This window comes from Sesamum indicum, linkage group LG3 (genome assembly GCF_026168435.1).
Source record: "Sesamum indicum cultivar Baizhima isolate 11 linkage group LG3, ASM2616843v1, whole genome shotgun sequence".
Classification (NCBI taxonomy): Eukaryota; Viridiplantae; Streptophyta; class Magnoliopsida; order Lamiales; family Pedaliaceae; genus Sesamum; species Sesamum indicum.
In genome coordinates, this window is record NC_142659.1 from 23,362,486 (window position 1) to 23,480,957 (window position 118,472).

Consider the following 118,472-nt stretch of genomic DNA (forward strand, 5'->3'; position numbering starts at 1 on the left):
ATAAAAAAAAAAGATCAAGCGACAAATTTTTAGGGTTTAATGCAATTCACCCATTATAAAAAAATATATCAAATTATACCTATTTCAAAATAGAGCAATTTACTCCCTCACGCAATTTCATGTAATTCACACACTTTTTTATTTTTTTTATTTTTAATTATAAAATTATATTTATAACCTTATTTAAGAACTATTAAACCTGTTCTGAGTCTAAGTTTCAAATTTATTTAAGGATCTAATTCGATGAGGGCAACGAGGAGGGGGGAAGGTGGCGGCAATTGGGACGATGGCGAGGGAGGGATTTATTTTTTTAATAAAAATATTTTGTGATAAGTAATACTATATGTTATATTTAAATATAAAATAATATTTTATTCATAAAAATCAATTAAAATCACACTCAAGGCGCGTGCAATATACCACCATGGCCAAGGGGTAAATTGCTTCATTTTTTTAAAAAAATATATAGAGGTAAGTTTTGGTTTTTTATCCATAGAAAAGTATTTTGAACATATCCCATATCACAAGGGGTGGTTTGTATTTTTCCGAATAATTTTACTATTGTCACTAATAATATTTATTTAACAACGAAATTCTTATTTTGTCATAAGAACACATTTTATATTTTTAATAATCATAATTATTTTCTAAAAATTATCTTTAACAAAAATTAGCAACAAAATATTACATAAAGTTGCCGCTAAAAATAACTAGTGACAAATGTATAACTATCCCCACTATATTATTTTATCAATAAATTATCGCTATAGATATTTCACTAATCATTTATAGTGATAATTTTACACATAATTTTTGTCACTGATAATCATATTGTGACAATATCAAAACTGTTGTCATTTAATATATATTTTTAAGAACAATTTTAAAATTATTAATTAGTTAATATTTTATCATTTATACTATTATTTTATTTTAATACTCAGCGTTAACTATTAGATTAAAATATCATTAATACAAAAGAATACAATTGAAAATAAATTTATAAAAATCTTACTAAACCCCCCATCGTAAACATCAACATCATTATAATATCATAACATGGATACCTATGTCAAAGAATGAATATAATTATTCTGGATATGGATAAACTTGTAAAGATTTGAAACATATGCTAACAAATCTACATTCAAACTATTCTTTAATATCATAATGACTTACTTACCAATAAGATTAACGTTGGACCTACAAACGATTCCAAACATATTTCCCTTTCAATATTAACAGAGTTGTTTCAGATAATATTAATATTCCATCGAAGAGTTTGGAGAATTTTGATAGTTCGATTACCTCCCATAATGTACGTACAAGTCGTGTCGCCTGAGCAGAATGCATCTAGAAGAATTCGACGAACAAACATATCAAAACTTTTATGATAAGCTTCGATGCTTGATCAAATCTCAGAGCGTGTTTGGCTAAGGTTGTTTTAATCGTCCTATGAGTTTTTATTGTTAATCTCAAAATTTTGCAATAAGTTATTAATTAAAAGCTCAAACTATATTATAAGAAAATGACTTATGAACAACGAGAAAGTTAGTATCAAATTAATAAGCAAGTGAAATTCCATTGCCAATCTGTTGTATAATACAAGAAGTTTATTTGGTAATGAATTTAGTAGCAAGAATTTACTTGCTAACAAATTTTTTAATATATATCTTAAAAATATAAATTAGAAATAAAATTTTACTTGCTAATTAAGTCGATGCTAATTCTAACAATTTTTTTTTTTTTTTTTAGTTATTGAGTTACTTTCTTATAGTGCATATTGGTTAATAATTGAATCCAAATTTAAGTCGAAATAAATTTGTGCATTATATATTTGCAAAACAATAAATTTACAATAAGCCCATACGAAATTTAAGCCTTGTTGGGTTTTCACCCATAGCAATTAGCCCAAAAACTGCAACCAAACTAAACTATTACAATAATCAGAGATATTACAATAGTAATATTAAAAATAAAGCGAAAATATGACAATATATAAAAAAACGAAATAAAATCAAAGAGGCTCAGGGAGCTGAGATGAAAGGTGGGCACAAACCACACAGCCTTAACATCGGCAACCCACAATCGGTTGTACCAGGAACCACGGCCACAAAAGCTCAAGTCACAAAGACCTACATCTCAGAAAACTCTCGATTTTTCTTTATAGAGAGCTCTCTCTATTTTAGTTCAAAGGGGGCTAATTTATACTGTAAAAAATATGAGGGAGAGAGGGAGATTTTGGGCGTGGAGTGCATTTCCAAAATGATTGGAAATGGAAGAAAGAAAAACACAGAGGAGGAAGAGAAAAAGGCGTCGCTGCCAAAATGAAGCGAGAGAGAGAGAGAGTTTAAGGATTGGGGGCTTTAAAGAAAATTGGGTCAGGGGCCGATCGAGTTTTGGGTCATCCAGGTGGTGGGTTGGGCTTCATGGGCCTACTAATAAAAAACGATCCTGGACCATTTCAACAGGCCTTATGCATTTTAATGAACTCGTCCAAGATAAAATACATGAGATTGCACGTCAGGAGATTGATCCACGTCATGTTCATGATGTTCAAACCTAATTAAGGGTGAGCTTAAGCTACCAAACCTTGCTTGTGCCTACGATATGGTGCCAAGCCCTATATAGCTTAGATGATTTACAAGGCTTGGCTTTGGATCTTAGCCTTTAGGCTATTAACCTATCATTTTATTTTATTTTATTGTTGATAAAGTTAGTGGCTCATTATGTGACAGGGTTTCGCTTTGGCAAAGTTAAGCCCGTAACTTTTCTTTAACCAATTACCCTCGGGAACTATTGAAGCTTTTGAGCAACTTTCACAATATTTTCTACACCACTTCGCAATAAAAAAGTGGTACCCTAAGACTGCGTCATATCTATTCACATAGTCCAACGAGAAAGTGAGAGCTAGAGAGAGTATGCTCAACGTTCTTCCAAAGCCGTGCTTGACGTTCCCCACACGAACCCAGAACTCCTAGCAAGTATCATACAACAACAACAAAATCTAAGGAAATGAAGGTTCAAAAAAAGTCGATTGCTGGAAGAACCCCAGTGCTACAGGAGGAATTATTGTTGAGGGCCAAGAAACATATAAGGATCGAAGAATCGGCGAGCTCAAAATCTATGACTCCAATAAAATGGAGCTCGGGAGAAGAAGAAGGTATGATACCCCCTATAAGTAAAAAGACAAAAAATGCTAGCAAAAATAAGTTAATAGTAACAATAGCCCCACTCTCACAAAAAAAAAAAACTAACAATAGCCCCAAACATAAGATGCAAGTATATTTTTATGACGAGAACGATGAATCCCAACTGAAGAAAAAACGACTGAAATCACGAAAATTAAAAATGTGAAGGATCGAAATACTACCCTAAAAAATTAAAGATAAAAATGCTAAATAATTTAAATTACGAGATCAAAAATACATTTCGTCCTAAAAATGATGTGGAAAGAATTTTTTCCTTAGTACATGCAGAACCTTAAGGGCCGTCATGTCATTGTATGGAATATGTTTGCTGTACATTACCAAGGAAGTTGTCCAAGAATAAAACACAAAATCTTACACAGCTGATCTTCGACTGTTGCAAGAATTTTCACGATTTCACAAGACATTGGGAAAGGAAGAATAACTCCTGACCGTCGAATACTTGCCAAAACGGGAATAGAAAGAAGATGTGATGAAGGAAAGGGAGGCTGCTATTTTTGGTATAATGGTTGCTTGAATAATTGCAGAAGCACAAAACATTGGGCTCAAATCAAGCGTGAATCTCTTGGCTTTTTAAATGCAAAGACACATGCCTTGTGGATTTTATTTCACTTTTCAATAGGTTTATCAATAGGACAATTACACTTTTCTTCTTGAAGTTGATGTAATTTAGATGTAAATTTCTTGTGGTTTGAAAAATTACATCTAATACTTTTGAGGTTCGCTTTTATCTAATAAATATTCGTTAGTCACAATTCCAAAATGTGATGATATTAAGAAAAAATTAGATAAAAATTCATATTTATTATCGATTAACTTGTTGCTGATTTATTACAGGTCAAATAAATCTTTTTATGATCAAATTATCCTTTTACATCTTCAGACAGTAATGCGTGTTAGAAAATATGTGACACCAGACCCTTTTCTTTCCCATAAGGGCATAAATTACTAGTAATATTTGTTAGGGTAATAGATAAAATATATATATATGTATATACATATCGTACTCTATCAAGGATGTTTTAATTTTCAAAATAATAATTCAATTGCATATAATCCTCTACCTTAGAAAATTCGGATAGAGGAGAGATGACTCCTATAACTCAAGAGGTAGGTTTAATCTATATGTTGTCGTCATTTCATTAAGAAATGACGTCATAGCCCTCATATTGTTAGTAATTGAAAAAGTACAAGTCTTGTAATAAACAATTTAAAGTCTATATTTTGGATTATTCATTTAAGCGTGCCACAACGTAGTATTCATATTTCTTATAATAGAAATATTTTATGAGTCCTATAAATAAATAAGTTAAATTTTCACTTAGATCATAAAATTAATTAATTAACACCTATTATAGACCTCCTTTATTTTATAAAAAGAATAGAGAAAATAGGCATTGTTAGGTATTCAAATTTATATAAAAGGAAAAAGAAAGGAGAAGTAGAGCATCCATCGTACTTGTAGTCAGGCATTTGGCTTCTTGATTTCATAAACTATATCAAGACAAACACGTGACTTTGTGTAATGATAATGGGTTGATTAATCAAAAGGGATGTTGATCAAATGCCCATTACGCCACGAATTTCTGCTTTGACCCTTGATTTTTTTTTATTTTCAGTAATGATAAATTAGTTAATTACTATATATTTGTCGGCTTATTGAATTGTTAAATGGTTAATAATAAGATAATCTTCCCCCACAATTGTTCGTAGAGTAGTTAGATTATGAGAGGAATGCTTTTACATAGATACAATAATATGAATAATAATCATTATGATAGTAACAGTAATAACAAGATCTTATTTTTAGGATGCGGATCATTTAGACTAGACGATCTACTTAGACGAACCAAAGAAATAGATAAGTGGATTTTCCTTTCTACTCTTTTCGTTTTAGAATTTTATTCGAATAAAAGGATTTTCTCATAAATAACTCTTTTATTTATATATACATATATACTTCTTTTTTAACATGTTTATTATATATGTGTATCGGTATTTTTGCATTTTGTATAAATATCTCTATATTTTTGTCAATATAGGTATATAGTGTTGAAATCGTAAATTCTTTTTGTTTTTATTATTAGAATTATAAATAAATTATTACTCGAAATTTATTAAGACCAAGTTGGGCTTTGGGGCTAGCTTTGAAATTTTTTTGACCTGTCTATTGGTGTTAAGTGGGGTACTACTGTAATAGTGATAGTATTTTTGACCCGCCTACTGGTGTTGATTAAGGAACGACTATAGTTATGATAATATGTTCTGACTCGTCTACTTGTGTTAAGTGGGGTCTAGCCTTAGGCTAAAACGACATCTTGCCCACCTTAACGGATCAAAAGTTAAGGAATTGATTAGCTAAATCAATCGATTTTAGCATTTTCTAACATAAAAAAAATCTTGTTTAGTCGAATGATGGTTTTGCCACGTTTGAACCAAACTAAGTGACGCAACTTCATGTCTTTGGTTTTGGCGAAATTGTACATTTTGCATGAGATTGAAATGTTTTGAATTATTCATCTACTCGTTTCTTGAAACCCTCGATAAATGAATTTTACGTATTTTATGATATTATATAATTTTCCATGCTCAAGCTAATAGAAAGGAAAAGCCACTTATTGGACTTTAAGTCCCTTATTCCCTATAGTATAAGAGGAAGGGATGGATAAGAACAGAATTGGGGATGATGACTGTGATAGAAGTTTAATTTCTTAAAGATATTTTTACTGTTGGACTCATTATGTGTTATTTATTCGGATGTATAAGGACTTTTTCTTTTATTAGTTTCAAGTTAATTTCAATTTGAGGATTTATTGACCACATTTATCCGAATGATGGTTTTTTAAGTATTTTGTTTAAAAAAATGAGTAAATAAATAAATAAAAATCATGGGTATTTGAGATAGTATATTTGTTGTCTCAGTATCGGTAAGTTATCTCATTTTAGTGATGATGTCGTGTTACGTCTTGAACTTGGGACGTGACAAAAAATATATGTTCAATGTTACAGGGATAGTTTAGTTACAAAAAATTTATTTGAAATGTAATAAGTAATCAGTCAATCGAGGGTAAATATCGATTTTCATTCAGGGGTTTTTGTTAATATCAATAAATTTAATGAATTTTGACTAACGAGGGACCTATTTGTTAGATAGAAGCAAACCTCATAGGTACTAGATATAATTTTTCAAACCACAAAATATTTACGTACAATTACACCAAATTTTAAGAGAGGGGAATGTAATTATCCATTAAAATTAAGTAATTTTCTTTTTTTTTTTTTGAAAATAAGTCCATTTAGAATATTTGTAAGTTGAGTTTTTTGTTTCACATTATTTAATTGCAAAGACTGTTAATTTTTGCTTTTGTTCAGATTTTAACTTTCTTTAAGATTTTATCATTTTTTTTAAATGTATAAGTTTTTGCGAATAATTCCTAAATATAGGTTAAATTTCATAAAGCATCTATGCCAAAATATTTTCTATGATTTTAACTATGGCTAATGTGTTGGCCTCACTTATAGAAACAACGTCTAATAACTTTTCTTTTTTTGGTCACGAGAATAAATTGTAAAGAATGTTGTAAGTTTAATTATAATGAAAGTTGAGAGTGTTTGACAACAAACATGAAAATTTGGGACGGGGGGAAGAAAAATCGAAGTTAAAAAAATCAATAATCATACAATAATTAGGCGAACTTCCTCCTATTGAACTTTCTATTCTTCCCAAATTAGTATATGCGGCATCCTCAAATATGTGCATAATTAATTTTAAATTTAAAAAAAGTAATTATTATTTAAAATATATATATATATATATATATTAAAAACTAGAACAAAATTATGAGAATTATTGAAAAACAAAATGAGAAAAGAAAAATACTAAACCAATGACTGACATGTTCAGCCCAATCTAGCCAATTAAATTGAGGCCTTAAGTTTGATTAGATTTAAAGGGTTTTTACAGGGCGGTGTCAAGCCCATGTGGCCAACAGGGCTCGGCCTTTTGGGGAGTTGATCGTCATTTTTTTTTTTTGAAAGCTTATAAATACTTTTTGTGTTCTTAATTTATAAAAAAAATATAAATTATAAATATTATTTTTAAAATAAAATATGAGTAAAATTTTAAATCACGAAAAACAGTTTTGGGGAGATATTTTAATAAATATATTTTAGGAAGCAGAATAAAAAAGTATAGGGGTAAATGAGAAGTGCACTTTTATCTTATCAATGCCCATTATTTTGTGAAAATTATTTTTATTACTTTTTATATTTTAGGAGCGTAAATAAAATAAATACATAATACACGAGTACAAAGGGTATTTAACTCTTTTTTAATACATTCAAACGTCCGAAATTGCAGCTATATCCTCAGAGTGTCATTAAATGAAGCAATCTTGTCATCAATTCTTCCCCCAAATACCCAAAGTGTAATGAATTCCTAGTACTATAATTAAAGAACATCACCTTTCTCTTGTTTGCTTCTGCTGTAACTCATTCAATTTTCTTTAAATGAACGTTGAATGAATACCAATATAATATCTATGTATATATATATATATATATCTGTAAGTATATATATTGATTTATTTGAGGTAAATCACAACAAATTCATCTAAAATTTATTATAATTACAAATATTCTTTGTTATTTGAAAAAATTATAAATATCCCTTGAAATTACAATTACCGTAACAAATATCTTCTTGTGACAGTTCATTGTAAGGAGTATAACTTAGAATATTTATAAGGGATAATTACATTTATACTCCTTCACCTATTGTCTTTTTACACAAACCATCCTTGCTTTTTGAAAAATTACAGAAACCACCACTGATAGCCTTTAAAACCCCAAAATGCCCCTGTTGGCTATGTCAACTTTTAAAATATTTTTTTAAGGACAAATATGCACTTAGGGATGTTTCTATAATTATCAAAAGGTAGAAGGGGTGTCAAAGTATTTTTTTTAAGATGAGTAATATGACTCATATATTTTTTTATTATTTATATCAATTTTTAATTTAAATAAATTATTATATTAATTTTTTTATTGAATCTTTATATAAATTATCCCTTAGTAAAATTATTAAAATTAAAAGATCATTTATCCTCTATTTTTATTTATAACTAAACTTTACTAAAATAAAAATTAAAAAAAAATTATGTATTTTATATAAATCATATTAGAATTAAAAATAAATAATTTATTTTATTAATTCTAATTAGATTTATATAAAAATACATAAATTATTTTTAATGAACATTGTTATAAATATAAATAGAGAATAACTAATCTTTTTTTTTATAATTTCAAATAATATGTATGATAATTTTTTAATTTAAATTTATAATTTTTGAATTAACTTTATTTATATATTAATTGAATAATTTAAATATTTTAATTATTAAAAGGTGTAATTTTATATAGAGATTCAATAAAAAAAGTTAATCAAATACAATAAATTTATATTAAAAATTGGTAATAATTATTAAAGAAATATATGGGGGTCATATTACTTATTTTTATAAATATTACTTTAACACCCCCTATCTTTTGATAATTACATAAACACCCTAAGGTTTATATATGTCCTTGAAAAATTATTTTAAAGGTTGACCTAGTCAATCGGGGCATTTGTAGATTTTAAAGGCTGCAAGAAGTGGTTTCTATAATTTTTTAAAAGGTAAGTGTAGTTTGTGTAAAAAGACAATAGATGAGGGAGTGTAAATATAATTATCCCTATTTATAATTTAAGAAATATATTTAAAATTTGGGTAAATTACAACAACCTCCCCTCAGGTTGGGCATAATTATGAATACGCTCTCGTTGTTTGAAAAATTATCAATACCCCTTTGATTTTATTGGCCGTCTGACAATTAGTCCAATCCATTAGGTTTCCATCTATTTTTTATGATAAACTGACCAAAGTGCCCTTATAAATTAAAAATTATAATTTTATTTATATTTAAAAAAATTATTTTTTATGAACTAAGTGGATAATTTTTTCATAATTTTTAAAGTTTTCATCCATCCCGTTTGATTTTTTATAAGTTTTAAGTTTTAAAAAAAATAAAAAAATTACGGCAAGGGCAAAGTTGATAATTTCATACCTTCATCTAAGAATTACATAATTTTATCAAATATGAAGGAGGTATTCATAATTTTTTCAATGGGGTATTCGTAATTATGTCAAACCTCAAGAGAGATCGTTGTAATTTACCCTTATAATTTTTCAAATAATAAATATATATTTATAATTAAGATAAATATTAGGGAGCCATTTATAATTTACCATATATTTAAATTCAAATTTTATGTACGTTTGGTCAAACTTCCAAACCGGCACTCCCCTAAAATTAATTTCCTTTCGTCCCCCACCCTAGGGAATATTTTCCTCCACTTCCTGAATTATTTTATTGAAACTATTTGTTCTCTTTAGGAAAAATAGACTATTTTTAGCAATTCTATTAACAAACGGTCATTAGTGCAGCTCCTCATGTGTGCAGAAAAGAGGCACCTCTCTTCATCTCTGCAATAGATGGGCATGAGGGAAGCAGCCTCCTGGAAAATAAAGTGAATCCTTCTCTCTTTTTGAGTTAAACCAAGAAATCTGCTCACCCATTCAATCTTTCCTCATTGTTCATTACAACCATACATCTAAGAATCCCAAAATCTTATCTTTGAGCCCTCCAGAAGAAGAGCAAGAGGGAAAAAGAAAGGAATAAAAATGATTTGATTCATCAAGATTCCACCAATGAGTTCACCCGGAAATCCCTTTTGGTTCCTCCCTTTGTTTCTGGTCATTTTAACCATATTTCAGCTCATCCCACTATCCAAATCTGCAGCAGACTCCACTAGCATAGTGTACAAGGGCTGTGCAAAACAGGCTTTATCAGATCCATCAGGGGTTTATTCACAGGCACTTTCTTCCTTATTTGGCACACTAATTGCACAATCCTCAAAAGCAAAGTTCTTCAAGACTACCACTGGCAGTGGCCAAACCACAATTACTGGCCTTTTTCAATGCAGAGGCGACTTGTCAAATGTTGATTGCTATACCTGTGTTAGCAGGCTGCCTATACTTATAGACAAGCTTTGCGGGAGGCCTATTGCAGCAAGAATGCAGCTCCTGGGCTGCTACATGCTATATGAAGTTGCGGGTTTCGCTCAGATTTCTGGGATGGAAATGCTGTACAAGAGTTGTAGTGGAACAAATGTTGGGGGGGCTGGATTTGAGGAGAGGAGAGATACTGCTTTATCTTCACTTGAAAATGGCATGAGTAGCAGCAGTGGTTTCTATACAACAAGCTATGAGTCTGTTTATGCGCTGGGGCAATGTGAAGGTGATGTGGGAGCTTCAGACTGTGGGGAGTGTGTGAAAAGTGCAGTTCAGAGAGCTCAGGTTGAGTGTGGGAGCTCCATTTCTGGTCAAGTCTATCTTCACAAGTGCTTCATTAGCTATAGCTATTATCCACATGGAGCCCCTAAAAAATCATCTTCTGCTTCATATACCTCTCCTTCTTCTTCATCATCATCATCTTCTTCTTCAGGTACCATCTTTTGTTGCTGAATGAGTTCTGTCAGTTTCTTGGTTTGATTTTTAGCTGATAGTTAAATGTTGCATTTTGTTGGTTGAATCGTATCTGAGATGCATCAGTACACTTCTTGAGAATTGTGATTCCACTTGCTGACTGAGGTTTTTGTCCAACTTTGATTTGTGAGCTGTCTCCTTTGATATCATTTAATTATTTTTCTTGACCAGTGGTATCAGTTAATTAATAATCTACACCATGGTAGAAAATAATATTCAATGAGAGATGTAATTATATGAATGTGGGAGATGTGTACATGTGGTCTCCAAGATTTGCTACTTCAAACAAGATGTTTGTCTGGCTTAGCTAGATTTCCGGTTCTTGTTATCTGCAGGATTCATTGATGATCCAAAGGGAAATTAAATCTGAATTTATTAATGTGAGCTGTGAGCTGTGTTTGAATATTACAGGTTCAGGGCCCAATACAGGAAAGACAGTGGCTATAATATTAGGAGGGGCAGCAGGAGTGGGGTTTTTGATCATTTGCTTGCTGTTTGCAAGAGGTTTAGTGAAAAAAAAAGATGGTAAGTAAAGATAGAGCATTGCTGGCTCTTTGAAATTCTTGTTTCAAAATCCATGTTCTTTTTATCTGCATTCTCATGTTTTGTTCACCTTATGCAGATTACTGAGAACATCTGGAGTTTGTCAGCAAATCTTATTCTTGAGGTGGAGAGCTGTTAATTCCACTTTGAAAATGCTACACAAACTAGAAAACCTCTACTTTCGTTTTACATATTAAGGACAGTAGATTTTGAAGGTTATTGAGTTTGAGATCAATAACATTATATCGATGACTTTAGCGAACAGCAACGAGAGTTAGTCAGTTTTTTAGCTTGTGTAGCGATTTTCCTTCTCGAATCTCCTACTTTAAAATCATGGGGCAAGATTGTTGTTCTTGCAGCAAAGTTAGGGGATGAAGCTCCTGTGATTGGTAAGAAATGTTGCTGGAGAAGTTTTGTTTGCTGTTGCTAAGAATGATCCCATTGCCACTATTTTGAAACAAAACTGATATGTAATGTTGAGGAGAAAAAGGGAGAGGAGCAACTAGCAACAGATTTTGGGCTTATTCGTCCCACTTGCCATGTGATTTCTTTTGTCTCTTTTCTTCCACTGTCTTGAAATTCTTCTCTATTTTCTTTAAAACTTTGATGCTTTTAAGGAAAAGCTCTCCTCTCTTTGCATGTATGTCTGTGTTCAGTGTTTTTTGTATTTGGATTTTAGTTTAAGTCAAACGTTGACAAAGATCCAAACCACAGAAGGGTCAAGAGTGTCGGTCTGTTTCCAGCTTGTAAAGCTCCATTGGCACAGTGAAGAGGTGCCCTTTCTCAAACAGCCCTTATTCCAATACCATACGGAACAATGAAAGAAGAACTAAATGAATCAATCTCACTTGAATAATTCTTGCCGTCTATGTCGTTGGGAATGACTAATGTAACTATCTTGTTCCATATAAATAGTCTAAACACCTTTTCGTCTATATATAATAAATTAATTTGTTATTTTTTAAATGAGAAGTGTAAGTAGGTGGATTTTGGAAGAATCATTATATGTACGCTCGCTCATCCCCGATCGGGTGGGGTTGGGCACTTGTGGTTATATATTTTTTAGAGAAAATTACATTTAAATCCTTCATTCTTCACATTTTTTCGACTTTTAAGATGACCAAGTTATGGAGGTTGAGGAAAATCCTCCTCACTTGCCGATTTTTTTGCTTCTACTGTTGAAGAGTCCATTTTTTGAATTTTGGTGAAGAGTTTGATTTTGTGTTGCTGGTGAAGAGTCCAGAATTTCTCAACCAACCAGTCTGCTCCTCTATAAATAGCCTCAATCCCTTATGCATTCTACATACGAAAATCCGAACCCCTTCTTTGTGCTCCTCTTATATTTTTTCTCTTTCTGAGTGTTTTTCTGTTCGTTGTTTTAAGATCTCTATCATGAGTGCGCGTGTAAGAGAATTATAGCTGTGTTAACCTTGGAGAGTGAACGGTTAGTACCGAAATTTTGCTTTCAAAATAGTGGTTTGTCTATGATACAATCTTTAATTTTCCAACATATGTTGACCGTATTCATTTGGAAACTGTTAGTATGATATTTGATAAGGGATCAATGATTAAAAGGATATTGTTTGAATAATTTGGATTGGGAAACGACTTGCTAGAAATTTGGCTAAATGAATAAAAGAAAATTAATTGGACTTGGAGATATTGTAAGGGTAGTTGATTTTGTATTGCTTAGTCGTTTTTCCCCTACGTTTCTCATCATCCATCAAGCCATATTTATACTACTTGGATTGTTGAAGATATATTTCTGGTTAGAATTAATGGTTCACTCAAGAAGGCTTAGTTATTTAGAAGATATTTTCTTTTACAAAAACACTTTAATTTTAATACTCCTCCTTAATGTATGTTTGGGAGACTCCAATCTTTGTGTGCACTTTTTTGAATTTGTTATGTGGTGGTGCTTTGGTGAACATATTCCCAAGTTGCTGCTCTATGCTGCAACACTTGACTTCAATGCCCCCTCTAGAAGTTGTTTCTCATAGAGAGTGATAGTTGACGTAGATGTGTTTTTTCCTATTATGATTGCACTAGATTTTTAGTGATAGTTATTGTAGATTTTTTGTCACAGTAGATTATCGTGGACTCTCCTTATTTCTCCCCCATATCTTCGAGAATCCTTCTAAGCCAAATAGCTTGATTTGATGTTATAGCAGCTGTAATATATTCTGCTTATGTTGGGGATTGTGCTACGGTAGCTTGTTTTTTGGAAGCCCATGAGAATATTCTTGAGTCATGTGAAATGAGTAGCCTAATATGTTTTTCATATCGTCAGCTGATCTTGACAAGTTACTATCCCTATATCCATCCAGTCTTGCATTATTAGTGGACTTGTATTATATTCCAAAATCTTCCGTGCCTCATAAGTATCTTAAATTATTTAGAGAAAAGTATTATTTTAGTTCGCTAAGTATGTCTAATTTTAATTTTAGTAAGATAACTATGTCCATTTTTGTTTAGGTCCAGTAACTTACGAAATTGCTTATTTTTAGTCATCTGGCAGATTTTCGAACAATTTTACCCCTATACAACTTTTAAAAGGCAGTTTCAGTTCATATGTACTCATAGGGGTAAAATTGTCTAAAAATCTGCCAAAGAACTAAAAGTAAGCAATTTCGTAAGTTATTGGATCTAAACAAAAATGGACATAATTATCGGACTAAAATTAAAATTAGACATACTTAGCTGACTAAAATAATATTTTTCCCAATTATTTATGGTGCTCTATAGAGCACTTGGCTTGGACTCTGCATAAACCTCGATAGTAGACTTGTGGCGAGCATAATATCTAGTCTTGTGCCAACTAGATATAGTAGGCTACCAATGTGACTTCTTTAGATGGTGTTCTTGACCTTCTTCAATCCATTTTCTTTTTTGTACCTTTCGCTAGAGACTACAGGAGTAGTTGGTGTCTTACAGCCTTCATTTGACATATTCCTCTTTCTCTTGATTTACCTCGATTCTGAGGAAGAAATGCATTAGACCAAGGTCAATCATCTCAATGTCTTCATCATGTCTTCTTTCAGGTCTTGAATCATCTTCTCATTGTTCCTCTACATATGAGATTATCTATGTATATACGGAAACAATTCCTGTAGCAATGTTACCTTGGCTTTTTATGAAGAGAGCAACCTCACTCTGACTCCTACAGAATCCTTGATCTATGAAGTAGTTATCTGTTCTGTTGTACCAAGTTCTTGGCATATGTTTGAGAGCCGTAAAGTGCTTTTTTCAATTTCATACTTTTTTTTGTCACCTTTTGCTATGAATCCTTGAGGTTGTTCATCGCCAATATTTTCCACTGGTTATTTGCTCTATTGCAACGAGAGCTCTTATAGTATCTAAATGAACAACTAGAGCAAAAGTTTCAGTGTAGTCAATTTCTGAAAGTTGAGAATATCGTTTTGCTATCAATCTGCATTTAGCTTTCTCTTGTAAATCCACTTGACTCCTATTATTTATTTGTCTTTTGGCCTGTCTACAAGTTTTCACATCTTGTTCTCTTCTACCATCTTGTTTTTTTCTTCCACTGCTTAGACCCATACTTTATATTTTACAGCATCCCCAAGATTCTCTAGTTCCATTTCTTGGTGGAGTTTCTTCCTTATCGTCTTCTGCTTGTGGTGGAGTCTGGGTGATCTTGGTGCTCATTGATTCCTTGTCTCCATCTCATCTCAGTGCATGTCTTCTTCTTCTTGTTGTTGTATAGTTGTTACCTTAGGAATCATTATTGTTTGTCTTTCTACTTTTTCTTCATCCTAGTCCCACATTGCATTTTCGTCAAACTCAATATCTCTGTTCATTAGTTTCTTGATTTTTAAGTTGTAGATTCTATAGCCTTTTGAGTGCGTTGTAGTCGAGGAAGATCAGTTTTTATGTTTTCTCCTCTAGTTTGTGTCTTTTTTTGGTTGGGATACGCACATAGCAAATACTACTACCAAATACTCTAAAAGACTTCACTGAAGGTTTCCTACTGCTCCTCATTTCTATTGGTGTCATGTTCTGAACAACTCTATTAGGACATCTATTAAGTAGATGGACAACAATGTACGTCACCATAGTAAAAAAGGTTCCATGCAAGTGCGTCTCCTGCAGCATTGATCTTTCCATCTCCATGATTGTTTTGTACTTTCTCTCTGAGACACCATTTTATTGCGGACTATAATTAACAATTGTTTGATGTCCGATACCTTCTTTTTCATAGAACTTGCATTCTTATATTCTTTCCTCGACCACTTTTGAGTACTTTTATGCTTCTGCCACTTAGGTTCTCCACAATATTTTTGAACTTTTTGAAAATCTTAAAAATTTCAAACTTTTCTCACACGAAATATACCCAGGTCACTTTGATGCAGTCATGATGAATAGGATAAAACATTTGTTTTGCTCATGTGATGGAGCCCCCATTGGTGGGCAGACGTGAGTATGAATGAGCTCTAAGATTAGCTCGATGTTCCGTAAGGGAAGGACTTTTGTTTTATTTCCCCCTATAAACAAACTTCACAAGCTCTACTGGCAGCTTCGATTTATGGTAGGCCTGTCATCATGTTCTTTTGATGTAGTATTCTCAAACCTTAGAAGTCAAAGTGGCCAAGCCTCCTATGTCAAAACCATGATCGGTCTACACTAAAACCTTTATAAATTAATACTCTATAAATTAATAAACTCTCTAAAATAATAAAATCTTCCGGTCCCAACTTGGGCTTTTGTAAAAAATTATCAAATTCGATAAGATAATAAAATAATAATTTTTTGAAAAATTCCTTTATAAATATTAGGTCCCATTAAAACTCTAAATTAATAATTCGTAAATATTACAATTATAAATATTATGCTAATTTACTAAAATGTGAAGTCTGTAATACTTTACGCATTTGATCATTCATGGATGATTTTGCGATGCCTTTTAGATGAGAAGACATGGTTGGGTGTTATGAATTATTTTATTATCATATTGAGATTTATGTAGTATATGTTTCATTCATCATGCATGAATATATATTTAATTGGGTCTAATAGTTATTTAAGTGCAACGAATTAATGTAAACATGTATATTTAAGTTATTCCAATGAATTGATACATGTGTCTATGAATATAATAGTTAATTGTAAATAATGAATTGATATTATACATTAATATATTTAATTAGTTATAAAAAATTAATGCGTGAATATAATCAATGAAACATATATGAATTCATTTATTTTCTATACATATGTACTAAATTTGCTGAATTTAAAAAATCTCTCTTTTAATTAATAAAATATTAATTTATCGATAAATTAGTATCTCTCTAAATTAATAAAATTTCATGGTCCCAAAGTTATTAATTTATAGAGGTTTTACTGTACTTGTATTTTCATAGATATTGGAGTTGAGCTAAAAAGCATCTACGCTCTCACATTTTATAAGAATTTCATCTTTGTTGTCCTAAACAGTGCATGAATCTCCTCCAAAGTGTAAACCGTACCCTTTCTCCATCATCTACCCAACACTGAACAATTTCTTTTTCTAATGTTAGGAATATACATAATGACACACATGTTTTTTTTCAAGTGTTGATAGCAACAAATCCTTTTCACTCGACCTTATCATCAAGTTTGGCGCTTGTCTTGAAAGACTCATCCAGCTTCTCAAAAACTCTTCTGTTGTATGTTATATGATAGCTAGCAACACTATCAATATACCAAGTAGCATCCCATGTTTCAACTACTGAGTTATATGTGTATAATAATTGTTTACTGCTTTGATTTTCTTTAACCAGTTAGCTTGAAGATTTCCTCTAAGCCACTTGGGCATGATTAAGATTAATCTGTCTCAAATGTCCTCTAAATATCATACTAACATACCTCTTTGACCTTACAAATTTCTAAGATAATCGAAAAATCCACCAGTTTAGTTAAGCGCAAATAATATATAAAATAGATAAAATTTGTTTGAACTCTTATTATGAAAAAATTAGCAAATGACAGTTGAACTCACATGATCTTAGAGGTCATGGGTTCGAACCTTGTTATTTGCATGAGATGTTGTTTCTACTGCATAGTAGGTATTGTCTACTGTAATGGTAGGTGTTGACTAGACTTAATTTATTTGATATTATTGATCAGGATATGATTGTTGTAATAGTTTGATATTCGACAGGAATGATTGTAATTGATTTATTTCAATTAATAATAGTTTATCGCTCTTACTTCAAAAATTAATTTAAATTTTGTATATAACTTTTATTTTTCAAACTATCATATTAAGTTTCAAACTAATTTTATCATAAAATTAATTGGAATTATAACTACAAAAACGAAGATGAAAAACTTTTACAAATTTGACCAAAGTTTGAGTAGGTAAAATATATACATACATTAAAAATTATATATGTGGGAAAATGACTTTACAGAACTTATAAAAACTTTTAAATGTAGTAAATCTAGTCAATTAATTTACTAAAAATATTATTTACGGCAGGAGTAAATTTCTATCTCAAATTTGCGACGGATTAGTAGTAGATGGAACCGTCTTTTATGGGCAATTGTAGTCGCTTAGATCTAGAAAGAGAGTGGCTGCCTAGAGAATAAATGGGTGAGATCATCAAATAATTTGAGCGACGGTAACTTGTCCTTATGTGATAGTCGACGACAGGGGAGGGGAGAAGGTAAAAATTATTAACAATTTTTTAAAAAACTAAGTAAAAATAAATTTAAATTATTTAAAATTAAGAATAATAAAAGAAAGTATTAAATTTATATTTTAAATACATATAATGATAATTTTTTAATTTAAATATTATTTATAGTAAATAAGTATAATATTATTGTCCCTTATAATATTCTGTAGTATTTTTATAATATTATAGCATATTATACTATGTTATAGTAGTTTATAATATTAGTTTACAATATTTTATAGTAATTTGGTGTTTTATTATTGTATTTATAGATAACTATAATATATAACATATATATATTTTATTTTTTAAGAAATCTTAATTCGATACAGTACGATATATTGGTACCAAATACGATACCTTTCTGAATACTGAACTTCACAAAAATTGATTATCGAATTTTTTGTTCAATTTGATATGACCAATTTATCGAACTATGCCAATAGGGGTTAATTACACTTAAATCCTCACTAAGAATATAAAATTACAGTTGTTCCTCAAAGAAGTTATGAAATTATACTTACACTTCTTCTAAAAATTCTCTGTTTACGACTGACTCCCTCCCGTTAGGATTTGGGCAAAAAATACTAACATTAGCAGAACAATTACTCAAATTTTTAATTTTGCCCCTCATATAATATTTTTAAGTATATTTTTATACTAATTAAGTGATAAATATTATATATATATATATGGAGTGAGGTTAAAATCAATATATTTTTCAGTTGTATATACAAAATTATTACATTTTCAAATGAGGGTTAAAACTAAAAATTTATGTATTCTTTTTCCTAACATTAATATTTTTTGTCCAAATTCAAACAAAATAGAGTCAAGTGTAAAAGTGATTTTTGGAAGGGGGTGTAAATATAATTTTAAATTTTTTTTAAGAAAAAGTGTAATTTTTTATTTTTAGAAGATGTCTAAATATAATTAACCCGATTAATAATTAAAAAATGAAAGACCAACAAGAAAGGACCTCCTCTATTATAATAAGGTGCTAGTTAGTGTGGAACATTCTATGCGTGTGTATAACTTTGATAAAATATTAAAAATAAAATAATTTTTTAAATTATATTATTTACTTTTTATAAAGTTAAAAATTATATAAAATATATATAAAATAATATATATATATATATATATATATATATATATATATATAAGATAAAAATGAATGAGGACTACCAAAGTAGTTATTAAAAATCACGATAAGTTGGGAAATTTAAAAATACTTATTCAATTAAAAATAAATAAATAATATACCAATAAATTAAAAGTACCAGTAAGATGGTCTATATCTATACTAATATAAATAGAAAAAAAATTTCTACACTCACAAATAACAGTTAGTGATACCACTGCACTAAACTTTTGTGAAGCCAAAAGTGCCCTTAAACTAATAAAATAAGTAATTTATTCAACTTTTCAGATTTTACATTAATTGATAAATTCTTTCTCTTATTTTATTTGTTTATTTTTGTTAATATAATGTATTGATTTATATATTTTATTATTATTTCATAATATATGTTAAAGCGTGATTGATTATTTATGATATGCACGCAGAAAGGGAAAAATGCAATTTAGCCTCCTGTGATATTGCAAATGTACAAATACCCCCTTATTAAAAAAATTAGCAATTTATCCCTCTGTATTTTTTAAAATACAACAATTTATCCTCTGTATTTTTTAAAATTAAACATTTTATCATCGTAGATAGGGATAAATTACTTCATTTTAAGGGAGATAAATTATTTTTTTTTATAGAAATTAATTTATTTATTTACAATACCATATAAAAATAAATTGCATTAAATACCACGTAAAAATAGCGTATCATAACAGGTAGTATTGATAGATAGAAAGGTGACACTCCATTTATAAACGTAGTGGCCGTGCCAAGGAGAGTGCAATTCAAAAGTTTGACAAAAATGACCTCACTAAATACTATGGCAAATCCAGAGGTAGACCCACGCTGCACGCACGCACAAGCCATCAAGACATGCATAAACCCCAACCCCCAAAACAGAGCTTTCTTCAACAATCTCATCACTCTCTACGCCAATTCCAATCTCCATTCCTCTGCTCTTCAACTCTTCTACTCCATTCCATGTCCCAACACCGTCACATGGACTTCCATCATTTCTGCAGTTGCCAATTCACCACTCGCCATCCGCCTTTTCCTCTCCATGCTCCGCCACCCCCGGCAAACTCTCCCCAATGCCCGGACTTTGGCCACTTTACTCAAGACCTGCGCTTCTTTACCCAATAATTGGCTCGGCCCGCAGCTCCAGTCACTTTCGTTTAAGCTCTCTTTGTATGAGAACCCTTTTGTTGGCTCGGCTTTCGTATCCCTGTATTGTAAGATCCGGGATATGGACGCTGCGCGGAAGGTGTTTGATGAAATGTGTGAACGTGATGTGGTTTGTTTTGCGGCGATAATTAATGGGTTGGCTCAGAATAAGAGGCCTGTGGATGCTTTGCGGTATTTTGTTGAGATGAGGAGGCAAGATGTGGCATCGACGTTTTATAGCGTTTCCGGAGCTTTGTCTGCTGCTTCCGGGGCGGCCATGCTTGAGCAATGTATGATTATTCATGGGCATGCGGTGATTACCGGGTTGGATAGAGATACTTACGTAGGAACCGCATTGATAGATGGGTATGGGAAGTGTGGGCTTGTGGAGGAGGCGAGGGGAGTGTTCAATGAGTTAGAGACAGGGCTGAATGTAGCTGTGTGGAATGCAATGATGGCAGGGTATGCACAACAGGGGAGCAAAGAAAATGTTCTTGAAATTTTTAGGTTGATGGAGAGTCGAGGAATAGAGCCAGACGAGTACAGTTTCTTGGCAGTTTTGTCGGCATTTTGCAATGCGGGTATGGCAACGGAAACTGAAATGTGGCTGAATAGGATGAAAATGCAGTATGAATTAGAGCCAAAGATCGAGCACTATACATGTTTAGTGGGTGCAATGGGGAGAGCAGGAAGGTTAGAGGAGGCAGAGAAAGCAGCTTTGACAATGCCATATGAGCCCGATGCAGCTGTGTGGCGAGTGGTGTTGTCTAGCTGTGTAAACAGTGGAAACACCGACCTTGCTTGGAGGATGACTGAGAAATTGTTGGAAATTGACCCAACTGATGACTCGGCCTACGTGATCATGGCAAATGTACTTGCAAGTGCTGCAAAATGGGATGAGGTTAAGAAAGTGTGGAAGATGATGAGAGACAAGAGAGTGAGAAAGGAGGTTGGGAGGAGTTGGATTGAAGAAGGCATGCCAGGAAGGACGAGATTTATGCAAAGCTAACAGAATTGATGACAGACATTGAGAAATTGGGGTATGTGCCGAATTCGGAAGAGATGTTGCACGAAGTAGACGAGAAAGAGAAGAAGGACCTGCTTTGGTATCACAGTGAGAAATTGGCAGTGGCGTTCGGATTAATGAGTGGGGTAACACCACCTGGGAAGTCCCTGAGGATTATAAAGAATTTGAGGATCTGTAAAGATTGTCACCAGGCTTTCAAATTTATTAGCACAGTGGCGAAGAGGGAGATCATTGTGAGGGATGTCCATAGATATCATAGATTCTTGAATGGAAGTTGCAGTTGTGGTGATTCCTGGTAATGTTTGTAGATGAGTCTGCCTTCTGAATTTTGCTGTTCTCTTCTCTACCCAAAGAAGACGAGTGGTTACAAAATCAAGTGATGTGCTTAGCATGATTTCACAAACAATATATTGAAGTCTTAATTTGCAAGTTGCAACTGTCAGGAGGAATGAAACTTGTTCTTCCATGAATACTCTGGTTGAGAATCGACACCATCTCAGAGTAACACTCTGCATGGTAGTCAAATTCCTTTCTTCTTGCCCCCCTTCAAGAGAGAGAAGCGTCACGAAACTCCACATGCCTATTCTTGAACAGCTAGGGGGCAGGCCAGGCCTTCTTGTTAATCCATTATTCATTGAGGAGTTGGATGTCTAATGAGAATCAGATGAACTAGTAATTTCCGCAGGAACTTTAGTTACATTCTGGTGGGTCTGATGAGTGGCAAAGTAATCCTGATTCAATTAGAGATGATTTTTGGTTTACTATCCTCTCTATATTGTGTTAAAGAAGTTTTCGGGCAGCTGGGATTTAAGACAAAATTATAAGTTTCAGAAAACCAAATGAAAATTTGCTCATGATACTCATACTCATTTTCTTTCGTCATTATTTATTTCCCTCTTACATATTTTTTGGCACTATAGTTGTCAACTACCAGAATACCATCTTATATGGGTTATTTTTAGTTTAGTCCCTCCGTTTTGAATGAGTTTCAAAACCATCCAAACCTCTATTTTACAATCTCGTCCTTCCCGTGGAATGTTGGCCACTCTTCCAGCTAAAAATTGGTTTCTGTCAAAATGCCCTTAAAAATAATAGTTAAATATACACAATTGCAAAAGCATTTCCTCTATTTTCAAGTTAACTTTCAATTTAGTCATTTACGACCACTGAAAAATTGATATCAGGTAGACTGATTATAAAAATGATTATCTTAATTAAACCTTGTGCGATAAAAAATTCTTGAGGAAATTCAAACTGAAAATAATTTTTGAACTGTTTACAAACATGGAAGTTGCAAGTAACATGACCCATAACTCCTTGACCAAATATATGCAGCATTTAACCTGGACAATTCACTCAGTGGCATGTATCCCAAACAGGCTTGCATAAAGACTGCAGTAGTATACTCCATGTGGACTCGTATAAAATGGTAGGTTGCAACAAATTAAAGAATAGAAATAAACGTCATCTACATGCTAAAGCAACTCAACAGTACAAAAAGCAAGCTAAAGAAAGAGGAGGTCAACTTCTATGGCGATCTTGACGACAGTTTCGAGCCGGAAACAGATAAACGGATATTGGAACTCTCCTATACGCTTTAATGGCGATATGTATGAGAAATCCACTTCACATCATACCTTGTTCAGAAACGAACTACTGTTACCACGACAATGAAGAAGACATGACTAATACATTCATAAACTCAGCCTATCAGATAACAATGTAAACCAAGTACATGGGATTGTTTTAAGCGTCTAAACGATATCCATATCCAGCTTTTCAAGGAAGGGGGACCATTAAAGAAGAAAGAGAGACAGAGAGGAATCATCATCACAAGTTTGTTAAAACACCGTAACTGGTGCTCTTAGCTCTTAAAATCACTAAACATGCAGACACATAACCAGGCAGTGACACACAAGAAACCTGCATATAAAAGAACAAAGTATAAGCAGTAGTTAATAAGCACTTGAAGATTACTGAAATAAGATACTGAGTAAGATTTCTAAATTACATTAAACGCAAAAACTACTTAAGCAACACCACAACTCTGTCATGCACAGATAAAATTAATCTATTTCATCTTAATTTCGGTAAGACCACTTGAAATCTCAACATGTAACTTAAAATTAAGAATCAGGTATATGATATAAACTATTAGTATTCCCAAATAAATCTTAGATTTTGAGAGCGAATCAACATGCAATTTTCAATATAAATCTCAGTTTTCAAAAGTTTCAAAACATGCATTAGCAGACGCATAACTATATAGAACCATACAGAACCCTGGACATTACAAATCTTTGCATTAGAACTTAAAGGCGAATAAGCAACAAGAGACTAAAAACACCAGAGCAAAACAGGTGCGAAAAATTCCATCAAATAAATAAAAGCAAAAAGACAGAGAGACAGTGTTTTGAGATAACAAATTATCTATTTCTGTGCTTAATTTGCCATTGGCACCAAGTGAATCCATCAGAGAGAATATTACAGAAAACAGAAAGCACTTCAAGTAGTGTTACAAATCCAGTTATTGATACATCTAAAACAACCTAAATCAATGGAAGGCTGTTAACCGAGTGTATACCGCAGTAGAAGGTAACTCAATATTAGTAACCAACAGTGTTCAAACACACGTATTAGCATCAATCATCCTCGCATTAAAGCTCATACCAAACACCAGAAATGAAAAAGGAAAAGAAAAATCTACCACTAAATTCAGAACGGAGAAGCACAAAACCCTAGACCCATTATCAGAATCATATATGGTAAAAGGATCGCAAAAATCATTACATCACTTAGGTGGGGCCATGAAGGCTGGCTGGCCTGGAGCGGCGCCCCCGAGGAGGGAGGCCTGCTGCAGCTCAGCTTCATTGAGCTGCGCCTCGCGATCCATCTCAATGATGAGGGGAATCCCAAGCACGATAAAGGTTGTGGCGGCGATCCAGGCGGCCTTGCCGGTGCTCTTCAGGAGGCGCTTGGCCACGTACGCCGCGTCGCAGGCGGCACTCTTTCCCTTCCGAACTATCGAATAATCGGAGATTCGAGATAAGATGCCGTCATCACCGCTGCCGGATCTGCTCAAAGAAGGGCGTCGAACGGCTGCCATTTGTGAGTGCGGGTGTCTGTGCGTTCTGTTGGATCCAAAACCCTTTCCCCTCTCAAGACTTAAAACCCTGTACAGTGTTCCCTAAGGTGGTACGAATATATTTTACAATTCTGAAATTTAAAGTAATTACACATATGTTTTTTATAATTTAAAAAAATAATTTAAAATTTTAGAAATGTTAGGTGTAATTTTTTAAATCATAAAGGATTTATATATAATTATATCAAATTTTAGGAAAGAAAAATGCAATTATGCCTATATTTTAATATATTATAACCACCCAAGACATTTATCAGATTTTATCAATCATCCACTCATTTTCTCTCATTCTATCCCCTCTAGTAAAATAAATCGATCTAAGATCATTCTTGGTAACGAGATATGTTGAAAGAAAAAAGAAAATGGACAATACACTCTCTCCTGTCCTGTTATTACTGTTCATTTTAATAAATACTTTTTCATTTCAGGTAAACAAAAATGAGAATATACATCTCCGCAAGCACACAAAAATGTTATAAAGGACACAAATAGACCACAAAGACAAACAAACCTGTAATGAGCATAAAATATTGCAAAACTACGGTGATATTTTGCACGAAAAAAAAGGTTGTGAAGATAGAAATGAAGACTTAGAAATTGAAGGAGATTGGCAAATGTAACAAGACGCACATGGCATTTGTTGACGCAGAAGATAAAAGCAACACATCACTTCTTCTATGTTCAAAATGGAAGTAAAACATGTTCTACTGTGACATACACACACCCCACACGCACACACACACACGCACACACACACCCCACACACACACACGCACGCACACACCCCACATACACACACGCACACACACACACCCCCCCCCCCCACACACACACACGCACACACACACACCCCCCCCCCCCACACACACACACGCACACACACACCCCCCTCCCTCATACACAGTGTCTGAATATGCCTTCCTGATCCTCTTTTTATGCTACAGATCAGCAGAATCATGAGAAGAATTATCATCTGAATGATGGTAACTCCTCCTCCTCCTTTTCTCCTTCCTACTCTTCTTCTTTCTTCGTTTACGCTTCAATTCCTGCAATTTATACATGCAATTTACCTGATTTAGAAAAGTGCCTTCAATTTCATAAAAATAAAAATAAAAAAGAGATAGAAACGTATTCAAGATAATCCAACTACTCATACTGCTCAAAAGCAACATGAGATCAGAAAATAAACCAAAATCCAAAATGCTATGAATACATGGGATGGTTAACAGAAAGCAATCAGCACTAGGTTAGCTTTGTATTTACTAAAGCATTTCAGCAAAAGCCCAAACGACAACATATATCACACAAGACGCCTCAACCTTTAACAAAGTTAGCATAAAAACTTGTAATGGATTTTGAATAATTCATGAAACATACCACTCTTCCAAAAAGTTAAAGCTAGTGTGTCCTTCCAGTAAATTAATCATTCACTTTCTAAAGAAAAGCCACAAGAATAGGTGTGTCGTTTATCAAACAACACTTGTAATGAGCATAAAATATTGCGAAACTATGGTGATATCTTGCACGAGAAAAATGGTTGTGAAGATAGAAATGAAGACTTAGAAATTGAAGGAGAATGACAAATGTAACAAGACGCACATGGCATTCGTTGACGCAAAAGATAAAAGCAACACCTCACTTCTTCTATGTTCAAAATGGAAGTAAAACATGTTCTACCGTGACATACACACACCACAGACCCACACACACACACACCCCACACGCACACACACACACAAACCCCAGACCCCCACACACACACACTCACACACACACCCCACACACACAAGCACACACACACACACACGCACACACACCCCCCTCCCTCATACACAGTGTCTGAATATGCCTTCCTGATCCTCTTTTTATGCTACAGATCAGCAGAATCATGAGAGGAATCATCTTTTGAATGATGGTGACTCCTCTTCCTCCTGTTCTCCTTCCTACTCTTCTTCTTTCTTCGTCTACGCTTCAGTTCCTGCAATTTATACATGTAATTTACCTGATTTAGAAAAGTGCCTTCAATTTCTTAAAAATAAAAATAAAAAAGAGATAGAAGCGTAACTTCAAGGTAATCCAACTACTCATACTGCTCAAAAGCAACATGAGATCAGAATGTAAACCAAAATCCAAAATGCTATGAATACATGGGATAGTTAACAGAAAGCAATCAGCACTAGGTTAGCCTTGTATTTACTAAGGCATTTCAGCAAAGCCCAAGCGACAACATAAATCACTCAAGATGCCTCAACCTTTAACAAAGTTAGCATAAAAACTTGTAATGGATTTTGAATAATTCATGAAACATACCACTCTTCCAAAAAGTTAAAGCTAGTGTGTCCTTCCAGTAAATTAATCATTCACTTTCTAAAGAAAAGCCACAAGAATAGGTGTGTCGTTTATCAAACAACACTTGTAATGAGCATAAAATATTGCGAAACTATGGTGATATCTTGCACGAGAAAAATGGTTGTGAAGATAGAAATTAAGACTTAGAAATTGAAGGAGAATGGCAGATGGAACAAGACGCACATGGCATTCGTTGACGCAGAAGATAAAAGCAACACCTCACTTCTTCTATGTTCAAAATGGAAGTAAAACATATTTTACCGTGACATACACACACCCCAGACCCACACACAGATACTCACACACACACACACACCCCACACGCACACACACACACACAACCCCCCACACGCACACACACACCCCCCAGACCCACACACACACACACACGCACACACACACCCCACACACACACACCCCCCACACGCACACACACACATCCCCCCACACGCACACACACACACCCCAGACCCACACACACACACACACGCACACACACCCCACACACACACACACACACACACACACCCCACACGCACACACACACACACACACCCCACACGCACACACACACACACACACACACCCCACACGCACACACACACTCACACTCACACGCACACACCCCCCCCCCCCCACACACACACCCCACATGCACACACACATACACACGCACACACACCCCCCTCACTCATATACAGTGTCTGAATATGTCTTCCTAATCCTCTTTTTATGCTACAGATCAGCAGAATAATGAGAAGAATCATCATCTGAATGTTGGTGACTCCTCCTCCTCCTTTTCTCCTTCCTACTCTTCTTCTTTCTTCGTCTACGCTTCAATTCCTGCAATTTACACATGCAATTTACCTGATTTAGAAAAGTGCCTTCAATTTCTTAAAAATAAAAATAAAAAAGAGGTAGAAACGTAACTTCAAGGTAATCCAACTACTCATACTGCTCAAAAGCAACATGAGATCAGAAAGTAAACCAAAATCCAAAATGCTATGAATACATGGGATGGTTAACAGAAAGCAATTAGCACTAGGTTAGCTTTGTATTTACTAAGGCATTTCAGCAAAAGCCCAAGCGACAAGTAGCATAAATCACACAAGACGCCTCATCCTTTAACAAAGTTAGAATAAAAACTTGCAATGGATTTTGAATATTCATGAAACTTACCTCCCTTCCAAAAAGTTAAAGCTAGTGTCTCCTTCCAGTAAAGGAATCATTCATTTTCCAAAGAAAAGCCACAGGAATAGGTGTGTCGTTTATTAAACAACACTTCTAATGAGCATAAAATATTGCGAAACTATGGTGATATCTTGCACGAGAAAAATGGTTGTGAAGATAGAAATAAAGACTTAGAAATTGAAGGAGAATGGCAAATGTAACAAGACGCACATGTCATTCGTTGACGCAGAAGATAAAAGCAACACCTCACTTCTTCTATGTTCAAAATGGAAGTAAAACATGTTTTACCGTGACATACACACACCCCAGACCCACACACACATACTCACACACGCACCCCACCCCACACACACACACACACCCCCCACACACACACACACCCCACCACACACACACACACACCCCACACACACACACACACACCCCACACACACACACACCCCACCACACACACACACCCCACACGCACACACACACACGCACGCACACACCCCCCTCCCTCATACACAGTGTCTGAATATGCCTTCCTGATCCTCTTTTTATGCTACAGATCAGCAGAATAATGAGAAGAATCATCTTCTGAATGATGGTGACTCCTCCTCCTCCTTTTCTCCTTCCTACTCTTCTTCTTTCTTCGTCTACGCTTCAATTCCTGCAATTTATACATGTAATTGACCTAATTTAGAAAAGTCCTTCAATTTCGTAAAAATAAAAATAAAAAAGAGATAGAAACGTAACTTCAAGATAATCCAACTACTCATACTGCTCAAAAGCAACATGAGATCAGAAAGTAAACCAAAATCCAAAATGCTATGAATACATGGGATGGTTAACAGAAAGCAATTAGCACTAGGTTAGCTTTGTATTTACTAAGGCATTTCAGCAAAAGCCCAAGCGACAAGTAGCATAAATCACACAAGACGCCTCATCCTTTAACAAAGTTAGAATAAAAACTTGCAATGGATTTTGAATATTCATGAAACTTACCTCCCTTCCAAAAAGTTAAAGCTAGTGTCTCCTTCCAGTAAAGGAATCATTCATTTTCCAAAGAAAAGCCACAGGAATAGGTGTGTCGTTTATTAAACAACACTTCTAATGAGCATAAAATATTGCGAAACTATGGTGATATCTTGCACGAGAAAAATGGTTGTGAAGATAGAAATAAAGACTTAGAAATTGAAGGAGAATGGCAAATGTAACAAGACGCACATGGCATTCGTTGACGCAGAAGATAAAAGCAACACCTCACTTCTTCTATGTTCAAAATGGAAGTAAAACATGTTTTACCGTGACATACACACACCCCAGACCCACACACACATACTCACACACGCACCCCACCCCACACACACACACACACCCCACACACACACACACACACCCCACCACACACACACACACACCCCACACACACACACACACCCCACACACACACACACCCCACCACACACACACACCCCACACGCACACACACACACGCACGCACACACACCCCCCTCCCTCATACACAGTGTCTGAATATGCCTTCCTGATCCTCTTTTTATGCTACAGATCAGCAGAATAATGAGAAGAATCATCTTCTGAATGATGGTGACTCCTCCTCCTCCTTTTCTCCTTCCTACTCTTCTTCTTTCTTCGTCTACGCTTCAATTCCTGCAATTTATACATGTAATTGACCTAATTTAGAAAAGTCCTTCAATTTCGTAAAAATAAAAATAAAAAAGAGATAGAAACGTAACTTCAAGATAATCCAACTACTCATACTGCTCAAAAGCAACATGAGATCAGAAAATAAACCAAAATCCAAAATGCTATGAATACATGGGATGGTTAACAGAAAGCAATCAGCACTGGGTTAGCTTTGTATTTACTAAAGCATTTCAGCAAAAGCCCAAACGACAACATATATCACACAAGACGCCTCAACCTTTAACAAAGTTAGCATAAAAACTTGTAATGGATTTTGAATAATTCATGAAACATACCTCTCTTCCAAAAAGTTAAAGCTAGTGTCTACTTCCAGTAAATGAATCATTCACTTTCTAAAGAAAAGCCACAGGAATAGGTGTGCCGTTTATCAAACAACACTTGAAATGAGCATAAAATATTGTGAAACTATGGTGATATCCTGCACGAGAAAAAAGGGTTGTGAAGATAGAAATGAAGACTTAGAAATTGAAGGAGAATGGCAAATGTAACAAGACGTAAATGGCATTCGTTGGCGCCGAAGATAAAAGCAACACCTCACTTCTTCTATGTTCAAAATGCAAGTAAAACATGTTCTACCGTGACACACACACACCCAAGACCCACACACACACACTCACACACACACGCACCCACAGACACCCCACACACGCACAAACCCCAGACCCACACACACACACACACACACTCACACACGCACACACACACCCCACACACACACACACCCCACACGCACACACACACATCCCCCACACGCACACACACACACCCCAGACCCACACACACACACACACACACACACACACACAACCCCCCACACGCACACACACACCCCCAGACCCACACACACACACACACGCACACACACACCCCACACACACAAACACCCCACACGCACACACACACATCCCCCACACGCACACACACACACCCCAGACCCACACACACACACACACGCACACACACCCCACACACACACACACACATACACACACCCCACACGCACACACACACACACACGCACACACACACACACACCCCACACGCACACACACACTCACACTCACACGCACACCCCCCCCCCACACACACACCCCACATGCACACACATACACACGCACACACACCCCCCTCACTCATATACAGTGTCTGAATATGTCTTCCTAATCCTCTTTTTTATGCTACAGATCAGCAGAATAATGAGAAGAATCATCATCTGAATGTTGGTGACTCCTCCTCCTCCTTTTCTCCTTCCTACTCTTCTTCTTTCTTCGTCTACGCTTCAATTCCTGCAATTTATACATGCAATTTACCTGATTTAGAAAAGTGCCTTCAATTTCTTAAAAATAAAAATAAAAAAGAGATAGAAACGTAACTTCAAGGTAATCCAACTACTCATACTGCTCAAAAGCAACATGAGATCAGAAAGTAAACCAAAATCCAAAATGCTATGAATACATGGGATGGTTAACAGAAAGCAATTAGCACTAGGTTAGCTTTGTATTTACTAAGGCATTTCAGCAAAAGCCCAAGCGACAAGTAGCATAAATCACACAAGACGCCTCATCCTTTAACAAAGTTAGAATAAAAACTTGCAATGGATTTTGAATATTCATGAAACTTACCTCTCTTCCATAAAGTTAAAGCTAGTGTCTCCTTCCAGTAAAGGAATCATTCATTTTCCAAAGAAAAGCCACAGGAATAGGTGTGTCGTTTATTAAACAACACTTCTAATGAGCATAAAATATTGCGAAACTATGGTGATATCTTGCACGAGAAAAATGGTTGTGAAGATAGAAATAAAGACTTAGAAATTAAAGGAGAATGGCAAATGTAACAAGACGCACATGGCATTCGTTGACGCAGAAGATAAAAGCAACACCTCACTTCTTCTATGTTCAAAATGGAAGTAAAACATGTTTTACCGTGACATACACACACCCCAGACCCACACACACATACTCACACACGCACCCCACCCCACACACACACACACACCCCACACACACACACACACCCCACCACACACACACACACACCCCACACACACACACACACCCCACCACACACACACACACCCCACCACACACACACACCCCACACGCACACACACACACGCACGCACACACACCCCCCTCCCTCATAAACAGTGTCTGAATATGCCTTCCTGATCCTCTTTTTATGCTACAGATCAGCAGAATAATGAGAAGAATCATCTTTTGAATGATGGTGACTCCTCCTCCTCCTTTTCTCCTTCCTACTCTTCTTCTTTCTTCGTCTACGCTTCAATTCCTGCAATTTATACATGTAATTGACCTAATTTAGAAAAGTCCTTCAATTTCGTAAAAATAAAAATAAAAAAGAGATAGAAACGTAACTTCAAGATAATCCAACTACTCATACTGCTCAAAAGCAACATGAGATCAGAAAATAAACCAAAATCCAAAATGCTATGAATACATGGGATGGTTAACAGAAAGCAATCAGCACTTGGTTAGCTTTGTATTTACTAAAGAATTTCAGCAAAAGCCCAAACGACAACATATATCACACAAGACGCCTCAACCTTTAACAAAGTTAGCATAAAAACTTGTAATGGATTTTGAATAATTCATGAAACATACCTCTCTTCCAAAAAGTTAAAGCTAGTGTCTACTTCCAGTAAATGAATCATTCACTTTCTAAAGAAAAGCCACAGGAATAGGTGTGCCGTTTATCAAACAACACTTGAAATGAGCATAAAATATTGTGAAACTATGGTGATATCCTGCACGAGAAAAAAGGGTTGTGAAGATAGAAATGAAGACTTAGAAATTGAAGGAGAATGGCAAATGTAACAAGACGCAAATGGCATTCGTTGGCGCCGAAGATAAAAGCAACACCTCACTTCTTCTATGTTCAAAATGCAAGTAAAACATGTTCTACCGTGACACACACACACCCAAGACCCACACACACACACTCACACACACACGCACCCACACACACCCCACACACACACAAACCCCAGACCCACACACACACACACACACACACACACACACGCACACACACACCCCACACACACACACACCCCACACGCACACACACACATCCCCCACACGCACACACACACATCCCAGACCCACACACACACACACACGCACACACACCCCACACATACACACACACACACACACACACCCCACACGCACACACACCCCCCCCCCCACACACACACCCCACATGCACACACACACACACGCACACACACCCCCCTCCCTCATATACAGTGTCTGAATATGTCTTCCTAATCCTCTTTTTATGCTACAGATCAGCAGAATAATGAGAAGAATCATCATCTGAATGTTGGTGACTCCTCCTCCTCCTTTTCTCCTTCCTACTCTTCTTCTTTCTTCGTCTACGCTTCAATTCCTGCAATTTATACATGCAATTTACCTGATTTAGAAAAGTGCCTTCAATTTCTTAAAAATAAAAATAAAAAAGAGATAGAAGCGTAACTTCAAGGTAATCCAACTACTCATACTGCTCAAAAGCAACATGAGATCAGAAAGTAAACCAAAATCCAAAATGCTATGAATACATGGGATAGTTAACAGAAAGCAATCAGCACGAGGTTAGCCTTGTATTTACTAAGGCATTTCAGCAAAGCCCAAGCGACAACATAAATCACTCAAGACGCCTCAACCTTTAACAAAGTTAGCATAAAAACTTGTAATGGATTTTGAAAAATTCATGAAACATACCACTCTTCCAAAAAGTTAAAGCTAGTGTGTCATTCCAGTAAATTAATCATTCACTTTCTAAAGAAAAGCCACAAGAATAGGTGTGTCGTTTATCAAACAACACTTGTAATGAGCATAAAATATTGCGAAACTATGGTGATATCTTGCACGAGAAAAATGGTTGTGAAGATAGAAATGAAGACTTAGAAATTGAAGGAGAATGGCAGATGTAACAAGACGCACATGGCATTCGTTGACGCAGAAGATAAAAGCAACACCTCACTTCTTCTATGTTCAAAATGGAAGTAAAACATATTTTACCGTGACATACACACACCCCAGACCCACACACAGATACTCACACACACACACACACCTCACACGCACACACACACACAACCCCCCACACGCACACACACACCCCCCAGACCCACACACACACACACACACACCCCACACACACACACCCCCCACACGCACACACACACATCCCCCACACGCACACACACACCCCCCAGACCCACACACACACACACGCACACACACCCCACACACACACACACACACACACACACACACACACCCCACACACACACACACACACACACCCCACACGCACACGCACACACACACACGCACACACACACACACACACCCACATGCACACACACACTCACACTCACACGCACACCCCCCCCCCACACACACACCCCACATGGACACACACATACACACGCACACACACCCCCCTCACTCATATACAGTGTCTGAGTATGTCTTCCTAATCCTCTTTTTATGCTACAGATCAGCAGAATAATGAGAAGAATCATCATCTGAATGTTGGTGACTCCTCCTCCTCCTTTTCTCCTTCCTACTCTTCTTCTTTCTTCGTCTACGCTTCAATTCCTGCAATTTATACATGCAATTTACCTGATTTAGAAAAGTGCCTTCAATTTCTTAAAAATAAAAATAAAAAAGAGATAGAAACGTAACTTCAAGGTAATCCAACTACTCATACTGCTCAAAAGCAACATGAGATCAGAAAGTAAACCAAAATCCAAAATCCCTTGAATACATGGGATGGTTAACAGAAAGCAATTAGCACTAGGTTAGCTTTGTATTTACTAAGGCATTTCAGCAAAAGCCCAAGCGACAAGTAGCATAAATCACACAAGACGCCTCATCCTTTAACAAAGTTAGAATAAAAACTTGCAATGGATTTTGAATATTCATGAAACTTACCTCTCTTCCAAAAAGTTAAAGCTAGTGTCTCCTTCCAGTAAAGGAATCATTCACTTTCTAAAGAAAAGCCACAGGAATAGGTGTGTCGTTTATTAAACAACACTTCTAATGAGCATAAAATATTGCGAAACTATGGTGATATCTTGCACGAGAAAAATGGTCGTGAAGATAGAAATGAAGACTTAGAAATTGAAGGAGAATGGCAGATGTAACAAGACGCACATGGCATTCGTTGACGCAGAAGATAAAAGCAACACCTCACTTCTTCTATGTTCAAAATGGAAGTAAAACATATTTTACCGTGACATACACACACCCCAGACCCACACACAGATACTCACACACACACACACACCTCACACGCACACACACACACAACCCCCCACACACACACACACACACACCCCACACACACACACCCCCCACACGCACACACACACATCCCCCACACGCACACACACACACCCCAGACCCACACACACACACACGCACACACACCCCACACACACACACACACACACACACACACACACACACCCCACACACACACACATACACACACCCCACACGCACACACACACACACACACCCACATGCACACACACACTCACACTCACACGCACACCCCCCCCCCCACAGACACACCCCACATGGACACACACATACACACGCACACACACCCCCCTCACTCATATACAGTGTCTGAATATGTCTTCCTAATCCTCTTTTTATGCTACAGATCAGCAGAATAATGAGAAGAATCATCATCTGAATGTTGGTGACTCCTCCTCCTCCTTTTCTCCTTCCTACTCTTCTTCTTTCTTCGTCTACGCTTCAATTCCTGCAATTTATACATGCAATTTACCTGATTTAGAAAAGTGCCTTCAATTTCTTAAAAATAAAAATAGAAAAGAGATAGAAACGTAACTTCAAGGTAATCCAACTACTCATACTGCTCAAAAGCAACATGAGATCAGAAAGTAAACCAAAATCCAAAATCCCTTGAATACATGGGATGGTTAACAGAAAGCAATTAGCACTAGGTTAGCTTTGTATTTACTAAGGCATTTCAGCAAAAGCCCAAGCGACAAGTAGCATAAATCACACAAGACGCCTCATCCTTTAACAAAGTTAGAATAAAAACTTGCAATGGATTTTGAATATTCATGAAACTTACCTCTCTTCCAAAAAGTTAAAGCTAGTGTCTCCTTCCAGTAAAGGAATCATTCACTTTCTAAAGAAAAGCCACAGGAATAGGTGTGTCGTTTATTAAACAACACTTCTAATGAGCATAAAATATTGCGAAACTATGGTGATATCTTGCACGAGAAAAATGGTCGTGAAGATAGAAATGAAGACTTAGAAATTGAAGAAGAATGGCAAATGTAACAAGACGCACATGGCATTCGTTGACGCAGAAGATAATAGCAACACCTTACTTCTTCTATGTTCAAAATGGAAGTAAAACATGTTCTACCGTGACATACACACACCCCAGACCCACACACACATACTCTCACGCACGCACCCCACCACACACACACACACACACACGCGCACACACACACCCCACACACACACACACACACCCCACACACACACACACACCCCACCACACACACACACACACCCCACACACACACACACACACACACACCCCACACACACACACACACACCCCACCACACACACACACCCCACACGCACACACACACACGCACGCACACACACCCCCCTCCCTCATAAACAGTGTCTGAATATGCCTTCCTGATCCTCTTTTTATGCTACAGATCAGCAGAATAATGAGAAGAATCATCTTCTGAATGATGGTGACTCCTCCTCCTCCTTTTCTCCTTCCTACTCTTCTTCTTTCTTCGTCTACGCTTCAATTCCTGCAATTTATACATGCAATTTACCTGATTTAGAAAAGTGCCTTCAATTTCTTAAAAATAAAAATAAAAAAGAGATAGAAGCGTAACTTCAAGGTAATCCAACTACTCATACTGTTCAAAAGCAACATGAGATCAGAAAGTAAACCAAAATCCAAAATGCTATGAATACATGGGATAGTTAACAGAAAGCAATCAGCACTAGGTTAGCCTTGTATTTACTAAGGCATTTCAGCAAAGCCCAAGCGACAACATAAATCACTCAAGACGCCTCAACCTTTAACAAAGTTAGCATAAAAACTTGTAATGGATTTTGAAAAATTCATGAAACATACCACTCTTCCAAAAAGTTAAAGCTAGTGTGTCCTTCCAGTAAATTAATCATTCACTTTCTAAAGAAAAGCCACAAGAATAGGTGTGTCGTTTATCAAACAAAACTTGTAATGAGCATAAAATATTGCGAAACTATGGTGATATCTTGCACGAGAAAAATGGTTGTGAAGATAGAAATGAACACTTAGAAATTGAAGGAGAATGGCAGATGTAACAAGACGCACATGGCATTCGTTGACGCAGAAGATAAAAGCAACACCTCACTTCTTCTATGTTCAAAATGGAAGTAAAACATATTCTACCGTGACATACACACACCACAGACCCACACACAGATACTCACACACACACACACACCCCACACGCACACACACACACAACCCCCCACAAGCACACACACACCCCACACGCACACACACACATCCCCCACACGCACACACACACACCCCAGACCCACACACACACACACACGCACACACACCCCACACACACACACACACACACACCCACCCCACACGCACACACACACACATGCACACACACACACACACACACCCCGCACGCACACACACACTCACACACACACGCACACACCCCCCCCACACACACACCCCCAATGCACACACACATACACACGCACACACACCCCCCTCACTCATATACAGTGTCTGAATATGTCTTCCTAATCCTCTTTTTATGCTACAGATCAGCAGAATAATGAGAAGAATCATCATCTGAATGTTGGTGACTCCTCCTCCTCCTTTTGTCCTTCCTACTCTTCTTCTTTCTTCGACTACGCTTCAATTCCTGCAATTTATACATGCAATTTACCTGATTTAGAAAAGTGCCTTCAATTTCTTAAAAATAAAAATAAAAAAGAGATAGAAACGTAACTTCAAGGTAATCCAACTACTCATACTGCTCAAAAGCAACATGAGATCAGAAAGTAAACCAAAATCCAAAATGCTATGAATACATGGGATGGTTAACAGAAAGCAATTAGCACTAGGTTAGCTTTGTATTTACTAAGGCATTTCAGCAAAAGCCCAAGCGACAAGTAGCATAAATCACACAAGACGCCTCATCCTTTAACAAAGTTAGAATAAAAACTTGCAATGGATTTTGAATATTCATGAAACTTACCTCTCTTCCAAAAAGTTAAAGCTAGTGTCTCCTTCCGGTAAAGGAATCATTCACTTTCCAAAGAAAAGCCACAGGAATAGGTGTGTCGTTTATTAAACAACACTTCTAATGAGCATAAAATATTGCGAAACTATGGTGATATCTTGCACGAGAAAAATGGTTGTGAAGATAGAAATAAAGACTTAGAAATTGAAGGAGAATGGCAAATGTAACAAGACGCACATGGCATTCGTTGACGCAGAAGATAAAAGCAACACCTCACTTCTTCTATGTTCAAAATGGAAGTAAAACATGTTTTACCGTGACATACACACACCCCAGACCCACACACACATACTCACACACGCACCCCACCCCACACACACACACACACCCCACACACACACACACACACCCCACCACACACACACACACACCCCACACACACACACACCCCACCACACACACACACCCCACACGCACACACACACACGCACGCACACACACCCCCCTCCCTCATAAACAGTGTCTGAATATGCCTTCCTGATCCTCTTTTTATGCTACAGATCAGCAGAATAATGAGAAGAATCATCTTCTGAATGATGGTGACTCCTCCTCCTCCTTTTCTCCTTCCTACTCTTCTTCTTTCTTCGTCTACGCTTCAATTCCTGCAATTTATACATGTAATTGACCTAATTTAGAAAAGTCCTTCAATTTCGTAAAAATAAAAATAAAAAAGAGATAGAAACGTAACTTCAAGATAATCCAACTACTCATACTGCTGAAAAGCAACATGAGATCAGAAAATAAACCAAAATCCAAAATGCTATGAATACATGGGATGGTTAACAGAAAGCAATCAGCACTGGGTTAGCTTTGTATTTACTAAAGCATTTCAGCAAAAGCCCAAACGACAACATATATCACACAAGACGCATCAACCTTTAACAAAGTTAGCATAAAAACTTGTAATGGATTTTGAATAATTCATGAAACATACCTCTCTTCCAAAAAGTTAAAGCTAGTGTCTACTTCCAGTAAATGAATCATTCACTTTCTAAAGAAAAGCCACAGGAATAGGTGTGCCGTTTATCAAACAACACTTGAAATGAGCATAAAATATTGTGAAACTATGGTGATATCCTGCACGAGAAAAAAGGGTTGTGAAGATAGAAATGAAGACTTAGAAATTGAAGGAGATTGTCAAATGTAACAAGACGCAAATGGCATTCGTTGGCGCCGAAGATAAAAGCAACACCTCACTTCATCTATGTTCAAAATGCAAGTAAAACATGTTCTACCGTGACACACACACACCCAAGACCCACACACACACACTCACACACACACGCACCCACACACACCCCACACACACACAAACCCCAGACCCACACACACACACTCACACACGCACACACACACCCCACACACACACACACCGCACACACACACACACACATCCCCCACACGCACACACACACACACCCCAGACCCACACACACACACACACGCACACACACCCCACACACACACACACACACACACACACCCCACACGCACACACACACACACACGCACACACACCCCACACGCACACACACACTCACACACACACGCACACACCCCCCTCCCCCACACACACACACCCCACATGCACACACACACACACACGCACACACACCCCCCTCCCTCATATACAGTGTCTGAATATGTCTTCCTAATCCTCTTTTTATGCTACAGATCAGCAGAATAATGAGAAGAATCATCATCTGAATGTTGGTGACTCCTCCTCCTCCTTTTCTCCTTCCTACTCTTCTTCTTTCTTCGTCTACGCTTCAATTCCTGTAATTTATACATGCAATTTACCTGATTTAGAAAAGTGCCTTCAATTTCTTAAAAATAAAAATAAAAAAGAGATAGAAACGTAACTTCAAGGTAATCCAACTACTCATACTGCTCAAAAGCAACATGAGATCAGAAAGTAAACCAAAATCCAAAATGCTAGGAATACATGGGATGGTTAACAGAAAGCAATTAGCACTAGATTAGCTTTGTATTTACTAAGGCATTTCAGCAAAAGCCCAAGCGACAAGTAGCATAAATCACACAAGACGCCTCATCCTTTAACAAAGTTAGAATAAAAACTTGCAATGGATTTTGAATATTTATGAAACTTACCTCTCTTCCAAAAAGTTAAAGCTAGTGTCTCCTTCCAGTAAAGAAATCATTCACTTTCCAAAGAAAAGCCACAGGAATAGGTGTGTCGTTTATTAAACAACACTTCTAATGAGTATAAAATATTGCGAAACTATGGTGATATCCTTCACGAGAAAAAGGGTTGTGAAGATAGAAATGAAGACTTAGAAATTGAAGGAGAATGGCAAATGTAACAAGACGCACATGGCATTCGTTGACGCAGAAGATAAAAGCAACACCTTACTTCTTCTATGTTCAAAATGGAAGTAAAACATGTTCTACCGTGACATACACACACCCCAGACCCACACACAGATACTCACACACACACACACACCCCACACGCACACACACACACACACCCCCCACACGCACACACACACCCCCCAGACCCACACACACACACCCCCCACACACACCCCACACGCACACACACACATCCCCCACACGCGCACACACACACCCCAGACCCACACACACACACACACCCCACACGCACACACACACACACACACGCACACACACGCACACCCCACACGCACACACACACACCCCAGACCCACAACACACACACACTCACACACACACGCACACACCCCCCCCACACACACACACCCCCCACATGCACACACACACACACACACGCACACACCCCCCTCCCTCATATACAGTGTCTGAATATGTCTTCCTAATCCTCTTTTTATGCTACAGATCAGCAGAATAATGAGAAGAATCATCATCTGAATGTTGGTGACTCCTCCTCCTCCTTTTCTCCTTCCTACTCTTCTTCTTTCTTCGTGTACGCTTCAATTCCTGTAATTTATAAATGCAATTTACCTAATTTAGAAAAGTGCCTTCAATTTCTTAAAAATAAAAACAAAAAAGAGATAGAAACGTAACTTTAAGGTAATCCTACTACTCATACTGCTCAAAAGCAACATGAGATCAGAAAGTAAAGCAAAATCCAAAATACTATGAATACATGGGATGGTTAACAGAAAGCAATTAGCACTAGGTTAGCTTTGTATTTACTAAGACATTTCAGCAAAAGCCCAAGCGACAAGTGACATAAATCACACAAGACGCCTCAACCTTTAACAAAGTTAGCATAAAAACTTGTAATGGATTTTGAATAATTCATGAAACTTACCTCTCTTCCAAAAAGTTAAAGCTAGTGTTTCCTTCCAGTAAATGGATCATTCACTTTCTAAAGAAAAGCCACAGGAATAGGTGTGCCGTTTATCAAACAACACTTGTAATGAGCATAAGATATTGCGAAGCTATGGTGATATTCTGAACGAGAAAAAGAATTGTGAAGATAGAAATGAAGACTTAGAAATTGAAGGAGAATGGCAAATGTAACAAGGCGCACATGGCATTAGTTGGCGCAGAAGATAAAAGCAACACATCACTTCTTCTATGTTCAAAATGGAAGTAAAACATATTCTACCATGACACACTCACACATACACACACACCCCACACACACACACACCGCCCAGACACACCCACGCACACACACATACACAAACACACACATACAAAAAAAAAAAAAAAAAAAAGACGCACACACACCTTATTCCCCCATCACGATAGTGTTACGTCATAAAAATATAAACTAATGCTCCAGATACCTTCAGCAAAAGGCTTTGATAACATTTGAAAAAACACACGTGCATAGAGAAGTATGCAACAAGAAGTAAAGCCAAGATTTAATTTTGGTGAGAAAAAATTAATCTCTAATGATTTAAGAGAATGAACCTCCAAGTGCTCATATACATGGTGAAAAAGAAATATCTATAAATAACTCTAACTACTTGCCACATACCCTCCCAACTCATCGACCACTAGTTCCTTCTAACTAAAGAGCTAACAACTAATAAAAGCGTGAAAAAGCCTAACTAATCATAAAATCGTAGAAGCGATTCTATATATTTTAACTTAGGCGAGTAACTTCTTTAGTATCTTCAACTTGTTTCAACTAACTCTTGAAGCTAAACCCCCAGCTGAACCTCGAGCTGTAACTACTAATTGTTGTCTTGTTATAGTAAGGTGGGCCTTTTGGTACGTTTTAAACTTTATGGGGTGTTTGTCCCACGAGGTATACTTAGAGGGTGGTAAATGTATTTAACTCAAAAAGTAATAAATTCCCATATGATATTTTTCATATTCAAATTAGTATGTTATTTTAACTGTGGTTTTAAATAGTTTAAATGAAATGATTATTTTTGAATCATAAATAGTTCATATATTGATTTGTCCTTGTCTTATGATTCAAGGGGATTTTTGTCCAGTTTATTGTACACTTAATAAAAAATTAAAAGGGATTGGAATAATTAAATATTTTTATAGTACAATATTGTTATGGATGAGAATGGTATACTTGAGAGGTGTAAATTGTATTTAATCCTATGTTATGAATTTAATAGTCGGTATTATGATCAGTTTTACCCTAACGAGTGCATAACTGATTTTGATAGAAATAATTTTTTAAAAAGTGATTATAACTTTTGAAACCACAATTTTTATATAGATGCAATTTGTAGCTAAATTAATCCAAAATAACCTCATTGTTACAAGTAATGAATAATTTAAAAAATTATTTAATTGGCACAATAGGTAATTAAATAAAAATTAATTATGATGGTATTAAAAATTATAGATAGGAACTTTCATCAAAATGTAGTTATGACTTAATTATTTTATGAAACTGATTGTTGAAAAATGAGCTAAGCTACAAAAAAAAAAAAATATTATGTTTGAACTCAGAACATAAATTTCAGATGCTCAATCAAAAAGTCAAAATTTGACGACGCTAAATGGACTTTAGTTTATTGCAGAATGATAGTAATTAAAGTTGGGCCATTTCTCTTAAATCTTACTTACTCTTTTAAAGAGAAAAAGATGAGAACAAAATTGAACACAAATAATTGACCATATCTAACATTAGGATCCTCTAATTCACAAGTTCTCATCTTACATAAAGGCCCATTTCCAATATCTTGACTTTCTACTCACATATAATTAGAACTCCACAACATCACACGAGTCTCCAGATTCGCAAAGGACAGAAACACAAAACACATTTAACTTCCAAGAATCATTCATCATCTTCATAAATGTTTTCCCCTTTTATGTGGGTTCTTAATCATTGTTGTTATTTTCAAGATTTTTGACCCTGAAAATCCAAACCCCTCTTAACTGAATCTGAAAATCATCATCTGCAAGCTAAAAATGAGTAAGTGTGTTAGAAATCATGATTCTTGGACATATTTTTTTGTTTAATTCTATTGTTTCCTCATATGGGTTTTATGGTTTTGAGATTTTTGTTTTTTCTGGGGGGTTGGGTGGATTAGTGTATGCAAAGGTGAAGGTGAAGGAAGAGATTGAGGAAGCTGATGAATGTGGTTATGAGAAGAGTTCTTTGAAGACATTTGAATGGCTGTCTTTGGATCATTTTCCTTCTTCTGGTATGATCCCCCCACACAATCACACAATGTTAATTGTTTTCTTATTGAAAAATATATGTATGATTTATTCTTTATTATTTTCTTGGAGTGTTGTCTTGTTTTTCCTCCTTCTATTTATAACAACATCATTTGTTTCTTGTTCTGCTCAAACTCCTGGTTGTTTAGGAATGTGGTTGTAACTCTAGTTTAATTCTTATGTCCGTTTTTTACTTCTATGTTAGCTATGGTCATTGCCCTTGTTGGGTGGATTGTTTGATGGAATTGCATAAATGATAATTATCAAAATCTTAGCATGTCTAATGGAGATGGCATTCTTGGATACATGATGAGCATGAAGCTTTGTTCATAAGCCTATTAGAACTTTGTGGGCACTAGTTGCTTTTCTTGGATGTGCAGGTGCATCTCAACGATTGGTCGTGAATTCAAATGTCCCGAAATCTTCAAGACCTAGCCTTCAAGCATCCAAAGGTTTGATACATACTAGCTTACTTTTATCGTATACCATATCGAATGATCTAAATTAATCAAAACCACCTACTCAATTCATCTATCAGAAAAGGCAAACAATAAACAAAGGGTGGTGGTTGCGAAGAACCATAAAAATGGACGAGCTGCTTCAGCCCCTCGTCCACGTGCCATTTTGTCAAGTCCAGGTAACGATTGCATATTTGAGTTTTTCTTTGTACATCAGTGTCCCGCTAAATAGTCACCATAATTGGGATTTTCTGGATTGAAAAACCAATTTTGTATTACAATAGTATTGATGATAGACAGAGTATACTATATATTAGGTCTTACCTTACCATATTTTGAAGTTTAACAAAGCCAATTACATACTTAATTCCACTGCTAGTAGTTAGGGTAACAAATGGAACATTTTCGATAAGGGTTTAAGTGTAGTTTCAAAACTCGAAGAGGGTAAAATATAATATGCTATTTCAAAAGGAGTTTATGTGTAAATCACCCTTTATTTTTCATTTTTGGTTCTCAGAAAATGATGGGATCCTATGGAGCAAAACACAGACAAGAAAAGAACTACTTTCAGCTCTAAAAAGTCATAATTTATGTCAGAATAGACATACGAGATGCAAAGTCTTCCCAAGATCTGAACGTGGAGTAGTCACACAAATTCACAACAAAGAATCATTTGAGAAGAAGCAGGACATTCGATCAAAAGAAAGAACAACTCGAGCTGATTCAAAAGGATAATCCCATCATTATTCTAGACCTAAGTTTTTAATGAGACATTGTAATTAAAACTATTCTATGTATATAAATATGTTAATAATATTGGAGAAATATGAGAAAATAATTTTGAGCAAATCCTTTGATGTGATACTGAAATTGGCTGCATCCAACTCCAGTGTGTTAGAAGAGAGTTGGTGTTAAAACCACCGAGTCTCCTACAATACCATGGCTATCAATAGACTGGTGCATTTCTAGAGTAATCGTGCTTAATCACATCCAATACAATACAAAAAAAGATAATTTTACTGACAATATATTTATAGTGACAACATAAAAATAGTTAAAACAACTATTTGTTGCAATTAGGTAGTCAATATACTTGTGGAAAAAATGCAAATTTCGTCTTGCAACTTAAGGGCGTAACATTTTTTATTCTGCACAAATTATTTTTTTTTTTTTTGATAATTTAGTCTTGTAACTTTAAATTTTTGGAATTTTAGTTATTTTTCTGCCGATTTGGCCAAAAAAGTTAAATGTGATTTGCACATGACCCGATTAATTTATAATTTCAGTCATGTAAATCAATTTGTACAGAACCAAAAATGTTGATCTCCCAAGTTGCAGATTCTATATTAAAGTAGAACGAGTGTCCTCCATAGAGAATGTAGTAGATCCATTATTTGAACTTTTGAGTCAAAAAGTATCTAAAGGACATGCCTCAGATATATGGTTGTTAACCTTAGGGTAAGTGCGAGATTATTAGGAAAGTGTCTGGTGTGCAACTAGACTATAGATACTAGCCAGGTTGCATAGTGTAATTACCATGTTGTAAACTATCTTTTTCGTCTCACATCAATAAGAATGTATTCTTCATTCATATCTGTGTTACAAACTTTATAATAAAATGAAGTTCCTAAGTCATACATGGCTATGGTCCATGATCATGCATTTTATGTTGATCATAAAATATGCATGATGGAATTGGTCTTAAACATTTTATATTCACGAACATTGAGATGGGAATATCAATGATCCCATGAAAACTTGTCCACACAACCATGCACATATCTAGAATGTCTCGTTTCATAGACAATGGTATAGAGACACTAGCGTCTTGGGGTTATTAAGTCATAAGAGTTGTGAACCCATGACTATCACCAAAGTCAACCTAAGGGTCATATATTTACATGGAAAAACTCATCCCCTAAAACTTGATTAATTAAATGATTGAACTAATTTATGAATTAATAATATTAATTCATGGGAAAATGCAATTTAATGCAAATGGTGGAATAATATGTGTATAGAATTAATTAAGTAGTGTATTAATCTATTTTGGGTTTAATTAATTTGTGGAGAAATTTAATTAGATTATATTAATACATGTCTAATTGGATTGGACAAAACCCAAAACAATAGAAAAATAATTAATAGGATTAACTAAATTGAGTCTGAGTTAATTTATTGGACAAATTAATTAATGGGTTAGAGAATTCATTGGCTCAATTAAAATTAAATAAATTGAGCTCAAAGCCCAATTTCCTAGCAAAGCCCATATAAGATGGGGTCTTGTTTGCAATTTAGAGAAAGTTGAGGGAGATGGAAAAATTAGTAAGAAGTATAGTTTAACATTAATGGGATTACTAATAAGATTAGTAGTCTTAATGCAAGACTAACTCTTGCATTGCACCACCTTAAATAGAAGGCACGAGGAGGGGCAAGATACGGCAGAAGCATTCAAAATTCTCTCCAAAACAGGCTTGCAAGATCACTACAAGAAAATAGGGTTCTCTACAAGGCTGACATGGAATCTATTGGTGCATTTGAACAGGGGTTGGATCTATTTGCTTCCTTATCAGGGCTCTGGGTTAATGCACATAAAAGTCACCTAATTATATCCCGACCAGCTCATGGGATACGGGACCAGTTGCTAGCAGTGCTCGAATTTTAGAAAGGGCATCTTTCGATGAGGTACTTGGGACTTCACCTCCTTTCCTCCAGACTATCTACAGCCGACTGCCAGCCGATGTTGTTGAAGATCGATCAGCGCATGCAAGGATGGGAAGGAATGGCGTTGTCGTATGCAGGACGTATTCAGATCATTAAATCTGTTCTCATGACATTGAGCGTATATTGAACTTCAGCATTTCTTCTGCCCAAAAGGGCGATTGAGAAGTGGCTGAAATATTTCTTGTGAAAAGGTACGACGAATCAGGATATGCAAATATTGCTTGGAGGGAGGTTTGCAAACCGATTGATGAAGGCGGTCAGGGATTGCGTGATATTGCAACCCTCAATCGTGCATTGATGTGTAAAAAGCTATGTGACGTGATACGCTGCGATAGGACAACTATTTGGGCTGAATGGCTGCATAATGGGTGTTTACGGGAAGCGGAGGTTCGTGGGGATGGAGTAAGCTTCTCCGCTTACATACCTTATTGAGGCTGATGGTGGAGTATCGGATTGGAGATGGGTATACTGTCTATCTTTGGCAGGACCGTGGCATGAGCTTGTCCCTTTAATTCACAGATTTCTGTGGGGGCCACGACTACTGGGTCTAGGTGTTCAGGAGAAACTCAACAGTGTTATTCTGGATGGGCATGGCATTGGACCATCAACTCGTATCATCTTGAGTATTTAGAAATCCTACAGACGCTACCTACGATCCATGGAGGGAATGATTCCGTTATATGGCGTTGTAAGGATGGTCTACCTACTGTAGCGTCTCCTTTTTGATGTCTGGACCCACCAGGACCCAAGGTAGGCTGGTCTTCACTACTTTCGGGTTCCTTGAAGATTCTGAGACAGAACTTCATCCTTTTGCTTGCAAACCTGGAGAAACTTTCCGCGGCCGATAAACCATGGCTCTCCCACATAGGCACCTGTATATTGTGTAATGAAGGATCAACCGAAACACATAACCATTTGTTTTTCAGGTGTCAGTATTCTCGAAGATGCTTAATATTCCTGAGGCGGTCTATACGTTTTCATTGGCCTAATCGCAACTGGCTAAGGGATATTACTTGGGCAGCAGCAAAATGGAGATGAAAACACATCATAAACGTGGCATATGGGGAATTGCTGGCTTCTTGCGTCTATCATATATGGCAGGAGCGCAACCTACGGAGATTTGAGCAGATGGATTTGATGGCTGACTCGCTAGCCTTCCTTATTCTAGAGGATGTTCGGCAGAGGATTCTTAGTGCTACATTACCTCCCTCTGTTAGTTCTTATGCGCTTTATAGAATATAGTATCCCTTAGCTTGTCGAGGGAAAATCCACACTTTGAACATTATTGTACTGTATGACTATGTCCTTTACTTAATGAAATTTACATTTATCGAATAAAAGAAAAAAAAAATCTTTTTGAAGGGCTTTTATGTTAGTAAATCTTATCATATTCCAAGCGATGTAATAAATAAACAGAATTACAAAACCTTTTTCTTTTTATTCTTAACTCTAAGTTACATAGCAAATATTATGAATTTGAATTTCAAGTTCCAATTCAAACTACCCAAACATGAGATATCAAACACTAAAATTAAAAATTATTGTAAAGAAAAATGCAACTACCCTGTAAAAAAATAAATAGTAAATTATTTTCTATATTTTAAAAAATTAAAGTAGTAATTTGCTTCATTTTTCAATATACAAGAGGGTAATTTGTTAATTTTCTTTTTACGGAGTTTTTTTGTACTCATTTTACATAAAACAGAGAGTTAAATTGCATTTATCACAACCATTTAATTATGAGACATCAATTCTATCACTTAAACCTGACATTCTTGCTAATGAAATTTGAATTAAAAATAATTATTTATTTATGTTCTTTTTCAAAAAGAAATTTTAAAATCCCTTGAATACAAATAGGATTTTAATGAAACTCGAAATGAAAAAAAATATGACAGGATATTTTTAGATGGTTGCTTTCGTAATTGATTCTAAAAATATCCTTAATTTCATTCTTGATTCTATTACACATTCAATATATTATAAGTTAGTGAATGCTGCTCATGAGTAACATCAATATTCCCAACTTTGAAATCTAAATCCAAACATACCCTTACCATAACAAATAGATAAAAACCAAAAAAAGAAAAGAACAAAAGGGGAAAAGGGCAAAAGAAAAAGGGGCAAAAAGATAAAAAAAGAAAGAAAAGGGGAGATTTTCATAAATAATCCAAAAAAATTGTACGCGTTCCTTCTCTTTGTTTGTGTACTCTGTGTAGCACAACACTTCCGCACACAAATACAAAAGGCAGCTCAAAACCAGTGGTCTTTATGTTGTAATACACAGTCTATATAAGTGTGTGTGTGTGTGTGTGTATAGAGATATGCACACACTCTATCCATCCCCTACAGTAGGAAAAATAGCGTGAACGGAGTACGCCGTAAAGTCTCATCCCCGCTGCTTTTCTGAGATTTATCAGTGTTACGAGGGGTTATAGTGACTGTAGAGTGGGGGGAGGGGGTTCTTGAATGAAGGGATAATGTGAAATGGTGGAACTGAATCTGGGTTGGGATTGATTCTTTTTATTTATTTTTTAATTGTTTTATAGATCTTGGTAACTGGGGTTTCTAGATCTGGGGTTCCTATTTTGAATCTGGGTTTTCTCTCGATGGCGACGGCTTTTCCTCTGCCCGTGACTGCTGCCCAGGTATATCTTTTTTCTCTCTCTATACCCGTAGATTTCGTGTTCGTATGTGTTATGTAGTTGTGTGGGTTCTTGCATACTATGTGGTGGTTTGGGTGGATATGTGTTGTTTACAGCCAAAGCATTTGCAACTATTTTAAGTAGTGTATAACTGTGCAAGAACCCATTTCCGTGTCTAGCTTTTATGTACTTGTTCGCCATTCTCCAGTAGATACGTATGATATCCATGGATACCCTGTAGTTTTGGGTTTTTGTCTGAGCATGCGCTATAAGCTTGATGAATATACAGTCTAATACGTTGTATAGCTCAAGTTCTGGGTTTTGCTCAGGCAGTTAATAGGGAAATTCTGCTAATGAGTAGAATCTTGTGGGCATGCTATCATGGTATTTACGAATGGGGTGATGGATTTTACTGATAAATGTGATTTGGCTCTGTACCACAGAGAAAATGCATTTAAAGCTGTTGTAGATATGAAAATTTGATTTCACCTTAGGTGGCTCTATTGTGGGATCTTTTTTTCGTTTCTACTAACTACGACCGAGTAAAAAGCCGGATTTCAGTTATTGATTTGCTTAAAATACCTCATGCATTTATATCATCAATGGCTTTATCTATTGGTTCATATGGTAGTTTGTCCTTTGATCTCTCTTTGTTGACAATGTGTTCTTGCACACACAAGTAAGCACAATATATAGAAGAGGGGAATGCTGCCCTCCAGTGGAATGTTTTCATTTGTTTAGTATTCTGTTTAAGTATTTATCCACTTTCCAATCCCTTACAGAAACAGAAGATGCTAACCTGAGATTATGAAGGACAATGACATCAATTTCTGCATAATGATTGTTGTCCATAATTCCTTTATTTCTTTTAGGTTGGGACATACTTTGTCGGGCAATATTATCAGATGCTACAGAACCAGCCGGATTTTATTCACCAATTTTACAGTGATGCCAGCACCATGCTTCGGATTGATGGAAACACGAGAGAAACTGCGACTGCTATGCTGGTATCTTTATGAACTTGATATTATGTGCATGAATGATTCGCAAAATTGAAGCAAGAATTAGTACTGATGGATGTGGAGTGTATACTAAAGTAGAAAGATATCTAGCTGATCACTGGTATTGCAAAAGTAATTGAAGAAGAGCTTACTTGGAATAGTATCGCAATTAATGTATTGAAGCTGTCTATATATTGCACATTATGTGATTCTTTTTAAGTCTGTTTTGCCATGGTGTTACTCTGTTCCTGGCCGTTCATAGATTATATTGGAATAGCTTATTTATATTTTCAAATGATTAATACATACTCCATACTAACCCTAAATTGTTATGAAGCATTGATCCTGACCCAAATGTTATGATATATGTAACCTGACTCTCATATTCTCTTCTAATCAATGTTCGTATTGATCGTGGTTCTCATCTGTCATCACAAGTGGCATTAGTGCACTGACACTTCAAAAAGGCACCTCATGCATTTCTGAACAGGCGTCAGGCATGACGCAGCAGTTATGCAAGCTCGAAATGGCATTGGATGTGCGTAGAAATTAAAGAAAGAAAGAAACCAACATGGCTCCAACATAGCTAATGGCGTCTGAGTCTCTGAGATATGTTTCAGACGCCTTTATTCATATTTTAAAGATCTTAGGTTCTGTAAAAAATTAACCAGAACTAAAAATTCCTAAAATTAATTGAAAAAATGGCTCGACTCTTCTTGAAACTTTCTTTTACAAAGAGTCACAAACCAGTTCTTTTTCCATATTACACCATAGTCCACAAATCACAGTAGTGGATACTTGAGATGATCACTGGCATAAGCATTTTCATCTTTGTATTCATGCCATTGTCTTTATAACTCTTGTTATGTGCATATATCATATATGCATCTATGCATATTGGGCAGCCGCGCAACTGAATGATCTGTGTCATGTCTTAAACATTTTAAGACTTGTTTTATTTTGTAATCCACACATCATAAATAAGTGGTTAGAGTGTTTTGGCTGAAAATAAACTTGTCTACTGTCCTTGACATTCTGTATATGAAGCTGACAAGATCCTGTATGGTTCTTATCTTGGTAAATTATCCCAGAAGGTTATTTTAGTTTGCATATGCTGATATGCGCTAATACTTTGTTTTCCTTTATCCAATTACAATTTGAAAATTAGTAAATAGTAATTGAAGTATTGAACATTTTCTTTTTTCCAGCTGGGGCACATGACATACTTGTTCCCTCTTTTAGTGCATAATTTAAAGCGATTTTTATGTAACTTGTTCTCTGGCACTAGATAGCGATGGGATCCATGTTAAGTTCTTCTCTAAATCTTGCAGCAAATCCACCAACTTGTCATGTCACTTAATTATACGGGGATAGAGATTAAGACCGCACATTCTTTAGAATCTTGGAATGGTGGAGTTCTCGTGATGGTCTCTGGTTCTGTGCATGCAAAGGATTTCAATGGGAGGAAGAAGTTCATTGAGACCTTCTTCCTTGCACCTCAGGAGAAAGGGTACTTCGTTCTTAATGATATTTTCCATTATGTTGATGAAGAACAAATTCTGCAGCATCCAATTGCCTATTTATCTCAGAGCAATATTGATACCAAGCTCCATTCTTCGGCTACAGTCCGAGAACAAGGTTGATTCATTCTCTCTGATTCTTTTGGAAAACAATTTAATTTTTTTCACTTGAATTAATAACTTATTGACATTATTGTTTAGCATGAAGTGAAGAGGAAACTAATTGAAATTTGATTCAGTCTTATTGGGAATGGTTGAAGATGAGAGCAGGACAGGTGGTATGATGCTCAAGTACTTTCTTAGGTAGTTGGGATGAACAACATATATTTTTTTTTACTAAATTAACTTTAGATTTATAGTTTGAAAATTAAATTAGGACCTCAAGAAGCAAGAAGCAGTTAGTTGCTTCCTGAACAGAGTATGACTTCTAAAGGTCAAATTCACTGTATTGAAAGTGGTAGAATGAGACCTTGGGTTTCGCCGCTACTTCTATTTTATTGGTTCCTGTACATCTAAATTCATTTATATGCATATACGCACATATACAGGCTCCTATGTGGAGAAAATATACATATCATGTATACATGGAGATACATATGTATAATATCAATGTATATGTCTGGGTAAAACAAAATTTTGGTGCCTGAATTTGGTGAGTTTCAGTTTAACTGTTTTGAGTGGTCATATTTTTTTTGCAATAATATCTAAATCTCTATCCAGATTCCATTCTAAGACAAATATACTCTCACAACCGATAACGACCAAACAGTACACATTTCCCCTCTGAAAGCACCCTAAGGCCATGGGTATGCATGCAATAGTAATCTGATTGCAAAGAACATGGTTTTTGTTTGTAGGAATTTTGAATTTAAGGAAGGGATCAATTGCCCAGAAGAAGCTTCTGATAAAATAAAAAAGCCAAAACCTGGATTCCAGTGTGATGTTTTTTTCTTTCTTATTTTGATTGTTCTTTTTCTTTGGAATTCAAGAGAAAACTCACAGCGGTAGAGTTTATGCATGCAGATATAATCTTATACTACATTTTTTGTATTCACTAAATTCTTTCTTGTCTCTATCTATATTGTTTCTAGGTTTACAGTAAATCATACTTATTCGCAGTATCCAAATATATTATTTATTTATCGTTTGATTCTGTTTTGTGCATAAGTAAATCTGAAATATACATTGATTTATTTTTATTATTGATCTTTTGAATTGAATATTTATGTTATGTCAATGCTAACCCCAATTTACCTTTCCACTTACATATAATTCAGAATGTGATTACTGGAGAAAATACAAAGAGAATTGCTGATCTAGGTTTTATGTATATATATGACTACTTTTGCAGTATCCAACTATATGTTGGGTGCAGATGTCCAGCCTAGGGAGTTTCCAACTCCTGCAAAGATTGAAGATGATGGTCCAGTCAATAACTATAACTATCATGAGGAACAGATGGCGCAGGTCCCTGAAACAGAAAACATACTGGATGATAAGTTTGTGCATTCAAATGGTTCTCTTCAGGGAACTATGAACTCTTTACCTGACCATTTGTCTTCTCCTATTGAAGAGCCTGTATCGGAGCCACAAAAACACACTTATGCTTCCATAGTATGTAATCACATCTAATTCTTACACTTCTTCCAATGTACACTGCACTTTCATGCATGGATTTGCTCAGACGGGTGTAAACTCTTAATATCATTGATAATTATTGGAAGTTACAGGTCGCTAAAGGACAATCTGCTTCAGCAGTGCCCTCGCAATCCTCCTCTGACAAGCCTGCCGCTCCTTCAGAGTGGCAGCATATACCTGAAACCCCTGGTCAGCCATCAGTTGCTCCATCAAACACAGTTGAGAGGTCTGTGATTGAAACGCTAGAAGAAACATCTGCTTTGGAAGACGAAGGTGATTATTTGCTATTTTACTGTCATCTTTTCTATTTCTGATGCATTAGCCTGTACTGGAGGTCTTAAGTGATTTTTTCCTACAGCAAAATATTAGTTCACAACCTAATTCTGTATTTATATTAATCCATCTTCTGCAGTTGAGGTCAAGTCAGTGTATGTAAGAAATGTTCCAACCACAATGGCAGCTTCTGAAATAGGGGAGGAATTCAAGAAGTTTGGTAAACTAAAGCCTGATGGCGTGGCCATTAGAACCAGGAAGGTTTGGTCTCTGACCTGCCCGATCGCCTTTCGCTTCTTTTTCAGTTAAATTCTGAAATTTGACATGTTAAATTTCTGCAGGATATAGATGTATGCTATGCGTTTGTTGAATTTGAAGATGTCTCTGGGGTGCAGAATGCAATTAAGGTTTGACCATTTGTAGACGAAAATTTGTCTTTCTAATATATATACATGTATGTATATGTATTTTTTACAAATTTTAAAAACAAACCATAAAATGTGCAGACTACTGCATGCTCCATTTGGACTTGGTACAACGATTTTAAGTGGGTTGAGAATTTAGGTTTTCGATTGAATTTCTTTACACCTATATGATAGCAAGCATGATTCTTTCCCTGTCACATTCTGCGAAATACAAACTACTATTGCCGAAAAGAAATTATTTATCTGCAGACATCTTAATTGAATAGGAAAGGACACCATTCACCATTATTGAACAGTTGGCTGCTTCCTTTTTCTCATATTGAACTTCCAATCTGGTAGTAGCAAATTGGTTTGGCCTCTTATCTTTGTTTGGGAGAGGTGGTCCTTTTGCAGTTAGTTCACAGTTCTCTAGAACCTCAATAAATAGGGTTACTCTCTAAGTTTGAGTCACCCATCACAGATGGATAATTATTCTGTTGCACAAATTTATCGCCGAGTACTCAAGAATTCTGATGAATTTCTTACACTGAGTTTCACTACCATTTAGCCCTTATGCTATGTTGTTTCCTTATAGGCATCCATGGTTCAGATTGGCGGACACCAACTTTATATTGAAGGGAGGAGACCGAACAGAAATAACACCATTCGAGGGGGAAGTATGTAACTCTGCTCTAATCCAAATTTTACCTGCGACTTGAAATCTTTGCCATTGATGTTTGGTGCATAAGCATTCCTTTTCAAGGCATTGAAATGTGTCAGATCTGGTTGGTATTCCTTAGCCAAAATATATATGCTGAAGGGTGAAATAACTGATATTAAAAGGACAAAATTTGTCTGTATACTAATGGTTTTGTAAGCGCTGTTCCGAATAATTTTTGGTTTGTTCCTCTTTTTTTTTCTTTTTCGATTCTTCCCAGAGATTAACCCTGAAAGAATTTCTCAAGTATAAGTTTGTCTTTTGTAAAACAGTCCAGATACAAAGCAGCTGACAGTTGACATGCATTATCACAGTGTTGAGACCACCCAAGGCCAGCTAAAATTTGAGAATTTGTGTTGCATCTAAGAAATCTCCAGTAGCAAGACATTATAGTGGATGGCATTCCTCCTTTACAGTTAATCTGTTATTAAGTTATATAGCCAAGTACTTGGATTGGACTTAGCTGGGTATTGGTTAATTCTTTCATGGCTAACTTGTTCTGAACAGGAGCAAGAGGTAGAGGCAGGGTAAGCTACCAGATGGAAGGGACAAGAGGACGCTTCGGTAGTCGTGGCTTTGGCAGGGTGAGCAATCAAGACGGGCTCGACCGTGATTACAACAGACCGAGGGGGAACGGTTTCTACAGGCAAGCTCCTCGACAGGAAAGGCCGTACTCAGGCAACCAACAAGGATCGAGAAACGGGCAAATCTCATCAGAATGAGTTGCTGCCTCTTTGAAGCTGAAGGAGAATAGAATGTCTTGGGAAAACTAATTTTGGAATATCACATTCACTATCATATTTATCACCTTTTCTTCTTTTTTGGTCATTTACAAAATTTAAGAAGCAAATTTTATTAGGTCTGGTGGAAGGTATCATGGCAATATTTTCGTTTGTTGCAATCCATTTTTTATTTTTTTGTCACTAATGAAATGGGTTCTCTCGAGGATTCTTTTTCCTAATATGCTGCCAGTAAACAAGTTATTTGTATTTATGGTAACTCACCCTTTTCTTGAGTAAGCTCTGAAATTGGACTTTTGACATGAATCTCTTCACTTTTTTGGGCACCACTGCCACTGTAACTGTAATGGGAAAAATTACTAATTACCTTTTACTATAAAATGGTATCCTTTTGATGCAAATCACATATAACTTTCGGGATAATTATAATACGTTTGGTGTAATTATACGTAGATTTGATGTTGTTTGAAAAATTATATTTAATATTTATGATTTTTATTTTTGTTTAATAAATAAGTTCTTGTATTATGAAAAATTTATTGAATTTGTTGATATTAATAAAAAGAATTAAATAAAATTGATATGTACCTCTAATCAATTTATTATTATTGAGCTTTTGTGCTTAAAATACCTTCACAACAGTCAGACACTTTCTAACATGCATTAAGATGTGGGTAATTTGATTATAAAAAAATTTATTTGACCCGTAATAAATTAATAATAAGTTAGTTGGGGGTAAATATGAATTTTTAATAAATTTTCTTGCTTAAATAAAAGTAAATTTCATGGGCACTAAATGTAATTTTTTAAATCACAAGAAGTTTATGTATAATTACACTAAACTTCAAGGGAGAACCGTGCAATTATCCCATAATTTTATGTTTTTTTATACATTAAAAGGTAATTTATAGTCTTAAACGATTATGATATGTAAATGTTATATTTATAATAAAAGATTTGAAGAATTATATCCTATCATGCTCTAGCCCTTTATTAATGGTTGTCACCCGTCTACCGCAGCAAGTTAACGGCGATAACCGATGATGATAGAGAAGCAACTTATCAGGCCTCATAAAATATGCCCCATATAGGGTAAATTACATGTCTAAGTATCACAAACAAAATACCATAACGATAATTATTTAATAGGATAAATTACATTCGTGTTCTTAATATCAGGTTTAATTATATAAACACTTGATGTCCTATACAAAATCACAAATTACATTTCTTAATAACGTATTTGTAACTACAAATACACCCCAATAAGCAGATCTCAACTTTACAGTAAGCTCATTTCCTAGAAATCAAGTTATTGCAGAACAGCAAAAACTGACATTAGAAGCAATAACGAGACACTCGACCATATCTAGGGAGATACAGTCATTTACATGATCAGCACAAAGATGCACAACAGACAACAGCCAAACCAACACCACAAAATCACTATCTTTCATACTAAAATGTTTGATAAAGCATGAAGCATACCAGAACAAGCAGCATTCATCAAACTTCAACAGCCTTATCAACTTTTACTTAGTATCATTCTTCTCTTTATCTATAGCAGCATTGGCAGCAGCAACATCTTCATCCAAGAACAAGTCCCAATGCCCATCCCACTTGATAAAGAACTCAGTGTCCTCAAAGTACTTGACTCGATGCACATCCCCTGCTGGAGTGAACAAATAATCCCCAACTCCTAAATCATACTTCTCCTTCTTAGTCAAATTCCACACACATTTTCTCCCCTTGGTGACTACCAAATCGTGGCCGAAAGTATGATGATGCGCCGGCTCCACGCTGCCGGCCTTAAACCTCACGATGGCCGATGTGGGCGTCTCCCTCAATATCTTCATTGACCCGCCAGGCATTACATCGACGGGGGTGAATTCCTTATCCTCGCGAGCTTTCGCCAGGGAACAGATAAAACACGGCGGATCAGCTACAGGACCATTTTCATTTCCGATTTTGGACATCTCCTCAACAGATTTTTCAAAAAAATCCTGGAGATCCTCGGGCCATGGGTTCGAGCCGGAGGCGGGGCAGGGGGATTTGAAAGGGGTGTTGAGGAAGGTGGTCAGGATCTCCGTCGCGGCTTCCGGTGTCGTAGACATGCCGGAAACAGCGAGGACATTGCAATTGTTGATGGATCGAGTGTTACGGGCCTCACCAGTGGTGAGACACGTGGCGGCGTAGACCCCGGGGAACTTGTTGGCGAAGATGGCGACTCCGACGCCGGTTCCACAGGCCAGCAGGCCCCGGGTTTCAACGGAGGAGTTGCTCTTCGCTGCTTGGCTGACGCGGCGGCCGACTTCTTCGCCGACAGAGTAGTACTTCGAAGTGCCGAGGTCCTCGACTTCGATGTTGAGGGAGCGGAGCTGAGCGACGAGCACGTCTTTGAGGCTGCTGCCAAAGGCGTCTGCTCCAGCTACGATTTTCAGGGGGCGGGATGCGGCGGAGGTGGGTTCTTGCTTCGCCATGGACGAATCTTTAGTTGACAGAAATGATCAGTGATCACTGAGCTCTTGCAAGTGATAATTATACGTATTTGTTACGTGATAAAAGGTTCGATTTATTCAATGAAAGCATTTGGTCCAGATTCAATGAACCCTTTTGTCCACAAACGTGACACCGGCTTTCTCTTATCCATCAAGTTTTCAATTAATTCCGGCTTAACCTACCATTGTTTGGTTTTGTTGGCGGACTATTTTGTTTTGTGTTTTGAAAATAGAAAAAAAAAATATAAATAAATAAGTGTATATAGAAGATAAAGTGTATTTTTGGATAATTTTGAAGGTAATTTAAAATATTTTAAAATAAATAGTGTATATTTATTGTTGGGATTTTAAAGGCAAAAGTCACTATTTATTATCAAATTACTGTCTCTTTTATATATAAATATTGTATATTTAATGTTGTATTTTTTTTAGACAAAATTTATTGTTCATTGTCAAATATTTATATATATAAGTGTGTATATATCTATTATATATTTAGAAAGTTCAAAAATAAAAAAACACACAAACAAGGTGTGAAAACAAAGAGGCAAACATTAGGTGTAATTTATCTTATCTCGAAAATTGTCAAAAATAAAACCAACCATAGTGTACTCTTTTGCTCATGTTTCTCGCAACTCTAATGTGTTTCTATAGTCTCTTCTTGTTTTGGTTTGGTCGATGCGGACCTTCGTTATTTATAAAAGGTTATGGTTTTCTCCTCAATAAAAACAAATAGAATTTAAATTATTATTTTGATTCTCAAACTGTTATTCCTTTGGTATTTTTAATTCTTCTAATAATAAATCGTTTAAATCGTTGAACTTTAACGGAATTTTTATTTAAAAAGAAAGAAATAGTCATTTTCTTTTTATTTTATTGTATTTTTTCAAGTTTTGGTTAAATGCAACTATTTGTCCCATTTTTCTCAAAAAAATGTAATGTTGAATTGTATTGATGTTTAATTAATTTAAAGATGTTTATTTTTTAGTACGTATATTGTTTTCAATGTTACATATATGTCGTTGGGCGTGGTATCTGTAAGGGTAGTTATAACATTTATCATGGCTAAAAGCCATAGCAAATATTAAATTTTTTATTGGTGGAAAATTTATATTTTTACAATAATTATATTTAACCATAGTCAACAAAAATTATTTGCAATGATTTTTAGTGCATAAGCTATTAAAATTATAGCCAATAGTCATTTTTTTCTAGCGCGATAAAATTGACATTTTTTGGCATAAATTAAAATAAATATACTACCTTTTTAAAAAAGAATAATGCACTCAATTAAAAAAATAAAATTGAAGTGAATTAAAAGTGCCATGGTAAAATATTACACGACGAAAAATACATTTTTTCTCGAAATATTTTATAGTGCAGGATTATTGCAACTCAAATTATACAGTAAACAATATTGGAGAAAATATTTACATTTGTTTGTCTATGAAACACAATACAAGGAAATGTTTCATGAGAGTTATTAATTAATTGATGGGAGCAGTATACTTACCATATAATTGATGTATGGTTCAAGAATAGTGACCATTCACATTATAAGTATATCATATTTGCTCTGTGATTGGTTTAATTAAATCAAATGTGATTTCGATTTAGAATTTTTCCATTTTCTCATACTAGTGAATTACATTTAAAAAAAAATAAAGCAACTAAAAATAGAATAATTATGAAAGATTAATAATCATATATATTTATATAGTTGCAAAAAATATAAGACCACCACATTTCTCCTTTTCTAGAGGGACTATTTTGTGCCAAGAGAAACAGCTAAAACAAGTCCACGAATGCCAATATCCATCCCTTTCCCAACCATTCACAAACATCAGTCAACTTCTCCTCCTTTTCCATCCCCTGATTTTGATCATGCATCTGCTCTAGACACCCCATTATCCTCTCTCCCTCCCCGCCCCACTCGCCTCCATCTCCCCCAAACCTACCATTCCCTCGTCGTCCTGTGTCCGGACGGCGGGCGGAACAACTCTGCTCCCATCACCACCTTCTTCGTCATCTTCAAGAATCGAGTAGCGACGTTTACGTCCCGTTCCATCGCCCATCATGGCGCCTGCAATGAAACCTTTCCAGCTTCTCGAAATAAACATAATTTCGGGGCAGGATTTGGAGCCCGTTGCCAGGAAAATGCGAACGTACGCCAAGGCGTGGGTGCATCCGAACCGGAAGCTTTCGTCGTGTGTCGACAAGGAGGGGAACAATAACCCTACATGGAATGATAAGTTTGTTTTCAGGGTGGAAGAGGAGTTTCTCAGAGAAGATAGCTCCGCAGTCATGATTGAGATCTATTCGGCGCATTGGTTACGCGATGTTCTTGTTGGCACGGTTCGTGTGCTCGTCGGCAACCTTATTCCCCCGCCTGTGCGGACCCATCAGAACAACTCGCATTACATGGGCATGCGCTTCGTTGCACTTCAGGTTATGTTTATTGAATGAATTTGAAAAGAGGGATCTGCATGCATGCATGCATGATTTTTTTCTTATTTTTTTTGTTTGATTTGTTTATTGTTTTCTGGTTTCGTGCAAGTGTGAAAATTCGTTGTCATCATGGTCTTCGATTCTTGGTTTCATGCAAAATCTGAGGAGATTTAAGATCTAATCAATGTTTGTGGAAGTATTATTTCAATATCAACAAATCAATAAGAGGGATTTTGTGTGAAATGAATTAGCTAAATTTGAATATTGTTCTGTGAAATTGATTTTATTAAACTGTTGATGTCTTATATATATATATACACAAGCATGCATGCAGACACACGCATTTTTTTCAGAAGAATCGTCTGTTGCATTTTTTTCCGAAGAATCGTCTGTTGCATTTTTTTCAGACATTTCAAACGGATCAATTACTCCTTGGACATTGGATTCTTAATTCCTTATTTATTGTCAAGCAAATTATATCCATTTTCTTGTGTTTCATGATAAGAGGGGGAGACGCAGAAAGAGAATACAATCAAAGCATGCATGAAATAACTCTTGTTGCAACTGATGCTTGATTCCGATTCGTTGTAGCAATCAATCAAAGATTGCCATGTGTCATGTACATTTGAATCCATCACTTTCTCCACATCTAAACTCGATAATCGGATCCATGATTCAGGTACGTCGTCCGTCAGGGCGTCCACAGGGAATACTGAACATTGGTGTGGCCTTACTCGACGGATCTCTGAGGAGCATGCCGTTGTACAGACAACTGAGCAGTTCAGCTGTCGGATACCGTGATCTGATGCAGCATCCACCAGTTCATCTGCAGGTACAGGAAAATGACACTAAGAACAACAAAGAGCAGCAGCAGGCTCCTGCTCTGAAGCCTATACTGCGCAGGTCAAGAAGTGAACGCAGCGAACGTGTGATATTCAATGACTTTTCCCCCAGGAGTTCAATGGTTGCGGTGCCAACACAGATGGGAACTAAAGAAGGTAGTTCCGTTATCACCGTCTCAGAATCGGTTGATCCATTTAAAGGGGGAAAAAAGAAAGGCAAGGCTAGTTCAGTGATCAGTGGAGCAGAGCTCCGAGAGAAGCCGAAGCAAAAGGGCAAGAAGGGCAAGGCAAGTTCAGTGGTGAGTGACTCGATCGTGAGCAAAGGGTCGTCGACCTTTTACAAGAATGATACGCGTAATTTAAAGAATAAAGACACAGAAAATGAGGGTAAAGACAACAGGGGTGATAAAAAACTTGGCTCTCCTGAAAAAGCTAAGGTGGTTGATGAGAAATCAGTTGGAATTAAGGGTGTCCAGAATTCGGGTTCACCTAAACACAAGGCTGTAATACCAACCATTTTGAAGCCTAATGGTGCACAAAAGGGGCCATTGCCAATAGGGAAGCCAGTGATTGGGGCACCCTTCAAAGGTAACTCAATTGTGTCCGACTCCGAGGTTGGGCCCTCACCGTCTGAGGTGGCGGCCGCATTGGCTCAAAGGAGATATCTTCAAGATGACAATCAAAGCTCTGTCTTGGACGGTTGGAGCTTGGATGAGAGTGTTGAAGGGCTTAGGTCAAAGCTGGAGAGGTGGCGAACGGAGCTACCGCCATTGTACGATAATGGCTTCTCGACGAGCAGCTACAAGTCATCTGGCGGCCAACATGGCCGTAGGCACAGCGATGGTGGAAGCGGCCTGTTCTCATGCTTCGGCAACATATGTGGATATGAGTGCCAATGCATCTGCGGTAAGCCTCCCGGGAAACGGAACCAATCTAGGTTCGCTGCATCGTCTGTTGGCTCCCCAGGTCGATCAATACTTTGAGAACGAATCATTAAAATTATGAAACACGTCTTTTTTCGCTCTATTTCTTGCTAAGTATATGCCAAGGGGTGCTTAATTTCCGACTACACACGTACTACTAATCTTGACAATGAGGGTTTTCTCATCGGCATTTGGTTTTCACTTGGTGATTAACTACAAAACATGTTCATCATCAAGGACATGTACCGATGGAAGTTTAGAGGTTTTTGAGTATACGAGGTATTATTATAAGTCATGGATGCTATATGGTTCAAGGTTGTTGGAGCAAGTTCATAACTAGGCCGGCCTTCCCTCAATTAGTTATTTGTTTTCATGCTTAATTTCCCTTAATTCATACATTTCTATGTTCTTTTAGTGTAAGTTGTAAGTTAAATTCTTGAATACTTTGATTTTGTTATACCTTTTTAATCTGCACTCTTTTGTTCATGCCACATTTTGTTGCCCCAATTCCAACTTTTATTGTAAATGGTATTAATTAATTACATCTTATATTATTGCATCACATATATATACACATTATGTTTTTCTAAAGTATTTAGATGAAATAGTTCTTTATTCATGTGATTTTCACTTGTATATATTAAATGGAATACGAGATGAATATTTTGTAATAGAAAATTCAGACCGCTTCTTCCTCTATTTTCTTAGCTAGACAACTTAATTAGAGAGTAATAATTGTTTGGAATAAACTTACTAAAAACATCTTATAAACTCATTTATTCTATAAGATATTTTTTTTTGTGTAAATGTAAGTTTCATTAAGTAAAATGTACAAAAAGTACAATACAACAGTGTTCAAAGATTGGTTTCTTCTTCGACAGGCCAAGAGATACGCCATAGTCTATATAATCCACATGAACTAACAGAATAAGGTAAATTTTTGCTAAGAATCCGTTGTCTAACATCTTCAACTATGACGGTGGCAAGTATAGGAGGTGGCTGCCTAGAGTCCTCAAATCGTCTTAAGTTCCGTTCTCTCCAAATATGGTATACACATGACGCAAGGAGAGTCTGGTACGCCATGTTGACAATGTGTTTCCCTCTCCATTTTCGCGTTGTCCATTCAATGTCCCCTAGCCAGTCTCGGTTGGGCCAGGAGACTAGTACAACCCTTCTAACAGCTGTGAGACACTGCCGCGCATAACGGCATCGAAAAAAGGTGGTTACGTATCTCTACCGCGCTCTCTTCACAGAGGACACATTCACCGATGTGTGATAACCAGGATCGATTAGTCGTGGATAGCTTCCCCAAAATCGCAAGTCAAAGGATGAATGTATGCCTCAGAATTTTCAGCGAGCCCGAGACTAGAGAAGCCCAACCTACTTTGGATCCCGACGGCTCCCATAATCTATAAAGTGCTTGGGCTGTAGGTCTACCTGTCTCAAAACGCCAGACGATACAATCATTTCCTCCATGAATAAGCGGCAGACCTTATTCCCATAATCTATAAGATATTTGCAGAGCTTATAATTGTAAAATGTTAAATCTTATTTTCAAAGAAAGAATTTAATTTTTAGTACCAGAACTGTTACGAGATTGATACTATATTTTCTTTAAATAGCACAATTGGTACCATATAAATGGCTTCATGTGCCAAATTAGTACTTTTATTGACTTTCGAACGGAAAGTCCAATGGTGCAGCACGTGGATGCTAAGGCAAATTGAGCCTTTGGCGCCCATATGCCACCTGCTACTAAGGCTAAGCTTTTTGTCACGAATTACTCAAATATTGTCACTATTAGAACTATATAAGTTATTATGGTGACAAAAATAAAAATTATTGACACTTAATACTTATTGTTACTGGAAATATTAATATTTTTGTCACTAATACTTTTTATGTTTTTATAATGGGTGAGGATAAACATAGATTAAAAAGTTGAAATTAGTAAAGCAACAACATAGATTCAAATGGAGGATAAAATAAATAAATAAAGCTTTTAGTTTTAATACCCCATGTAATTATAAACCCTGCAAAAAAGACTCTTCTTATAAAAAAAAAAGAAATAAAGAATTGTCTACACGCATTGGATGAATTAGATGATTTTTTTATGCATTTTAGCATTTATCTTCTTAGAATAGATAAAATTGCCCCTGTCAATATTGTTTTTGGTTAATTCTTTATATTTTTCATATTTTCTTGAGAAAAAGTATGATAAATACTGAAATAGCAGTATTCATCAAGGTTTATATGTAAAAACTATTATTACATCAAATCAAATTACTATACATATTTTGCATGTGAAAATATAAGATTATTGAATATTATTTATGAATTTTTTTAAATTAAAATACATGATTTTATTTCTAAAATATTATTAGTTAATTTAATTTTTGTGTTCGATATGAAATTATAGTATGTATATGAAATACAATAAATAAATTATTAATGTAATATGTTTAGGCATAAAAAGTACATAAGTAAATTAATTCATTATATTAAAAGATACAAAACAAAGATATATAATGAATAAATAAATAAACAGAAAATGGGTCGTCCCCTCCTCTACCCCAATCGCCCAGCCAACACCGCCCTCTCCTGCGTATCCCGGTCTCCCCTTCCGCCTCGTTTGCCTCCACTGCACGTCGCTCCGCGACATCTGGTTGAGTTGGGCGCGGCATCGTGGTGTCACCGTCTAGCTCTATGGCGATATAGATAAGGTTTTTTATAATATTTTTATGGGAAATAAAAGGGTTTTTTATAATATTTTTATGGAAAAATTGCATAATACCCCATGTGTTATGTTAAAATTGCACAAACTTACATATGTTAAATAAATAATCATAAAAGACCCCTTTCGTCCAAAACTAATGGAAGGTGTTGTACACACGGTGGAAATGAGAGTAGGATCCTTTTTTTTTTATACCCTATTTCAGCTTTTTTGGTAGTGCAATAATTCAAAATACCCTTCTCTTCCACTACATATACAACTTAACATCCTCTCACTACATGTATTTTGGATGTTCTATTTTTCATACTGTTATTTGCTTCTGAATGAGCTTATTGTCTCAGCAGCTCTTTCAAAGCCAAAACAAACAAATAAAAGCATCATTAAATTCCTTCTCGAACAGTGAAAAAAAAGCCAGAAGTTTAAAAAGAAATTAGGTAGAAAATTGAAGAACATTCTTACCATTGATTTTGACTTCGTGTTCCCAGCTATATTTCCAATCAAAAGCTTTGCAACAGTCAATAACACTCAATTTTTAATTTAGAACTACTAAACTTGTGCAAATAAAGAGAGATTTTGCAGGATTAAACCCAAAATCACCATGCCCTAATACGAACCCTAATCTGTCTTCTCTCCATCTTTTCCAAACTCTCGTTGGAAGAAAAGATGCACCCCCCCCCCCTCTTTTTTTTTTTTTACTACAACAAGTCACAAGGGTATAACGGAGATTTAAGGAAAAAATTAACTCCGTTAACTGGCGCTAACGGAATTGGGCAAGTGAACGCCATTTACAATTACACTGGATTTTGTTTGCATATAAAAATAACACGGGGATTTTTTGCCGAGTTTTCATAAAACATGGGAGTTTTATGCAATTTTTCCTATTTTTATTTTATATATAACTATGTGTATATATATAACTATGTATATATATAAATGCAAAAATATATTGTACAAATTACTTAAAATCTATGCCATTCACTTTTAACTAAAAAAGATCAATGACTACTAAAAACAAGGACATAATAGGCAACTCACCAAAAAAATTGAAGCCATCAAGGGCAATTGACAAAAGAGGAGCATGTGCAACATTTTAAAAAATACAAAGAATTTTTTGAATATATTTTTAACACGGGGTTTTTTAGCCAAATTTTTAAAACACAAGGGGATTTCATACAATTTTCTCTTAATTTTTTTTATTCAAAATACAGTCAACAAATATACATATATATATATATATATATACACAACACGCACAGTTCAACATGTCTTAACTTATTTATACTACTACAAAATACAAAATCGAACACATTAAAAAACACTTATCTTTATTTTTCTTCCCCTACCTTTTAAAAACAAAGAACAGTAACTTCTCTTACCAAAAGAATCATTTGCCTCCTCAAAACAAACCTTCTCGAGAGGTCACTGCTGTCATCAGCACATCAAGAAAAGAGACAACCGTAGGTGGCTGGTCGTCTTGCATATACTTAGGCTTGGGAACCACTTATACCATTTTGATTGCCCAATGCTATACAACTAATAATGACAAGATAAAGGAATAAACCAAAAAATATTAATAGATTCTGGAGAAAATAAGTTCTAAGTTTAGCTATATGAAAATTAAGAGTATTTAAAATTGAAATGTTTGGCATAAAACTTTAATATATATACAATGATCATTAAGCCGTAAAAATACTTCTAGCTTTTGCCTTAATTAATTGAATTTAAACAATTTAAAAGCATAAACGGCAAATAAAAACATTCATTTTAACTTATTTTTAATTAAAAAATGATAGTCACTTAACTTAAACTATTACAAATATCCACTAGTCCCATATATATGTGCAGGGATTACACATCTAAGATATATATAAGATCATAAAAAATCATCTTATTTAATAAACAAAAATAAATATGAATAGTCATATGTAAGATGAAAAAAAGGGGAATAACTGTTAGAATTTTGGGGGCCAACAACTTTTTTCTGCGGTAGGTTTTCAACCATTTGTAAAAATAAATTATTCATGTCTTGTGAATAATTACACAAACAATTAAACACCCACTAGTAACATCGACATTATTTACACAAATCATCCATACTTTTTGAAAAATTACACATACATTCCCCCAAAAATGTTAGCATCATTATCAAATTATCCCTGCTTTTTGACTGTTAGAAGTGGTTTATGTAATATGTATAAAGCAGAGCTAAACAAATGATCAAGGGTGTAAATATAATTATTATATTCGTGACGAGACAAACTTTGTTGTGTGCTTTCACCTTCTGAAAGGTGGGATCAGAGTTCAATCAAACAAATGAAAGGATTAAACCATAACATGGATATGGCAGGAAACCAGCACGAGATCATGAAAACTACATGAGGGAATCTGAGATTGATGAAAAATGTTTACTAATTTAGCACAAATGAGAATGAAGCAACTCTCTTCCTCAATGATGAACATGTACTAGTTCATTATTTCATTGGTATCCTCTACTGTAATATTATTACAAATCCGGAAGGAAGTCGGTTGTTTTTCTGAGGTGAAAAGTTCTAACAGACGATAACATAAATATGCATCAGTGAACATCAGAAAGTGGGTTCGTCAACTCCAGAATCACGACATATATTCAAGAAGTAGCATACACAATCACCACATTCGCTGGCGAAAAACTTACTGCAAAAACTCCCTAGGATCAGTGACAAACCCGGTTAATGCAGATGCTGCAGCTGTGTATGGAGAAGCTAAATAGATCTGCCCTTCTTTGTGGCCCATACGACCAGGGAAGTTGCGATTTGTGGTTGAAACACAGACCTGCATGTCATCAAAATCAAGCAGTCATTACCCCTCGTAGAATGAAAAAGAGTCGTCAACCTCATCTCACAGGCTAGAGAGATTAAACCTACATGAAAACATAGTAAAGATCCATAAAGCTGCCAGTATATCACTTTAAAAGGAGTCGCTTGAATAAATTGCACAAACATGCATGGGGCTACAATAATTTAAATGCAGTGCCTAAAAAGGGGTCTGGTTATTCATACTTAAACGAGAAAAAGGAAGTACAAAATTTTAACATATATGGCAAAGGCTGTGACAGTTAAGTGATTTTCGACAAGTTCATACAGAATAAAAAACTGAAGGAACCATACTTTCAAAGACCATGCTTATCTTATCGTATACCTGTATGGCACTACATCAGCCACGACAAGTCTTTGACACTGTGTCTGACACAACAGTACTGTGCTCATAACTAAAAAGAATTTTGAGTAGCCGCATCTACGCATTTTAGTGGCGTACACTCATATACATAGCATGTTTGACACTTTATTGGATCCGATGAATTATCTTTTAATGTAGTTCATAAAAAATATAGATAACAAAAACTAACATAAAATTAATTTTTTTCAAAAACTATTTAAAAAAGTAATAAAGTAGCATCTAAATATACTGTCTTTACATTTCTTTATATGTGTGTGTGGGCACGTGCATGTTATACATGACTAGTTACCTAATAGGCAAGTGTTTATATGTTAACGACAACTGTGTTGGAGCAGTATCCTCAAATTTTAAAGAATTACCATGTCCATTATGCATATCGTATCACGTTAAATGTCTGTGCATTAGTCAAAATTGAGTCTTTTCCTTCCCTCCCTCCCTTTCTCTCAACGGATCAAGTTTATTTTAAAGCAAGATCCTGACTAGTAATGTGTTAATTTTCTAAATTCACATAAACCACCTTGTGCGCTGATGCTTCTTAAAGTCAACAGGCTAAGCACCCAAAAATTTTTAACACATCGGGATTCATGGATTGCAAAAAGATTCGTGCTACGTACACAAAAAGCAGCATAAAACCTAGTGCATGGCAGCAGGCAAAAGAAAAAGAAAACTTGCGAACATTAGACTTTCAATCTTTTTTTCCTTCCAACATTGACTGTCTATATTTATAATGTTCTCAAATATCATAAAGTCATTATACGAAACAAAGTTTCACAGGCACAAGCATTTTCTTCGCATAATTTAAGATGAAGAAAACGTCCCTTCTAATTCTTTTCTCCAATCAAATTCAACCACAAGTCGACTCTTATGCAACATTGAACACATATTTCTCACCAATAGAACCCTGTCAAAATGAGAAACAGCATAACTTGCCTGAGGTTCATTCATGCGAGCATAAGTGTCTCTTGGTCCTCCTAAACAAGCACCGCAATTCGGGCTCGCTGGTGTATCACAACCAGCTTCCTCAAAAATCTGTGAGCAAGTTTTTCCACCAGAACCCGGGACTGGAATGCTATATATATCCATCCACACCTGAAAAAGCACATATAATTTACACAAGAAACAAGAATCTTCTATGTTTAATTTGTTCCAAACTACATGAAACAATAAACATCTAGCAGCACTTCACCAGAGTACCTTTTGTGTAGCAGGAACAAGGAATGTTGGGACTTTCACCTTTTTCCCCTGTTGATAATCAGATTGATTGAGTTATTTGAGACAGAAAATGAAACTGAAACTGCAACTTCAGTTGGGCTGGAGTTCTGATGTTTTAGACGCAAACCATACAAATACTTTCTAACTAAATGACTTCATTTGCAAACTTCATTACATACTAGCGACTCAAACACACTCGATGCATGTGCATACTCAAATTTTTATTATATTTATTTAATTGAAAGAAAAAAGAAGAAAGATAACATTAATAATTAACCAAAACTAACAAAATGAACTAACTTTAAATGTGTATAAATAAAAATTATTAATAAAATTAATCAATAAAAGATAGTTAGCTGTGGAAGAAGTAAACATAGTTAGGGGCATTTTAGACAACCCACATTTTGCCAACCACGGGAGTTGCCTTAAGGGGTCTCCCCCTTAATAAACAGTACAAATTAATGACCTAATAATCAATCAATTAACAATTTACAAATCTTAACATGACTTAGTGTTTGAAGAGTGAATCCAGACGACCAAGTTATATATAATATATACCGTCAGAAGTTTCCATCCCCAAGAATGGTATCAGCCTTTACAGTATAAAAATAGATAACATTTGAGGTGTATTGATTAAATGGTGCCAGCCTTTGTACTCCAGAAATAGATTACTTAAAGTGTATCGATGGTCTAAACAGAGCAAGCATGCATAGCATATAAGACATGCTTATTAAAATATTAGAAATCCTTAAACAGATCATCTTAGTTGCATCAGTCAGTGAATTGCACTGGTTGTTCGCAAGGACTCATCAGGTTTCATTTGTCATCTTAGGTGCAATACCACTATCAAGTTCTGCAATTAAAACAATGTCCAACCACAAAAGCAACAGAACCATTTCATACCGAAGCAAGAAAAACTTTGGCAGCAGCCATGAAATCCTCTGTTTTTCCACCAGTGCAGGATCCAATATACACTCGGTCAATTTTCACATCTTTGCATTCTCTGGCTAAAGCTCGATTATCGGGAGAATGCGGCTGAGAAATCACAAAACATATGTCAATGATACATGGAAACGAGACCAAATCACACACTAAAGCAAAGTTAAAAGAGTTTCATGTTGTTTCACGTTTTCTCCACAATTCAAACCCTGTCTGATTTTTGCCAGAAAATACAATGGTTATGATGTAACTACATAAAGACATTCTTATGCCTCTTCTGATAATAGCTCGCAGAAGTGAATGAAGTCAAGATGGTCGAGACTACTAACCTTAGCCACCAAGGGCTCCAACTTTGAGACATCAAATCTGTACTCAGATAGAAATCTATCAAAAACAAAAACATGGACCTGTAAGTTATCAAAGTTCACCCAAAACAAGCAACATGATGCTGCAGAAAGATCTTATTAGTGTTACTACATGAATTTCCCAAACAATCGTGATCGAACTAAACTTGAAACGTAGATTAACATAAAATTTAGTGTATAACATGTTATAACACATGAAAGGAACCGTCGAATAAACTTCTGTCCATTTCTCTTTACAGTATTCGGTACACTGACTCAATGGAAGGGTTTCCATTTACGGAATGAACAAAAAACAAAAGGATTAATTTTCTAGGGATATGCCAGATAGTTTTCATTTGGTACCAGCAGATTTTAAGAAAAGCTTGTAACAAGTACAAAATGCAGTAATACTAGCACAGCAAATACTGATCCTAAACTTGCGCAAGCATGTTATGAAAGGATACCTTGCTTGTCCATCACTATAAACTGGTTCGTAGGACACGGATGTCTTGTCCTAAGAAGCAGGAAAAAGAAGTAGTGTCATTATCAACGATAATAACCCAAAACACACAATCCTACATGCTTCTTCAACCACAGCCACACACACAAAAGAGAGAAAAGGAAAACACAATCGGTACTAGGAATCAAAACAACAAGAGATTGAAATATATTAGGTACAGATATCTATGTGTATTCTCATGACCTTGAATAAGTGTGCTTTTCTATGCAAGTCTTTTACTTTTGAGATCAGTGCAAGAGAGAGAGAGAGAGAGATTTCAGAGATCAGTGACATGTTACCCTAACCTGAAGATACTTATAAGTGGTACTATCAGCAGGAATAACACCATTCTTTCCCCCAGCTTCAACAACCATGTTGCATAATGTCATTCTTTCCTCCATCTAAAAAATAAAGGATGCACCAACAAAAGCCATTAGTGAGTCAAGGAAGCTATGTTAAAAATCTAATTTACAAATAACAACTAAATTATGAGGCACACTTACTGTCAAACTTTCTACAGTAGAGCCGACAAATTCCATTGATTTATATGTTGCACCAGCAACTGAAATTTCACCAATAATCTACACAACATGCAACAACCAAGTCAAAGAAACTGGAGGTTTCTAACTCAAATGAATATAAGCGAAGATGTCACATCTGAATATCTAAGATGCTACATATACTTACTTGCAAAATCAAATCTTTTGCAAGCAAATAATCAGGCATTTCACCGTCCATCACAAATTTCAAAGTTGGAGGCACCTGCAATGCATTGATGTGAAATAATTATGAAACTCATGCATTTGTGTAAAGCATAGTTGTTAATAGCACACGGCGCGCCATGGCACAAGGGTCCCTTGGAGTCATGGCGCACGGCGGGGCGCGAGCATGTTTATAGTACGGCGCACATGTACAGAAATAAATTATATATCAATATATATTCACATCAATAATGCACAAACAAGTAAATATAAACACTAGAAATAATTTTAGTCATCATACCATAAAAAAACTTGCAAATCGAACAATGTTTGGGTATAAATCACTTTTAAAACAAGCTTAACGACCAAATAAAGACCTTTTGTTTCCATGTATTAAAAAGATATTATTTTGCTTATATTTGCACTTGTTGTCTGTCACTAATAGTTATATTTCACAAAAAATAATAAATTTTATTTTTATTTAATTTTTTAAGAATATAATAGAAAAAATGAATGTTTGATCTAATAATACTCCCACTAAGTAATATAATTGTTAATTTGTACATAATAATTAAATTGCATGATTGTGAGAAAAATATCCTTTTATCAATTAATCGTAGCCATTTAATTTATATGTTCTAATGATAGAGGAATAAAATAATTAGATAATGTAGGAAATAAAATATAAGAATTTTAAGATATTAAATATGTGAAACTATAAATTTTAGAATAATGTAGCAAATAAAATATAAAAAATCCAATATCAACTTTACATATGCAATTTTAGAAATAAATTAAAAATTATAAAATTAAATTAAAATTATTATAATGAGAGTAAACTAGTAAACAAAAAAGGCAAAGCAGCTAGGTGCACCGTCTAGGTAATCTAACTTTTGGCTTAAAAGCGTTTTCTTTTAGGCATTTTAGAAGCAAAAGTTAGTATCCCAAACATCTCAAAAATATTTTTGGGGAGCTAGACGCTGAAAAGTGCTTTTACAAAGTTGTTGCTACACTCTTGCAGTAAAAACAGAGCACTTTTTGTAAAGCAAAATTCTAGAGCACTTTCTAAAGAACGGTTTACCTAAAAGGTAAAATAATTGCAATTTCGGATGTATTAGTAAATAATTTCTAATTCAGATGTATAATTAGTTATATCTTTTCTATAATTGGTTAGATATTTTCTAAAATGAAGAGTATTTACAACAAGAATTGCATTTTTTAATCTTAAGATTTTTGTAAAAAAAAGAATTTTGATTTTACAATAATAATGAGAATAATAGAAGAACTGTTAATTGTTTGTTCAAGATAATAGTTTAATTTGATCATAAAAGGACCTAGCTACATAAATAAATTTGATTCAGCCAAAAATAAAATAAAACGTGAGTGAAAGACAAGAACAAAATTTATTCTTATTTGTTTTAATGCCAATTACTTGAATAGATTGAAATTAAGAGAATATTAGCATTTCAAACTTTAGTTTAATAAGTTATTAAATTGACTTCAAATATATGGAAACTGTAACGTGAACTTAGCTACTAAAAGAGAAGTAAATTGACCAAAAAAAAGCTGCTAAGTTTTATAGCTAAAAACATATATAATTTACTACAACCTACACAAAATCTACTTTTCTTAAAACTTTTCATTAAAAAATAAAAATTAGAACTATATATCTCAATAATGGCACAAAAATAATTGACTTAGTAACACAAAAATAAATAGAAGTAAAGACATATACAGAAAGATAATAGATCAACAAAACTCACAAATTTTGCCATGAAACTACATATTTATTAAGGACATTTCATAAAAAACTTAATAAAATGCAATCATTTATAAACCAAAATAATAATTATTATTTTAATACTTCAATAAACAAATATTATTAATTAAAATTTTCAAAACAATTTAAAGTTTGTAAAATATTTATAATATTTATAAATATTCTTGTATAAAAACAAAACAAATGTTAATTGTCCACGCGCAAGGCACATGCACCTTGCTAGAAGAATTAAAAAGGCTGTGTCTAAAAGTTTTTTCATCAATATCTGCTTCCAACTAAGAAGTAAACTGTTGCTTCATGGTTAAAACAAGACATGCTTGACCAACAAAACATTATATCCAAATGCATATAATCTGCCCAAATAATAATTTCAGGCAGCACGGACACAACACGACCCAAGCATATTCAAAAGACAAAGCCAAGGCAAGAAAGCAAAGAGAGAGGTATTAGATCTTATAGAATAATAAGGTATCCGTCCTAGAGAGAAGGCAGGCTAGGAAATCATTCAGAGACTTGAAAAGAGATCTAGTAAAAGCAAGCAAACATCAGAAGCTGGAATTTTAATATTTGATAATCAAAATCCAGGTACAGTATGATACATATCTAGCTTTTCTCCTTTGTTTGCAAGGCAGGATTCTTGCCATTGCTTGTGAAGCTATTGATTTCATAAAAACACTAGCTTACTACATTCGCAGAATGTGAAAAGCAGAAGAAAAAACAAGCTACACAAGTTTGACTCTCACCAAATCTACAAAGTACCTGACTAGAACACACTGACAAAAGAAAAGAAGAAATACAATTAAGAAAATAAAATTAGATATACCTTAAGTAAAAGCTTTCCAGTACCCAGTACGAAACCTGCATCAGTAATTCCAATTCCTGTAGCAAATTGACCAAATGCTCCAGCAGTACATGTGTGTGAATCTGTACCTAGCAAGACCTAGAAGCATAATAGAAAACCAAATGATAATTCTGGAGAGTAACGCATAAAAAGAAAAGGAATTAAGGAGATTGAAGAATCCTAAATTTTAATCAGCAATTAACACCTCTCCAGGTCTGCAATGACCTTCTTGAGCAAGAGCCACATGGCACACACCTTTGTAATCTGGATTGGCCTGCAATGTGACCACAGTAGATTTAATTATCACTACATAAAGATACAAAAGAAGGCAAGAAGCATGCCGTCAGGCAATGAAGCCAACCCTGAAGTTCCCAAGATCTTTAATGTCATAGAAGTACTTAATATTTTGTTCAGTACAGAAATCCCTCAAGATGTCCACATTGCGATTTGCTCGTTCATCAGTTGTGAATATATAATGCTCCGGAATGACTACAAGTTTTTCACGGTCCCAGACCTGCAAATTGCCAAAGAAACAGTTCTCTAAGTTAGACCAGGCGCACAGAGATGAATTATTTCCTGACAAGGAACAAACATAAGAAAAGTTGGATATGAATTAATTCTACAAGTGAGCTGCTGAATCATCAACTACTGCTACATACAAACAAGAAAAGTGAAAACATAAAAGAAGTTAATCTATTATGACTGCCAAAGCCAATAATTCTCCTTCATTCACCTTATGAACATCAAATACATAAGAGAAAATCATCAGATTAAAATACTTAAAGGTTTTAAAAATGTAAGGAACCATTTCATAGAAGACAGGAGAGCATATACAAATACCTTATTACTACTGTATATCAAGTCAAATTCAAATTTGAGCAAACAAGGATGGCCTTGCAAATTCGTGAACGCTAAAGTGCCACAGAGAAAGTCTGTCTCGATGGGCAGCGAAAGCAGCATGATAATTCATCACCATATTTAGATAGAGTGAAAAGGATTCACTGGAAACTAAGGTCTCATGAAGTCTCAAATCAATTATGTAAAGAAAACTGAGGTGTAAATCACTAACACCAAGATCTCTATGGATGCCAAATCCTCTGAAATTCACAGACAGAGACCAAGACGATGGTTCCAACTCCATTCAATAGACAGAGAAGACTGAGTACATAGATAAATAATCAGAATCACGAACTTCATAGATTCTGTTAGTTTCTATACAGCCCCTCACTATCTACCTGAATCTAAAAATAATGAAACAAAACAATTGAACACGTGAAAATATCATTATTAGTGAAATTGATCTTAAAGTACTTGGTAAGAAGAGCATAATTGCATGTTAAGATCTTAACTTCTGGAAAGAAGTTCAAACTCCAAAAGACTGATCAGGTGACCCAATAGACACAAAATCCATTCTAAAATAAGAAAACTTATTGTCCAAGCCTCAAATTAATTCTCTGATGTTCAGCTCTCATTGGGGAATTGCGGAAGTCGTTAAATCAGCACATGAAGATATTTAGAGGAGTTTTGAACCATCACAAAAATTCATTCCAGTCTTTTTCTCAACTTTTAGCTGCATTTCTATAGAATTTTATCCAAAATCTTGGCTACCAGCACTCATTTTTCAACAGAAGTGGCTATGGTGACCCAACTCCAAACAACTTGCATAGTGTCATTTTATACATTTTCAAAGTATGGTGAGATTATCGACCAGAAAATAATTGATCATGCAGTTCCCTTTACAAAGGCCACAAGATTACTATAAAGGCACTACTCATTTCTGCGAAAAGATCTACCGAGAAAGACGAACCATTGAAACATTACCACAGGTTTTAACATTTGAATGTCCAGATTATATAGCATCTTCTAGCACATGAATAACCATTTCAGTGTGTTTAGAACTTCTGACCCAATCAAATAAAGTTGAGCATTCAAAACACAGATTCAACTATTCTTTCAAGTACAAAGGTACAAGCACTTATTAAAGAATCTCCTCACTGCTTCCAAGTTGTTCTCCCATGACAAAATTAAAAAATTAATGAAAAACAAGTCCAAGTATCAATTCTTAGCATCAAGTTCAGGACCAACACTCATCAGAGATTACCTAACCAAATATAAATCTGTTCTCTACTAAATACCTTTGCATTTTCTCCAAACTCTTTCTTGAAAATACCAAAGGCACCAGGGCCACAAACATCATGAGTCATTAAAACATCCACATTGACCCACACATTCTCACCAGGGCTCAACTGGGATTTCTCCGAAGCCCTTGCCAGTATCTTTTCAGTCATGGTCATTCCAGTCTTGACCTGAAAAAGTGAACAAATTCAACCAAAACCCACAATTGAACTCTAAAAAAATCAACAAACATCCATTCGAATATCTCAAAAATGACCTATGAAACCGCATTACCGCGCCAGTAGTCGAAGTTTTACGCTCGGACTGCTGAGGTGCCATCACAGACACTATTTTACCAAAGGCCCGCTTCTTGGAAGCCGGAGCAGAAAATGCAAATGTAGCCGCCTGTGAACGGAAAGCTGACAAGCCCACATCTTTCTGCACAACCCATAAACAAAAACAAGTAATTGATTAGTCAAAACTCTCTCACCGGAACAAGGCAATCAAAATTATCGCCCACCTATCACGAGCGCCACACTTCTCTGGCTGCGACAGGTTCCAGCCCAAGAATTAGCGGACACTAAACAAATACACGTACCTTCTCAACGAGAACCGAGGAGCTTACAACGACAGGAGAGGAAGCCATGATCATAACTCGACGTGATCTTCGTGTAACTTAAACGAAGGGTTGGTGGGGTGTTGAGGTGCAAAGTAAGTGTATGATTTGTGTTTTTTCTTCTTCCTACCCTTTTTCTGTTCTTTCTTCCTTTCCTCTTTTTATCTGTGATTCTTTCTTCTGTTCTGTCGGCCGCCTGCTGGTGGAAAATTCTGACGATGAGTACTGATAACAATGGACTGCTGATCCTCCTTGACGAAAAATATTCATGTCGTTTTGAAATGAAAATTGCAATTCAATTTGACGTGCAATGTTAGTTAGAAAATTCAAAAGCTTTTGTATCGTTTTAGTACCATATTATATTTAAAAATTGGGAAAAATGCAATTTCGAATTTCTAGCGAGTTTTTTAATAAAGGTGGCAATTTTAGTACTAGTTCAATTCAAAATAGAGAATTAGATAATTTTAAAAAAAATGGCAAAATGCCCTAATTTTGCATAAATTTGGTCCGTAAATTGCCATTTTTTTAAAATTATCCTGATTCCCTATTTTAAATTAAACCTGAACTAAATTTGCCACCGCCATTAAGAAATTAAGCCAAAATTACATTTTTCCCTATAAAACGTCTCAAACATCTTACTACCACATGTATTAGAAAAAATTAATTTTAAAATTTGTATACTTTAACATAAAAAGATTTTTGTTATATATAAAATTATATAAATGAACAGAATCACACACCTTTAAAAGACTTACAATATTTTAAGTTGGGGACATGGTTTAATCATGATTCCTCAACATCATTCTCTAACCCGAAGTTCCTCCGCCTAAAACACTAGAATAATACTTAAATTTGTATTTTGAGTGTTTTATTTTGATATTTTGAAGATAAAGAGAGAAAAATAAAAATAAATAAATGTGTGATGAAGATAGATGGTACATCTGACTTTGTATTTTGAATATTTTATTTTAATATTTTAGAAATAGAGAGAGAAAAGTAAAAATAAATAAGTCTTTCAATAAATTTCAGCAATTTTGAAGCAAAAATTTGGGTGCCGATTTGAGAGAATTTGGTTTAGAGTTTTCATGAAATTTGGGGTTCTCACATTTGATTTCCACAAATTGTAAAATATCATTCCAATTCCCACGTGTTTTTCATATGCTAGTGTCCAACTTGGCAGGTTGGTAGCTTTTTTCTTATTTTTTTTTTTATAGATAAGTCAGCAAACCATTAATTAACGGATTATGTGCTTTCTACGTGCAAATTTTTCATTCATTTCCTAACGTTGGACTGCTAGAAGGATCAAATGTGTCATGTTTTTCAAACGTTAATTAACAAATTATGCGCTTTGCATTTCAACAGACACTTTCTTGTTTATTCTAAACGGGAACCAATTTGGTTGGTTGCGGCCTTAGTGTGGTTAGGAGACCACTTTCACCTTATTGTGTTTATTATTTATGCAAAAGTTTTAACAGATATATACAGGTGGCTGGAGAGGAAGGAAGAACCCAGGAAGTGGCAGTGGTAAGACGAGCTCCAATGATATCCCATTTATTCTTTGCGAGAAGAGAAGACGACCCATTCCTAGGACCAGAATTCCAGGAGTCCATCACTACTTGTTCACAGCCCTTCGATGAGGCCCAACTAGTTTCAAGTCGAAAGAGTTTAAGCTGAGTACGAGGTGGAAGAGAAACAACCACTAGATCAACAAGAATGGATAAATGATCAGAGCTAGTAACAGAGATGTATTGAACCACAGTATTTGGATACAAAGTTTTCCACTTGGAGTCACCGCGAGCTCGATCAAGTCTTTTATAAATTATATCAAGTGCAAGATGCCTATTGCACCAAGTAAAGGGATTACCTTCGAACCCGAGATCTTGAAGATCACAAGACTCCAAAGCCTCACAAAAATTTCTCATCTGCCATGAGGGCGTGACCAACCCTCATCCTTTTTCGAGCGATCCAGTATTTTATTAAAATAGCCGGTGCAAAGCCATGCACAATGTACATAGCATGGAAAGTGGATAGCAATTCACATGAGATATGTCTTCGACTTGCTTCAACGAAGCGTAGAAACCTATAAATTGTCATGCTTTGCCTCCCGAGTCTGAATGGATATTAATATCAGTATGGTACGGGCAAAGTTTTGGAATTGTGCTGAAATAGATTTATCCCATAGAAGGGCTAAACCCTGACTACAACTTGGGAACCCATAGAGCAACCAAACTATCAAAAACTTCTTTTAAGTGAATCAATATGGTGGGGATTACTGTTGGTCTTGGCCAAGAAAACGAGGGCCAGTGGGCTTGGATAAGCTCCTTGAGCATACGAACTGTGCAAGGGGCCCCTTGACAGTTCCAGCAAGAAACTCATGGCTTTCAGTGCAGTTGCCCGCAATCTCTACCGTTAAGTTTGTAATATCCATCAGTCAATGAAATCATGGTTGAAGCGAATATCACAAACCTTCAATAGAAACCCAATACACCCACATAGATAGAAGAAATTAGGAAACATTTCGTAGGTAAGCAAAACCAATTGTTCATCACCAAGAGTTGTACGAAGTTTAACCCTACAAAGTGGTTTGGTCACGTTGATCGCCACATGAATTTGGAGTAAAGCACCCCAAGTATTTTCGACACGGTATGTCTCTACCTCTACAAAGCGACCTAGTTGGTTTTTGATGAAGCTAGCCATGTCCTTAGTCATCTTGCTTAGGGGAAGTCCGTGGATGTGGACATGAAATTCAGACCAGTCCAAGTTAACCTCTCTGGGGTTTTAATCATTGATGATAGGACTAAGAACCAACAAGTTCTTCTCAAACGACCAAGGAAATATTGGAGTAGAGAGGAGATCTCACACTGATTAACCACAAGGTTTTGACAAAACCTCATATCATTGGACAACAACAAACCCTAGATGTCGTAGGAGGAAGCCATTCATGCATACTGTTGGGATTTTATGCCAGTGCGATGAGCCCAATAATGAAACAACCAAGCATAATTATAACAATAATCAGAGTTACAACAACCGTAATATTAAAAAATAAAGCGAAAACGTAAAAAGATCGAAACAAAATCAAAGAGCCTCAGAGAGCCAAGATCAGGAGGAACGAAGCACACAGCCTCATCGCCCACAACCTACCACCAGTTGCACCAAGAAACCACGGCCACTAAGGGTTAAGTCACAAAAACCCATATCTCAAAAACTCTCGATTTTCTTCGTAGATGGCTCATACTTTCTTCAGTTTAAGGGGGCTAATTTATATTGAAGAAATGAAGTAGATTTAGGCGGTGGAAATTATTTCCAAAGCCATTGAAAATGAAGAAGAAAAACAGAGAAAGAGGGAGAACTGCCGCGGCTGCGAAGAAGAGAGAGAGTGGGGGCAGCAAATCAAAGATGGTAGATTTAGGGGTTTAATTGGGATCGGGTCGGATCATGGGTTGGTGGAGTAGGTCGACGGTTTGGGGCATTAGGTGGTGGGTTGAACTTCAGGACCTACCAAATAAAAATGATCCTGGCCAAAATCTAACACATACGAGGGAAAGGACTCTCATTCTAGAGGATTCAATAATTTTGACCGTGTTAGTTTTCCATTTAAAAAGGGGTTCCTACAAAAATGTGATATTCTTAGGGATATTTGTTCTTGTTATTACATAAAATTACAATAATTTAGATACATTGAACATAAATATAGGATGCTATAAATTATTTTATACTATTGATTACTGCACACTTAGGAGTGGCAACGGGCGGATTTGGGGTGGGTTGGGTGGATCGAGGACCCGCCCCTCCAACTTTGGGAAGGATCCTGGACTCGTCCCGCTCCGCATGGTACAAAATTTATCGGGGCGGGTCTAACCTGGTGGGCCCAATTTTATTTTTACTTTTTATTTGTTGTGCAAATATAAAAAAAAAAAATTAACATATCAGTTACAAATAAATTTGTTCCTCAAATATTCAAATCCAAAAATAAATTCTCAAATAAAAATAAATACAACATCATCATTCATCTTCTTCCTAATCAAGAATCGTTAGACAATTTTTCAAATTTTCAACTGTTGAACAAGTATCTAACAGTAAACAAACAAAAAAATATAATATTTTATTAATATTTATTCTACCACAATAAGTAAAAGAAAAATATAATTAAAATTTTACTTACCATTTACCTCATTCACAACCAACGACGAGTACACATCAATGTCTCCTAAGTAAAATATATATGTATTATATATATATATATATTATATATTATTGAGTCGGGTCTGGGTCCTAAGTTTTAGAACCCTTTATCCGCCCCAGCTAATATTTTTTGGACTCAGACCCACCCCATTAGAGGCGTGTCCCATCGGGTACGGGTCTAATTGCCACCCATACGCACATTCGATTTATGTCCACACTTATAATTATAATTATAAAAAAGTATAATGACATCACTTAATGAGGAGATTAATGGAATAATTAATTTTAAATAGCATATGTAAAAATTGGCTAAAACTTAAAGTTTTATGAAGAAGAACCAAAGCAAAAATAATTTTCTAAAAATATAATAAGGTTGAAGAACATTTACATACTATTATTAAAAAAAATCTTTTGTTGTATTGATTTTGAATACCCAAATTTATTCTTAAATTCATTTCTTCCCTTTAAAATAAATTTGGACAAAATAGCAATTTCAAAATTTTTTAATAATATCATAATTTTTATTAATAAAAAATCTCTCAGCTACTACTCCATATTTCTCTCTATGCAAATTTCTCCATGTTTGTTGGTATTTTTTAACAAATTTCTATATTTTTTCCAATGACTTCATCCAATATTCTTTTTGTTCTCACAAGCTTTTTTCTTTCGTATCACAATTTTTTCTCTCCATTTCACATCACTGTTCTTTTTTATATACTCACGATCATAGGCAACAATGATTAATATAACTTAAAAATTTATGAATTTAAGTTTTAGAAAGTAAATTTTCAAAATTTTATTTAAAATTTAATTATTATGAACTACCTATTTAGTTAATAGTAATAGTAATAGAATCACATTGCAATTTGCATGCGTACACCAACCCAATTGGTGGTGGACTCCGGCAATAACTGCCAATTTACACAGCTGCTGCTGCCTCAGTCTTTCCCTCCTAACCCAACCTTCAAAAATCAGTTTCAGATCAAACAGAAAAGAATTGTTTGGTGATTTGAATCAAAGAAAGAAGGGAAACGATGAGCGATGATCAAGAACACAAATTCTTCCAAGAACTCCGCGACGAAGACAGCATTTCGAGATCCTTGCTGCACCTCTCCACCGCTGCCAACCACCAACCAACCACCGTCGTTCCGCCAACCACCTCGGATTACACCACAACATGTAAAAGACACTCCATTTCATCGCCATCATCGTCGCATCAACCATCTTGCAGAAGGGCCACTCTCCATCCCCCTTCTTCCCCATCCTCCACCGCCGATTACCGCCCCCTTGGCTTCACCAAACTCCCACTTCCACACCCTTTTCCAACCGCTTCGCCGCCCCCTCTCCGCCGCACCATCTCCGAGCCCATATACTCTACTGACACCTTCAATTCTGCCGCCACGCCACCGCAATTATCGGAATTGCCCACTTCTCCAGGCCCAGTCTTGAACCAACCACTGCAAGAAATTTCCAACAGAAATATTGTTCAAGAATCATATACACTTCCAGATACACTGCCAGTTATCCACCGCACGATTTCGGATCCCAATCCCGTCGGCAATCAGCAGGTGGTGGCTGGCAGCCGAACGCCGCCGCTCCCACCTCTGTCAAGAAATGTTTGGAGGTCTCCGAGCTGTGGAGAGAGTCCTAGTACCAAAGTGGGTGGACGTACTCTTCAATTTCCACTTGTATCTGTAAATTTGTTATATTCTTTATAGAATTTGATCGTTGAGAAACAGATCATTAATGTTTGTGTTTACTAGCAGAGGCTGAAGAGAATGAGAGACCGGCTAAAAGAGATGAGCCAGTGGTGGAATCAAGTCGCGTGTGAAGGCGAAGAAGAAGAAAATGAATCTGAAGATTACAGCACTGACAACATCACCAATGTCCGAGTTAATTTTCAGTTTCTTCACTTTATCTTCTGCTTTACATGTCTGTTGTTCCTCACTATTTCTTGATCATTATCAATAAGCAAGCCTTAATTTTGATTACGTAACTGAAATCTGTCTGGATGATTTAAAGTTAGCTTCGGCAAGCATATGAGAATGTCTACAGATTCAGTGGCATCCTTCCCTTTGATTTCATGTATTTTTATGATTCTTGAAATCTGCTCTTGTTCATCACTGTTTATGTCAATTTTCTGTTTAACAAAAGTTTTCTGGCTCAATATCACAGGACGAATCTGAGATTGATATGGAAAATCCTCCACAGGAAGCTGTGTGGGTCGAGAAGAACGGTGAGTGCCTAGTCCTCCATTTCAAGTGTCCTTGCGGGAACGGATATCAGATTCTTCTTTTTAGGAGTAACTGCTATTACAAATTGACGAATTTCAGAACTCAATGAAAATAGATCAATTTCAACATAAGGGCACTCAGCTATCCATCCTTCCGTGCAACCATTACTCGAAGATTTTTAGGTTGTGTACAGTTAGTTCATGGGTTGCACCTCTGATGGACGAACAAATCCAGTGAAAAATAATAGTTCTTCTTTCCTGCTTTTTCACTTTTAGCTGATGTGCACAATGAAATAAAGATAGCATACTTACATGGTTTCTCCAGTTCTGATGTATGAAACTGAAGTTTACAGTAAAGGGTTGTGATGAATTTAATTGTTTCTCACTTGGGCAGAGCAGAATCCAAGTTAACTTATACCGAACGTGCATTTTGCATTCTCTTTTCTTGAACCGTAAGTAGCGTTCATCATCTTAATGAAACTTTAACCTTGATAATTCAAATCCAGTCGGATACCTGACGAACAAAACAAGATTGGGCCACTTAACGTAGCTACGCTTGTATAGGTAGTGTTTCTTTGTTACCCGAGTTGTACGGGTGTTGCTTCAAATGCTTAAGAACCAGCCAAGTTTAGCATTGAAAAACACGGCAAAAGTTACTGAACACTGGTTGATTCTGTAATGTATTCATGCAGTGATTTCTGCATTAAGCCTGATCATGCACAGAGAAGAAATGCAAAGACTGGGTATAAATTTCACATTTTACATGAAAACTGAGACATGAAATTATGGAAAAGAACATGAAAGATGCTCACTTATTCAATCCAAATCCACTCAAATAGAAGAAAAAGAAGAACAGATGCTGCATAGTTTCTTCATCAATTAGAATAATACAGAGTTGGAAATTATTATGCACCGACATCAGGATTGGGTGCAAGGTAATCTTCACAAGCCTTGTAGAGCCCCTTAGCCTGTTCCTTGCTGGCTTCTATCTCATCATCGTTAAGTTCAACATCTCCCTTTGCGTGGTACTCACTATTAAGCTTGATGATACAACCTCCATCTTCTGAGGCCTCAAACTTGATCTCGTAGCAGATCTTTTCATGCTTATCCCAATGCAACGAGGGCGATCCTGTCGCCCATCGGAAAGAGGGCGACAATATCGCCCTCCACTTCTGGGCGACCGGCGTCTCCCAGGCCTAGGGTTGGCGGGTGGGGGGTGGGAAGAGGAGGGGGAGGAAGTCGGGATTGGGTGGGGGTGGCGGGGGCCGAAGGAGGTTGGGCATGGGGAGGTGGCGGGGGTTAGGGTAGGGGTCGAAGCAGGGGGCCGGTAGGGGGTGGGGGTGGATTATGACAATAATATTTTTTATAAATTATATATATATATATATATATATTATAAGTATATTTTAATAGTTATAAATTAAAATAATTATATATTAATAAATCTAGTTTGATCCGTTGACTAAGAGGGGCATTTTAGTTATTGTTTCTGAAAAAATAGGCTCAAATTGAACAAGGGACGGTGTGATTATTTATTCATAACATAGGGGTGATTTTTTATATTAAGAGTTTCATAGACGATATTTGATATTTTTACATATCACAGGGGTATGTTGAATTTACCCTATTAATATTAGATACATATTTACTTATTTCTTCAAACTCGTGTAGAAAACCTAAGTACATATCATGTCTCTCCTCCACTAGGACTTATGTACTTTAAATTTAGGGATAATTACTAATGTGTTCAAAAAACACACGGGTCCAATTGATATGGACTATGCTCAAAGCTTGAGTCGAAGTGAATGCCAATTTTGAATAGGGAACCTGCAAAAAAGGCGTTAGCACTCCAAGCCCAAGTTAATATCGAATTTAGGAGAAAAATAATTGTAAGAAATAAAATGTAAAAAGAAATCATGATAGAGAAGCAATTTCGTGAGAGAAATTGTGTTAAAAGTGTAATTCGAATTTTAAAATAAAAATAGAGAGTGATTTTCCGAATTCTAGAGGGTGTTCCTCTTGGTGGACTGAAGGTGTCCCTCTTGATGAATAGAGGTGGGATCCCTATTGGAGGACTGAAGAAGGCATCCCTCTTGGTAGACGGAAGTTGTCCCTCTTGAGAGGTGAGGTTTTTGCTTCTTGAAGGGGGGCTGTGTGTATTTATAGAGAAGGAGTGCCTCTTGGCAGAAACTTTGGATGACCTGGCTTTTCGAGAAAGAAGGCGAAAATTTAGGGATAAGGCACAATTTTATCTCCTCGTTGACTTGAGCAACACGTTTTTTGTTGGAGGAGGCTCCGTCTATGCGAGGACTCTTGTTCTGCAAGGAGTCTTTTTAGGTCAAGGAGTTCAGCTTCTTGAGGACGTCTCCCTTCCCCCAGAGTTGGGCTTGGAAGGCAAGCCTCGTACCAGGCCTCCTTCTTGAGCCGTTCTTAGTGTACTGGGCATCCCCCTTGGGCTAAGCCTAGTAATTTTCAACGAGTTGTCCTCATCATGAATTGGTGGGCCTAGCTTGGGTTTTAGATCTCTTCATGGGCCAAATGACAGGGGGACGCCTTTAACCTCCTTCATTTGCCAATCTATTTTCTTGGGGAGTACCTGCCAAGGCTGTCCATCTATCTACTTTCTATGGGGCACTTGCCAAAGCCGCCCGTTTGTCTGTTTTTTGGGAGGCACCTGCTAAGACCGCCTATCAAATATTTTGGCCCTCTCATGATTTGCACCTCTCATGACTTGAGTTTCTTAGAATGTTACGAACCTCTTGTTTTTTTCTTCTTTTTGGATCGTGTGGGCCTCTTTTGACTAACCTTATTTTATGCACATCAATTACATTTACACCCCTCATTTATTGTTCTTTAACATACACTATCCCTTCCTTTTCAAAAATTATAAAAATCACCCCGGGCAGACTTTAAAACCCAAAATACCCTTGGGTAAACTTTAATGTAATTTTTGAAGGGCAAAAATGCCCTCAAGAATGTTTATATAATTATCAAAAGATAGATGTGTGTTGAAGTAATGTATATGGTGATGAATAATATGATCCAGTAATTTCTTTATTATTTATATTAATTTTTTAATTTAAACATAAATTATTTGATTACCTTTTTTCTTCATTGCTATTGTATAGACTTCATTTTCCTTCATTGCTATTGCTTACTCTCGAACGGACCACTCTTTCTAATGCTAGTAATACGTTTGAGAAGCTATGTGATGGATATATTAGAAGTATTTATTTTCCTAGAAAGAATAAAATTAATTTTTTATACATAAGTCACACAATAAAATAAAATGCTGCCATTTTTTTCATATGGTGTAGTTATAGAAATAAGCAGTTCAATCTCAAAGAACAGACATGGAAGAGGCTTTATTGATTATACAAAGCAGATATGCAAACTGCTCTGAATGTTGACATTTTTGGCTTTGTTTTGGCAAGTTGCTTTATTCTAAACAATGCCTATAAATAGTCCTTAAAGCTTCGGTTTTCTGCACGAGTTTGAAGATAAATTTCCCTCACAGCTTCTGTTTTCAGCACAACTCTGAGTCTTTCCGTTAAAATTTCCTCTCTTCAAGCAAACATGGGCATCAAGAGCTTCTTCAAGGAACTGAAAACTAACGTTTGTCCCTCCAGGCTGTTTACGCCTCTGATTTCAGACTGACATGATGTCGTGTCAAAATTCATGCCCCATTCCATCGAGAGCATTGAGACGGTCGGAGGAGGCAACAGTGTTGGTGTTGGATGCATTAGGCATACAAACTTCCCTGATGGTTAGTCTAATAAAAAGAAATATTTGGAGAAAAGAGAATGTTGTTAATCTTTCTTGTGTTTGTTTCTAAGATAATTATGTCTTATGGATTTTATTTCATTTGACAGGTGCCCACTTCAAGTTTGTGAAGCACAGGATCGATGCTATCGACACTGAGAACTATGTAAGTACACTTTGATTGAAGGAGATGTACGGAAAGCTTGAAAAGATCTGCAACGAGAAGATGGAGAGTGTGTAGTCAAGCTTACTAGTGAGTATCACACAAAGGGACTAAGGGAGATGTTAAACAATGATGAGATAAAAGCCGGCAAAGAACAGGCTATGGGTCTCTACAAGGCTTGTGAAGAGTACCTCGCAACTAATACCGATGTCTTTGCCTAATAATTTCCAACTGTGGATTGTTCCAATTCATGAAGAAACTACAAAGCATCTACTGTTCTTTTACTTCTTTTGGGAGTGGATTTCGATTTAATAAGTAATATCCTTCATGTTCTTTTCCATCATTTCATGTCTCAGTTTTCGTGTAAAATGTGAAATTTATACCAGTCTTTGCATTTCTTCTCTCTGTATGATCAGGTTGAATGCAGAAATCACTGCATGATTATGTTACGGAATCAGGCAGAGCACTTCACAGGAAACACACACAAACTTCATTTAGAGTGTGTAATCTAACTTTTCCGATGTTTTTCAATACTAAACTTCGCTGGTTTGCTTAAGCATTTGAAGCAACACCCGTAGTACTCAAGGTAACAAAGAAACATTACCTATAGTCTCATTCCAATGAAGAACACTACTTATAGTTCAATAAAAGAGATAATGTAAAATGCCATGTCCCGTAAAAGTTATCTTGAATTACACTATGATCAATCGAGAAACAATTAAAGTCATCACAACTCTTTACTGAAAACTTCATTTTTTCATCCACAAGAAGTGGAGAAACTATATAAGTATGCTACCTTTATTTAATTTTGCCCATCAGCCAAAAGTGAAACAGCAGGAAAGCAGAAGAACCATTGTCTTTGTCTTGGAATATTTTGTCTGTCAGAGGCACAATCCATGAACCAACTTTACACATGCAACTAAGAGTCTCTTGAGTGATGAATGCATGGAATGAACTGATAGGTAGCGTCCTTGCATCGAAATTGATCACTTCAGTGGGTTTTGTAATTTGTCAATTTGTAGTAGCAGTTTTGCCTAAAAAGAAGAATCTGATATTCATTACCACAAGGGCACTTGAAGTGGAGGATTAGGGACTCGCCGTTCTTCTCGACCCACACAGCTTCCTGTGGAGGATTTTCCATGTCATTCTCAGATTCTTCCTGCAACGTTACACCAAAGAACGTCTTACTAAACAGGAAATTGACATAAACGGCTTAGAAAAAGAGCAGGTTTCAAGATTCATGAGTGCAACTGAACATGATATAGTAAAGATCAAAGATCCTCTCAGCCATGAAATAATTGAAACAACAAGAACTTAAATAATCTGAAACATTTCAAAGAAGAGCTGCCTCGTATGAATGACAAGAGAATAGCCAAGAGAAGTCCAAAATTCTACTCATACACGGAGAAATTTAAGCGAGAAAAGTAAACATGAAAATCCGAAAAGAAAGTGAAAAAACTGAAAATTAACTCGGACATTGGTAAAGTTGTCAGTGCTATAATTTTCGGTCTCATTTTCGTCTTCTTCACCTTCACGCACGACTTGATTCCACCACTGGCTCATCTCTTTCAGCCGGTCCCTCATTCTTTTCAGCCTCTGCTATTAAACACAAACACAAATGCTCTGTTTCTCAATGATCAAATTGTATAGGAATATAAAGAATTTACTGATACAACTGGAAATTGAAGATAATGTCGACCCACTTTGGTACTAGGGCTCTCTCCACGACTCGGAGACCTCGAAACATTTCTTGACAGAGGTGGGAGCGGAGGCGTTCCGCTGCCAGATACCACCTGCTGATTGCGGATGAGATTGGGATCAGAAACAGTGCGGTGGATAACTGGCAGTGTATCTGGAAGTGTATATGATTCTTGAACAGTATTTCTGTTGGAACTTTCTTGTAGTGGTTGGTTCAAGACTGGGCCTGGAGAAGTGGGAAATCCCGAAAATTGCGGTGGCGGGCCGGCAGAATTGAAGGTGTCAGTGGAGTATATGGGCTCGGAAATGGTGCGGCGGAGAGGGGGCGGCGAAGCGGCAGGAAAAGGGTGTGGAAGTGGGAGTTTGGTGAAGCCAAGGAGGCGGTAATCGGCGGCAGCGGCGGTGGTGGAGGGGGAAGAAGGGGGATGGAGAGTGGCCCTTCTGCAAGATGGTTGTTGCGACGACGATGATGGCGATAAAATGGAGTGTCTTTTGATGGGATTGCTACATGTGGTGGTGCAATCAGAGGGCGGAACGACGGTGGTTGATTGGTGGTGGGCGGTGGTGGAGAGGTGGAGCAAGGACCTCGAAATGCAGTCTTCATCGCGGAGTTCTTGGAAGAATTTGCGCTCTTGATCATCGCTCATCGTTCCACTTCTTTCTATAATTCAAATCACCGAAAATTTTCTTTTCTGTTTCCTGTTTGATCTGAAACTGATTTTTAAAGGATGGTTTAGGAGGGAAAGACTGAGGCGGCAGCTACGTAAACGGGCAGTTACTTACGGCTGATAACAGCATTTCAAACCAAATTGACTCCAACAATTTATTCAACAAATTTTAATTTAGAATAAAATTACACCGTATTTATAAGTTGGATTTAGTTTAGAATTAAAAAGAAATTATAAAACTATCAACCGTTAAATAGATTTTAAATTATATGAATAATTAATTCGATAAAATTAACTAATTATTTCAAAGATTTTAATGTTCAATTTATTGAAGTAGAAAATACATAAGTTGCTATGCATATTGCAACACCCATTTATAAAAAGTTCGATTTGAGCTTTCAAAGTTAAAAAGAGCATAAAGAGATTAGGAATTTGGTAAAGAATTTACAGAGATAGGACTCTTTTAAGAAACTGCACCATCGCGACGGAAATGATGGTGGGGTGGGGGGGGGGGGGCAGCAGGGGTAAGGGGTGGAGGGGTTTTAACCTATTCTCATAACAGAAGGGTTTTTCGCATATTTTTTAAAATGCAGGGGGTTTTTATGCATTTTCTCCTATTGTAATAATATATTTCCGTAATCATTTTATTTTATTTGAAGTAATGTTCTTTTAATATTTATACATTATTATGACCAACTTTTTATATAATTTAATTCAAAATAAGGATTTTTTTGACAATCTTATTCGTAAAAACTTAGTAACTTTCTTTTATATTTACCGTATTATTCTTTGATAAATATATAACAGTGGAGCCAGGCAATAGAAATGGAAGCACAGAGAGCACGACTCCAATATTCTGAAAACTCAAAATTGAAAGAAAAATATTTTGTTGTTAAATGACACTCTTAATAGAGTTAGTTTCCACTTAAAAGGAAGAGTTATAATTTAGATAAAATATGTTTGAAACGCGCTAAATTTTGGATTGTCACAAAATCCCCTAAAATTCGGTCAAAAAATAGCCTAACACCCTAATAATTATCGTGAAAAATAATGAGGCCCCAAGATAACTCTAGAAAATATGAAAAATAACAATAATGGGCTAAAAAATAGAAAATTCTAAAGAAATGCCATGATGGTGGTTGAATTGATAGAATTTCATAATAAATAATGGTCCTTTGCGACAATAGTGCGAGGGGTTAGATTCTCCTCTTGAAGACAATCGAAACTATAGATAGATCGTCCATAACTCCTTCTGAATAAAAAGTAATGACCATCTGAAATTTCACCTTCAATTACCCACGCAATTAAGGCACTGTAAGTTCGACTTACAACATGTATAAGTGTTTAGTTTTTATGAAAAATTGAATTAGTAAGAACAATGATAATCACAATAAATAAAAATATTAATTATTTTCATCTGATATTTAGTTCTTGTAGTTTATAGTGTAGAATGCTTCTTGAAACTTTTAGATGCTTTAAGATGTTTTTGAAAACTTTTAATTGTACTAATTATTGTCCATTATGTCTTTAATTATGCCGAGAACTTATTACTCTTGGTCACTTAAAGACTTTTAGCTATTTATGTTGTTATGTTCTTATGTATTTACTTGTGTTTTGGGACATCAGATCAGATATGGCTTATGCTGCTCTTGTTCTTGCTCAAACACTAGACCACATAAATCATCATCATTATCTATATTGTTCTATTCCTCTAATTAGTAGGCTGGATTTCACTATTTTTGTGTGCTTTGAAGATTTTCCGCAACTAATTTATCTTATCGCTTGCCATTTTGGGAAAGTTATCTACTCTTGACAAATCATGGCTACACCACACCGATGGGGTATGTGTCCTTTGCCAAGAGGAATCTCTGAGACACATGAGCATTTATTCTTTCAGTGCCATTATGTCCGTCAGTGCATTGCAGATATTCGGATGGTTTTACGGGTCTGATGGCCTATTCGATCGTGGAATATTGCCATAGAGTGGATGTTGCTTAAATGGAGGGGGAAGCACGTCATCTACGCCTCATACCGCGCACTATTGGCATTGTTAGTGTATCACTTGTGGCAAGAACGGAATCAACGGATCTTTCAGCACACTAGCCGTACATATGATATTCTTGCTAGGATTGTAGTTGAGGAGATTAGACATGTCATACTTAATCATACTCTCCCCTCAGTAGTTAGTACACGTGTCCTTTACAAATTTTAGTTTACTGTTAAATAGCTTTGACAAATCAAGATAAATAATGCATATGATATATGTAAATAAATATAAAACGGCTGGCTTGTAGGAGTCACGTCACTTTGTTGTCCTATGTTCGTGATGGCCTCCCTCCCTACAGGTACTACTCCAAGATAAAACCTAAGAAGGCCTCAACCGGTGTCATTTATTGTAAGCATGTCAAGAAGACTAGAGAACTAGACTTTATCAAGTTGCCAAAAAATATATAGTAAGAAGAATTGAAATGTGAGAATTGAGATGCAAGAGTGACTTGTGTGTGTTCCTAGACCCCGTGGACCTCCTATTTATAACGTTAGGATAGGATATGTAACACCCCAAATTAAAATAGAAATAATGGTCATTAGTCTAGTGTTACAAAATTAAAAAGGGTGTTACACACTATAATTTGAAAATTAAAATTAAAATATTATTTTGATGTTTTAAAACTTCAAATTGTAACAGAAATTCTATGTGATTTGAAAATTTACATCTAACACTTTTGAGGTCTGCTTACATCTAACAAATAAGTTCTTCCATTAGTCAAAATTCAATGAATTTATTGAAATTAACAAAAAGAATTGGATAAAAGTCTATACTTATCCCCAATTGACTTATTACTGATTTATTGCATGTCAAACAAATCTTTTTATGATCAAACTATTCTCATATATCTTGACATATTGTTAATGTTTGTGAGGATGTATATATTCACTGTTATAAGGATAGTTTAGTTAGAAAAAGTTTGTTTGACTTGCAACAAGTCAGTAATAAGTCAATTAAAGTTTAATTTTAATTTTTATTCAGTTCTTTTGTTAATGCAATAAATTTAGTGAATTTTTACGAACGGATAGTCCTATTTGTTAGATGGAAGGAAATCTCAAAAATACTAAATGTAATTTTTTAAACTATAAGGGATTTAATAGTAATTACACCAAATCTCAGTAGAAGTGAGTGTAATTATCCTTAAGCAATTTGAATTTGATTGAAATATTAAGAAACTATGATTTTTTTATGTGGATACTAAAATTTCCTTTACGAAATTGTTGGAGAAGTTTTAAAAATTAGTTCATAGTAGATGAAATTGAACTCATCTTTTGTTGCCTTTTTTTGTCAATGATTTCTGCAAGTATGTAAAACTGGAGAAGAAGAGAATTGTGAAGCTAAATAGATAATAACTCATATTTCAAGTAGGAAAGTAATTTCCCTTGTTTCAACCTCAAGTTCATGTCACGTGCGACTTTTCCACTCACGTGATATTTGATTTTCTTTTTTTAATTTCAGAACCAAAGGGAAGATTTTATTAAAAAATTGAGGCTGACGTCAAGTGTTTAACGGAATCCCCCCTTTGGTCCTGAAATTGAAAAAAAAAATCCACATATGAGACTAAATGTGCGAATTAGCCTGAGTATGGGACTAAAATTGGAAATAGGTCCACTTATGGAACAAAAAATATAATTTTTACCCTTAACATAATAATGGGTTAGAACTAGCAGGTATAAATGAGTCAAGCTTGGCACAACATTATTTTGACCATGCCCCAAAATTGGTTTAATATTTTCAAATTTTTGTTTTTGAATCCATCCCTAATTCTAACGACAAGGAACAAATATGTATAAAAATGCTGACGAATTGGGCTAGTCGAAAAACAAGTTGCAAGCTAGACTCAATATGAAGCCCTCGGGCTCAAGATTTGAAGTCCATACAAGAAGAGAGAGGTTCAAATTCAGTCACAAAATAAATAACTAAATGAATGAATGAATAAAGAACTTGTGATCTTTGAGACTCATGAACACAAGTCCAACCTGAAAAATGAATGCAAGTCACGACTGGGCTAGATATGTTGGACTTGAGGGGCAGTTTTGGAAAATAAAGTCAAATGAGTGAATACGAATATTTTTTGAATATTTTGTACATGTATCGAGTATGTCATATATATCATTTGTGTAAACCGGTCATATACCAATAGACCGTTTTACCCTCTGGAGTGGGGTGAAAAAGACTTTAATTTTGCTTAAAATTAGAATTTTAATATTCTTTATCTATACGAGGGAAAATGAATGTTATTCAAAATTGCGAACACATGTGGAATGTTAAATTTAATCTCAGTGCCATTTTCTTCTAAAAGAATCATATGCTAATAAATTTGAATCTGATGAGTGTACTCGAAACTTTTCTAGGATTATTGACATGTTACCCCTCTAATAATATTAACAAGCAAAAAGATTTCGTAACTAAAGAAAAATGACAAGACGATCCTTAAGCTGAAGTTCATTATTTTCAGTGCCAGCGAGTCATTTCGAATTATCTTTTCTTTAGTTTAAAAATCGAGGGTCGTTTTGACCTATAATTTCCTTTTTAGAATTTTTTTATTATGGTATTTTTATGAAAAATTGCATTGTATTTAATCCAATATTTTATAAATCAATATTATTTTATTAAAGATTAAGTCTGTAGAGTAACTATGATGTCCGTCATGTGTATAAACTAAATTAACTCTATATAAAAAACAAATAATAAGTAAAATATTTTTCGTTTTATTATTTTATTTCTCTCGTTTTTCCACAGGCATCGAGTGTACTAGAACTATTGACACGTATAAATGATCTCCTTTAATTATCTCATGATTCGGAAGTCATTATCTCAATGAAAGTGTAGTTTAAGTAATAATTAAGAAAGAGATGTACTCTAATTAAATGTCGGATAATTTTTTATATTAATTAATTCTTAGTGATGGTTATTTAGTCAAAAAGACGAGAAACAGACCTTGTTTGATTAGTAAGTTTCAGGTCGTCCCATAAATGTGAGTGTATATCTATTTTTATAGTAATATGTTGACTTCTTATCTCATTTGAACGTATTTATTGGTTTAAATTATTGAGATATTAAATCCATTTTCGAATTTGGATCTCTAAATTAAGGACGTAGTGATCGCATTCTTCAAGACAATATATTAGTCCAAAAAGATGTGTACTATGGAAAAAAAATGGAATTAACATAACGAACATATTGACAAAATGTCTTTGATTGTGGTGGCTTTGAATATTGAATAAGAGATTGCGGTATTGCAAAGGTGTCCCAGTTTCAATGTCGGAGATAATTATAGATATGCTTCTTGTAAAAGAAGTAATTAAAATTATCACAAATTTGAATAGTTGTACTTTGACCTTCTATTAGTAATTTCTTAAAGAAAAAAATATAAAAAAATCGAAAAGTCCTTGTCATTGATTAAAACATATATAAAAAGATAAAATATTGCAAGAAAAAAGAAATACATACTAATTCAATGATGCCCATGAAAATAGACGAATATAAAGAGACTAAGTGGTTCAAGAAAAAGAAAATATATTGCAAGAGTCCAAAGGAAAGTAAATCTAGAAAATCTTAAAAGGGCTCAAAGTGCCATCAGGAAGTCCAATCGAGTAAAAACTACATGCAACCCAGATACAAGAAGACCCCATAGGCCTGCAGGGATGCCTAGGGGTTTGAAATTTCTCAGCCACACATATCACTTAACGTCCACATGTAATTTAGGTCTCATCCACATAGGATCTCTCAGAACAAATCAGAAAACCCCACAAAATTAGATGACTAGCCGCTTCATCGGGGACATGTTGTGCCTTTTGCTAGAAGTAACCTCTGAGTCATGGAGTCTCGCGATCCCCTCAACTATTTTGTCGAAAATTTAGACAGATATCTTTATCCTCTAAAAAGATATCATTATCCAGAGAATAATCTCAATCCGCGCCCATGAATCGCGAGATTCCAACCGTCAAGAGATAACGATCCACTAAATCCGTGCAGAATTTGATCTTATCCATCCTGTTAATAGTAGTTTAGAAATTTGCGAGCTCCACTAGCAAAAAATAGCAACTTTAATTCCAAACTTCAACTGTACTTTCAAACTACAACTCTAATTTTTTACTCGAACTTCCACATTTAAATTTGAATTTTGATATCTCACTTGTATAAAAAAATAAAAATAAAAATTACTTTCAATTTCACTCATTTACCGTCTCTTAATTTCTATCACTTTATATTTCATTATTTCATACTTTTATTAAAATCGACAATTATTTTTTGCTGTCATCAATTTGCATAAAAAATGAATTAAGTCATATCGATTATTAAATTTGTTGGTCAACTCAATCATTTTATTGGAATCAAGTGATTAATCATAGTGAATTAATTACTTAAGAAGTATTCGAGTCATTATCATCATAAAATCGTAGAACGTGAATGACCATTCATCCTTGATCCAAACATAAAAAAGTTGTCTATATTGTAGTCCATTCAAAAATTTGACCAGTCAATATTACAAGGTCTGAATATTTAATTCCAGCTTATCCACTCAATTGTTAATAGAAAAAAAAATGTCCCAAAGTGTTTGATAAAATAGTTGATATATTAATATTACCAATTTATTTATAAATTTACTTAATTATTCTTGTAATAGGTGGGTGTATATTAATCATTATTTAGATGGAATAATTTTGAAATGAACAAAAACAGTTAGCACAAAAGATTCATAATTTTTTGTTAATTTATTTACAAAAATGCCTTAAATTGTTATAACTAATCACATTCCCACCATCTTACTGCTTTTAGATTTTTTTTAGTTTAATATCTTAAGAAATCAAAATTAATTAAGCACATCCATTATTTTAAATCAAAATTTGAAATAAATAAAGTAAATTATCCCTTATTAATGGTTTAGATAGGGATTATTTGTTTCATTTTTTGAAATGCAGAGGAATAATTGCTGTATTTTTTTTTTCACAAGAGGTTTTTTGTGTAATTTTTTTATCACAACGGGTAAATTATATATTTTGTTAATTTATTAAATTATCTTTATAAGTGGGTATATTTTAACCATTATTTAGATGGAGTAATTTCGAAATGAACAAAAATATTTAGCACAAAAAAATCATAATAAAAAATTAATTCATTTACAAAAATGCCTTAAACTGAAATAAACACATTCTCACCATCTTACTATCACGTGTTCGTACACTTTTAACTCATTTTATTCACTATATCTCAATTCTTAATCAAATTTACTTACTTTTTTTATTTTATTCAATCTTGAATCCAAATCTAACTTGAACGTAAGTGCTAATGCCTTTTTTTGTAGGTCCCCCTTTCAGGATTTGAATTCAGTTCGGCCAAAGCCTTAATTTTTTAGGGTAGTGGTTTAGGATATCTTTTTAATTTTCATAATTTCAATATTTCTATTCGCCGGAATATATCACCACCAGTAGGAAAGGTGAACTCAAACAAAAGAAATGATTGAAACACGAAAATTAAAAATATGCATGATCAAAGTTTTAATTACACTAAAAAGTTAAATGATAAAAATATTGATAAAAATGAATTAATAGGAATAATAGTCCTAATTTTGAAAAATCATATGAGATGAACATATATTTTTGAGGCAAGAAGAGTAAATTCTAATTATAGGATCAAAATACTACTCTAAAAATTAAAAAAAAGACAAAAACATTAAATAGCATAAACTACGCAATCAAAAATGCTTACAAAACCTAAATATTAAATGATTGTATTCTTTAATTCAAATTTTTCGAGAAGGTGGTCGTGGACTAAACCAAACAAAGACTTTCATCCCAGTTGGGAGAATTTATATGAAAAACCATGATCGAAAACAACAGGAACCATCGTCCCTTTATTATTAAGACAAACGCACTCTCTCACTCAGAAAAGAACACGAAACTGAAGAACTGAATACATAGTTTGTTTTCATCATGGACTAGGAAGATGTTCAGGCGCAGACATGAGGGTTGGCGGAGAGGTACTCTTCACAAGCGTTAAAGATGTTCAGAGCCATGTCCTTGCCGTTCTTAATTTCGTCATCACTAAGCTCAACACCAGTCTTGAGGTGAAGATCAGTCTTGGACTTGATCACGCACTCTCCATCTGCTGATTCCTCAAGTTTGAGCTCGTAGATGATCTTTTCCAGCTTGTCTCCAAGAATATCTCCTTCGATCAAAGTGTACTTGCACACGTAGTTCTCGGTGTCGATTTCGTCGAGCCTGTGCTTCGCATACTTGAAGGGGAGACCTATGCATGCAATTAAATGACTAAGCCTTTAAGTAACTGGAAAAATTGTAATTCTAGTTCTGTACGTATCCATTTTTGTAAATTTTGTCCTGTAACTTTAAAATCATTCACACATTGAGGAAAAAATGACCAAAATTTGTTAAAATAGCCGAAAAAATGCATCGGATTAAGCCGGTCACATGCACGTCAAATGTACTTTTCCAATTTGATATTTTACTACACCATTAGTATTTCGTAGCACCAACCATTCCTAAATTATTACATTACATCCTATGTATGTCATGTAATAATATATATTGTCTTCATATAAATGTTAAGAGATGGATTGAGAAGAAGGATTTGTTCTGGAGAGGGAAATACGCGTCTTGAAACCTTGTTTTCTTGTAGAAATAAAAGTTAGCCTACGTCGTGCCATAAAATTTTGATGTTTGGAAATAGTTACCCTCATGGAAGTTTGTTTGGAGGACGCAACCAGCAGTAACACCATGTCCTTGGACAACCTCGACGCTCTTGATGGTCTTGTTGTACTTGGGCGCATGCTCCGGCGACTCAGTGATCAAAGCCTTGAAAAACCTGGATGCAGAAATCTTGCTTTTGAGTTCATGGAAGAAGCTCTTGACGCCCATTTTCTGATTGAGGAGAGGGAATTCAAGGGAGAAAAGAGCAGAATTTACTGAGAAGAGGAAGATTTAGCTTTGAGTTGTGGAGAAATCAGGTGCTGCAAGAGGCTTCTTATAGGCAGTGTTGGGAGAAAATTTGGCAGTGCAGAGCCAAAAATTTCAAACATTTGGACTAATCTTTTGCTTTTAGGACAAGATAAAATTTTTATGCATTTTTCTTCAACTCTATCTCTGGCTGCTCAGACCCGGAAAATTATTAATATTGGAGTGTCACACGGAGGTATCAGACCGCCAGGAGATTGGTGAAATTTATTAAGAGGGTGTTTGTCTAATATGTCTTTTTAAAATATTTTATTTTATAATAAGTTTTATAGTATTTGGATAAAATAAGACACTGCAAAAAAATGACTCGATAGCTATGAAAAAAGTTTGATATTAAAATCAACGTCAAGTTAATTAATAAGTAAAAATTTCGTTGCTAATCTATCTTATATATTATATATTACATTATGATGTAAAATTATTTTATTGAGAATATTGGGCTAATGTCATGTGAAAAATAATATTGCATCAATTAGCCTAATTATATAGTGGTTGCACATCTGTACAATAAATTTCACAAAAAATTTAAGCAATATGATACAATACACACAAAAATTGCGTAAGTTACAGAATTATACAGTAAATTGCACAGATAATTACACTATACAATTACTAAATTATACAATAGTAATTGCAATTGCAGAAATTACATAAAATAAATTTTTATAATTGTAGAAATTCTTATACAACTAAATATTTCTATAATTGCAGAAATTACATAAAATTTTTACAGAGTTTTTTTAAAAATAAAAAAAAATTATAGAAATTTTTTATAAATCACTAAAAATTTCAGCGCGCTCATCCTTATGCTTGTTCCAGTGCAATGTAAGATAGTAATTTTATCAAAGCTTTTTTTTACCCCTTTCTTTACTCTTTATTTAAGATTTCCCCTCTATGTCGATCCAGACGAGAGAATAGGGAGAGTCAATAGTAGCATTCCATAGTAGTTCCTTGGTTACATCCGGCTCAAAAGAAGACATTTCCAGTTTAGTATAGCATATTTTGACCGTGGATGTAGGTCGAATAAGGGCCATGCCAGTCCGGCTTGTGTAATCTCTTAAGCGTGTGAGCAAGCTTGGGAGGTTCCTGATGGTTGCTCCCTGGGTACGGCTTCGGAGTTTATGTAAATGCCCTATCTTCAAAGGAAGCTGCCGACTTAAGGGTCGATGTAATTGAGAGGATGAGCTAGAATTTCTTATGGTGAATAGAAAAGAAAGAAGTCATTTCCTATTTATTTTACCGTTAGTTTAATTGCCTTAGTTAGTAGTCTCCTTTGCTGATAGAGCGGCAGAAGGCAGCTAACGTAGTGGTATTCGCCGCCGATAAGAGATTCTGTCTTCAACACAGAGCGAGGCTTGGAGTATCTATCTAAGGGCCACAACTCCACCCGTGACAAAAAGAGAAGAAGCATGGTGGTACTGGAGTCAAGGACTGACTCATGATGATCCGCTCCTCAATCCAAAAGAGGGGCCAAAGAAAGAGACGTCCTCAAGGGAGAGAAAGCTCATCTCATTACTTAGGTTGAGTTAATAGCACTATTTAGAGATCGAAGTCAAAGGATGGGAAAGTGAAGCATATAGCTGGAAATGAGATCAAGAAAGCTTCTTCAAGCTCGCCTGGCCCAAGGACAAAAAGCAATAATAGTCTAAGTCAGGGGATAGAAATTTTTTATAAATCACTAAAAATTTACGGAAATTTTTTAGAATTATAAAAAATTTACAGAAAATTTCTAAAGATTATAAAAAATTACTAAAATTATCAAAATTATGATTTTTTTTAAAATTTCATAAATGTATAAAAATTTTAAAAAATTACATTTTCTGTTGAAAATATGACAAAAAAACTATCAAAAATACCTAAAATTTTTAGAAAAATATTTTCTGAAAATATTTTTAGGAATATATTTTGAAAATATTTTCAAAAAGTCTTTCCCAAAACGTCCATTCAAAAATTTTCAGAAAATGGGGAAAGATGAGGTAAAGTTGGGGGGGGGGGGGGGGGGAAGGGAAGAAAAAAAAAGGAGCAAAAAAGAAGAAAAATGGGGATCACAAAAATAGGGGGGAAAATGAAAAAATAAACCATGGCTTACCTTTAGTGCGTTTTTACGGCGGCTTTACGAAGGGGAATGGCGGCCAGACGGCGCGGGGAGCATGAGAGATGAGGAGTCGATCGGGCTGAGCGGGTGAGGAAGAGTGAGGGAGAAAAAGAGAGGAGGAAAAAAAAAATCTGCTAAGTATTGTATATATATTGATTTTTAAAACGGGCTTCTGGACGAGCATATTTAAAAAATCCGTTCCAAAAATCATTCCGAATAACCAAGACGGCGTCATTTCAGTTGATGGGCATTTTTAACAATAATTGTTCCTATTTTTAAAACCGTTCCTAAAAACAAAAAAGATGTCGTTTAATCCAAAAACGACGTCGTTCTTTAGCATTTTTAACAAATCCGTTCCTATTCTTAAAAAAATTGTTTCTAATTTTGTGTCAAAATTATTTTTCCTAAAAAATTATAAAAATAAAAAATATAGGGAAAATCGTAAAAAAAAAAGAGAGAGAAACCATTTTTATATTAATTAAGGGTATATTTGTCTTTATAAAAATATCTTAAGATAGACATAGGTATTTATTCGATAATTATGGAGAAACTCAAGTATCAATTCAAGCATTTATAAAAACTCATGTCTCAATTTGATAATAATGCTAAAACTTAGGCACCAAAATAATTTTACTCTATATTTAATACTATATCACATGAATATACTAAAATTATGTACCATATGTTAATTTTTATTCAACCAATATTTTACATTTTAAAATTGTATTTTATTTGTTAAATAATAATAATATTTGGATATTTTTACTAATGTAATGTAATATGTATTTAAATAAGCTCCCATATTGCATATTAATTACATATTCATTTTGTAGAGTAATTATCAAATATATTATATATTACTTTTATTTGCCTATTGTAATATGAAAAAAAAAATACAAGCAACTCTCTTATGATATTGCAAATGAGTAAATTATCCTGATATGATAAAAAAATAGCAATTTTACCAACCTGTATTTTAAAAAATACAACAATTTACCTCCTTAAATAAGGAGGTAAATTATTTTATTTTAAACAATACAAAAAGTAAATTACAATTATATTTTTATCGGGTGATAATTTATTTATTTATAATATGATAGAGAAATAAATTGCATTAAACCAATTTTAATACTATTTGTGAAATTATTCTCATTTTATGTTTTTTTCAACTTATCTTTAAAATCTCATGAGCATTTCCTTAGCCCAAGAGGCCCATTTACTAAATGCGTTGATCAAATGGATAAGATGACAAATTTCACTTTAAGTAGAACTACGCTTTTAAACTTTTTCATAAGGGCCGATTGCTATATAGGTTAAATGCAACGTACCCACGCGCTATGTTAAGGGAAATGAATAATTTACCTTCAATAAAAAATAAAAAAATAATTTATTTTTCTATATTATAAAAAATTAAGTAAAATACCTCCTGATGTGGAACTACACGAGCCTTTTTTAATTTTTTTAAATTTAAATTTAAAAATAACATTTATACCCTTATTTAAAGATAGTTGGATCTTGATTTCAATTTAAGGTCCAAATTTTAATTAATAGATGACTAGATTTCATTTCATTTGAATCAATGGTTTAGATTTAACAAAATATTAATTAAAAATATGTAAAATTAAATTTGAATATATATATATACTTATATAATAATATATATTTAAATATATCTAATATATATATATATGTATATATAGAAACAAAGAGCGAAGGGAAGCGGTGGCGGTAGGGAGGAGGGGAGCGGCGGAGGCAGGTTCAGGAGGAGGGGGAAGGGGCGGCGGGGTTGGGGACAGAGGCGGATCTAGGTGGCGGGAGGGACAGGAGGCGAATCTAGGCTGCGCAAGGGGCTGGGGGTGGGTGGGTGACGAGAGAGAGGTTGGGAGTGGCGGCCGGGGTGGAGTAAAAAGAAGGTGACAATATATATATATATATATATATATATATATTATTTTTATAGTATATGTATTAACATATATATAATATAAAAAAATTATCCCCAACCTCAGATAGAGCGCGTATAATACACTCATGAGTATAAGGGGATAATTTACTTTATTTTTTATAATACAAAAGGAGTAAATTATTATATTTTTTTTGCACAGGATATTTACACATTTCACTTAACACAAGAGGGCAAATTGCATTTTTCCCAATGCCATTTATATGCTTTTTGCCTAGTTGTACATAAAAGAAGAGGTATGTAGGTGACACCTCATTATGAAATATATATCATGAGTTCGAATTTCCAATGAGTCGGGAGCCAATTTTAATTCTCTTTTTTTTTTTAAAAAAAATTATTCTTTTTTAATGAACCTTTTCTTCTATTAATATTCGTTAATAAATTACAATAATTTATTTTGATACATTGGATAATATTTCAATTCAATTAATATAATTAATAAAGATAAATAAATTACAACAACCTACATAAAATGAAAAAAGCACTCACATAAAAGAAAATAAATTGAGCCCAAAGACTGCAACACCATTTGTGATGACATTTGGAATTTATTTTTGGAATAAATATACTTTTGGCATTTAAACCCTTATTAAAGTAATTAGGATTTGGAGTAGCTACTTGTATCAAATTTTTGGTGATGGAAGACATCATCCAATAAGAAAAGAAGAATATCTTTTTATGACCGAAAGTTTGTAGTCAAATTTATCAAATTAATGCGATACGATAGATTCTCAAAATACCCTCAATAAATAAATTGTAGCCGTATAATAGGGGTAGGTGAGGGACAAAATGGTACCACCTTTACCTACTCTAAATAATGTAACTTTGTAACAGTATAAATACTTTTCCCATTCTTTCATTTGAGTGAAGAAAAAATCTTCTAAGAATTCTAGTGATAGCGTGTTGAATAGCATTCTAATAATACAGTATAGTCGATCTCGCTTTTTGAGGACATCAATTAGGATATATATGTTTAGTTAATTCGATAGAATTAATACATGATAAATAAATATGTCATAAAATTTTGGAGATAAGATATATGTATATATATTACTAAATATGACAAAATTAATGATTATTTGATATATTAGACCAATGTTTATTTTAATTTGCTTGATTTATAGAGATAGAATTGCGCATTTACTAAAATAACCATAAGACAAAAACACGAGAGATCAAGGTAACTTATTTTCATCTATGTGAGGATGACATTGAAATAAACTAATGTAACGAGTGGGGGATATTTGGGTCATTTGCAGCTCAAAATTTCAAATTAACAGAGCATAGAAAATTTAATCGTATATAAATTCAACTCAAATCTTTCTTGACAAAATATATATTCTAGTAATAAGGGTTTAATGCATCAATAGTCATTTCATCCTTTTTCCTTTTTCTTTTTTTTTTTTATGTTTTTAGTTATGAAAAATAATTTATTATTTTTATTTTCTTTTTTTATTTTTCTTCTTTTTTTTTTTCCCCTTCCTCTCCTTTTATAATTTTCACTAATGCATGATTTATAATTTTTTCTACGACTTATTTCTACCACAAAAAACAAAAATTATTACAAACATTTTCTGACGTATCTCATCTACTGACGTGGTATTAGTATAGGAAAAATTATTTATTTTAGTCTTTTAAGTTTGCTTGCTATTAATTTTAGTCATTTAAATTTATCTATTTTAGTTTAGTCCGATAACTTTTAAAATTACTTAATTTTAATCCTTTGATCCAATTTCGGACAATTTTACCTCTATATAGCTTTTCAAGAACAATTTTAATCCATATATATTCATTCATTTCGCATCTCGTAGCTAATACTCGCCTAAAGTAGTATAAAAATTTAGATTTATTGAAAAAGTATTTGTTTATATTACACTTAAAGCATTAGGATAAACTATTAGCCTTTATCACTAAAAAGGCAAAAGAGTCATAAATTAGGTTAAAAGATCAAATTTATGCAAAACTGATAGATAAAGAACTAATTAAATATTGCTAAAGATAAAAGACTAAAATGAATTCAAACTAAAAAGGCAAAAGAGTCATAAATTAGGTTAAAAGATCAAATTTATGCAAAACTGATAGATAAAGAACTAATTAAATATTGCTAAAGATAAAAGACTAAAATGAATTCAAACTAAAGTTATAGAACGAAAATTTTCTTTTTCTTTTATTTTGCATAATTCATTAATTCAGGTTAAGACCGGGCTTTTTAACATATCCGCAGCATGACCAACTGTAAGTAGGCAAGTAATTAGGCCGGACAAAGTGCGATATCAAACCCAATTGAGCAAGGTGAACACGTCCCGAAAAGATAAAAGGGGTTAAAAAAATAATATAGTAAATTACACATAAGTTACTCTCTAGCTAGAGGGATTTCACCAAATGCTAATTAGGCCAATGGACGTGGTTGTGAGTATATTCTAATAGTAGTTATTAATTTATCGGCATAATAATTATTGGTTAGTTATATGTATTTGATATCATTAATTGACATTAATTTATTAAATATAAATATTGAAATTCATGATATAATTGTAATCAATTTATTATAGGGATTTGATTGATAGAATATAAATCGAGAAAAATACAATTTTAGTTCTGTAATTTAGAGGGGCGGCAGTTTTAGTCCTGCAGGAATTGATTTTCGCAATTTAATCCTGTAACTTTGAAATTTTGCAATTTTGATCCTTTTCCACTGAAATCTACAGTTTAATTGGATCATACGTGAGTCACATGTAATTTTCCGCCCAATTTAGCAGGAAATGATTGAAATCGCCAAAACTTTAAAGTTACAGGATTAAATAACGAAAATCAATCCGTACAGGACCAAAAATACCACATCGCCAAAATTACACCTTGCCAAAATTTCTTCCATTAATATATGTAATACTGATTAACACTTCTTGTTTAACCAGATCAAAAGGTAACATAAAGTGGACCAAAGTGCTTAATTAATCTACAACAATATCATTATCTCCCCATTGAAAACCTTCTTTGGTTCTCAACGTTTTATGCAGCACATTACTTTAAGGAGAAATTAAACTACAAAAAGTGGTACTAACTTATCAATGGAAGCTCAATAGAAAGTTGCAGCTAAATTGTGCTGGTAATTAGCTCTTTCTGTCATGTAATTTCCATGGAGATCATCCAAGTTCCACAAACTGTCCCACAAAATACCCTCGTTTGAGGCCTCCGCGACAGCTGCGTACTCGTTCATCATCGAATGAAGAAGTACTCCGTGCTCGTCTGCTCCGCTTGGATACTCAAAACCCGGCGCTGATCTGTTCTCACTGTCGTCGAGCAATGACATGATCCTGGTCATGTCTATGATTTGATCTTGCTGATGTTGTTGTTGTTGTTGCTGCTGCTGCTGCTGCTGCTGTTGCAGCTGTTGTTGCAAATGAAACTGTTGCCTCCGGAGTAGTCGGGCCCGTGTCTTTTCAGGGCTGTCGGACGAGGATTTTGTCTTTTTCTTGAAGTGAGTCCTCCAGTAGTTCTTGATTTCGTTGTCTGTTCTTCCGGGAAGGCTTCTTGCAATTGTTGACCATCTGTGTTGATACAAACAGTTGCAAGAATTAAGGATAGGTTTGTGGTGTGGTGGTCGTCTTATGTTATAAGATTTATGAGGAATACATGTCTTAAAATTGCCCCTCAAGATTGGGAAATTACAAATTAGTACCTGTTTCCCCATCTGGCATGCAGTTCAAGAATTATTCTCTCTTCATGAGGAGTTATTTGGCCCCTCTTGAGGTCTGGCCTCAAGTAATTTACCCATCTCAATCTGCAGCTTTTGCCATTCCTTTTCAGCCCTGTCAATTACAAGAAAATTATTAGCAAGAATTGCTCTCTTGACCCTCGTTCAATCATATGATAAATGTACATAAAAAACAGGGGCATAGTTTGGAACAAGATAACATTCATAACCGAAAAATAGTAATTTTTTACAAAATAAGAGGAAAAATTTTGATTTTTGATTACTCGGGGCGCAATTTGCAACACGATGAAATTAGGAATGCCAAAAATAGTAATTTCATGAAACAATAGATGGACTTTTCTGGAAACAAAAAAGCAATAAAAAGAGGAAAAATCAAGATTTTTGGTTAACGGGGCCTAATGTGCAACGAGATGAAATTAATAACAACAAAAAGTAGAAATTCCCCAAAACACAAAATGAGGAAAAACCATCATTTTTCATTAACAGTGTCATAATTTGCAATGGAACGAAATTGATAATACAAAAAAAAAAAAAAGGAAAATACTAATTCCATAATACAATAATAAAAGGAGAAAAATAGTGAAGAATATTAGGGTAAGTACCAGCAAGCTTAGCCACATTGTTCCATCTCCCTTCACCATGCAATTCGACATACTGAATGAGCAGTCTGTCTTCTTCAGCAGTCCAAGGCCCCTTTCTCCACCCGTCTTCCATGGCCCCCCACATTCCCATCATGTGCTCTCCCATTACTCCCCAAGACATGTAAACAAAAGCTATGAATGCCTTTGTATTTCTTGGGGGGTTTGCTTTGTGAAGAATGTGTTGTATGTATGTGTGTATGTATGTGGTGTGGTTGTAATCTTTGCTTGTCTTCAGAATTCCGTGACATAGGGAGCATATTTATATTGGCAATCCAGGGTTTGGTTCCAAACCCATCAGTCAAATTGTATGTCATTGTCAAATAATCAGTGATCACCTCTTCACATAAGCTAAAGATCAGGTCGGTCCACCGCAATAACCATGTTGAATTTACTTAAATACCCTTGTGGGAATGAGAAACACGGAGGGTACGTCGATAACCTGCTCAAATTACCTGAATTCCCCCACTGAAGAACTGCCTGCTGTATATAATTAAGAACATGAAGATACGATGCCAAAATAGCATGTTAAAATGACTTAAAAATGCCCTTGCGTCGTTGGGAACATGGAGGATACCCTCAACACGAAGGATAGGACCATGACTTGTTAAAATTATTAAAATGCCCTTACAGAACTATATGTTGTGCACACGGAAGATACAACAAAACACATCAAAATTACTTAAATGCCCTTACGGAACTACCCACCATAAAAATATGAGGAATACAACAATAACATATTGAAATTACTAGAATACCCTTGTAGAACTATCTGCAATAAGAACAAAATCAGGTGCATCAGTAACATGTGAAAATTACTTAACTACCCTTTTGGAACTATATATATAGTCATATGAATCATTGAACAAATTCCTTCTCTCAAGGCTTGATCAATAAGGGTAATTTAGGACAAAACATTTGGCAAGTCCTTGGATGACATGCATGATGTAGTATCTTGTAAAAATCAAATGAATATATCTTGTTGATGTTAAAGTGTGGTGAAGAAAAGGTTACAAGTTTGATTGACAAAAGGCCACGTCGAGCCCTCGGGCTTGTGCATCTAGACGCTACACAAAAATAGACTTAAAGCACTTCATCTTATTATACATTATTCCAATTCATTAAAAAAAAAGACCTAAGTGGGGTGGCTAATTCTTTAAGGTTGAAAGCCACTGCGAGGCCAATGGGTGTGACCCAGGTGTTGGATTTGCTTACTTCTTAAGGAGATAGGTGCAAGCTAATCACCATTGGCCTATTTCAATATTATTTCCCCAATGCTATTTATGGACATTGAGGTATTTTAATATTCAATTAAGTATAATTTCGATACGTCATTTGGGGGACAGGTGGTACTGAAATGATGGGTTTTCAGAGAGTGCTTCATTAATTAAAGAGGCAGGAAATAAATTATAAAAAAGAAAGGTCCAAATATTATAGTTGCTGCATCTCTATCAAGAGAGTTGGAAATAAATATTTTTTTTTTTCTAAAATTGTTTATTTTCTCTTGGAATATTTTGAATTTTTTGTATGTAGGGTCTTTCCATTTGTTTAAACGATCAATTTACAGAGATAGCTGATTTTAATCATTTTAAGAAATTTTGCTCACCAAAATTGATGAGGTCGGAACATGTGGTATCAAAATTGATTCAGTGACTAAATTAGAGGACAAATATAGAAGTTATCCCTTTTCTTTCCAGAGACGAGAACGCTAAAAAGATTAATTATTTCTTATATTATTAATGACTATAGTTTAAAGATCATGATACATTAATATTTTTTATTACGATCAAACAAAATTAATGTAGCAAATTAAGTGTTGACCATGGTTGTTGATCAATATTTACCATGATCTTAGCTATGATTAATATTTTGATTCCGTCTAAAAAAAACGACTAATAATCAGTATGAAATCATAATTAATTAATATTTACTAAGTTTTTTATTTTAATTATGATTATTAGCTACGATAAAAAAAAAATCATATTTCAATTTTAATGAAGTAGAAAAAGGCAATACAAATAATATAGGAGAGTTTTGTATTTGCACTTTATTGCTTTATGAAGTTCTTTTGAGTTTGTTTGATGAAGGTTTAAATATTCAAACTTAAAAAGAATATGAGTAGTGAAAACTTATGTGGAAAAGAATTATTCCGTAATTAAAAAAAAACTGGTGGTATTGAGTAGGAATAACTTAGGAATATAAAAGACAAAGATGTCGTGAGGGGTGTTTGCAAGTAATTAAATTGAATGTTTATTAATTCATTTATTGGTTAAAAGAGTTTTTATTTTTTATTTTTTATTTTTTATTTTTGAACTGTTTAATTTAAATTAATTTATTAAGCAAAAATTATAAGCAACTTCTTACCAACTTTTACAACTTATTTATAAAATTATAAATATTAAACTATTTTTTGACAATCCAATTTCAATTTTTTTTTTATTTTTAACTTTTATTTTCAAATATTCTCAATTTTTATACAACTTAATTTAGAATTTTCTTATAAATTATTGTCATTATAAAAATAGAAGCTATTCCGAACAATACTACTAACGTGAGTGACCATAATTAATCATTCAAGTCCGTATAAGTTGACTTACGAATGAGGATGGAGAGGGTTCCTGATTGGTTTTGCATGCCCCAAACACTAGAAAAAATTACCATTGGCTATAATATTAGTGACTATAATTAAAAATTATGGTAAATAATTATTATTAACTGTGTTTAAATAAAACCGATATAAAAAATTAGTATTTTAACTATGAAAAAATTATTTGCCATGAGTAAGAGCCATGGTCAAAATATTTTCCAATAATTATTAGTCATAGCAAATATTTTAGCCACTCATGTAAAAATCACGATCAACAACTATTGCATAACTATGGTCAATAACTATATACTATAATTATTTATTATTCACTATAATAATTGATTATAATTAAATATTATAATTCTTCTTGCCAAACCTTCTGCACTTAATTCTTGCAAGACCTAAACCTGTACCATCTCGACGTTAGTTAGATCCGAAATCTGCTCCCACCTCGACTAGATGTAGGTCCCTGACTCGAGGAGTTCAAACCGCAAAACCTGATTATTTGTTTTTTCAATTTATTTTGCAAATATATGTATTAAACAAAAATTTTAAATTTTAAAGAATTAACACATACTTATAATCAAATATTATTTGGGGTGAGTTTGGACAACACTATTATTTTATAAGTTTTGTCTTCTTATAATAAGATGTTTTATTAGTTTGAAAATGTTGAACCTTATTTTGAAAATAGGGTAATTTACAGGGAGTTCTTATGAGATTTCGTGCGATTACGAATACTCTCTCGTTGTTTGAGAAGTCACCAATACACTCCCTTATGTTTGATGAAATATGTAATATTTGGATGGAGGTTGAAAAATATCAACTTTCTCCTTGTTGTATCTTTTTTTTCTTTCTTATTTTTTTAAAAAATGAAAAACTATATAAAACAAAAATTGCATGAGATAGATAGAAAAAAATTGGAATTATAAAAATCAATGCATTTAGTCCATATAAATTTTTTTAAAAAAATTAAAAAATAACTAAAATTATAATTTCATATTCAATAAATTATTTGATCAATTCAAGTATAAATTATTTGATCAATAAACTTTGACAAATAAAATATTAAAGTATTTGATATAATATGTTCTTTATATTATAATAATGACAAAAAAAAAATAACAAACTATTCAAATTTAAAATCATGTAACTAAATATTTTTAGTATGGGGCCAAACGTCAATTATATAAAGAAAAAAAGTAAATACTAAAATTATAAGAGAGTATTTATCCATTGCATGTTAAAATTAAAGAGCATAAAATATCTTATAGAAAAAAGTTGGGTTGAGCTTATTTTTATTTATAGAGCATATAAAATCCAGAAGTATATATTATTTTAAAACTTTTATACAAGCTCTCTAGAAATCACTAAATATCTTTATAGAGCTTATATACTCTCAAATATATTATAAAATATTTTAAAAAATTTATACGTGCAGTCAAACACCCTGTTAGTTAGGTGTATTATAAGAAATATAATATTTAACTATGTCTAACCGGTCATGGGTAATAATAAATAGTTATAACAAATAGTCATTAACTACAATTACACAACGGTTGTTGGCCGTGATTTTTGTCAAGGTGGCTAAAATATTGCCATATTTTTAATATGATTTTTAGTTGTGGCAAATAATCTTTTTATGATTAAAAAACTAGTTTTTAATATTGATTTTATTTAACTATGGTTAATAGTGGTTATTTACCACAAATTTAAATATAGCCATTAATTAATATTACAATTAATAGTAATTTGTTTTTTCTAGTGTTGATATGGTAACTCGTGACATAAAAACGTCACTATTTCATCACGAGAACTGGGAGATTATTTGCCAAAACTCCCTCCGAAGATCAAGTAATAAATTGCCAAATGTATGAATAGAAAATTTAATATGGGATGGAAGGAAAAAGAATAATTAATGGTGCACATCTTCAAATATAGGTGCTTAATTAAATTGGGTATTTTTAGTAGAACTTAAGATATGGTATAATATGAAAAATAATATTTTTTGTTCCGTAATTTAAGACTTCTTAATCTTATTGATCACGGGTTCATATTTTTTTTTAATCCTGCAACTTATAAAAAATAACATTTTTGGTCTTAGAGCAGTTTTTTCTTAGATATTTTAATGCAAAATGCTGTGTGTTTAGTACGTGGCTGTTAGAGCCTTTACACTTTTCGTTCAATTGATCATGGAATTCTCACTTTTGATCCCATAATTTTAAAAAAAGTAGGAATTTTGGTCTCATACACTTAACGGCCACGTGGCCCTTTTCGTTAAATACTTTTACGAAAATGTGCATGGGACCAAAACTGCTACTTTTTAAAGTAATAGGACTAAAAGTTCATAACCAATAAGATCATAAATAAAAATGCTCTAAGTTACGGCACGAAAAATATTATTCCCCAAATAATATTATTCAAAGTGTGGGACTATGGTCTTCAGTGAACTCCTTTCCCAATCTCTCTTATTATTTCTGATTTAGGTAAAATTACATTCACATTCTTTAATGTTTGATAGAATTATAAATATATTTTTGTTAGATTGAAAATTATAATTCCTTTGAGCTTTGCAAGATGTTACTAACCCAATCAAAAAACTGTAAAAGTACTTAAATATTTTTGTTCTTTTCCAATAAAAAGAAAAAGAAAAAAAATTAATTTAAATTTTACACAAAAATTGTCAAAATGTCCAAAATAGATAGTAACACATCCAACCTATTTTGTTTCTTTACTCTATATATCTAACTCTCTCTCTTATGTTCATATTCAGCTGTTGTTTAGCTTTTTTGACACCGACAATCTTCACTTCAAAGTAGCGTGACACCAACAAGGTGACGAGATATTTTACCTGAAATTCAATTCAATTCAAAGACCATTTTAGTCCGTTAAAATAATTAATCAAATTATAGTCAAATTTTTATGAAGGGTACTTTTGAATAAATTAAATTGATTAAATTCATTAGTAGTACCCTAAACATGTAACTTATTTTAGGTATTTCCCCATTCTTTCCTGTGGATGATTTTTTCATTACAGAAACAAAAATAGTTGGAGTGCTTGCAATGTAAGGATGGAAAGAGAGGAGTGTTTTTTCTCCACAAAGTTTTAGTGGGTGAACAGTTATCAAAAAGGGGAACGTAAAGTGGAAGACCATAAAGTAGAACTAATTGTGGATTTATGACATAGATTGTTTAGTATGATACGATCAATTCTCACAAAAGTGTGGTGTTCTTGCATCATTTGAAAATTCTCTAGTGACAGTAATTGTTTTGTTGATGGAATTATAGTTGAAACATGATATTTGGTGATGTACCATATTCAAAGCCGGGTGCGTTTCAAGAGTGTTTGGATCGATAAAAATTCAAAACGGTGTGCTTGAAATGTATAGTTTGAATATGGAACTTCAAACAACTATTCATTCATACGGAGTAATGCTGGTGATCTAACTATACACGATAGCAGTTTATTACTATCGTCATGAGGGGTCACTATTTATTGTGAAATTCCATCGTTTCGATCATTGTTCTAGCTTTTTTTTTTTTTTTCAAGTAGAATTTTGATCAAATTCTCGTACTTATTGTAGTTTTTGTCTGGGCCTTATATTTTATCAAGCTGTTGTTAGTATGTCAGAATATTTTTTGCCACATTTTGCAATTTTCCTGATATAATCCAAAATTCAACTTGTTTTGAAGTCTATCGACCTAAGTTGGAACTCTTTTGAGAAAATTGCATTATTCGTTCTATAAGTTAAGGTTTGTACTTCTTTATTCCCTTTGTTCACGAAATCTCAAAACTAGTCTTGTATCTTAAAAGAATCCCAATGTACATTATTCTTCCAACTTTCGTTAGAAATTTGATGCCTATTGTTCCTCCAAGGCGAAAACTTAACGGCTATATGACTTACACATATATTTTGCCATCAAATATCTAGTTGGAAGGACGATGTAAAGCTGTGAGAATTCTTTGAAAATATCGGACTAATTTTGAAATTTTTGTAAATAATGGGACTACAACCATACTAATATCGCCAAAAGCAAGATCGACTATATTTTTATTATCAGGGTGCAATTCAATAAGCTTTCACTAGAGCTGAATTTTCCTCAACCCCCAAATAAAATAATGGGGAAGGTATTTATACTACTACAAATTACCTTATTTAGGGTAGGTGAGGGTAAATTACCTTTTCGTCCTTCACTTATCCCTATTACACGGTTGCGATTTGATTTGTTCACTGAGAGTATTCCAATAATCTACTGCATTACCTAACTCGGTAAGTTTGACTACGTACTTTCCTTTTGGGGATATTATTTTTTCCTTAAAAAATAAAGTACTCATACAATACGTCAAATCAAATGCTATATAATGAATGATGGGATTAGTTATCATTCCATTTTCATTCCCACCCAATTTCAACACATCTAATTTTATCATACGAACTAAACGAGATCACTGGGGACGATGACAACATTTTTAACATTTATATTAGTTTTGGCATTATTCGCTATCTAGGTATCTATCAAGGACAGTACAACGACTTTCCGACCCCGATAAATAAAAGTAATCCAATTTAATTTCAGGATCATCATTCATTACATCGATAACTATCCCATAAAGTTATCTTTCTTGTTTTTTAAGGTGTCATTTCAGAGTACGTAGATTAGGATAAGAAGAACTTAGATGCCTGCAGCCTGCCGTGGGAATTCATTAACAATATTTAATTCAATAATCTCTTTTTTGTTCCACATAATATAAAAAAAAATGAATAATTTCATATACTATTAATTACTATAATTTAAAATTATGATAAACAAATACCATTTACAAAAACAAACAAAATCAATACAATAACTTAAGTTTAATCAAGATTAATCAAAACTTTTCATAATTTTAAATATAATGAAAATCTTAGCCATGACGAATATTCTAATCGTAATTTCAAAAAAAGAATAGCGGACAATGGTTGCACGATTGTAATTAATTAATATTCACCGTAATTTAATAATGACTAATTATTATAACAAAAAGGTTATATTTCTTGTTGTGAATCGAGATTTGGTAATGTTAAAGGCATGGCAAAAGGTTTCTAGAAGCATTGCTTTTTGTTCGTTTTATTATTTGATGTTATCTATGTTGTCGGATATGCTGATCTTAGTATATAATTGCGAGTCCTAATAGAACTTTGAGCTGGACTTTTGTAGTATAAATTTTCTGTCCTTTTTTTCGTACGTATATATACTTTTTAAACTGAAGTATCTTATCATTCCAAGGCTGTCTCCTTCAAATTGAGCTGTCCATGGCTTTTTCTACATACGACAATAGGGTTTTTGATCAAATCATGAATGATTGAAAGAAATTACAGCATTAATTCTGATGTCTTTATGTACTTCATTATAAGAGCCTAAACATTCAACTAACATTTAATTTCTTTCTAACGTCAGCATTGGTCTCTTATTATTTTTTTCTTTTATGAATCGAGTGTGAAAATATTAGATGATGTCAATTATATTACATTCACAGTGGAATCACATTCCGTTGATATCATATAATTTATACTTTTTAATATTTTTCACACCTAATTTATGTAAGAAAAATTTATTCATATATAGCACGTTACCAAACTTTAATTACCCTTAGTAATTGTGCAAATCAATAAAACATCCAATCACGTGTTGAGGGATAATAAAACGAACTCCGTTAAACGATTATTTTATCTAAAAACTTAAGATGTTAGTGAAGATAATCATCTAATATTAATATTAAGAAAATCGTGCACGTAATTTTTTTTGTTTTTCCGAAAATGGGTGGTAATGAGATTCATAACCAGAAGTTCTTACTTGGTTTGGTTCTGACATTATATTAAACAGTTAAAAGTTATTAAGAATAATCTATATTGGTTTAAAATGATATTTTTTCCTTTTTATGAATCAATTATATATATTATTATATCATGAATATTGGTATAATAGAATACTCTGTAATAATTTATATATCAATAATTAATAATTACTATTGGTTAAAGATAAAAAATTATGATGAATATTAATGAACTATGGTTATAACAATAGCTATCTGTAGTTATTTATGCATGTAAGGTCGAAACATCAATAATAGCTAAAAATCATAAGAATATTTTGACAATAGTTAAAATCATGACAAATATTGATTAATCATGATAAAATTTAAATTTTTGTATTGATTTTATTTTACCGTAGTAGAACGTGGTCATTTAAATTATAAGAAATAATGCAGATTAACAATGGAACTTTTATTTGCTATTAGCTCGACACTGATTTTAACATAAAAAATTATCGCAGCTATTGAGCTATTTTATTGGGAAAAAGGGTAAGTAACCTCCTTGAGGTATTACAAATCAGCAAATTATACCCCTATTAGAAAAAGTTAGCAATTTTCCTTTTTAGACAAGAAGGTAAATTGCTTCATTTAAAAAAATATAGGAGGAAAAATTATTATTATTTTTTCATGGGGGCAATTTGCTTTTATAATATCATTTGGAGGTAAATTGTATTGAACCCTATTTTATTGTAGTGACACCAATCAACGATAAATATATTACACTTATTATACCTGAACTAAACGCGACCAGCATAAATATTTCAGATTCTTATAATTATGACATCCTTGATTCAGAATTAAATCTAAACAAAGACTGCAATAATTTAGGATAACACACTCGTGCAAGAACTTTGACCATAACTTCAAAGAACCCAAACTTTTGTTGACCAGCCCAACTCTCCACTCCCACTAATCACAACTCTTCAACTCAAATAAAGAAATATATTATTATCAAGAAGACTCACAATTATTACCTCAAAAGCATTACAACAAGTTTCTATTGCATAAAATCGTGACCCCGCATAATGGCATGACGCACGAATTGCAGGCAACGCGAACTGTAGTCACACGCTCGAAGTGGATGACTCCTTTGAAAGTTCCTTTGGTAGGTAAAAAAGGACTGAGACTGCGACTGAGACTATCCATCCAATTCGTTTTAGTGGTTTTCAGTGCAGTGCACGAACATCAAACGTTTTTGAACTGCAAGTTTGTTTGACTCCAATGTCGTGAGTTTTGCTTGTGATTATCAAGGCAGGTAAAAAGGGCAAAAACAAATAATTTAATTAAGTGTAATATCAAAAACATCAGCTGGATTGTATCTGGACTCCAGTATGGATTGTGTCTTCAATCTGTAATTAGTCAAAGTAATGTATTTTAGCCAGTCATTTTCAATCTAAAGCATACAGCTGCACTTTCGAACATTCTTTCAAATGGTCATTCAATTAGGTCATGACGCTGAGGAAACATAAATACCCGTTGTCAGGATAAATGTGTTGTATAAGTCATACCTGGACACCCTCCGAAGTTTTATCTAGTTATAATTATAATTTTATTCTTTGCAAAATTATAAATAAGAAAAATTATATTATCACTCTCGAAATAAGGTTAAACTACGAAAATTGTCCATCAACTTTACATAATTAAACTAGGGTGCAAATGGGAGGGTTCGATCGAGTTAGGATTGGTCCAAATGGGTTGGTTCCTGAATGGATCCAAAATAGGTCGAGCCGGGTTTGTCTGAGCTATTTTATTAATTTGAATTTAAAGATTTCAAAATTTTTACACAATAAAAAATTAAAAATATGACTTTTACTTGTAATGTAATTCGACTAAATTTGTGTCACATGCCGTTTCTGACGAATGACCATGTATGCTGCGTACCAGATTTTTTGCCACAACACAAGGTCGAAGGACCTTTAGAGAAATCCTAGGAGCCACCTGGAGATACATTAGGATGACGTGGGTGTAAATGTGCTAGCAAGCTATATAACTTGTCCATCGAGTTGTATATGACGTGTCCGGCTACAATGGGGTTATTTGTTAGGCCTGCCAGTTCAACAACGCCAGAGGTAAGCCTGTTGACCTTGCTTCCTTGCTAGTGGGTCAACTAGATTCATTTCCAGTTGGGTTAATCTGCCTTGCTTGTGGGCTTGATGCATGAAATGTTGAAGAGGCATCATCGATGAGACCTTTCATGATCACCAATAGGACAAATCCTGTTGGGCTTCTTGAGTAATGTTGACAAGTTGAAGGAGTCCAGCTAGAGAGTCCTTCTACCGGCAGGAACTAGAGCACACGAATAGAGAGATGTACTAAACATTGGTAGGAAAAC

At 34.6% G+C, this 118,472-nt stretch overlaps 12 protein-coding genes and 1 pseudogene across 14 annotated transcripts; 7 read left to right on the plus strand and 6 right to left on the minus strand.

The window, feature by feature from the left end:
• The first annotated feature begins 9,651 nt into the window (after nucleotides 1–9,651).
• Nucleotides 9,652–11,984, plus strand: LOC105158606 (plasmodesmata-located protein 2). Its single transcript, XM_011075415.3, has 3 exons — nucleotides 9,652–10,757; nucleotides 11,210–11,323; nucleotides 11,421–11,984. The coding sequence occupies exons 1-3, from the start codon at nucleotides 9,962–9,964 to the stop codon at nucleotides 11,426–11,428; spliced, it is 918 nt and encodes a 305-aa protein (XP_011073717.1). The 5' UTR covers nucleotides 9,652–9,961; the 3' UTR covers nucleotides 11,429–11,984.
• Nucleotides 11,985–19,931: 7,947 nt separating this feature from the next.
• LOC105158607 (putative pentatricopeptide repeat-containing protein At5g52630) lies at nucleotides 19,932–22,213 on the plus strand. The gene is given in 2 exon segments (XM_088879181.1): nucleotides 19,932–21,285; nucleotides 21,288–22,213. Coding segments are annotated over 2 exon segments (1,686 nt in total). The 5' UTR covers nucleotides 19,932–19,955; the 3' UTR covers nucleotides 21,644–22,213.
• Nucleotides 22,214–22,756: 543 nt separating this feature from the next.
• On the minus strand, nucleotides 22,757–24,535 carry LOC110011687 (mitochondrial import receptor subunit TOM9-2). The gene is made up of 2 exons (XM_020692345.2): nucleotides 24,135–24,535; nucleotides 22,757–23,267 (listed from the first exon to the last, which is right to left on the minus strand). The coding sequence occupies exon 1, from the start codon at nucleotides 24,448–24,450 to the stop codon at nucleotides 24,136–24,138; it is 315 nt and encodes a 104-aa protein (XP_020548004.1). The 5' UTR covers nucleotides 24,451–24,535; the 3' UTR covers nucleotides 22,757–23,267; nucleotide 24,135.
• An 18,716-nt stretch (nucleotides 24,536–43,251) lies between these two features.
• On the plus strand, nucleotides 43,252–45,161 carry LOC105158608 (uncharacterized). Of its 2 annotated transcripts, XM_011075417.3 has the most exons (5): nucleotides 43,254–43,481; nucleotides 43,600–43,713; nucleotides 44,110–44,181; nucleotides 44,268–44,366; nucleotides 44,705–45,141. In XM_011075417.3, the coding sequence occupies exons 1-5, from the start codon at nucleotides 43,478–43,480 to the stop codon at nucleotides 44,920–44,922; spliced, it is 507 nt and encodes a 168-aa protein (XP_011073719.1). In that variant the 5' UTR covers nucleotides 43,254–43,477; the 3' UTR covers nucleotides 44,923–45,141. The 2 variants fall into 2 exon arrangements, with proteins under 2 accessions (XP_020548523.1, XP_011073719.1); XM_020692864.2 differs by having other exon boundaries at nucleotides 43,252–43,713; nucleotides 44,705–45,161.
• A 3,939-nt stretch (nucleotides 45,162–49,100) lies between these two features.
• LOC105158609 (nuclear transport factor 2) lies at nucleotides 49,101–56,071 on the plus strand. 2 transcript variants are annotated; one of them, XM_011075418.3, is made up of 9 exons: nucleotides 49,101–49,559; nucleotides 50,429–50,563; nucleotides 51,889–52,195; nucleotides 53,429–53,691; nucleotides 53,802–53,988; nucleotides 54,128–54,249; nucleotides 54,330–54,395; nucleotides 54,988–55,069; nucleotides 55,618–56,071. In XM_011075418.3, exons 1-9 carry the CDS (start codon nucleotides 49,521–49,523, stop codon nucleotides 55,830–55,832), a joined length of 1,416 nt encoding a protein of 471 aa, XP_011073720.1. In that variant the 5' UTR covers nucleotides 49,101–49,520; the 3' UTR covers nucleotides 55,833–56,071. The 2 variants fall into 2 exon arrangements, with proteins under 2 accessions (XP_011073720.1, XP_011073721.1); XM_011075419.3 differs by having other exon boundaries at nucleotides 49,103–49,559; nucleotides 53,808–53,988.
• A 982-nt stretch (nucleotides 56,072–57,053) lies between these two features.
• DRT102 (DNA-damage-repair/toleration protein DRT102) lies at nucleotides 57,054–58,496 on the minus strand. Its single transcript, XM_011075420.3, has one exon. It carries the CDS (start codon nucleotides 58,328–58,330, stop codon nucleotides 57,383–57,385), a length of 948 nt encoding a protein of 315 aa, XP_011073722.1. The 5' UTR covers nucleotides 58,331–58,496; the 3' UTR covers nucleotides 57,054–57,382.
• Nucleotides 58,497–60,186: 1,690 nt separating this feature from the next.
• Nucleotides 60,187–63,062, plus strand: LOC105158612 (uncharacterized). Its single transcript, XM_011075421.3, has 2 exons — nucleotides 60,187–60,796; nucleotides 61,476–63,062. The coding sequence occupies exons 1-2, from the start codon at nucleotides 60,425–60,427 to the stop codon at nucleotides 62,619–62,621; spliced, it is 1,518 nt and encodes a 505-aa protein (XP_011073723.1). The 5' UTR covers nucleotides 60,187–60,424; the 3' UTR covers nucleotides 62,622–63,062.
• A 4,624-nt stretch (nucleotides 63,063–67,686) lies between these two features.
• LOC105158613 (3-isopropylmalate dehydratase large subunit, chloroplastic) lies at nucleotides 67,687–77,842 on the minus strand. Its single transcript, XM_011075422.3, has 15 exons — nucleotides 77,541–77,842; nucleotides 77,237–77,380; nucleotides 76,963–77,133; nucleotides 75,189–75,341; nucleotides 75,033–75,101; nucleotides 74,810–74,926; nucleotides 72,193–72,267; nucleotides 72,009–72,086; nucleotides 71,811–71,906; nucleotides 71,471–71,520; nucleotides 70,992–71,046; nucleotides 70,627–70,758; nucleotides 69,706–69,753; nucleotides 69,442–69,600; nucleotides 67,687–68,106 (listed from the first exon to the last, which is right to left on the minus strand). Exons 1-15 carry the CDS (start codon nucleotides 77,592–77,594, stop codon nucleotides 67,966–67,968), a joined length of 1,542 nt encoding a protein of 513 aa, XP_011073724.1. The 5' UTR covers nucleotides 77,595–77,842; the 3' UTR covers nucleotides 67,687–67,965.
• A 4,935-nt stretch (nucleotides 77,843–82,777) lies between these two features.
• Nucleotides 82,778–84,086, plus strand: LOC110011714 (uncharacterized). Its single transcript, XM_020692511.2, has 3 exons — nucleotides 82,778–83,401; nucleotides 83,510–83,635; nucleotides 83,919–84,086. Exons 1-3 carry the CDS (start codon nucleotides 82,778–82,780, stop codon nucleotides 84,084–84,086), a joined length of 918 nt encoding a protein of 305 aa, XP_020548170.2.
• Nucleotides 84,087–87,552: 3,466 nt separating this feature from the next.
• On the plus strand, nucleotides 87,553–88,122 carry LOC105158716 (major allergen Pru ar 1-like; annotated as a pseudogene).
• A 450-nt stretch (nucleotides 88,123–88,572) lies between these two features.
• LOC105158717 (uncharacterized) lies at nucleotides 88,573–90,264 on the minus strand. The gene is made up of 3 exons (XM_020692894.2): nucleotides 89,605–90,264; nucleotides 89,378–89,497; nucleotides 88,573–89,060 (listed from the first exon to the last, which is right to left on the minus strand). Exons 1-3 carry the CDS (start codon nucleotides 90,244–90,246, stop codon nucleotides 88,893–88,895), a joined length of 930 nt encoding a protein of 309 aa, XP_020548553.1. The 5' UTR covers nucleotides 90,247–90,264; the 3' UTR covers nucleotides 88,573–88,892.
• A 7,772-nt stretch (nucleotides 90,265–98,036) lies between these two features.
• Nucleotides 98,037–99,279, minus strand: LOC105158718 (pathogenesis-related protein STH-2). Its single transcript, XM_088878381.1, has 2 exons — nucleotides 99,009–99,279; nucleotides 98,037–98,566 (listed from the first exon to the last, which is right to left on the minus strand). Exons 1-2 carry the CDS (start codon nucleotides 99,190–99,192, stop codon nucleotides 98,268–98,270), a joined length of 483 nt encoding a protein of 160 aa, XP_088734507.1. The 5' UTR covers nucleotides 99,193–99,279; the 3' UTR covers nucleotides 98,037–98,267.
• Nucleotides 99,280–106,195: 6,916 nt separating this feature from the next.
• LOC105158614 (uncharacterized) lies at nucleotides 106,196–107,984 on the minus strand. Its single transcript, XM_011075424.3, has 3 exons — nucleotides 107,664–107,984; nucleotides 107,026–107,155; nucleotides 106,196–106,894 (listed from the first exon to the last, which is right to left on the minus strand). Exons 1-3 carry the CDS (start codon nucleotides 107,821–107,823, stop codon nucleotides 106,423–106,425), a joined length of 762 nt encoding a protein of 253 aa, XP_011073726.1. The 5' UTR covers nucleotides 107,824–107,984; the 3' UTR covers nucleotides 106,196–106,422.
• Between the last annotated feature and the right edge of the window lie 10,488 nt (nucleotides 107,985–118,472).

Excerpts from the sequence above, each read along its gene's own strand:
- LOC110011687 (XM_020692345.2), bottom strand. The coding sequence starts at position 24,450 with ATGGCAGCCGTTCGACGCCCTTCTTTGAGCAGATCCGGCAGCGGTGAT.
- DRT102 (XM_011075420.3), bottom strand. The coding sequence starts at position 58,330 with ATGGCGAAGCAAGAACCCACCTCCGCCGCATCCCGCCCCCTGAAAATC.
- LOC105158717 (XM_020692894.2), bottom strand. The coding sequence starts at position 90,246 with ATGAGCGATGATCAAGAGCGCAAATTCTTCCAAGAACTCCGCGATGAA. Across the intron at positions 89,498-89,604 it reads GAGAGAGCCCTAGTACCAAA|AGGCTGAAAAGAATGAGGGA; the intron begins GTGGGTCGACAT and ends GTTTAATAGCAG. Across the intron at positions 89,061-89,377 it reads GCACTGACAACTTTACCAAT|GAAGAATCTGAGAATGACAT; the intron begins GTCCGAGTTAAT and ends GTAACGTTGCAG.
- LOC105158608 (XM_020692864.2), top strand. The coding sequence starts at position 43,500 with ATGATTCTTGGACATATTTTTTTGTTTAATTCTATTGTTTCCTCATAT. Across the intron at positions 43,714-44,109 it reads GGATCATTTTCCTTCTTCTG|GTGCATCTCAACGATTGGTC; the intron begins GTATGATCCCCC and ends TTGGATGTGCAG. Across the intron at positions 44,182-44,267 it reads TAGCCTTCAAGCATCCAAAG|AAAAGGCAAACAATAAACAA; the intron begins GTTTGATACATA and ends TTCATCTATCAG.
- LOC105158718 (XM_088878381.1), bottom strand. The coding sequence starts at position 99,192 with ATGGGCGTCAAGAGCTTCTTCCATGAACTCAAAAGCAAGATTTCTGCA. Across the intron at positions 98,567-99,008 it reads CCAAACAAACTTCCATGAGG|GTCTCCCCTTCAAGTATGCG; the intron begins GTAACTATTTCC and ends TTGCATGCATAG.
- LOC105158606 (XM_011075415.3), top strand. The coding sequence starts at position 9,962 with ATGAGTTCACCCGGAAATCCCTTTTGGTTCCTCCCTTTGTTTCTGGTC. Across the intron at positions 10,758-11,209 it reads ATCATCATCTTCTTCTTCAG|GTTCAGGGCCCAATACAGGA; the intron begins GTACCATCTTTT and ends TGAATATTACAG.
- LOC105158609 (XM_011075418.3), top strand. The coding sequence starts at position 49,521 with ATGGCGACGGCTTTTCCTCTGCCCGTGACTGCTGCCCAG. Across the intron at positions 50,564-51,888 it reads AAACTGCGACTGCTATGCTG|CAAATCCACCAACTTGTCAT; the intron begins GTATCTTTATGA and ends TAAATCTTGCAG. Across the intron at positions 54,396-54,987 it reads GGGTGCAGAATGCAATTAAG|GCATCCATGGTTCAGATTGG; the intron begins GTTTGACCATTT and ends GTTTCCTTATAG.
- LOC105158613 (XM_011075422.3), bottom strand. The coding sequence starts at position 77,594 with ATGATCATGGCTTCCTCTCCTGTCGTTGTAAGCTCCTCGGTTCTCGTT. Across the intron at positions 77,134-77,236 it reads AAACTTCGACTACTGGCGCG|GTCAAGACTGGAATGACCAT; the intron begins GTAATGCGGTTT and ends TCACTTTTTCAG. Across the intron at positions 71,047-71,470 it reads TATAGTGATGGACAAGCAAG|ATTTCTATCTGAGTACAGAT; the intron begins GTATCCTTTCAT and ends TGTTTTTGATAG.
- LOC105158612 (XM_011075421.3), top strand. The coding sequence starts at position 60,425 with ATGGCGCCTGCAATGAAACCTTTCCAGCTTCTCGAAATAAACATAATT. Across the intron at positions 60,797-61,475 it reads TGCGCTTCGTTGCACTTCAG|GTACGTCGTCCGTCAGGGCG; the intron begins GTTATGTTTATT and ends TCCATGATTCAG.
- LOC110011714 (XM_020692511.2), top strand. The coding sequence starts at position 82,778 with ATGAGCGATGATCAAGAACACAAATTCTTCCAAGAACTCCGCGACGAA. Across the intron at positions 83,402-83,509 it reads GAGAGAGTCCTAGTACCAAA|AGGCTGAAGAGAATGAGAGA; the intron begins GTGGGTGGACGT and ends GTTTACTAGCAG. Across the intron at positions 83,636-83,918 it reads ACAACATCACCAATGTCCGA|GACGAATCTGAGATTGATAT; the intron begins GTTAATTTTCAG and ends TCAATATCACAG.
- LOC105158614 (XM_011075424.3), bottom strand. The coding sequence starts at position 107,823 with ATGTCTTGGGGAGTAATGGGAGAGCACATGATGGGAATGTGGGGGGCC. Across the intron at positions 107,156-107,663 it reads CAATGTGGCTAAGCTTGCTG|GGCTGAAAAGGAATGGCAAA; the intron begins GTACTTACCCTA and ends TGTAATTGACAG. Across the intron at positions 106,895-107,025 it reads CATGCCAGATGGGGAAACAG|ATGGTCAACAATTGCAAGAA; the intron begins GTACTAATTTGT and ends GTATCAACACAG.